The 144,179-nt window shown below is 37.2% G+C and overlaps 5 protein-coding genes and 1 long non-coding RNA gene across 12 annotated transcripts; all 6 read right to left on the bottom strand.

The window, feature by feature from the left end:
- Positions 1 to 9,838: 9,838 nt before the first annotated feature.
- slc5a1 (solute carrier family 5 member 1) lies at positions 9,839 to 27,563 on the bottom strand. Its single transcript, XM_065290445.2, has 15 exons — positions 25,560 to 27,563; positions 22,331 to 22,402; positions 20,721 to 20,825; positions 19,780 to 19,839; positions 19,525 to 19,629; positions 18,807 to 18,912; positions 17,401 to 17,481; positions 17,103 to 17,314; positions 14,469 to 14,604; positions 14,239 to 14,346; positions 14,004 to 14,154; positions 13,694 to 13,862; positions 13,137 to 13,352; positions 11,966 to 12,071; positions 9,839 to 11,286 (listed from the first exon to the last, which is right to left on the bottom strand). The coding sequence occupies exons 1-15, from the start codon at positions 25,689 to 25,691 to the stop codon at positions 11,072 to 11,074; spliced, it is 1,974 nt and encodes a 657-aa protein (XP_065146517.1). The 5' UTR covers positions 25,692 to 27,563; the 3' UTR covers positions 9,839 to 11,071.
- Positions 27,564 to 30,305: 2,742 nt separating this feature from the next.
- On the bottom strand, positions 30,306 to 33,201 carry ywhah (tyrosine 3-monooxygenase/tryptophan 5-monooxygenase activation protein, eta polypeptide). Its single transcript, XM_065290454.2, has 2 exons — positions 32,735 to 33,201; positions 30,306 to 31,730 (listed from the first exon to the last, which is right to left on the bottom strand). The coding sequence occupies exons 1-2, from the start codon at positions 32,819 to 32,821 to the stop codon at positions 31,080 to 31,082; spliced, it is 738 nt and encodes a 245-aa protein (XP_065146526.1). The 5' UTR covers positions 32,822 to 33,201; the 3' UTR covers positions 30,306 to 31,079.
- Positions 33,202 to 34,092: 891 nt separating this feature from the next.
- depdc5 (DEP domain containing 5, GATOR1 subcomplex subunit) lies at positions 34,093 to 64,557 on the bottom strand. Of its 4 annotated transcripts, none has more exons than XM_065290449.2 (42): positions 64,083 to 64,557; positions 63,569 to 63,656; positions 63,112 to 63,158; positions 62,552 to 62,637; positions 62,390 to 62,473; positions 62,249 to 62,298; positions 62,105 to 62,174; positions 61,949 to 62,027; positions 61,392 to 61,453; positions 61,186 to 61,255; positions 60,668 to 60,740; positions 59,291 to 59,394; positions 57,969 to 58,043; positions 57,756 to 57,890; positions 57,610 to 57,671; positions 56,558 to 56,631; positions 56,319 to 56,388; positions 56,154 to 56,190; positions 54,660 to 54,780; positions 54,305 to 54,534; positions 54,030 to 54,230; positions 53,710 to 53,845; positions 53,508 to 53,602; positions 49,744 to 49,797; positions 47,501 to 47,684; positions 45,058 to 45,218; positions 44,614 to 44,734; positions 44,341 to 44,508; positions 43,663 to 43,894; positions 43,221 to 43,354; positions 42,943 to 43,054; positions 42,324 to 42,386; positions 40,067 to 40,203; positions 39,913 to 39,993; positions 39,695 to 39,827; positions 39,519 to 39,624; positions 39,230 to 39,409; positions 37,043 to 37,212; positions 36,730 to 36,901; positions 36,477 to 36,537; positions 34,800 to 34,882; positions 34,093 to 34,504 (listed from the first exon to the last, which is right to left on the bottom strand). In XM_065290449.2, exons 1-42 carry the CDS (start codon positions 64,150 to 64,152, stop codon positions 34,209 to 34,211), a joined length of 4,767 nt encoding a protein of 1,588 aa, XP_065146521.1. In that variant the 5' UTR covers positions 64,153 to 64,557; the 3' UTR covers positions 34,093 to 34,208. The 4 variants fall into 4 exon arrangements, with proteins under 4 accessions (XP_065146521.1, XP_065146520.1, XP_065146519.1 ...); XM_065290448.2 differs by having other exon boundaries at positions 39,170 to 39,409; positions 47,501 to 47,657; XM_065290447.2 differs by having other exon boundaries at positions 39,170 to 39,409; positions 64,083 to 64,556.
- Positions 64,558 to 64,692: 135 nt separating this feature from the next.
- rab36 (RAB36, member RAS oncogene family) lies at positions 64,693 to 69,538 on the bottom strand. The gene is made up of 11 exons (XM_065290763.1): positions 69,444 to 69,538; positions 68,890 to 68,977; positions 68,012 to 68,103; positions 67,833 to 67,907; positions 67,558 to 67,659; positions 66,179 to 66,243; positions 66,054 to 66,105; positions 65,871 to 65,952; positions 65,684 to 65,774; positions 65,312 to 65,428; positions 64,693 to 65,210 (listed from the first exon to the last, which is right to left on the bottom strand). Exons 2-11 carry the CDS (start codon positions 68,941 to 68,943, stop codon positions 65,155 to 65,157), a joined length of 786 nt encoding a protein of 261 aa, XP_065146835.1. The 5' UTR covers positions 68,944 to 68,977; positions 69,444 to 69,538; the 3' UTR covers positions 64,693 to 65,154.
- A 7,758-nt stretch (positions 69,539 to 77,296) lies between these two features.
- On the bottom strand, positions 77,297 to 136,586 carry gnaz (guanine nucleotide binding protein (G protein), alpha z polypeptide). 2 transcript variants are annotated; one of them, XM_065290451.2, is made up of 3 exons: positions 136,145 to 136,586; positions 92,383 to 93,631; positions 77,297 to 80,632 (listed from the first exon to the last, which is right to left on the bottom strand). In XM_065290451.2, the coding sequence occupies exons 2-3, from the start codon at positions 93,103 to 93,105 to the stop codon at positions 80,288 to 80,290; spliced, it is 1,068 nt and encodes a 355-aa protein (XP_065146523.1). In that variant the 5' UTR covers positions 93,106 to 93,631; positions 136,145 to 136,586; the 3' UTR covers positions 77,297 to 80,287. The 2 variants fall into 2 exon arrangements, with proteins under 2 accessions (XP_065146523.1, XP_065146524.1); XM_065290452.2 differs by lacking the exon at positions 136,145 to 136,586 and adding an exon at positions 94,287 to 94,452.
- On the bottom strand, positions 105,243 to 110,392 carry LOC135779654 (uncharacterized). Of its 3 annotated transcripts, none has more exons than XR_012337682.1 (7): positions 109,612 to 110,392; positions 108,972 to 109,163; positions 108,352 to 108,428; positions 107,949 to 108,036; positions 107,729 to 107,843; positions 105,747 to 105,785; positions 105,243 to 105,652 (listed from the first exon to the last, which is right to left on the bottom strand). It is a non-coding gene; the product is annotated as an uncharacterized lncRNA (long non-coding RNA). The 3 variants fall into 3 exon arrangements; XR_010544842.2 differs by lacking the exon at positions 109,612 to 110,392 and adding an exon at positions 109,374 to 109,522 and having other exon boundaries at positions 108,976 to 109,163; XR_010544841.2 differs by lacking the exon at positions 109,612 to 110,392 and adding an exon at positions 109,374 to 109,521.
- Positions 136,587 to 144,179: the final 7,593 nt, after the last annotated feature.

Raw genomic sequence — 144,179 nt, 5'->3', positions numbered from 1 at the left:
TAAATATGGAAATTCTTACACGACATGGATGCATCATAAAATAGAAACGGTTAAATAGCACTCGCAGGGTTAATGTGCTTGTCAATGACAGCTTAAAAACGCGCAAGATAGGCTATGATTGTATGCTTGTTGTCAATGACGGTAGTCACAAACACGATCAAAAACAAACACGAATTTCATGGAAATCCTCGGGTGCAGATTCCGTTTGGGCCTGATTATGACCTATGGTTACATTTCAAAATGAAGTATCCTCTAGCTGGCTGAGATAGCAACAGTGTTGTGTTGAATGTGTCATCATTAAAGGACGTTTGACTGTCGCTACCAATCAAAATGTGTGTTTTCATTTATACATAATGAGTGAACTGTTCACACTGTCCCTTACCTGCCATTTTCCAATATTTAATTAGCAAATAATGCTTTTACAGTTATGCATTTGGCTTTGATAAGTGACAGTGCATTGCATACAAGGTTACCCAGTTGGAAATATATATATATATATTTGTGGCATATGCCTAGTGCTCTTATTCAGTACAATGTAGTCAATATACTGTCCAAAACAATTACAAATCGATTAACTCCTATTAATTTGTCAGCATATCATAAGTAGTCTCTCGGCTTACATTACATTTACATGCAGAATTTTTTGATAAGAGAAGCTTGTCCGTTATATAAGAGGCTCATCAAAGAGGCAGACAGCACTGAAAATATTAAAACAGATCAACTGTCTGCTGCTGTGTGCTACACTGCTGGCCCAGCGGATGGGCTTAATGAAATCATGTATGCGTCTGACCCTGTCAGCAGATTGCATGGTGAAGAGGAGGAGGTTGGAAGGTACTGCAAATTAATGAAAAGAGCAGAACTGAATAAGAACCGATTGGTAATAAAATATTCAGAATGTACACTTGAAACTGTGTCATTTTTTTATGCACACATTGCTAAGTAATTCAGTAATGTTTTAACATTAACCTTGTATAAAGTGGTAGCCTAATGTATTATACAGTATAGTGTAGAAAATACCTCTAAAGCACTATAAACAGAAATATGTGTTTGAAAGGAACGCAGACAGTCTCAGTAACATTGAGAAACAGTCAACATTCTTGAATTAATTCACAACCTTATCACATCAGCAATACATCACATTCCAGTACATCCAGGCACCACCACCGCAACACAGATACACACACTGTGATACACAAAAGGCAACGTGTAAGCTCTGATGTTCAAATACTTTCACTTTTCCCAGCTATAATAGGTGTTATTAACTACTGTGCTGTGTTCAGGATGGGTGTAGGGTTAGGGATAGGGTCAAAAGTGTAATTACTTTAAATATGCAATGAAATAAATGACTTTCTTACTTAGTATTTTTGTGTTGTTTTCAGTAGAAATATTAGCAGATTTATTTACTTGTTCGATTTACTCCTACAGTAAAATGCCTGCTAAAAACGCCTATAAAAACCAATGTTATTCTAGGATAAATACCCTTATCTCCTGAGGGTTTTCAGAAAAAATACTAAGAATTGTCAACGTCTACCAAAAACGTAGTGTCTAAGCCTCTGTAGCACTTAGAAACATGAAATAAAATGCATTTTAAAGGTAAGAATCTCAGGTTTTATTAAAACATGCTCCCCCTTGGCACTAACAAAACAACACATTTTTTAAAACATTCTCAAATGAATGAAAAAGTATGCCGATTACAAAATTTGTGTGCCACACAGCAGCCCGCAGGAAGTTCAGAGTTGCGCAAAGCAGTAACCGGCGGTAGATGTATATGTTTCGGCGCGCAGCATCAGGCGCAAATGGGTTAATTTCTTAGGTCCAAAAGCATCATAATTTACACATTTTTAGATATTTCTACTGAAAACAAGACAAGTCATTTTTTGCAGTGTTATGCATGTACTGTATGTAAATTAGGGATGCACCGATACCGGTATCGGGTATCGGCCTCGATACCACATTTTCTAAAGTACTCATACTCTTTAAAAGTCCCCCGATACCGGGGATCGATACCACGATCTGAGAAATGTCTATGTTTGAGCTGCGTGTAAGGGGTTAATGCCTCGTGTTGTCCAAAGAGGCAGAGTTTACAACAAACTGGAAAACTAGTCCCTTGTTTTTTTTGTTAAATTATATGACTAAAGCTGTTATTTAAATCATGTTTTTTTTTAAGTACTCGGTATCGGTATCGTCAAGTGGTATCGGTGCATCCCTAATGTAAACAATTGTTACATTGTATACTTTTTTCTCATGTTAGTTAAAGACAACTCATATAAGCGCAATTGATATTTGAAATCAAAAGTGACCACTATTTACATTCTTAATGCAAATTATAACCTGAATCTTGGATCTTTAACGTGGAACACTCATTTTTCACAATCCAATCTTTTTGTTGACTATCCTATGGGGGTGTGCACACAAAATCTTTTAAATGTGTCTGAAAATGCCAGGCGGACACCGACTGCCAGCTTTGTTCAGCTGAGCACATTGGATGCTGTGATACTTCTGCTTTGTTTATCAGTCATTGCATGATGCACCGGTTGGTTGTTGTGATGTTTATCCCGCCCCTCCTTTACTATGATTGGACGGCTGTGTGAGAACTGACATTGACCATTAACTGGTGAGCTTTTTACCCAAAGTTGAATATTTTTCAACGCTCGGCGCTCAGTGCAGAATAAACACAGAGCGGCGGCTTTCAGCGCAGAAAAAAACGCTGCGCTTCCATTGGAAACAAATGAAAACAAAGCTTTGGTGAGCACACACCCTATTTCACTTCAGTCATAAAAATTTTCACAAACACCATCACAACATTGTTCGTCTGAGCATCCCAGCCAACTCAACAGCAACACTGGCTCAACCAATGGCGTGTTCATGGGGCGGGACTACTGTATTTGATTCTGGACTATTTGAGGAGGGTTCAAGGAACTTCTCATTATTTTTGCAGTTCTGTTTCAACAGAATCGAATATAAAATGCTGAAAGCAACCAAACCGATGGGTGCACCGTCATCAGAATATCTGGAACATTCCTGACCTCATACCCCACTCACTCCCTCTTTTCACACGCCCAGAAATACACACACATCAGCACAACAAAAATACACACAGGTACCACCCAGCACATTCCAAAAGCACATCCTCTCTCGACCGCCCTGCTCGCTTGTCTCTCCCTCTCTCTCTCTCTCTCTGGATGCATTCCACCTGTGCAGTGAGACAGTTAGGAAAAGGGCACAATGTCCTGTGTCAGCGATGCTATCAGCTGTTCACCTCTATCTCTCAAAGCCCGTCTGGAGCCCTGGCCTTCTGGCCAAGGCAAATCTCACACATGCAGTCACAGGATGATCTCTGGATAAATAGAAACTTGCAATAAATAAGCATTCACAACTTTAACAGCATCTGAAACATAAGGTCTTTCATGTTACTGTCACAGATTCGCAATAATAATATTTGCACCGAAATGAAAATGCGCTACAAATAGCATTAAGACTCTGCTAATGAAATTGACAGCATGTGTGCGTGGGTGCCATTTGTCACAATGGTTAAGATATTATGTAAATTAAGTTATGTGTTATTTGTATTGAATGTTACTCTGTTCACATATTTAAGGGAATAGATGCATAAAGTTATCATTAAAGTTGTAATCCAAGTGATCTGAAATAAAGAATTAGTCAGATTTATGAAGTAACTGCTCAAGTTATTTTTAAAAACTTTAGATATTAGGGAAAATAAATGACATACATATTTTTATTATTTAATTATTTCTTATAATTTTTAAAATGTTAAAGCTGCACATTTTATTGAAATATTGCAGAAGTGCTGCAATATCCATATCACAATAGTATGCAATACCTAAATACTTTTAATCCTTCAAGAGATTAACCAAAGTTTAATCAAAGTTTTAGCAAAGAGAGGTGTGCAAGATAATAAAAAAAATAAAAAATAAAGAATGCAAAACCTAATTTTCTTTTTGTTTTTAAACATATTTTAATAAGTTCAAGTAGGTTTTACAAATGTTAAGCATTAACGTATTGCATAATGTTATCTTGAAAAACTTCTGAAATGCTTTCGAAACGTTAACCTCCTAACCTGGATGTCCACATACGTAGACATCACATTTTTTTTTTTTGTTTGCACCATAATACCTAATTCTGTGTAACTGGAACCTGTTGTACACAAACATGGGCAATTACTCTGTTTCATGTTCAAGAAAAAATATTTGGTTATATTTATTGGTTCTTCCTAACCCCAAAATAGCAAAATCTGAAAAAAGACAAACCAAAGCTCAGGTCTTAGAAGGTTAATGTTGTTTTTAAAAGTATCGTAACAATGTACAGTACATTATGTGCGCTAGAACTACACTTTATAAACTATACACCGACTGTACCTATTGTCCAGAGATCACATTGGCAGCTATTGAAGGCTTTCGTCCGTATTAAAAATCTATAAGAACAAGCAGAATTTTAATTTTGGGACATCGTGTACCTCTGCAAACATCAAACCGATGAAACCGACACAGCTGGTTCTGGAAAGTGTAAAGATGAAACATTCACTTCCAGCACTTACTGTACAATACGTTCAATGATTATAGCACATGTTTATGTGTTGCTATAAGGAATGCAGGTCATGTAAGTGTTAGCGAAAATAGGAGGCAGTGTTTAATAATTCAGAGGCTGTCATTCAGAGCAAGCGTCAGCCATTTTACCCACACTTCATTCAGGAGAGAGACTCTTTGTTCCCTACTGATCAGCCTGTCCTTTTCATGTGTCACAAAGACCATTACTAACAATGTTAGCAATCGGTTAGGACAGAACAGCATAATGACAACCAATTAGCTTTGAAAGGTTACCATTAGAAGAGCTGCTGTGAAATAAACAAACTATTAAGCGATTTTTATTGATCACAGAAACAACAAATTGAATTGCAACTTATTGTAAATTGTATTTTGCTTTATAAATACGTTCAAAATTTGTATTTTTTGCTTTATAATTGCTTTATAATGATTCTATACTGTAGCTATGCAAATTTATCAACAACCCAAAAGGTCCTTGTCAAAAAAATCTTTGAGGAATGTAGATGGAATTTCATTATTTGAAAACTATCCCAAGTTGTAAATGTGATCAGATGAAGTGTTAACTTTAAAAAATCTAAATTTTTAAATTTCTAAAAAAAAAATTTTTAAAGGAGACATTTCACAAGATCCTTGGTGTCTCCAGAGTACGTATGTGAAGTTCTAGCTCAAAATATCTTATAGATAATTTATTATATCATGTTAAAATTGCCACTTTGTATATGTGAGCATAAATGTGCTGTTTTTGGTTGTCTCCTTTTAAATGAGTTGATCTCTGCACTAAATGGCAGTGCTGTGGTTGGATAGTGCAGATTAAGGGGCGGTATTATCCCCTTCTGACATCACAAGGGGAGACAGATTTTAATTACCTATTATTTTCCAAGCTTACAGAGAATGATTTACCAAAACTAAGTTACTGGTTTGATTTTTTTCACATTTTCTAGGTTGATAGTAGCACTGGGGACCCAATTATAGCACTTAAACATGGAAAAAGTCAGCTTTGTATGACATTTCCCCTTTAATTAAATCACTGAATTCAGATATTACCACATAAAGAACTTTTAAGGTTACCTGTCAAAACATTTTCCTTTGTGATGAAAAATGTATCTGCTAAAATCCTACCAAAAGTCAAAAATAGTTTGATATCTCTGCAATAGAATCAAATGAGAATTGTGTAAGATTATAAAAGATTTTAAATAATAAACTGAAACTTTGATTTTCAGTATATCCAATAATATTCTTAATTGATCCTATTAGGACTCTAATCAATGTCAATTGACAATCCTTTAAGTAGTTTGGCAAACATTTATTATAATACATGACCCAGTCTGTGTAAACCAAGCCATTTGAAGTCATTTTCTGTGTTTACACGGTAAAATCACCCTATATATCTTTTGTGACAATATAACCTTGATATCCTTAAAGGAGCATTTCACCCATAAAAACATTAATCTTTATTGAAAGTGTGTCATATTTGTAGTCGAAATGTAACATACATTTAGAATTTGGTGCCTATTTGACAGAGAAAAGGGGTGTTTGTAGTCTCACTCCCTCAACAAAGACATTAAACTTCCTTCTTTCAATGATGCAAAATGATGATTTTCACATCATTGAAAGAAGGAAGTGCAACACTGAAATCTGTATTTCTCCTGTCTCAGCGGCAACTGAGGAAATGATGCACGACCATTCAAAAACATGACTGGGGTTCTAACTATACAAAGCTTTATGCAAATGGTTGAAGTGTCCCTTTAACACTGACTGAGAAAGACCATATCTAGGATGGAAATTAATGTTAAATCAATGACTGAAATCAAACTTTGATTCTCATAATCTCATCATTAGATTATATGACTTCAGCCTGGATTTCACAGACAGGGTCACATGCCCTCTCTTTACAGTGACTACAAATAGGAAAGCTGATGTTTGCTTGACCTCAAATTTGGCTGTCTTCTGCTGTCCTCTTTTGAGATATCGACAGACAGTATCGATTGCTGAATCTTCATTCACAAGAGGCTGAATCTACAGTCCGGAAACCAGACGGGAACTTTGGTTGGGGTGTCTGGATGAGGTTTTGGGTGGCTATTATTATTCCGGGGGTGTGTGCATCTGTGTTAGCAGTTTTTAGTGCAAGTGATGATGTGGGAGGGGTGCGCCAGCAGTGGCGGTTATGCAACCAGAGCAGCATACGCAGCGTACTGACTGACTGCAGCTCCCGTGCATGCAACACAGAAGCATTTAATCTCCAGCACAGGTCTTACTCTGTCTTAACCGTAAATGTTGGTACTGTATGTGTGCTGCCGTATAGTAGCCCCATGTGAGAAGATGCCCACACACAAGATAATGTGAGTCATTGATGGAACGCGTGTGTGGTGGTGTGTGCATGCGATCATGAATTGCAACCTGCCTTATTCCACAACACGGTCAACATGGCCACGCAATAACAGAAGTGCAAGTATTGCCTAAGGATGTGGGACCCAGAAATGCAGAAAGATGACAACATAGCCTACAAAACACCAAGTCATTTGCTTCACACACCCACATGCTAAAAGAAACATCACAGAAACATTGAAAAGAAAATACTGTGTATACATTCTAGTTATACCTTAATGATATGTGTATGCACATACAGTAGTAAATATCTAAAAATAGGATCTAAATCTAAATAAACTGGTTGAATATATTATCAATATGCCCTTATTATAAACATGTTTAAGTAAATGTAAATACATGTTATTACACGCGTAACCCAAAAAACATAACAATGAAAGTCAAGAGTCTGCATATAAATACATCCTACACGTGCTTACATTTTAGAGTGTATACAATGCAATGTAACCACACATTAATGCACATTTTCAGGCATCCTTACCTGTATATAGGTGTGTTTGTTGTAATCTCTGGATTTGAACGTGTGTCGTGGACAATGTATGTCTTCTGTCTCACATGAGGACACACAAATCTCCTGCTTCTGCTAATGTTGTAGGCTCATCTCGTCTATCGTTGGGCTCTCCATCTCAACAAATGCTCCTGTTGCACGCGTGAGGATGGAGAAGACGGTTCCTGCGTTTCACCGCGATCCAGATTGATAGATGGAGGGGTGGAGAACGGGAAAGATGGAGCTCGAGATCTCAGATGCGTCACAATGCACCGTCGGAAGAAAATGTTTAGGATGTAGGCTACTCTGGTTTTCGTTTCCGCGCGATGGTGTCTAAGTGATGCTGATCTCAGTCCTGCTCATTCATTCAGTCAGTCAGTTCTTCATGTCTGACTTGTTTTCTCCTCAGGACTCTCACACGGTTTGCGTCGTCTTCTCACTTTAACGCAAATATCGTTCTCTACATCACAGTGACACTTTTTGTCAGTTGTATGCGTTTTTTCCTGCTGTTTCTCTCTTCCTCTGTCGGTACACTCACACACGCGCGCACTTAAGCGCGCTGACTCACACGCGCATGCTCTGCCGCTGTTTCTGTGTGGAACACACGCTTTTCTTCTTCTCTCTCTCTCTCTCTCTCTCTCTCTCTCTCTCTCTCTCTATCCCTCTCTCTCTCTCTCTCTCTCTCTCTCTCTCTCTCTGCTGCAGTACCTCTGCAGACCGGGTCACGTTTTCTCATCTCCACTATGAAATTTCAACCAATCAGAGGCACCGTTTCATCTTCCCCCTCCCTGCGCGTGCCGTCCTTGTCTCCTGTCTCCATCCATCTCTTTGTTTTGGTGTGAAATCTCTGTTTCACACACACGCACACACAAATAAATAAATGTTGTATGAAGCTAAGACACACACACTGTTATAATATTTTGTCATTCACTTGATCTGGATCTTTCTTTGCTCAGTCAAAGATGAGCATGCGCTGTATCTCTAACCTGATAACAACTAGGCAACATACCGCATGTAGGATGCTATTGAAATCCATACAATATAGACTATACTGTATGTAAAGAAGGTGAAGGGGTGATAATTTAGCTGACAGTTGAATTATGAAACATCAAAAAATCTGTACGGACGTACTGTACAGGTGAGTAAGTGTATGGTAGTGCATTATTTATCTGAAGCCGTGCCATGTGTAGAGATGCTGGGAGCAGAGGATTGTGTTATATAACAGATTTCCATCAGATTTAGCTTAACAAGTCTTTTGCTTGACCTATAGATAATCCCCAGTGATGTATTTCTGATTTTATAGGATTAAAAAATATGAATGTAAATGTAAGTGATCGCCTATGCAAAACTCATAACCTTGATATTGATGTTTTAGGGGATCTAAGTAGTGGTTTTAACACACATTTCAGTGTTGTTGCTAAGTGGTTGCTAGGGTCTGTAGATATGGCTGGGATCCCTCTTTCAATGTACAAGTCTATGAAGTTTTTTTACCTGTTTTATCATTTCATCATCTGCCAGTCAAAAACTAATAAGTCTGCTTGCTTAGAAATTTATTAACACTATTTTTATATTATTCATTATCCTTTAACATTAACATGCTGAACAAAGTAATACAAAAAATACTTTGTTTTATACTGTATTTTATTATATAAAATTCAACAGTAAAATAAAAAGAACTGCAAAACAGAATAAATGTATTTTTGTCGTAAATGTGTTTTACTTTAGTCTAACTGCACGAATGACTAAATGATGAAAGCATGTTTGTATAAGGAGATTTTGCAGAATAAAAAAAACACATCCCTTCATTCAAGCTTCTTTACTGTATAAATCAACTTTACTCCCCCTACTGCACATCATACAGTCATGCAGTTCAATTTATTTGCAGGCCCGGATTTACAAACTCCATTCACACTCATTCTCAACACATGCTACTGTGGACACTTTTTATTCGTCTACTTGATGCAAAGCAAAAGGTGATATATAGTAAGAAGAATTTAACCACTTGTGAAAGGCCACAAACAGCCTTTTTTAGATATTAATACATTCCTATTAAATTTTGTTCAAAACAACCTTTAAGATTAAATAAAAATTAATTTAATAATTTTAATGATAATTTTATCACAATAGCATAATTCCCAGTTAAAACAGGCTTTAGTTAGTTTAGTTAAATACATATATGCATTGTTATTTTTGTGCTATATAGTGTTAAAGAAAACATATAAACTATAAATATACTTAATAAACCTATAGTTAAAAAAGATAATAGATTTTTAGTGTGTGCATTGAAATGAATGGTGAATGGTGTCCCAAAATAGCACAGTTGAGATGTCTTTAGAATTTCTTAACTTTATCTTAAGGAGTACTTAAGACCAATTTATTACATTTTAAGTACAAAATCAGTGCATGAAAAGAGTACATTATTAACTGTAGTTACTGTAAAAAAAAGTATATTTTAGTGCAATTTTTTCATCTGGGTAGTAAGTTTGTGTAATGAGATTTTCATAATGAGCAGTTCCATAATTTGTCCTTGGCAACAAAAGTTCACATGAAAATATAATACTAATATTTTTCCTTTTCAATCTGATTCACATACAATTTAACAATTCTGAAATTGTTAAAAATTGTCACTCCAAATGAATGTATTGTTTTCTTCAGAGAAATACATCATTGAATCACACTAATAGATCACTCATTACTTCTTAAATGACTGTAGAATGAGGAAACCATGACATTGGTGGACTTTGATTTCAGATGTATCGATAGAAACTTCATGCAGAATTAAATATTAACTTTTCTTTGCTGAAGCCTCCTAAAAGCGTTTTGAGTCTCATCTGATGCTTTCCCGAAACAAGCTTGATCTTTAAGGTCTTCAGTGATCAAAATGACTTTGTCTAAAATAAACATACTTCCATGTACACATCTTAATAAACACACAGGCAATTATTACTATATAAATGCTAAAATTTATTTATTTTATTAACAAAGTCAGTAATAATTTAATTAATATTCATATTAGAGTACATATGAAATACATTTATAATACCATGTCAAAAATATGAATATTAAATAACATCCTCTCTTGTCCTGGACAAAAACATATTTTACTTACAAAAGTAAGGACAAAGTTGAAGAGACACGGCTTACAAACATCAGTTAAAGTGTCCTGTGTTAGCCAAAAGCTAAGCTTTAATTTGATCATAAAGCATCAGGGCTGTTAACAAAATATTTACGTTTAGTATCACCAGTCAGATGGTAGGACAAATATAAGGTTTTTGACAGGTAAACTTTGTTGCATGTTTTGGAAAATGGCAGACGTCTAAAACATGGCAGCTACTAAGGACACGATTGTGTACATTTTGCCTTCGATCTGAAACCAAAGTCAGGTGAAGTGCTCCAGACGACGGATATGAATCTAAATGTACAGCGACAACATATTTTATTCCTTGTCTATAAACAGTGCAGATTTGGTTAGGATGCAGTAAGGCAATTTTTGTGGAGGACTCAGTAACCTCCACTAAGACTTAACATATTTAGTTTGATGTCAGCAGGAACATCTTTCTATCCACAAAGCAGAGATCTAATTCTTCAACATCCCTTTTTGTTTTTGCATTCTTGGACATTTTCTGGGATTTTTTTCTTAACCGAAGAAACCATGGAAAAAGACGCAGACAGCGAGGAGTATGATGGCGTTAGCGTTTACCACGTTTCTCCACAAAGGTTTCTCAGTTGTATCGGTGAGCTTCAGCTGGAGCGCCGCCTCCTCCTCTTTAGTCAGTTTAGGGGCGTTACCCTGATCAAAGCCACAGAACCAGTTGTACGCCTTCTTGAAACAGTTCGGCTCCGCACGTTCCTCTGCGCAAGACAAAGGCCAACAGCTGTTATCAGTTGTTCATAAAATATTAATCTGATGATAATACATTTATTAATCTATGTGTGTAATCAACGTGATTTGCACGAGTAAGACATTTTGCCTGTACTAAAATATTTCTTTGTTCCTAGAACAGCACTCTTATCAACTAATTGCGGACCATCTGACGCATGCTGCCCATTAAGCTGGCAAGCACAATTGGCAGAATTGGCTGGATGCCACTCGATTCCTGGTGGCTGGTTTGTACCAGACTGCCAAAACGGATAAAGGTACCAGCTGACAAGTGCTTTTGAGGAAGAAATAATAGGCATACATCATGATTACAAAGTCTAATCGTCCAAAAGTGCTTTTTGTGTGTGTTTCTAAAGAATGATTTGTGGACTGGGACTTAGCAGTTTGAATTTGGTTGACCCTAGCTAATCTATTATTGTGTTATCAGTCATTTTCTATGATCTCTAAAACAAAACTGTGATTTTGCCTCTTCCATTAGATCATCTCTTGTGGGCCAGAGCAATCTGTTAAAGGGCCCCTATTATGTGATGTTAAAGGGTTTTTATGAAACCTTTCAGCCAAAAATGAGCACTGTGCACCTTTATTTTTATGAGTGTTTGTAATGCTATCATATGCATTTAGCAAGTGTGCGGCTTGTAAATATGCCATTACCTTCTGTTTCCATGGTGTCGGAGTCCTGATCTCCAGTCCATTCATCGTTTTCCAGATCAATCCTTTCCTCAGTGCTGTTCCTCAAACTCCAGCAAAGCCTGTGCAGCTGTGGAAAGACAAGAGATCAAAAAATAAAACATATACGAGGGACACCTTAATAGAAAAATCTTTTTTTTTTTGTCCACAGATATAAATCTCATGGTAATACGCAAGTATATAATACATTTCAATATAATCTGCGTTTGTCCCTGTGACGTTAGGGTTTAAGGGTGGGGATAGGGTTTCATTTGCGTTTTTTCAGATAATGGTACGATTCACACTGTATGGTGTAGGTTAGGGGTTCATGTTTGGTATGAATTAAAGATCTGGTTAAAGGTCCACTGTGTAGGTTTTAGTGGCATTTAGAGGATAGACTGTGAATTGCAACGAATGGCTTAGTCCACACCCCTCCCTTTCAAAACGCATAGAAGCTATGGTAGCCCCCACAGGACAAACACAACAATGTAGTGACAATGTACTGTAGTGACGAAACACGCTCTATAGGCCAGTTTGTCCATTTAGTTCATTATGTAAGGTCTTTATGATCCGCTGATAATGAAGTTATGTAATTATATTGCATATTTGTCAATAGATCAAGTTACACAATGCACCTTTAAAACAATTCAATAACTCCGATGCAGTTTACTTATTTTGAAACAAAATGCGATGTGTCATTGCTACAGATAAGTTGGCTTTAAAAAAAATAACATTCCAGGAAAAATAATAAAATTGGTGTCAACTGTTTTATGTTTAACCTATAGCCTACTGCACTGAAAAAAAAAATGATTAATTCAATTTACTATTTTTCAATCAATTTATTTAAGCTACATTTAAACAAAAAATTAGAAAAAATAAATAAATGTAGCTTAAATAAATTGATTGCAACCACTTACTTAAAAAAAATGAGTAAATTGAATGAATAATTTTTTTTCAGTGTGTTAATGCGTAACAGTTTTTCTTTCTGTTTTCAAACTGAGGGATTTTCCACAACTAGATCTTTATTAGTATTTAACTCAGAACATGTTATACAGTAAAAAAGTTAACATTTTAACGATACTTTCCCTAATAGCGTTGTTGTAAATTACATGTATTACGTGTAGTGTATTTTTCATTGATATAAGAAAAAACTTACATGTTTGTCATCAATGGGTTTGGTCATGAGGGAGATGCCTAATATGAGAATACAGGATAAGACAAAGAGTATGATGGCGAAATAGAGGTAGTGCACACCGCAGATGATCGTAGGACAGTTGCTGGGTTGAACACAGCTGCCAGTCCCAAAGGCGAACTCAGCTATCATGCGTGAAAGACCCACCAACAGGCCAATACACATCCCATAAAAGGCACCCTGTAAGAGGAGAGCAACACTGTTAAAAATGTCTGTTTGCCATTAACTTAGTGTAGATTTATATTCATGTTATTTACTGGCAACAGTTTGTTCAAAGTCAAATGAACATTAAACATTAACAACTCTTTGTCTTTACAGAATCAAACTATCAAATAACAACCTCATGCAAAATCCACAGATTTTGGTTCCCAGAATGCTTTGCACGAGGCTGTTATTTTAGTTTTAGACTTGGCAACATTGATGGGAACCGAATGATAATGAAACTACCCTATGAATATAAAATCTGTACTTTCTTGACTGACAAAATGTAAATATATTTAGAAAGTACTGAGACAACTTACTGGTTCATTGACTCGCTTGCAAAAAATGGCCAGTGCGAAGACGGCAGCGATGGGTGGAGCCAGATAACTGGTAATGGACTGAATGTAATCAAAGAGCTGCCCGCTCTGAGCCGACTGCACGATGGGGATCCACGCAATACTCAGGCCAATAAGAACCAGCATAAAACACCTATAAATTCATGAAATACACCATTACTTCTTCATCTTTTGCCTTTAAATGCTGATCAAGGGCAGTACAAACTTACATGAGCAAGCCAAAGCTGCTTATGAAGATCCACAATACAAACACACATTGGACACACATACGCACCTGCCAGCGATCATGAGCTCCTTTTCTTTGGCCTTGGGTCGGATCTTGGTGTAGATATCCATGGTGAACAGAGTACTGGCGCTGTTGAAGATGGACGTGAGGGAACTCATCAAAGACGCCAGCATGACGGATAACATCAATCCTCTGAGACCTTCGCACATACATAACAGCTTAGACTCGTGTCGTGAACCAATTCATTGAACCAACACATCAAATTAGTATGTTTAAGCTCTACCGTTTGGCATCAGGTCCACCACTAGTTTGGGATAGGCGATATTAGTGCAGCCCACACTGGTTCCACAGTGGCGGAAACACTCATCTGGATCCACACATGCAATCACATCTGACATAAACAAGACACAGTTATTCTTCATGGCCAAATAAAAACAAATGTCACAACCAGTCTACCACCATTTATTTCCCCAGACCTGCATTCCCAGCATGCACCGTGGCTGTTTTTCTTACCTGGGTACAGTACTCTGCTGATCATGCCAGGGAAAACCATTAGGAACATGGGCAGAAGTTTGAGATAACCACACAAGATGCAACCAGCTTTCACGTGAGATAAGTTCTTGGCGGACAGACAGCGCTGGACAATCACCTAAAACAGTTGTAATGCTATGTTAGCGCACAATGTGTAGCACACAAGCATCCATTGAAACATTCATCATCAGGCTGAAGTAGCTTTGAACGATCAATACACAATATAAAATCAATGTAAATATATAATCAATAAAAAAATTGTTGGTTCAACTTTAAAAAGTAAGTTACCCTAGTTGCCTTAAAATTTTAATTTAATTTAACTTCATATTAAATAGTTGACTCAACCAATTTGAAGTTGAATTAACTAAATATTTTAAGGCAACCAAATAACAAACCTTTTTTAAATTGAACCAACTTTTTTGCATATGATCACACAAATAAAATAACACAGGAACATGCGAGTCTGAATGAGATAAACTTTGACTCTTGCTAATGGGCTGTTAACTTCAAGTGTGTGAATATCTTTTCTTGGGCTGTTTGTGTATCCCTTATCTTATGAAGTGTAGACTGTGTTCTTACAAAAATCTGTGCATGTCTGTCTAAATTTAGACTCGGTCTAAAACAAGAAGCGCATTGTTCATCCTGGGAAACTTAAGATAAAAGTGCAGTTTCCTAAAATGGATGTGTGCACAATTTGCCTGTAAGTCTATGTGACCCTGTCTGTGAAATCCAGGCTAAAGTCTCATAATCTAACACAGTGGTTCTCAAACTGGGGGCCGTGGCCTTCAATTTACATGAATTCTACTACTAACCAACAGCACTACATTGTATATTTTAATAAGTTTTGTTTAATTAAAATTTTTTGTTTTACAATGTTTTATGTCAGAAATTTTCTTTGGGGGGCCATGAAGGGCAGAAGTGGGGGTCACCGTACACAAGGGGGGCTGCATAGTGAAAAAGTTTGAGAATCACTGAACTAATAAGTTTGATTTCAGTCATTGATTTCAATCTTTGACATGACCTTACTCAGTCAAAATTAAAGGGGTGGTTCAATGGTATTTCATGTATTCTGACTTAATAACACAGTTATAGAGTTGTTTCCTCATGCTAAACGTAGGCAAAGTGTCAAAAAAGCAGTTAGGCGTGTTTCAGAGTATTTCTGTGCCGAAAGCACTTCGCCAAGGTTTGACATGTTTTGGAAAGTTTTTTTTGATTACAGGTCCAGCTGACGTTTCGGGTGTTTCGATACGCATCACTTCTTTATATGGGCACTTCCCCCGGAAAACCCTGCCCACCCGCCAATCAGCGGGAGATGCTAGAACTTGCAAACATCACATCACGCGACACAGCTTTGTTTAATTTCAAAACTCAAAAATGGCATGAATGAAGAAGTGTTTTTGGATGTAAGGAGAAGAAAGCCAGCCTTATGGAAACAATGGATATAGTTTATTATGCAGGGTAGCAGCGGAGATTTGCTTGTGTGTTTGATGCGCTGGATTTCATTGAAAAGTCCCAACCGGGTCACGAGTTGCATGCGGTAAAGTCAGACTTCTGTATTATGTTGGAAATAGGCGCGTGTGTATATTATATAAATGACACGAACATGTAGTGAATCATAAGTTAAACAGTGTTGTATAAAGTGTTGCATGACTCGTACTCGCTCCGTCGCGGTATAACACCTCCTTCTTCATTTTTTCGTACGTTATCGGAAAGATTCGGTAATGCTAATCTTTCTTTTATAAATCTGATTAAACTTAAGACTCTTTAGAGATATAAAGGATGTAATACTAATCTATAGGTACTCCAGCTTAACATCTGAAATGCAGAAACAGCGTGTGTTATGTGAGCTTTAAAGATATTATGGTTATATTTTCACTGAATGTTCTTTATGTAGGATGATTTTATGTAGAAAACAGTAAATCACACAAAATGCCTGGGTCACAGACTAGGCCTGCATGGTACCAAAAAATATACTGCCTAAGTTTAAAGGGCACCTATTATGCAAAATCCACTTTTACAAGGTGTTTGGACATAATGTGTGTTGGCAGTGTGTGAACACAACCACACTATGATGAAAAAAATCCACCTGCTCCTTGTTTTTAATCCTCATTAAACCAAAACAGTCTCATTAGACTCTCATTAGCAATTTTGATTTTCTAATCAATGTGAGGTCACATTGAAAAAGCTCCGCCCACTTACAGTCCTGCATTACCATAGTTTCCACCCTCAGCAAGTTGGACTGTGTTCACTAGATACTATTGTCTCAGACTGTATTGATCAGATCTATTTTAACTGAAAGCGCTCACTGTCTGTTTGTAAGGAAGTGATTTGCATTTAAAGGTACAGACATTAAAACTCCCACCCAAAAAGGAGAATTTTGGTCATGTTATAATAAATTATATGTGGGGTATTTTGAGCTGAAACACATTCTGGGCACACCTGAGACTTTTATTACATCTTGTAAAAAGGTCATAAAATGTGCCCTTTAAACCCAGATGGAACCTTGAAAATATTTAATTCTAGTCCAATTATACCTGCTATAGTTGTTCACACTAAAAATCACATCTAGAATCTATTACAAATATTACCCAGAAGTCCTTATAAATGCATCAATACCTGATCAGTGCACCAGTACCAGCCGGCCTGAATAGTAAGACCGAAAATAAGTCCAGGCCAGGGCAAATCTCCTTTGATGGGGTCTCTGAAAATGTGAAATGCATCTGCGCGGGGCGTGTAGCACGCTGAACTGATGTTTTCGCTGACCACTGATGGGATTGCGTTCATGTACTTGTCCTTTAAGTTCTCGTAACCTCCGACCTCATTGAACGCTGTTGAAATAAACAGGAAACTGGGAAATGTTTCATGAGGTCCCAAATGATTATTTAGTACCGACTGAACTCCAGAACGGACTTACCGAAACCCATAAGAATAAATGAGCCTATAACCATGATGATGGTCTGTAAGGTGTCTGTGTAGATTACCGCTGCCAGTCCACCTGTACAGAAAAGATTCAAGGTTTTCAATCATGTCAAATGCTTTGCCTCTATGATAAATTTTTAAAAATATTTTATAGATCCAGTTTGACTTTCATTGTCTTTTCATACAAGCATAATCAGACCGGCATACAAGATGATTTCTAATGTTTACTCCACTGGGGAACAAATCTGTACTAACCCATAAACTGCAATAAACCTCTTATACAACTGACCATAAGGATGACATAAGTTTAAAGTCACGATGCATCATAGAGTTTGGCTTCCACAGGCTTATCGTGGGTAATTACCCATAATACGCTACAATAAACAGCACATCTCATTCACTGCAATCCCACTGGTGGCCCCACAACCCTTGAGAATAACAAAAGTTGGACTTTATTCCATGGTGTAATTTAAGTGCAGTTAGCATCTCTGAGTTGATTTAACCCAAACAAAGGAAAGTTCAAAGGAAAACAGCACCGTTTTCAATATTTTACTGTGTTTTTACCTCAACTTAGACAACTTAATATCTTTTTTCAATGCGTGCACTTGATCTTTGTACAGCATGTCGTGAATGTGTTAGCATTTAGCCTATAGCCTCATTCATTCCTTAGGATCCAAACAGGGATTAATTTAGAAGCCACCAAACACTTCCATGTTTTCCCTACTTAAAGAATGAGTAGTTACACGAGTAAGTATGGTGGCACAAAGTAAAACGTGAATAAAAATTGAGAACTATATTGAATGGCGGTCAATATCTTTGACCTTGGCACACAATATAGTTTTTTATCCGCTTAAAAAATAGCCATGTTTTATTTTGTGCCACCATACTTACTCATGTAAGAGTCTTTAAATAAGTAAAACATTGAAGTGTTTGGTGGCTTCTAAATTCAACAATGTTTGGATCCTAAGGAATGAATGGGGCTAGGCTAAATGCTAACACATTTATGACGCGCTGTACAAAAATTAAGTGCACGCATTGAAAAAAGATCGGTATGTATTAATTTGTCTAAATTGAGGTAAGAACATAGTAAAATATAAAAAACTGTGGTGTTTTCCTTTAACATAGGGAATATGGGTATAATGTATAATGTACATGGGTATGTGTGTCTGCATTATTTAGTAATGTCCACAGTATTTATCTTTCATCTCTTTTACGTCTTTGGCCTGCCAAACTTGAGCACCCGGAGAAAACAGGAAGAGCATGGCATACAACAGTGCTACCCAACAAGTCACTGTACCACCCCATCTAATGATTTAAATACTTGACAACTTACCCCAACCTTATATGTATGAATATAATGTCAATGTACATTATGCAACATTTATGCAGTGGTGAACTCACCTGTTACTGTATAGAGTGCTGTAATGAGCAGCAAAAGAAATACAGCCAGGTAAATGTTGAGTCCTAAAGCCTGATTAATAAAAATGGCTCCTGCAAACATATCTGCCTGAGATGTGGAAATAAACAAGAACATAGACAAGTGGGTGGGGGAAATGATAGGGCTATTTACATTGACTTCACATGGCAATAAAAGGTATTTTCACATGGACAATAAGCACCGTATCAGATATACTATCAGACTACGCATGTTTAGTTAAGATTTAAAGCAAATATTATCTAAGAAATACGGTAAATACAGAGATAAAGCAGTTTCTAGTAAATCAGATTTTCAGATGTATTACTATTACAGAACAGATATGATATATGGGTAAACCTGGGTAAACTATTTAAAGTAATCTTCTGTACTACTAAAAAAATATTTTTTAATAGGATATTTGTCTTTATTTCAAAACATAATTTAAACAATACTGCACATTTAGTTTATGGTTAGATACTCTTTATGGATAAAACAAAAGTACTCTCCATAGGGTATTAAATGAAAGTAACTCAATATTTACTGTCAAGCAACTTTATCTAGTTTTTAAAGTATTTTGCCATACCTTTCATCTTTAAGTACTAAAATGTATGTGTTTATTTACAATTACAGTAAGTGCATGAATGCCGCAATCACTGTTTTACCATTTTACATCTATACTTCAAGACAGAGATTTTAACTCACAGAGATTTTGGTGAAGACATAAAGACACAGGGAAAGCACGGAGAGGTAAATACGGATGCGCTGTCCACCAAACCGTTTCTTTAGGTATTCGGGCATGGTCACCACCTGAGCAGATAACATGAGCATACTGTATGACCATAAAAAGATATGTGATTGCCAAAAAGATACGTGGCACAGATAAGCGACTGCAGTCCAAGCAACATTTGAAAGCGTTATGTTGCAATGCCGAATACTGATGAATAAATGAAAGCGTACCCCAGCCTTTATGTACACGGGCACAAACAGCCATCCCAGAATAATCACGACAACAAGAGCCTGAGGAAGAACAAGGCAAAAATTGGAGGAAGACAATGCTGAAAGTCAAACTTTCTACTGGCTGTTGGTTCTTTATAATGACAATAACATTATTACACCCTGTTACAGTACATACTCTACAATAGCATACTGTTTGCATTATTCGATTTTGCCATGAACTGTATGCTTAGATGATGTCAATAAAATTCTATGAATAAATATCAGTTGTTGGATGTTCATAAAGTGCAATTATTTTGTTTATTTTTATTATTTTGCGTGTAATTAAAACTTATGCAACTGATTACAAGCAAAAATATAAGTCAACGTGTACTTGTAATGCTATTTGCCTCAATGCAAAATACTTTGTAAAAAATATTTGTTGTACTTTTTTAAAGCAACACTATGTAGTTTTTTTACCTTTAAATAATGTCTCTAAAATTATTTCAGTGATAGAACAACTTTTAACTGGACATATTGTACTGTTGCTGCAACCTGAGCAGCCTCCTAGCTGCTACAAGCACACTCTGAAAGTGGCGGTGGAGGGTAGGAAACACAGCCCCGCCCCTCCCCCTGCCTGCAAAAGAGTGTCTGATACCAGGCACTGTTGCGCTTTTCAACCACATGGGGGAGCTGTAAGTCATTTTTACATGGAAACTACATAGTGTTGCTTTAACTTAAAAAAGTAAATTACCTGGTTGCCTTCAAATGTTTGAGTTCATTCAAAGAGAAAATATTAGTTAACTCAAAAAATAAAAAATAAACTAATTATTTTTAAGTTGAATTAACTCAAAATTAGTTGCATGCACTTTTTTACAGTGTGGAATATGCAATATTCATACTTAATTTTTGGCTAAAACCCAAATCATTAGTATTTGTCATTTTCAGTTTTTTAACATACGTACGTTCCATTCAAACCCTCCAATGGCAATACCAGCAGCAGCTCCAGTCCCTGCTATTCCTACAAAATGGCCACTTCCAATGTTACTTGCAAAGAGAGAAGCTCCAATCTGAAAAAAGTTAAGAGAGTTTAAAATAACCCAATGGCACTGTATTGAAACAAAACAATGATAGCATGTTTTTTTTAAGTAATCAGCATGAAGATTCATTGGGTCTCATTCACTAAGCATGCGTAACGCACAAATTTGTTCATAAAATGTGCGTACGGATGTTTTAACTTACAAATCATGATTTAACAAAAACTTTAATACTACAATTTCTTCTAAATGTTTGAAAAACGTAAGAACAACTTAGACCACATATGCGCAATAATCATAAACAAGGAAAAATGACCCTATAATATATATCTGTGTTATATATTTTATATATTTTTTCCTTGTTCATGTTTATTGCTTACGTGTGGTCTACGTTGCTCTTACGTTTTTGCATACATTTAAAATAAATTTTAGTATGAACGGTTTTTATTGAATCATGATTTGTAAGTTAAAACATCCATGCGTACATTTTACGAACAAATTTGTGCGTACACTGTAAAAAAATTCTGTAGAAATTACAGTGTTATTGCAGCTGGGTTGCCGGTAATTTACCGTAGATTTAAATGTATGTTATTTACTGGCAAGAGTTTGTTCAAAGTTAAATAAATTTAAATATTAACAAGTCTTTATCTTTACAGAATAAAACTTTACTATAACAGCCTCATGCAAAGCATTCTGGGAACCAGAAATCATCATCAACCTTTTTCTGTTTTTTGCTTCAGATTTTGTTTCCCAGAATGTTTTGCTTGATGCTGTTTTTTTACTTTTACTCTGTAAAGACAAAGACTAAATGTTCATTTAACTTTTAACAAAATGTTGCCAGTAAAAAAAATAAATTTAAATCTACGGTAAATTACTGGCAACCCAGCTGCAATTTCTATGGAATTTTTTTACAGTGTACGCATGCTTAGTGAATGAGACCCAATGAGTTTACTTTAAAAGCGCATTTCAGTCTTTCTTTAGAATATATTAACTCGTGTCTACTGTTTGACTATATCTGGCAATGCAATCTCTATAATGATAAGCTATGAAAACTGCCTCTTCTGTACATTCTAAGGTGTAATCCGAACAATAATGATTGCAACAATGAACTTTGTAATAACATATACCAAAGCGTGACTAATTCAGCTCAATAAAAACTTCATTCACACTGAAAGAGCGTTTCAATGTTCTAATGTGGACAACATCTGGCATCAAAATATCATGGCACCATAAAAGACTTTGTTCACCCTATCATAAGAGCAGGGTTACCATGAAAAGCATGCACTGGCAAATCAAGGGGGCAGTTAAGGTTACAATCACGCTATATTGATAACGTGCAGCCAGCTACTGATAATAATATATGGCCACCTTTGTCTTGGATAAAAGATTATATAACACCAGAATAGGAATTTGGTGAATCATAAATAAATGAATAGTAAATAGTCAAGTAATCACATTTCTTTCATTTCAGAAAGAAAATGCTATTAAGCTTTTAAGCTTGTACAGTTTTCCTTTTTAATGTCAGTTCATTTACTTACCGGCCACCATACCATACTTCTGCCAGCCAGGAAAAATCCTCCTACAGTGGCTCGGTTTGTCCTCACCATTGCCTTTGAAGAAAAGAGTATCACATTTGTTATCTAAAAGACTGATAGGTTGTTGTTGTTCATTATATTTTATAACACTCTCTTTACAGGTTTTCAAAAGGTATAGGTTATTATATGACTATAGGTGTTCCTGTAAAGCTCAGTGGTGGTAGAGCATTGCATTAGCAGCGCAAAGGGTCAAAAAGTCATGGGTTCAAACATATTGATAAAATTGTGTACCTTGTACAGTAATGCACTGTAGGCTACACTGAAAAAAACAGTAGTAGACTGGATTTACTTAAAAATATAGTGGGTAATTTTTGCATCCATTTTTTTTAAGTATATCATGGAATTTATGGTTTTGCTTAAAATTTCAAGTAAAACTTACTTTAAAAAGTGGATGCAAAAATGATCCACTATATTTTTAAGTAAATCCAGCCTTTATTTTTTTCAGTGTACAGTGCATTACTGTACAAAGTTGCTTTGAATAAAAGTGTCTGCCAAAAAATAAATGCATAAATGTGCAAATACAGTATAAACTGTAACTTTTGGAAAAAATTAGGGCTGGGAAAAGATTGATCGCGATTAATCGCATACAAAATAAAAGTGATTTTTTGCATAATATAGGAGTGTGTGCTGATGTGTGTAATTATTATGTATATATAAATACACAAATATTCATGTATGTATTTAAGAAACATTTACATGTGTATATATATTTATGTATATTTTTATATATTCTATATTATATAAAAATGTACAAAATAATTATATATAAATTTAAAAATCTGAAATGACTATATGTACGTGTGTGTGGTAAAAAATTCATAATAATTACACTCAGTACACACACACACATATTATGCAAAAAATCACTTTTACTTTGAATGCGATTAATCGCGATTAATCTTTTCCCAACCCTAATTTTTACCAAAAGGTTTCAGTGTAGAGTGCTTTACAGTACAAAGTTGCTTTGAATAAAAGTGTCTGCCAAAATATAAATGCATAAATGTGCAAACACGGTATACACTGTAACTTCTGGTAAAGTATTTTGGTAAAAATTAGGGCTGGGAAAAGATTAACCGCGATTAATCGCATACAAAATAAAAGTGATTTTTTGCATAATATAGGAGTATTTGGTCTGTGTAATTATTATGTATACATAAATACACACATATTCATATATGTATTTAAGAAACATTTACATGTGTATATATATATTTATGTATATTTTTATATATTCTATATTATATAACATTTTAAAAAATATATATATATATAAATTTAAAAATCTGAAATGACTATATGTACGTGTGTGTGGTAAAATATACATAATAATTACACTCAGTACACACACACACACACACACACACATATTATGCAAAAAAATCACTTTTATGTTGAATGCGATTAATCGCGATTAATCTTTTCCCAACCCTAATTTTTACCAAAAGGTTTCAGTGTAGAGTGCTTTACAGTACAAAGTTGCTTTGAATAAAAGTGTCTGCCAAAATATAAATGCATAAATGTGCAAATACAGTATACACTGTAACTTCTGGTAAAATCTTTTGGTAAAAATAAGGGCTGGGAAAAGATTAATCGCGATTAATCGCATACAAAATAAAAGTGATTTTTTGCATAATATACGAGTGTGTGCTGTGTGTAATTATTATGTATATATAAATACACACACATTCATGTACAGTATGTATTTAAGAAACATTTACATGTGTATCTATATATATTTATGTATATTTAATATATTCTATATTATATAAAAATTCAAAAAAATTATTTATAAATTAAAAAATCTGAAATGACTATATGTACGTGTGTGTGGTAAAATATACATAATAATTATACTCAGTACACACACACATATTATACAAAAAAAATCACTTTTATTTTGAATGCGATTAATCGCGATTAATCTTTTCCCAGCCCTAATTTTTACCAAAAGGTTTTAGTGTAGAGTGCTTTACAGTATAAAGTTGCTTTGAATGAAAGTGTCTGCCAAAATATAAATGCATAAATGTGCAAACACGGTATACACTGTAACTTCTGGTAAAACCTTTTGGTAAAAATTAGGGCTGGGAAAAGATTAACCGCGATTAATCGCATACAAAATAAAAGTGCTTTTTTGCATAATATATGAGTGTGTGTACGGAGTGTAATTATTATGAATATATAAATACACACATATTCATGTATGTATTTAAGAAACATTTACATGTGTATATATATTTATGTATATTTTTATATGTTCTATTTTATATAAAAATGTAAAAAAAATATATAAATAAAAAAAATCTGAAATTACTATATATACGTGTGTGTGGTAAAATATACATAATAATTAAACTCAGTACACACACACACACACACACATATTTTTCAAAAAATCACTTTTATTTTGAATGCGATTAATTGCGATTAATCTTTTTCCAGCACTACTAAAAATAGATTTTTTCATCTAAATTTTTTTCACTTTGATTGAACACATTTTTAGATTTTTTTTTTTTTTTTTTACATTTTTTCACCTTAAATTTTTCACAAGTTTCACAAAGTGAAACTTTTTTTAAGTGTTACCAATTGAAGTATTTTTTTTAAGATGATACAACTTTTTACAGTGAATTATATTATAGTTTCTGAGAAATTTTGGAAACGTCAAGTTTCCATTTAAGATGAATTAAGACACATTACTTGATAAAAGATGCACTATAAAAAATGCACCATTAAATTAAAACAACTTGAGTTTGCAAGTCAATTCAACCTACTATTTTAAGTTTTGACTTGTGATAAGTTGACATCACTTATAAAACAAGTAGAAATTTTTAAGTTAAAGTAACATAATATATGTTGATTTAATATCATTTTTTTGTGCGATATATATTACAGTGTATATTCCTCCGATGATCAATTTATTGATCTAAAATAACCCAAGACAAATTTCCCTTTAACCTTAACCTTAACAAAGCCATTCTCATTTCTCAAGATTTGGAGCAATAACATTTACAGGTGCATATTTTGCAATAACGATTTACCCTCAAATCCACCCTCCTTCTCTGGTTTCAACAGTTATCTCACACACCTATTGTACATTTACATGTTGACACAAGGTTAACAATTCACAAAACAGCAAGAGTAAAAAAAAAACAGGTGGATAAAAAATACCACTTACCCATATTCCCACAGCCAGAACCACTAAAAAATATATCACAATTACTGAGATATCTGCTGGATTGTTAATCGCTATGGTGGAGTTTTGTCTGACATTCCGGACAAAGGAGAATCCGAAATAATCTGCACCCATTTTGGTGGTGTTTCGGGGGGGGCGAGTGGATCACCACACTGCGTCCCTTTCTGACACGAGTCTGATGGTGAAGACACCTGACACACACGCTTTCACCTGCAGGAGTACGACTGGTGCATGCGCACACAGTAGGCCATATATGTGCACTTGGCGATGGGTGTGACTTTCAGTTAATTATAAAAGTGTTTGTGCCTCAGAGCTGTCAAAAATCTGAGATTATGTGCTGGTGAAGGAAACATTAATGATCTACTTGGCAGGACATTTGAGATTGGGTTCCTGTGAAGCCCAAGACCCATGAACCTCCACATCATCTGTATATAGTATTTATAGTTTAGGTTGTTTACAGTGGATGTTGGACTTTTTCTTGCAAAATTTGGGCATAATGCAGTTGTAAGGACACCTGATGTGCTAAATGGCATTGTGGGTGTTAAGTAAGTGACAATGGTTGCAGAAAGCGAACATATACTAGATAAAGTTTATACAAAAAAATGACTGACAGATAAGAATGTGTATTATGGGATTTGAGGTGGGCTAAAAAGCCAAGGAAGTGGATTTCCAAAAGCAAACTGAATGTGATCAATGAATGCATCTGTCAAAATGGAGAGTCAAGTATGTATAATGCTTATGGACAGAGCTGTTTGATCTTTCTATTCACCTTACTCATTGTTTCTTAGTTGAGCTCAAGCAAGAATGCACGATTTTTGCTTTAGTCGACCTAAACTGATAAAGATGTGCTTAATCACAGTTTCAGTTTCTATGAAATCATTTAGTCCTGGCTTTATATCCCAATATGCTCAAATCACATCAGGTTAAAAGCAACTGAGATTATTAACACCCTGTGTTCTTGGGTAAAACAACAAGGAAACCGCATGAATTTTACCTATTATCTTAAGTTCTGGTAATAACCCACATTATTCCCAACAATTTCACACATGCTTAACCACTGTGGCTCAATCATTAACCTGGAATTGGTTTAACAATATCAAGTACAGACGAAAGAATCATGTTGTTTTTTTGTTATATCATCTATTGTGTGACTGGGTTTAACCTTTTGCTCGAGTATTTTAACACCACCTTAGAAAAATTACTTCAGTTGCTTACACTTCAAATATTTAAGTGTTAAATTTCACTTTAAGTGAAAATGTTAAGATTTTTTAATTATTTCAATTGGTAACACCTAAATTTTTTTTTAGCTTTTCCACTTAATTTTTCACTTAAAGTGAAGTAATTTTATAAGTCAATCCAACTTCACTTTTAGCAGTGTGGCAATCCGTATTCGTACATATTTTATAAGTTGGCTAATTCGTATTGATTTGCACGACAACATTCGTACATTTTTGCCCGATATGCTTTTGCCGCTGTGACGTTAATCTTGGGATTAGGGGTGAGGTTTCGTAATTGTTTCGCAGTGGCGGCCGGTGACTTTTTTTTCGAGGGCGCACAATGCGAAGTTCGTTAAAACATGTATGTAGCCCGTCATGGTTCCTATTTTCAAAATATGTGTTCTGCGCTTTGAGAGATTGTGTGTCCATCAGTGGCGGCTGGTGACTTCTTTTTTTTGAAGCGCACGATGCGAAGTTCGTCACAGCATGTTTGTAGCTTGTCATGTGTGTGGTTCGTCATTTCAAAATATGTGTTCTGCGCTTTGAGAGATCGTGTGTGCATCACTTGTCATGCCAAAATAAGTGCCTGCTGCCTTGAACTTGAAAGGATACGCTCGCGTGTGCCACATACTCGCACGATCTCATGCATAATCAGAGGGGAGTGTGTTGCGTGTATTTAGTGAGCGTCTCCTTATCATAAACGGTTTTGACGCGTCTCCAGCAGGCACTTATTTTGACAAAACACGTGATCCACACAGGATCGCTCCACACGCATGACACATATTTTGGAAAAGGGAACCACACACGTGACAATCAGAACACTTATTTTGAATTAGCGCATCCTCGGAAGAACAGTCACGAGCCACTGGTGTCCATCACGTGTTTTGTCAAAATAAGTGCCTGCTGCAGACGCGTCTAAAGGGTTTATGATAAAAGAGACGCTCACTTTGCCAGATACTCGCATAATCTCATGCATAATCAAAGTTTAGTGTTAAGGGATTGTCTTGCATGTATTTTGTGAACGTGAGTGTCTCTTTTCTCATAAACGGTTTTGACGCGTGTGCAGCAGGCACTTATTTTGACAAAACTTGTGATGCACATTGTTCACATGACGCAACAAACACATATTTTGAAAACGCAAGCAACACACGATACTCCGAACACTTATTTTGAATTAGCGCTCCTCGGTTGAGCAGTCACGAGCTGCCACTGTTGCTTGGTATTTTATGATAATCATATGCTTTTGTACGATTTACTTCACATTAGGGATGCTTAACTCTTTCCCCGCCATTGACGAGATTTCTCGTCAATTAAGAGAAAACGCTTCCCCGCCAATGACGAGATATTCCGTCTTTCCGCAATACCGCTATTATCCACCAGGTGGCGCCCTTCCGCAACTTTTTAAAACCGGAAGTATTTCCCTATGCCAAGCTGCTGCATGTCCGTGTCTGTTTTAAAGATCGCTCTGAATCGGATCTCTATGAAAAGTCCGTCATAAAAATGGAATTATTTCTGCTTTTTGCTCAAAATATGGTGTTTTTGCAAAAACCTACCCATTTTCAAAAGCTGATTGCAAATGAACCACTAAAGGTAGGATGAAACGGTTTTTTTTGTTTGAAAGCAGAGGGTCTGTTCTTTCATTTGGTATATTGTATGTTTATATATTTAAAGAAGAACATTTTCTGGAAGGCATTAAACTTTGGTGAAAATCATGAAAAACGCTGGCGCTGGCTGGCAACTTTTTTAAAAACGCTGGCGGTGAAAGAGTTAACGATTAATCGTGATTAATCGTTAGCAGAATAAAAGTTTTTGTTTACATCATATATGTGTGTGAACTGTGTATAATAACTTTGTATAAATAAATGTACACACATGGATGTATATGTTTTAGACATGTTTACATGTGTATAGACATTTGTATATTTATGTATAATTTATATTATATATAAATATAAATACTTAATATATATAAAAAAATTCTTAAAATTATACATGAATGTGTTCATATTTATATATTTATTATACACAGTTTACACACAAATGTGATGTAAACAAAAACTTTTATTTTGCTAACGATTAATCGCGATTAATTGTTTAGCATCCCTACTTCATATTAATTTATAAGAATAAGCCAACTCTTAAAATTACGTTCGAATGAGATCCGGCTGCACCATACCCTGCGATTTATCCGTCTTTCTAAAAATCTTTCTTTTATCTTTCCTTTTCGTTAACTATTTTTTATATTGTATAACCTAAGTGAGGCAAAAGAAAAAGGTGTGCTGTGACAGAATTGTACTTTACTTTATCAACTTTTCAGCAGTAACCGTATCTCATCAGGGTCATGAATGTTTATCTTTAAAATGTTTTGCATTTAATGCCATAAAGCTCTGACCTTCCGAACGAAAATGGCCTTCAGGGTGTATTCATTTAACTTCAACTACACTATTATAAATCAATCATAGCGTGTAAATGCTGCATACTGATGCAATCACTATTTATGGCATGTGTTGTAGATACTGTACATGAACGGGAATTCATGCCAGAACCTTTTACATAACCAAAGGGCAAGATTTTATTGGCCAAAGGGCTGCTGAATAGGGGATTCCTTCACGAAATCGCATAATGATATCTTGAAGGATGCTAATTTATTTTAATCGTTTTTTTTGCGCGTGTTATTGGGATACAGACAGATATTAGACTAGTCCTAGACTAAAATAAATGTAAGAGCTGTCCAAACTGAAAACAACTTGCACTGACATATCTTAAAATACATCAGTGCCCTTTGTTTTGCCTCAGAATGCAAGCCAGTGCTGCCGTTTAAACTAAGTGGTACAGCATTGCGTTAGCAGTGCAGAAGGTCATGGGTTTAAACCCAGGTAACACCCACACTGATTAAAAAGTACACCTGCCACTGTACTGTAAGTCACTTTGTGTTAAAAGGTCTGCCAAATGCATAAATGTCTATTTCTTGATGGATTTAATTTCTCAAAAATTGTAAACACCGTGGCACTTTAAGGGTTGGAATTTTTACAAACATGTCGCTAAAAGCACTAAAATGTATACAGTGCATTTAGAAAATATGTAGGATTGACCTTATTTACGTTATTCCAGGCATCTCCTATACCTTATTGTTTAATGCACATTGTTTCAAATGAAATAGTCAAGTATAAAATTGTCTATCGACTTTTATTAAAATTCTAAAATTTCTGCGCTTTTTTTCCGAGGTCACCTGTGTGCGTTATTGGTTTTTGTAAATGCTATTTAACATAAAATTAACATAATGTTAATTAACTAATAAGTCAAATTCAGTAACTGTCCAATCCTCCAATTCGGGTTCGGATCTACTTGGATATAAAATTTCCAATCCAATTTTATCCTTAAACTAAAATCACGTTCTACATTTTTCTCTCGTTGAATATTCAGAAATAAGAGTAAACACCCTCTCATTATTAAGCACTGAGTATGCATCAAATATATTCATAGTAAAAAGAAGTGTCAAGAGATATCATACTGAGAGTTCCCATGGTAGGCAATGTCTTTAATGTCATTCTGTCATAACCTTGCATATGTCATTCTTATCAAAAGACTCACTGCATCTCGTAACAGATTGCTGCCAACATAATAGATGACGGCGTGCTGTTCTGAGATCAGCAGGCTTACACAATTCACAGGGTAGCAAGGTGTACAAGTTGAGTTTCATGGAGGAACGACAGACAAACACATCTAAGCATTGATGGAGGTACAGAGTAATGTCAAGTGAAGAAGAAGAAGAAGAACGTAACCGGTAAGGTGGTGTAACATTTGCACTATACTGTGCCACGTACTGAAGACCTCATTCTGTAGTGTTACAGAGTTTCTACAAAGATCAAGTCCTTACAAGTACACACTAAGTAAATGTCACATGGAGACCAATATGCTAATTATCAGCGACTCATCAAAGGGGGGAGGAAGAGAAAAAAAGTGTAGAGAAAAGAGGGTTGAGAAGAAAGAACGAGAAATGGGAAGGTAGAGAGTTACAAATCAAAACACAACTACCACTTTTCACCGAAAGCGGTGCTCGTGCCGGTTTCCATTTCCACCGAACGGTGGAACGATTGAGCACCAGCACTCGATCAGTGGAAAAGTGGAAATAGCCCTGAGGAACCAAAGAGGGGAATTTAGGTATTCACAGAAAGAGAGAAAAGAGACGAAAGAGAGAAATAAGATAAAACAGTAGAGACGACATCGTGGTTGGGACAGACGGGTGCTACTGCAGCTTGAAGTGAAAGCAGACACGGCCGATCTCTCAGTTGCCGTCCCCTCCTTCGCTGTCCTGCTGGTCGCTGGTCCACAGGGTGAGGTTGTCCCGCAGAAGCTGCATGATGAGCGTGGAGTCCTTATAGGAGTCCTCGTTCAGATTGTCCAGGTGGCCGATGGCATCATCGAAGGCCTCCTTGGCAAGCTGGCAGGCCTGCTCGGGTGCGTTTTGGATCTCGTAGTAGAACACGGAGAAGTTGAGCGCCAGGCCCAAGCGGATGGGGTGGGTGGCCGGCATGCCCTTGCTTATTTCAAAGGCCTCCTTGTAGGCCCCTTCGGACGATTCGACGGCGGAGGCCCTCTTTTCGCCGGTGGCCACCTCGGCTAGGTAGCGGTAGTAGTCGCCCTTCATCTTTAAGTAGAAGACCTTGCTCTCTAGCTGGGTGTCGTCACAGTTCTTGATGAGGTACTGGTCCAGGAGAGTCAGGACGTCCTGGCACACGGACTCCAGCTCCTTCTCGACTGTCTCTCGGTAGCCGCGCACCAGTTCCAGCTTTTTCTCATTGCCATCCGCCGCCGTCTTCTGCTCTATGCTGGATATAACTCGCCAAGATGACCGCCGGGCCCCCACCACGTTCTTGTAGGCCACGGAGAGCAGGTTGCGGTCTTCATTGGACAACGGCTCATTCAGCTCCGTGACCTGATGGTATAGGAAAGAAAAGGGATGTTGGGTTAATATGAGCACGTGAAAATTGACCAAAACCCAATATGTAGTAGAGTTAAACTCAAACGTATATGCAAATTAGGATTCATCTCATTATATATTCATTATGTATTCAAATACGCCTGGCACTGAAGTCCCATAGAATCTTTAATTCTTCAACACATCCGTACATTTGAATGAATGATAAAAAACTAAAACATATTAAAAACTGATTTTAAAAAGTAAATATTGGCAACAATGCTCTCTAGATATTGAAATCGTCCATAATTTCCCAACTCTGACCGATATAGAGACCGACAGATCAAACCTGAATACACTGAATATTAAAATTGTGACACACAGTCAAAGTAATCTAGTAAAAATGATATAAATATATCAAAAATAATTATAATACGACTATAACAATAGCATCCGTGTCCACAATGACTGACTGACGTATCCTTTGTGCTCGCGTGTCAAAGCACACACAGCTGATTCACATATTGCGCTTATTTGACGCCGCTACAATTAAACGTGGGCTGTTAACCCGTACAACTTTTATTTGATTGCATAACATCATTTATATTTAAACTGATGTGTATTTTTTAATATTTCATCTTGTCAGGGACGCACAGATGCACAATGGATGTTTCTGGGGATGTCTTAGCGCCGCCCATGTTCATCCACTGTAACGATTGATGTGGACGATATTGAACCGAAACCTACGATTTATGAGCTGTCTGCAAGCTCATCCGCCCTTTCCTCTTATTTATGTAAAATAACGTTTCTTGATTATCAAATGTACGATGTCACGTTTTGTCTATTTAACGCATACATTTAATATATGACAAAGAGAGACTACACATCATGACAAAGGCAATGTGCAGTTGCATTAGGTAGTAATGCTTTATAAATAACTTAAACCACAAAAGATGCAACGCTATTGTGATATAATATAACGTTATAATGAATTAAAATATGAATTTCAAATAATGACCCACCAGCTTCATCGCAGAGGCCATGTCATCATAGCGCTCCGCCTGCTCTGCCAAACGGGCTCTTTGGATCAGTTGTTCCCTGTCAGCCATCCTCTCTCTTGTCAAAGGCTGTCGGTTCGGTCGGTTGTACCGGGGTTAGGTCGGTCGGTCGGTCGGTCGTCTCACAGCAGAAGACAGAGCCACGAGAGCGCGCGCCCCGGTCAGCACACACAAGCGCGAGCAGAATCTGGAGCAGCCGCGCACGTGAGGGTGATTTGGCGAGCCAAGTCTTGAGTGTGCAAATGTATAAATGTTACAGATATTTATTTCTATATCTATATTTTAGCTGTCCCCTCCCGGCCCTCTCTTATTCAAGTTTCGCCGAGCTCGTTTTTTTCTCTCACCGCTTTCGGCTTTGTGGGGCTCTGCTGCTGCAAGCGTCCTGTCAATCCCAGCGAACAGGGTGGAGGGGGAGTATGGAGGGGGGTGCGCGCGCACTCGCTGTATTTCACGATGACGTCATTTTCTAAAAATAGCCGCGAGCCCCGCAGGCGTGCACATGCGCAGTGAGGTTTACTGCATTGTTCATTGCAGCGAATGACGGCGCATGCGCGCGACGAGAAAGTCTTCCGCATTCAAATGAGGAGATGCTGCTGTTCAAAAGCTGATGAAAGAATAATGGGATGCATGGACATGGCTCTGTCGGGTTATTGCTTAATGATTCTCCATGCATTCTCCATGAAATGGTATGGAAAGATGCGTATTTACAAAGTGAACAAAGGTCAAACTTCTTTAGAGGTGCAGTTGTTGCATAAAAGTGAGATTTAATGTAATCCTTTTGACCTTGGGGGTGAGGTAAAGAAATGTCCTTTTAAAGGGATAGTTCACTTAAAAATGAAAAATCTGTCATCATTTACTCACCCTCATGTTGTTACAAACCTGTATAAATTTCTTTGTTCTGATGAACACAAAAGAAGATATTTTGAGGAACGTTTGTAACCAAACCGTTTGTGAGCTCCATTCACTTCCATAGTAGGAAAAAAAAATATACTTATCAAAATCAACTTTAAAAAGAAAACAGAAGAGATTGTTTTGAGGAATGGAGGATTGTGAGGGCTCATTATTTTTTTTTAAATAAACATATGTTTTTAATTTCAATTTCATTGTGACTTTAATATTGAAACAAATGTAGGTAACCTCAAGGTAGGATTGATAAGTGTTTAGGGCGGAGCTTGGCAAAGGGTCAATATGCTGAGAATTATTGCAACGTCAGATTTGCTTAAAACATACCATTCTAATCCAGTCATGACTGTAATGGCTTCAGGACCGAAAGCATTGCAGGTGCATGTGCTGACACTGTAAAAACAGCATGACTCGCCCAATTAAATGTGGCTGTTTGCTTTATTTATCTGTGATTAGATGGTAGCAGCAGTACATTAGCTCTCATTGCAGAGACACATTGCCTCCGTTTCTCTGACACGGTATCTATTTCCTATCCTCAGGGGGCACTGGTGTTCATTTTCTCCACGCAACTGTCCCAGAAGGTCACCAGTCGATTATCCTTGTTTGCACAAAAGTCTGTGAAATCTCGTAGCAGGCGGTCAGCTAATTTCTCATCCCCCAGTGCGCTAGTCCTCCATGCTTTAGTCAGCATTGTATTGTAAGCCCAATTGTAGCCTACTCGATCCTCAGAACCAAACAGGCTCTGATTGGCTGAGGTACCGGAGTTACGCCGCCGCCGTTGTCCACTAGAGTATTTCCTCTTTGAATAAGGCAACTGAAGAAAAACCGTACCTGAATAAAATGTGAGACTTAAAATAAGACACAGTTGAGATCTTATAAAACATTTAAAGAGCTCAGATGCAAAACCCTGACATGTTTTTTGTGTAAAATAGCATTTTTTATCAGACTGTTAGATTCTGCCCACAAATCCGTATTTCTTAATGGCTTAGGGCTGGGATTAGGCACATTTTAGGTGAAAGTATTTGATGAACGTACTGTATAATCTCATAATCTCATTTTTGATATAGGTGTCGTTTAAAGGCTTTTGCATCCGAGCTCCACATTTATAACTTATCAAAGCATGTACCTGTTACATGGATGTATTGTGGTTTGTTCTCGGCCGGAAAGTTAAAAGCAGATGCTGAGAACTTGTCTTGAACAAAGCCAAATCTTCAAATAGAAAGAGAAAGTTTTGGTATATATATATATATATATATATATATATATATATATATATATATATATATGAGTGGTGTTTTCTTTGTACAAAATCAATGATTTTAGCATGTTACTAAATTTTATTTAATTATTTGGGCGAGTGGATTACATACAAAGTCAATAAAAAGAGACAAATACGGCGAGTGATGTGAAAGCTGCAAATTGGGTGGTATGATTGTTGCGACTGCACGCCACTCATATGCGGCTACCGCGTAAATTGAAAAACTTCAACTCATGCGAAGCATTGTCGCGCAAACAAACAGCGAAGTGCATGTTTGACATGTTCGGTTCGACCTAGGCACCGGTCATGCTTAAAAACAGCTGGAAGCGTATGTCTGGATGGAGCTGCGAATCCCGACACATCGATGTTTGGCTCTCCGGCGTATTTGGGACTTCCACAACTAGTACAGAGAGTAATAGTATTCGTCTTTACAACAGAAAGGTGACGGAGAAAGAAATAATGTTGTTTTTGAAGACACTTCTTATCACGCAATGTTTTAAAGGACCCGTTTTTCCTGTGTTTTGGAAGCTTTGATTGTGTTTACGTTGCTTAAAGACGTTCTAAGCGAATCTGCGAGACGTTAGTTTTTGTTGACGTTTGAATTGTTTTCAAACAGACGGAGCGTAGCTAACTCCTCCCCCTCCACCTCCCTTCTGTGCTTTCATGAACGCGCCCAACCCCCACCCCCAAATCCTTCTTGTCGTTTATTGGCTGGAACACTTTATTATGATTTCTGTTTGTAGGTTTGGCCACTGTGTTGTTATTGCCGTTTGTGAAGCCTGGGCTGTCTACAGAGATTGCGTTTTTTTATAGTTTGATCAGCGGACAGGCAGCAAGCAGATAGTGAGGAGATGTTTGCTGTATGTAGCAAAAAATGTTTTATGGTCTAAAACGCGTCAATTCGTTTAGAGCACCTTTAATATAACATGTGTTCATGTTTCGTGTGATAAAAAAAGCAGTATTTTTCACACTATTTACTGCGGTTTTCACTGTCCTAAAAACAGGCTGATGTCTTCCTGGTTCTATGAAGTCCCTCCTTCAGAAATACGTAATGAGTTCTGATTGTGTAGTTCATTTAGTGTGCTGTGATTCGACAGCAGCTTAGCTTAGCCTGAGCCATTTGAGCTTAGCTGGCGACTGACGTATTACTGTGGGCGGAATTTAGTCAAAAACTATCATATTGATGTCATTCAACCGGGAAGTAGAGGGCTGTAGTCCAAACCGGCCATTCGCTGTAGTACTTGAAAAGCTAATTCTGTTAAAAGAAAATATATCACTTTGAACTTTGATTATTATTTAATAATTTTGCAGGTTTAATTTATGCTCTAACAGCAACCTTGCACCAAAGTTTGAAAAATGGGACCATGAAAAACGGGTGCTTTAATTTTATGTAAGGTGAACAAAAAAGTTAAATCCAGGGCGTAATCTACAGTGAGGAATGCAATACAAATATCTGATTTGCTTTTGGTATGTACACAACATTTTGCTTCGGATTCGATCAAATTCCTTAAACATCACTGATAATATCATCTGAAGTATGCACACCTGTATAGTATGGCCTCCTGAAACAACTGCATTCTTTCCCAGTATGTCTCCAGCTCAAACCCTAAAAAGTAAAGCAGTGCAATAATAGAGAAAATTATACTTTTATTTCACTACAATTTCAATAAAATAGTGCTCTCAGTCATTTTATCATGTTTGTTTTGCCAAACAGGTGTAGTACCTGTCTTAATGTTTATCTAATAGCATTGCATTAGCCTATGACACATAGCCTAACCTGCAGATCACTATTACTCACCTTCAAACAAATTATCACTGCCCTCCTTTATTAAACACTGAATATTAAGAGGAATGAACAACTGGGCGCGGAGAGGGTCACCATACAGGTACGATGGCAGCGCAAAGGGCACCTCCAACACGGGTACGAGCAGAAAGCCACAAGATGCTGCCTTTCGGTGCCAGCCTTGCACCTGACAGGAAGAGTTTAAAAATGTTTAATATATTCCCTTTTCTCAAGAAACTTACTCGCTTTGATATTTTATAAATATGTCATCCTTATCAACTCATTCAGGGTTTTTAAAGCTTACTACTGTATGTTCAATAACACTCACCATTTCAAAGAGCACGGCTGCGGTGACAGCCATCCAGTGCAGTTTGATCTCAAAGGCGGCACTGGGAGAGAAGTTGCCATGGTAATAGCAACTGCACCACTCTGTCCGATCGCTGCGATTGTTCACGTCAACGTCCAAGGTGACTGTTTTCTGTTCAGGAACTGTGGCAGCTGAGAGGGTGGGGCAAAAAGAGAGAGAAAACCGAGAGAGAGATAGAGCAGAAATGGCCAAGTGGATGAAATGACATTGAGGTCAAGCTTTGGAGTTTAAAATCAAAGACAGAAATGGAAGTATTTGTGATAAATGTGGTTAACAAATGCTTAGTTCATGACATCTGAAACAATTAGGAGGATCATGCCGAATAATGATTCTCTGAGAGTTGGGCCATATTAAAGGTAAGAAAACTATATTGCGAAATATGGAAAGCAAATGCACCGTAGATGTAGACAAAGTAGGATAAGCGATGGATATGCAGAAGAGCTTTGATAACATTTATTCAGCGGCGACAGGACAGGTGGAGGAGAGCAGGAAGAACCCACATCCACAGCACTACAGGACCACAGCCACTACTTCACCACGGCATGCACTACATGCTACACACTACTACTGTATGAGACAACAAAGCCTACCCAACAAGCAACTTGAATCTACATAACCAGGAGTAATCACACAAATTGTATGGTATGAAATGTTGTACTGTATGTCAATCACTGATGTCATTACCAAGATTTGGACATTGTGAGAATGTACTAAAAGGTGGACTTTTTTCCAAGAAAACATGCAGTCCTGGAATGGAGAACAAGTCACACAATTTCATTGAATTAGATGAATAGATGAATTATGCTGCAGTCACACTAGACAAAAATTCAAAGCAGTCCATGCATATATGGGCAGCAACCGAATATATCACATGCTAAAGTGTTGGTTTTCTATTCACAAATCACCGTTATTGTTGCTTTTGTTTTCATTGTTATCATATTTTCAAACTAATAAGGTCACCCTGTGGCACATATCCATCACCTAGAGTTCACTAAACTTTAACTTTGGAGGGACAGGGATCTCACACCTTAGTTAACTTCAAACTCACCTTTCAAGGACTTTCCAGGTCCAATACCCTCAAATTTACCTTTTAAGATACATCATTACAGTTCCCTTTTGAGGGAACTTGCGCTGCATCACTGCGGTGACACTTTGGGGACACCTCCAGGTGCGTCTGAATGTGTATATGAGGCTTAACAACAAAGACAGGGTGACACGGGAGCCAGGAAGTATACCGCTATCTAAAATATTGCCAAAGACGGCGTTACAGGGACGCAGGAAGTATGGCAAGGGAGACGCAGTGTCTCGTTCCCTTCTCAGGGAACAACAGTTACATATGTAACCCGAGACGTTTTCTTGTGTCAAACACAACTATGCAAAAACGCATTTTGGTATGAATCAACATTCGCATACAGAAGCATTTAAAGCAAACAGTTTAGCACGTGTGCTTAAAAAGTCTAGAATTTTTATGATATTATCCTACACTACACAGGAAATAATATGGATTTTTTTTTTCAGAAAACGTCTTGCATAAAATAAATTTAAGAACTTGCAATGACCTGTATCTATGTATGTATATTTTCAAAAACTTCCCATGGCCTTGCATTTCTTTCCCAGATTCACAAACTTTCAAGGATTTTAAGGACCCGTTGGAACCTTGAAGGGAGCCAAAAATCCAAATTTTTCACATGAGCTTGCACTTCCGGTCTGCCAAATTCACTTGTATGAAAGTCAATAGAAAGAAAAGTCTAGTGTGACCGCAGCTTTTTTCAACCACTGTACTTTTGCTTGAATTAGAAACAAGTGGTTGAATTAAATGTATGGTTCCTGAGAGAAATATGATGTTATTGGTCAAAGTTGCCAGGTCAATCGTGTGATAAGATGTTAGCGTCTAATAGCTGTTGGGTGACTGGTAAATAGTACAAATGAATTATGCATGTAAAACATAGTAATATTACAAGAATTAGTTGAGGTTTTGACTTTGTATGACCCGTTCTCTCTTCCAGAACTTCTTGAGGATGGGGGTATGGCATGCATCCTTAAGGGGCGGAGCATGCTTGCTCTTAGGGCAGAACCGGCTGTGTGTACCTAGCAGTGCGGCAGCCTGGCTGCGACCTCCGAAGCTGCGGCTGAAGGAGCTATGCCTACTTGCGTACGAGGCTGGCCGACTGGGCAGCCAGGGCAGCAGGAAGGCGGGTAAGTCGCAGGGCCGACGTTCCTCCAGAACAAAGGCCACCTCGAACCACTTTCTCTGGAAGAGGGTGAAGTCCTCCAAAGCTGCCGCAGACCACACATTAGCTCCAGGTGGTGGAAGCTGAGCAGTAGGGCCTGTGGGGTACAAAGGTCTGGGTTTTTACTTCTACATAGTTTACTGCAGCAAAGTGATTTGAAATAATATATTCAAGAATTTGTTTACAGTAGTCAAGTCTTTTCTTACCCTTCTCACAGTCTTTGTCGACAATTCGGTAAAAGTAGAAGCCATAGACAAAAGTCCGCATGACATCCCCAGAAGCATGGGTAATCAGACCGTCATCCAACATTTTCTACAAGAGCACCAAGGAAAAGTTTTTAAACCGAAACATACAGTGACTTTTGCGACGCTATTAACTTTACCTGCATGATTTCTACGGCAATGCCCTGTGTAGCCACATTCTCCACGTTGCTGACCAGCCAATGTACAACCTCAGCACTGACAAAGCAGTTGGGCGGCAGGCCTCTCTGTTCGGGTAAGAGCTGCACTCCAGTCCTGTAAACGCAGGAAGTCGATTTATTTCACATATGGGTAACATAATAGCGAAGTAATAAATAATTAAGCATGTGAGGGTTCTCACGTGGGATGCTTAATGGCTTCCAGGATCTCCATTAGGGTGGAAGATGAGGAAAGGCTTAATCCACTGGACCCTGACTGCCCACTGCAATTCAACACTGACATGTTCTGACCAAATTTTTTTTTGTTCCTACAGTCAGAATGAAGTGATCTCTTACCTAGTCTCTGAAATGGTGCTTGGGGTTTGGTCTCCTGTGAGTTGGGATGTAGCAGCTGTTCTCTCACCTGGTTGGTTGCTTCCTTTGTCCATCAATCCACCCTCAGTGGTACTGGCAGGAACCTGTTCAGCCTGTAGCTGAGGAACCCAGTAAAAGTGTGTCAGACCAACGTTGTGCGAATCGACTCTTTTACATCTTGCACAGGAACTAGTTACTAGGTTAATGCAACTTAGTGTAAAACAGAACTACATACAGTAAGTGTGAGAGAGTGACACAAGGTGCCAAAAGTCCACATCCAATGCCTAGCAAGCATCAGGCAGTTATCAGCAAGACAACCTCATGCTAAACAAGATATCCCTCATCTCAACTGTTCCACTGCATTTATCTGTATTTTTTTACTTTTGGACAGATCTGCACTTGAATGATGTCCTACTTTTATTTTTTATGTGAAGAAATCAATCACACCTTTCTGTTCTTTCTGTCATTGGCCAAAATAAGGTACAGGGCTGGCCAGACTTCATTTTAATGGCCAAAAGTCTATGCAATGAGACTAAATTAAAAGTGCACATGTATTTTTCATTAGTCAACAGGATTGACGTGGTGGAGAACTGGTGAGTCTAATACTACAACTACAGTCACAGTGTTAACATGTCAAACATGCTTAAATGTAAGAGTGCGTTGCTGTTTACACAACGATTATGTGCTAAAAACGGAAAAGTTACATCTTTGTGTTTTTGAAAAGTTTTACACCCAGATTACAACATGGATCTGTGGAAACAACAACAAAAAACCTAGCTGAATTATGCATGTCAGGCCTGTAGATGGCGATGTCACTTTGTAAAGAAGCTGTGTCCCAAATGACATACTATACACTATGCGCTCAAACTATGCACTATGTACTCACCCATCTAGTATAGTCTATGAATTTACAATGAGTAGTATCGTCCCAAATGGAACACTTAATGGTTTATTACTAATCGAAAGTGTAAGCGATTTCACAGTTAAAGGGACACTCCACCTTTGGAAATTAGGCTCATTTTCCAGCTCCCATAGAGTAAAACATTTGTTTTGGAATTAATTCAGTCGATCTCCGGGTTTGGCGCTACCACTTTTAGCATAGCTTAGCACAATCCATTGAATCTGATTAGACCATTAACATTGCACTAAAAAATACCCAAAGAGTTTGGATATTTATCCTATTTAAAACTTGACTCTTCTGTAGTTACATGGTATACTAAGACGGACGGAAAATTAAAAGTTGCGATTTTCCAGGCAGATATGGCTAAGAACTATACTCTCATTCTGGCATAATAATCAAGGACTTTGCTGTCGTAACATGACTGCACGAGGCGCAATGATATTACGCAGTGCCTGATAATAGTCCCCTGCTATTGAAAGTTACTAAGGGGACTATTTTCGGCTGCTGCTGCGTAATATCAGATTCAATGGATTTTGCTAAACTATGCTAAAAGTTGTACAGCCAGACCCGGAGATTGGCTGAATGGATTCCAAAACAGTAAAAATCAAATGTTTAACTCTATGGGAGCTGGAAAATGAAAACATTTTCTAAAAAGTGCAGTGTCCCTTTAAGTACAAATGACGTTAAATGCTTAATACATTGTAAGTCAATGAAAATCTATTTGTATATTGTTCTACTAATGTCATTGTAATGTCTTTTGTTCAACATGACTTCAGTAAGCCTTAGACCAAGGTTTAACCGTCTCCGCAGGTAAACTATGCTCTCACTGCATCTGATACCCCCGCCTCTCTTCCATTACATAAGCAAAGACGCAATCGAGACCAAATATTCGGTTGAATGAGTGCCTCATCCTTAAAGTACACTTTCTTTTTGATATTTTCAGTGTAGACACTACTAACAATACTTACTCTAGAAAACGGTGTAAAATCGTGCATAAGTGTGCAATTTGGGTCGCACCTACAGTTTTCACAAATTAGCGAGGGGGTTTGTCGTTTACATGAAGGTATCCGCATTGTTAGGAAAAACTTTTTTAGTTTCGCAAATAAATTTGGTGTGTTAATGTATGACCAAAATGCCTGAAAAGTTTCCCGTTTTTAGTTGAAAACATAGTCGTGTAAACGGCTCCTAGGATGCATTTTTGGTTACATTGATTATGGTTACGCAGGCAAGCACAAACAACTTCATTTTCACTATGGCTATAAAGAAAAAGATAGAAATGCACACGCTTGCATTGCAAAGGAAAGACAGCTTCCACAGAGCAGAGAGGCAGTGACTGACCTGTGAGTGCGAGATGTATGAGGAACGTGGACTACGAATTAAGTCCAAAATGAAGGCAGCGTCCTGTCACAAATTAGGAGGAAAACACCAGGAAATAACCCACAGAAATCAGAGCAAGAATAAGGCAGTTAGGAAAGGGGGAAAGTCAAAAGGGGCGGGAAAATGTGAACCCACTGCAAACGAAAACCTTGATGAAATAATTTAAATAGGACAATAAAATAAAACACTCATCATGAGGTGTTGAAACGTTAAGATATATTAAAAATGTATTTTTGCAAAGGTGTAAATAAATAAATATTAAAAATATAAAAAATGATTTGTGTATATTGAAACACATTGATGATTACACATTCTTTCTGAACCTCTCTTTTAAAAAATATTAGAAATTAAGATATCATCAAATGTCATGCACATTTACAACTTCTATAATGTGAATGTTGTTGCCAATATTAATTTATTCATTAAATGAAGTATAGCAGACAAAGCTAAACATGAGAAATAAATCAAATGCTGCAAGCAATACACAAATAAAAAGCCCTCTTCCTAGCTCAGACACACATAAAGCTGGGAAATAGACAACAGCACAGCTTGTTCAGCACTCGGCCTCGAGCTCTCTCACCTTACGAGGGCTATCGACGCAGGTTGTTGTCATGGCAGCACTGGAAGCTTCACTCAAAGGTCCACATGGTTTCCCAGCATGCTGAGCAGCAAGCTGCTGCTCTTCCAAACTCCTAGAGATCAAAGATAATACACACAAGCATTGGAAAAAATCCTGGAATCACATATCGTATGTGGAACTCTGAATATCATTGTTTCTGGCATAGCTTAACACTTTCATTCTCATTAACATAAGACACGTTTTTTTCTCGGTTTGATGAAATCTCAAGCTTGACTCACTTCTGCGTCTGGTCCAACTCCAGGAGTGCAGAGAGGGCGGATGTGCCTTTTTTGCCCACGTGGGGCGCTACAGGCTCTGGGTTGTAAGACGAAAGGGGTCCCGTCACCTGCAGGCCTTTTATGGGAGCTCCTTTCTATAGTAAAAATTAAGCAATTGTTATTTTTCAGTCGAATGGTATTAAAAATGTTATTGCATTGTCAACTTTGCAAGACATTTTATCATAGCTCTCAAATCTATTCATATGTGGCACCTTAAGGTTCATCATGACATTTTTAATGTCTGTTATGTCAAACACTTTTTCAAGCACAATAAACAAGTGGGATTGAGATGAAATAGCTACAACAAAAGGGTAAGATTTAAAAAAACCGTCAAATTCTCACACAAAGCTTTTTTATGGTTATTGGTGGGGTATTGGTGTTTATCTAGTAGGCATTCACTTACACGGATAATTTGATTAGATCGATGACGACGTCGGATTCTGTTCAGACCTTCCAAAAAGCGTATAAATCCGTCCAAAAGACACCAGTCCCCAGTGCCAGAGAGGCAATCACGCCCCGCCCCTGTTCCCTCTCCATACACGTCCCAGTGACGTTCACCATCCGCCACCCACCTGGCTCCCCCCGCTGGCAGTAGGAGGAAACGTGTACGCCAGAACTTCAGAGAGTCAATAAGACTATGGAAGAGAAAAGGAAACAAAAAAAGTCACATTAGGTTGATTTATACTTGGTGTAACATGGTTTCGGTTGCAAAACTAAACAGCAACTAAAGGCATTAAGGGAACTCATGACACAAAGGCCAGAAGGTTAAAAATAGTATAAAATGTCTCATCTTATTTAATATTATAAATGGCTCAAAGAAATAGTGTCTTGTTACAATTAAGAACCATTTAAATACAATAAGTACAACTCGAAATATTTGTGAAAATCTAATGAAATTAATTGAAGTCAAGACATATTAATCAAGTTACAACTACACAAATAACTGATGTCCAAGTAGGTACAAAGGTGAAATATAAAGCAATATAACCAGACACTGGCCATTGAATATATTGAAATACAGTAATAGTGTTATCGCCGCATTCTCAACCCAACTATGAGTTGTACTACTAAAGGTACTTGCCTGAAGTCTTCAGAGCCAGCCGAGCAGATGTACTGATCCAGATAGTTCCACTTGTACTCCTCCAGACGCTCGTGGCTAAACTCGACCCAGAAAGACAGAAAGTTGGCATCTGCGTGCGGAGGACAAAGATTGTAGCTGTACTGAATCTGTGTAGCTTCGTACGGATACCTAAAGTCAAACAAAATCATAGCATGTGTCAGTCAATACTGAATTACTGAAAATCATTTTATTTATTTATGTAAAACAACTATTTTTTTTCAAAGTGAGACTGACTTTGGGAGATAGCGGGTGACGGTGATGATCTTATCTTTGAGACAGACTTTATGAAATGTTCTGCCCATACTGAGCCAGTACTGACTTTCTTCATCCTCTGGTTTACGCCGAGACACAAGCCCTGCAAAAAAAATAAGCCAACCAGCTGTCAACACAATACTCAAGTTATGAAGTCTACACAAGTAGATGTACTTCAGGCTGTAATGTTACCCACACAATCTAGATTTGTATATTTTTTGTTTATTTTTAAGATAATTTGAGCATTGCTTGCCTAATTGTCTGACAAGAAAATTGTCTGAGCAAGCATCGCTAATAACACTGATAAATACATTATTAATAATTTATATGAATAATTATGAATAAATAATTAATAACTTATTGTCTGGGATATTTTTTATATAACACTGTTATGAGACATCCAGCAGTTAAGTTGGGTGTATATACCTCGAGAATAGAGGGGGCTGCTGCTGAGGGGCGGGGCAATAGCGGGCTGTGGTTTCCTGTTATTGGGTTGTACGATGATCTGGTAGCCCTGCATCAATCTTTGACAGAGGAACTCTTCAAACACCTGATGGGCCGTCATCACGGGAGCCTCGTCTTCACGCCTGTGTGTTTGGAACTTGCAATTTTATGTTTTTAACAGAGATGGCGGTAGAGAGGCAAGTAACTTGTGATTTTATGTTTTCAAAAGAGATGGCGGTAGAGAGGCATGTAACTTGCAATTGAACGTTTTCAACAGAGATGGCGGTAGAGAGGCAAGTAATGTGCAATTTTACGTTTTCAACAGAGATGGCGGTAGAGAGGCAAGTAATGTGCAATTTTACGTTTTTGACAGAGATGGCGGTAGAGAGGCAAGACACTTGCAATTTTACGTTTTCAACAGAGATGGCAGTAGAAAGGCGAGTAACGTGCAATTTTTTGTTTTCGACAGAGATAGCAGTAGAAAGGCGAGTAACGTGCAATTTTACGTTTTCGACAAAGATGGCGGTTAAGAGGCAACTAACGTGCAATTTTACGTTTTCGACAGAGATGGCGGTAGAGAGGCAAGACACTTGCCATTTTACATTTTCAACAGAGACGGCAGTAGAGAGGCAAGAAACTTGCAATTTTACGTTTTCGACAGAGATAGCAGTAGAGAGGCGAGTAACGTGCAATTTTACATTTTCAACAAAGATGGCGGTTAAGAGGCAAGTAACGTGCAATTTTTCGTTTTCGACAGAGATGACGTTAGAGAGGCAAAACACTTGCAATTTTAAGTTTTCAACAAAAATGGCGGTTGAGAGGCAAAACACTTGCAATTTTACGTTTTCGACAGAAATGGCGGTAGAGAGGCAAGACACTTGCAATTTTACGTTTTTGACAGAAACGGCGGTTGGGAGGCAAGACACTTGCAATTTTACGTTTTCGACAAAAACGGCGGTTGGGAGGCAAGACACTTGCCATTTTACATTTTCAACAGAGATGGCGGTAGAGAGGCAAGACACTTGCAATTTTACGTTTTCGACAGAGATGGCAGTAGAGAGGCGAGTAACGTGCAATTTTACGTTTTCGACAAAGATGGCGGTTAAGAGGCAAGTAACGTGCAATTTTAAGTTTTCGACAGAGATGGCGGTAGGGAGGCAAGACACTTGCAATTTTACGTTTTCGACAAAAATGGCGGTTGAGAAGCAAGACACTTGCAATTTTACGTTTTCGACAGAGATAGCAGTAGAGAGGCGAGTAACGTGCAATTTTACATTTTCAACAAAGATGGCGGTTAAGAGGCAAGTAACGTGCAATTTTTCGTTTTCGACAGAGATGACGGTAGAGAGGCAAAACACTTGCAAATTTTACGTTTTCAACAAAAATGGCGGTTGAGAGGCAAAACACTTGCAATTTTACGTTTTCGACAGAGATGGCGGTAGAGAGGCAAGACACTTGCAATTTTACGTTTTTGACAGAAACGGCGGTTGGGAGGCAAGACACTTGCAATTTTACGTTTTCGACAAAAACGGCGGTTGGGAGGCAAGACACTTGCCATTTTACATTTTCAAAAGAGATGGCGGTAGAGAGGCAAGACACTTGCAATTTTACGTTTTCGACAGAGATGGCAGTAGAGAGGCGAGTAACGTGCAATTTTACGTTTTCGACTAAGATGGCGGTTAAGAGGCAAGTAACGTGCAATTTTAAGTTTTCGACAGAGATGGCGGTAGGGAGGCAAGACACTTGCAATTTTACGTTTTCGACAAAAATGGCGGTTGAGAAGCAAGACACTTGCAATTTTACGTTTTCGACAGAGATGGCGGTAGACAGGCAAGACACATGCAATTTTACGTTTTCGACAGAAATGGCGGTAGAGAGGCAAGACACTTGCAATTTTAAGTTTTCGACAGAGATGGCGGTAGAGAGGCAAGACCCTTGCAATTTTAAGTTTTCGTCAGAGATGGCGGTAGAGAGGCAAAACACTTGCAAGTTTACGTTTTCGACAGAGATTGCAGTAGAAAGGCGAGTAACGTGAAATTTTACGTTTCGACAAAGATGGCGGTTAAGAGGCAAGTAACGTGCAATTTTACGTTTTAGACAAAAATGGCGGTTGGGAGGCAAGACACTTGCCATTTTACATTTTCAACAGAGATAGCAGTAGAGAGGCGAGTAACGTGCAATTTTACGTTTTCGACAAAGATGGCGGTTAAGAGGCAAGTAACGTGCAATTTTAAGTTTTTCGACAGAGATGGCGGTAGAGAGGCAAGACACTTACAATTATACGTTTTCAACAGAGATGGCGGTAGGGAGGCAAGACACTTGCAATTTTACGTTTTCAACAGAGATGGCGTTAGAGAAGCAAACTTTACGGATCTTCATGGCATGTGAAGTATGTTATAAAACATGGCTATGTATTTGTCCGTACCTTTCCAGGTCACTGTGGGGCAGCAGGTCGTAGCAGCCCTCCGTGTAGTCATTCTGCAGGGTTTGGCGGTCAGGAAAGTAATCGGTAGTAAGGGGAAGGCAGGCAGGAGTGGTGAGGGACTTCCAATCCACCCCCACCGTACAACAGAAGCTAGGCACTGTCGGAGGGGCAGACAGCAGCAGGACTTCAGGTGCACCCCCACCAAACGCACACACGTACCACGAAGACGCAACAGATCGCATCCAAAATAACATTCACACATAGGGTCCAAATGAAAATTAGAGAATTGAGTTTTGAAAGATGTGGGCAGAAGAAGAGAAGATCCAGGCAGACAGAAACATACACACAAAACAACAAGGAAAAAGAGAAAAAGGTGGGAAGAGAAAAGGAGTGTGTTACCATCATTGTCATAATTGAACTGAAAATTACAGTGACTGAATTACGTGCAAAATTAACACATGCAGCCCAATAGGCACTGTGATGTCATCAATGAGTAATAAGTGTGAACAGCCATCTATACGAAACACAAACACAACTGACAGTAAAGTCAGCCAGTACTGTGCAGGCGAAGCATGCATGAAAATCTTGGTGTCATTCAATATACTGGTGATTGGTGATCGAATGTTACGAAGTTTGTGAAAGAATTGAAATGTGATATATTTTCAGAGAGAAAGGGAAGATCAAAATCGTTGGGGAAATAGAGGGATCCCGAGAGGAAAGAAAACCAGAAATCACAGGCAAATTTCAGGTGGAAATTCACGAAAAACTAGTTGCGTGCTCTGATAGCGTTGGTTAGTTGGATGCACTGTTGCTTTTGGACCCGATTTACTAAAGAAATTATGTAAATGTAATGACTACTAGAAATATACACAATGAGTAGCAACAGTGCACATTACATCTGGCACAATGCACACATTTTGAATTAAGTACATTGTACAATGAACCTCATATTCTAATATGAAAGACCTGTACATTTTCCTTTGTTTACAAATATTATTGTAAAATGCTCCTGTAGCTCAGTCGGTAGAGCATTGTGTAACAAATGCAAAGGTCATGGATTTGATTCTCAGTGAACACGCATACTGGTAAAATGTATAGCTTGTAATGCACCAAAAGTTCACTTTAACTTTTTTGCCGCCAATGTCAAGTTATCTCATAAATTAAGAGAAAACGCATCCCTGCCAATGACAAGTATTTCCGGCTTTCCGCAATACTGCTATTATCCACAAGGTGGCGCACTTCCGCAACTTATAAAACACGGCAGTATCGCCCTAGGGCAAGCAGCTGCATGTCCATGTATGTTTTGAAGATCGGTCTGAATCTTTATCAAAAGTCCTTCATAAAAATGAAATTATATTAGGTTTTTGCTCAAAATTTTGCTCAAAACCTACCCATATTTGAGAGGTGTTAAAAAGAGAACTAATGAAGGTAGAATAAAAATATTTTAAAGCATAGGTTCTGTTCTTTCATTTCATATATTGTATGTTTAAATATTTAAAGAAGAAAATTTTCTGGAAGGCATTAAACTTTTGTGAAAATCATAAAAAACGCTGGCGGCGAAAGAGCTAAATAGAAGCCTCTGCCAAGTGCATAAATGTAAATATAAATGAAATATTCTAATATTATCAAAAACATCAAATTTGTCCCCACCCCTTGTGTTAGCTCAAAATAGAATGTCAATTATTTATTTTAAATATAATGTCGCAACAAATATGTAAAAAAAAAAAGTTTTTAAAAAAGTAAAGAAATACGCTAAAGAGATGCAACTGTTTTGTGAATTCCTTTGGAGGTTGTGGACCACCTTTGTCGCTCATCATACTTTCACCCGTAAACAACACAGCCATTCAGCTCCAACGATACAATCTAACAGACTGTCTGAAGTTACCCAAGCAACCTTCAGAAGTTTCTAAAAATATAAAGAACAGTCATTTCCCTCACTGATACACCTGATTTGAGATCCTTGCCCCATGCGTGCAAAAATCAAAAGGGCAAGGGGAAACCCAGCATTTTAATTTCCTGTTCTGTGCCTCTTCACTTAACCCTGTAGAACCCAGGGGGTCAAATTTGTTCATTAGAATATATGAGTTTTTGGATTTTCCTGGGTTCTCCAGGGTTAAAATAAGTGTTTTATGTGATGGAAAAATATTTCTCATTTAATATTTAAGTCCCCATTCATCTAACAACGGATGTGTGTGGTAGATGTGTTGTGTTTTTGAGGGCATCCACTGACTGTAAAAACTCACTTGGATCTGAACTGCTGGAGTAGTCTTCAAAGGAACTACGGTTCACTGGTGTTCCTATAAAAATAAATTACAATCTAAACAACATAATTTACACTTTAATTACAGGTTGCTAAGATAACGTGCAAGGCCTTTGACGTTGGGACTGTTCACCCAAAAATTAAAATTTTGTCAATATTCAGTCAATATAGAGATATTTTATATATATATTTAGAGAGCACAGATGCAAAACCCTTTGAGTGCATCTAAAAAAATTTCTAAATGAGCATTTTTATCAAGCTTTTATGTTTATGTTCAGTAATTTCATTTTAATAGCAATTGAAAGGTTATTAGTAATGCTGTATTTTCACAAATGTCATTTTATTGGTATTTAAATGCGCACTGTGTAACTTTTTAGAAAGATCACTTCACAGAAATCCATTATAATATACATAAATATATTATCAGTGATTTATAAAGACCTAACAAAATGAACTATATTGTTTATATAAACTTAGAATTAACCGTTTTAATCTACATAAACCGTAGGTCCCCTTACATGGAAGTCGCCATCATGTTTCTAGAGTAGATCTAAATGGACAAACTGCTCTATAGAGCGCGTTTTGTCTAGGGATGGGCATTCGATTAAGTTTTCTTTAACGATCGTCGGGAGAATTAACGATCGACTATCGATTAATCATTAATATTTTTATAATAAAAATTGTTATTTAACTTTTATACTTAAAAAATGCAATGAATACAAATATACAGCGTGTTTTTCCTCGATGAGACCTTTATTACAAGATCAACTTGTGGCAGACAGTTAAACTATGTTTCAAACATATATGTGCGTGCATGTGCGGTGCTCTAAAGCAGCGGAACCTGCAGCTGCGAGCCAGCGTTCTTAAACAGAGACCTCATTATTTCCAAAATAAATAAAAAAAACAGATTCATGTTTAACATTAAATTAAACAAAAAACATAATACTTAGATCTGAAAGGTTTTGTCAAAATGTAACTCAAAATTATTCAAGCCAGAAGAAAGTGTAAGATATTAGCCTTCCTAACATTAGGCTATAACAAATTAGGCTACTTAAAGCCTCGTGAAAAATAACTAACTTTAGTAACTCGCATGAAACTTCTGCACCAGTCTACTGATTTTTTTTGAGAAATAAAAGCATTTTTGGGGGTCAGACGCGACCGCAACCCATGGTGACCGTCAGTCCAGCCGCCGCCGAAAACACCCGCTCCGAGGAGACTGACCGGGATGCACAGGTACCTCAGCGCTAACTTGGCTTATTCCGCATACAGAGTATGTGTGAAACAGCGTGCGTTTTGTGAGCCCCATTCACCATTGTTTAATTATACTAACATAGTCTTTTAGTTTTTATTTGTTGTAAAACAACAGTAGACACAAATTTACTATGGTCTCCAACTCCACAATATACCATAACCATGGTATTTGTAGTAAAATTGCGGAAATACAAATCGTTTTAATCTGCAAAAAAAAAAAAAAAAACATTTTCACAATGATAAAATCATGGCTAATTTTCCTAAGGTAGTAATTACAAAATGATATATGTTTGAAAGACGGAGATGCGCACCTGTCAATCTATTACATAACAGAGCGAGGCCAGAGACAAACGTGCTCATAAACGGGAGTAATATGGAATAATGTGTGCATCTTTGAATAACTGTAAGTATACATTTCTTTTAAATATATTTTGTCATATAAAGTTTTGAGACATGGTCTAATAATGCTTTTTTCACTTTAATTGCTCATTTAGACTTATTGTGCGGGTAACAGCGTTTTTGACGCATTTACCTCAGAGATTATTTTAGCAATATTGCTTTTTTCCGGTAATAATAATACAATTTATATTTCAATCCTGTTTCATTGTCTGTTTATTAATTTCATTATGCTGTTATATTTATGTGAGGATATTTATTTGCCATATGAAACGTGCCGTTATATGAATACTTTTGTATAATATTCAAATATATGCGGAATAATGTGTGCGTCTTTGAATAACTGTAGGAATACAGTTGCTTATTTTTTTTGCTTATACAAGTTTTGAGAAATAATAATATTGTGAGGATTTATTTCCATATGAGACACTTTTTGTCGTTGAATACTCTCGTTTATTATTTGGAAATCATATACATACATAGTAGGAAATATATAATGTTGAAGTGAGGACTTGCAAAGTTACTCTGCTAATTTTTATTTATGATATATGTGGAGATAAATAAAGCATTGCAAAACTGCTGATTTGATCCATTCAGATCCTGACCACCAGGCTAGAGATTTAAAACATCCTTAATCCACATTTACTAGTCTGTCAAATAATATCTAAAATATATTGTTTTGTGAAAAAAAAAATGATGCTTTGTTCTATTGTTTATGCGGAAAAGTGTTCACAGAAAGTGTCAATCACATGAAAGTTTTATATGCAGAATAAGCGGTCAGCAGCGCACTGCAACGGGTGCTTGACGGATTCGCCGCACACATACACAAACGCACTGCATACGGAGTATTTGTGAAACAGGAGTTAGATAAAAAAATGCATTCAATTAATTGATAACAAATTAACGTGATCGACGAAATTCTTAACAATCAATTATCGATCGTCGATTAATTATGCCCATCCCTGTCACTATGTTGTCTCAGACAATTATATATTTGTCCTGTGGTGGCTACACTTTAAAAAATCCTTGTTGCACTTACATTTTTAAGTTTAGTCAACTTGAATTTAGAATTCATTTCAATGTACTTGACTAGTGATGAATTGCTATAAATTATAAAAATTAAGTTGAATTAGCTTAAGTTATTTCAACTTTATCTTTATAATTTATAGCAACTCCTCACTAGTCAAGAAAGTTGTAATTAATTGTAATTTCAAAATGATTAAACTTAAAAAAATTTAGTGCTACAAGAATTTTTTTTTTACAATATACCGTAACTTCACTATGCTTTTCGAAAGAGAGGTGTTGGTTGCAATTCACAATCTGACCACTAGATGCAGCAAAATCTACACATTGATCCTAACAAATTTGTCTTTCACTGCAAAACCCTCTAAGTCTAAGATCATAAATTTGATCAATATCCTAATATATACGATAATCGTGTAAAAACTCTTGCACCCTGATGAATATTCGCCGTCGTTCATTCAAGACATTGCCGTGGATTCTGCCGACAAACCAGTATTATTTCATTCTTAACGTGGGTGGCGTTTAGCGGCTTTTGCATCTGGGTTCTTGTTTAGTATCTTGTAAAGATTTCTTGTTTATATATAATATTGCTTATAAAAAGATTACAATAATAAGCATTGTTGCATGAAAAATTGATAAATAACCCACCCTTACTCAACAGTAAAGTATTAACAAATTATGAACTAATAATAGGGGCTAATATAGCCATGTCCACTCCCAAAACAGACAGACAGGGCACCCTTATTGAAACGCTTTACAATAAGGTTGTATTTGTTTACAATTACTTCATGCATTAGCTAACATATGCATAACCTTATTGAAAAGTGTTACCAAAACATTTGATTGCATTTGTTAATTCATAACACAAAAGCCTGGATCTTACTGACTTTCAAACCCTGGCTACGGCTATGCACCTAAAAAAAGTGTTTACTACTATTTATTTATTTATATTTAAGTACTAAGAATTCATTCATTTTTGATGAATTAAAAGTCAAAATTATACAAAAACTTTTAAAAGTACTGCATGTGATTTTAAGCTTTTCAGCACTAGTATGCAAATGTAAAAATGTGTTGTACCAGCGCTGTTGCAACTAGCTGGACTACCAGAGACAATGTCAGGACCTCCATTAATGTACAGCCCATTATCTGTTTGACGGGATGTGGTCCGCTTGCTGAAACACACAAGCATACAATAGTGTTTTTAAATGTGTGTTTAAGCATCTGTAGTGGGTTCATGTATCGTTTCTCTACTAATAACACTCCAAAACCTGCGCCTGACCTTCCTGTTGCTTCGTGATAGGCCAGTTCCAACAGCTCGGCTGATGTTCGTGCTGGATCTCTCTGCTCGCTGCCCTGCAGCTCTGCCATGTTTTGTCTGGTCTGATGATGGATCTGAATGGCCTCTCCAGAGGGACCTTAAACAACCCAGTATTATTTAAATAAAAAGGTTAAAGGCTAAAAAAATCATGTATTCATAATTTGTGTCCAAGTGAAAATCAAAATCAAAAAGTATTTTGGCGTTTCACAATGGCATTGCATAAAACCTAAGTAACCAGGCTGTCAAGATAAGGGATACATCAATCAAAACGTGTCCCTCACCCACAGGAAAGGTGTGCATCCAGCGACGTCGGTTAGAAGTGAGTTTCATGGGCATGCGTGATGGTGCAAATGGGTTGATGAGAGCCCTCTGAGGCGTGTAACCGCCCGGGCGTACGTGCAGGGTGGATTCAGCGCTGCCCACGGTGAAGCGACCTGGAGCACTAGAGTCCCTCTGGGAGTCCACCATCTTTTCCAGCAACTCTGAAACAAGGAGCTCTCAACTAGATGTTCACGTACAGCAACAAAGTGTACGCTTTCTGTGATTGGTTCTGTACCTCTTGTGCAGCTGGTGTAGCCCAGGGAACTGCTGACCTCATACTGGCCCTGAGCTGGGCGTGGGATGAGCAGGATGTTGGATATGTGGCCCAGGCTGTCGTCTGATGCCAAGCTTCTCTGTTCGTCTGGTCCCCAGGGTCTGATGGGAGGAGAGCTGCCCACTACACCCCCACTGACATCTGCCGAGCACCAGCTTTTCCTGCAGGCTGACTCCTTCTCCCGACTCGACCTGACACATACATTTTTAGAGGCCTCTTTGGTGGCATAATAGACATTGATGTTAAATGGAAAAAAATGGGAACATATGGACATTCTACTTCTTTAAAGCATATCCTGCGTTTTATAGAAAACCACCTGAAGTTGGTGGATCTCTGTGCTCTTGAGGGTCCAGGAAGCCTGAAGACCTGAGCATCATATGCATCATAGTCCACCTGGATGGGAAGACTGTTCTCAGTGTCTCTGGGTGCACAAAGAGCTAAGAAAAAAATGAATCCAGTCAGATTACAGCAAACACAAAATCCACTCTTTAACTATACTGCCCTAAAAAGGAAAAGTGAAGTAACTATGAAAACTGAGAAACATGTTTTACACCAGCCAGAGCCAGTCAAACATGTTACTGAAATTTTTTTTCACAGGTTTCTCTGAGATGAGACAAAATTGAACAAGGAGACTGTGTCACAAGACAGAACAGCTGGTACAAAGCCCCTTTTAAAGCCTTAAACCGATCGTTCAGCAAAAAATACAAATTAACACATGATTTACTAACCCTGAAGGGATTTGAGATACACAAGTTCATCATCTTTCAGAGTACATTTGGAGTTATTTTAGTAAATGTCTCTATAAAAGCTCTTCTAATGGTAGAAAACATGGATAAGGGAACAACTTCTGACTATATAAGTCCCTCCCATGACGCGAATTTACGTGTAAATGTCTCGAATGACTAGAATTTCACGTGCGAATGAAGCGAGTAAACTCAAAATGTTCAAGCGTCCAACTATGTGCAAATAGCACGTTTCTTCCCCTCTTCCGCATCTGGTGTGAACGCACAGTAATACATAATGCTGGTTTTAATTACAAAGGCTACATATTACTGTAATGTGTTTACTGTTTTGATACTTTATGGGAACCAGTTATTATTGCATCGTCATTATTATGTAATTTTAAAGGTTATTGCTCACTGGGTCTATTTTTATTACCAAAAAATATCAAATTACTTCATTATCAATTAGCAAAATAATTGTTAGGGACAGTCCTAGATTAGTTAAAACATTTCAAAATAATGTGATTTCAGTTTCCCATTCTTTTATTTTATCATTGAGGATTTCTTAAAAAAATGTAAAAATCTTGTCTCGCTCTTGTGAACACAATCTTGTGTCTCGTCACACCCCTAGTAATGAGCATTCGTTGACATGGGCACGATGCGCAGTAACTCTCGTTAATCGCGTGAGTCCAAGATGGCACCATTACCAGAAGCTAGTTATTATACTTTATAATGCTTGAAACATGGATATTTTTCATAATTACCTGCAGAAGACCTTTATTAACCTTTGGAGCCATGTGGATTACTACTGTGAAGGATGAATGCACTTTTTTGGGGTTTAAGGTCAGAAGTTGTTCCCTGATCCCTGTTTTCTCCAATTTTTAGCTTGGGAAAGCAAGGACATTTACTAAAATAACTTGAAATGTGTTTGTCTGAAATATGATGGACATATGTGTAAACCATGGGGTAATTTTGATATTTGGTGGAAGCATCGCTTTCTAACTAAATTTTAACCAAATGTGTAGTTACTGCCCTTAACTTTTGTAGGGCAGTATAGTATAAAATGATCAGTAATGCAATTTACTCACCGTGTTCCTTGCTGCTTTTGGCTTTCTCAGCGTGCAGCTTAAATGATGAGAAAGATGGCTGCTTATTAGTTGATTTAAAAAGTTGTTTGCATAGGAACATTAATGTCATATATTATTGTAAGTGTGTTTGTGGGATGTTATCAGTAGAGTTGTGATGTTTCTAACCTTTTTTCCAGCCAGCTTGATCCTGGGTGTGAAACAGCTGCAAGAGTTTTGGCTCTTTGACGTGTAAAAGCTAAACATTTGAATTCGTCATCATTAGTTCATCTGCATTAAATCTTTTATTTTAAACCTAGTGGTGACTGTGCAAGTGACTTAATTATTATTTTTTTTTTTGACACACTAGTGCAGACAGAATTGCAAAAACAGACTACACGAGAAAGAAACTACACGATATATCACACCTGTGATTGATCCAATGTGGCAGGTTATAGTCGTCCCCAATTCTGGAGTCTCCAGGCACCGAGCGATTGTGTAACTATAAGAAATGTCCAAATCTGAGTTTGCAGAAAGTATGACACTGCACACAGCATTCATAAACACCTGATGTACTCCATATACATAATAGTCCATTTTCTTAAAAGAAAAATCCAGATAATTTACTCACCACCATGTCATCCAAAATGTTGATGTCTTTCTTTGTTCAGTTGAGAAGAAATTATGTTTTTTGAGGAAAACATTGCAGGATTTTTCTCATTTCAATGGACTTTAATAGAGCCCAACATTTAATACTTAACTCAACACTTAACAGTTTTTTCAACGGAGTTTCAAAGGACTATAAACGATCCCAAACGAGGCATAAGGGTCTTATCCAGCGAAACGATTGTCATTTTTGACAAGAAAAATAAAAAATATACAAAATCCGGTCGTGATGCGCCAGCGTGACCCCACGCAATACGTCATGACATCAAGAGGTCACAGAGGACGAACGCGAAACTCCGCCCCAGTGTTTACAAGTGTTGAAAGAGGACCGTTCCTATGATGTTGTATGTCAACTGATACTAATTAATGTCTTTGTGTCAGTTTATTGTTTAAAATGGTCCGCAAATGTGCGTTTTATATATGTAACACGTGACCTCCCTACGTCACTACGCATTTACGTTAGGTCGTGCTGGACCGACCTAGACGAAAAGTTGAGGTTTAAAAGAGCATATTTTTTATTTTTCTTGTCAAAATTGACAATCGTTTCACTAGATAAGACCCTTATGCCTCGTTTGGGATCGTTTATAGTCCTTTGAAACTCCGTTGAAAAAAAACTGTTAAGTGTTGAGTTAAGTATTAAATGTTGGGCTCTATTAAAGTCCATTAAAATGAGAAAAATCCTGCAATGTTTTCCTCAAAAAACATAATTTCTTCTCGACTGAACAAAGAAAGACATCAACATTTTGGATGACATGGTGGTGAGTAAATTATCTGGATTTTTCTTTTAAGAAAATTGAATATTCCTTTAACTAACCTTAAAGAGTGGTACAGCATGAAGGGGCTGTTCTCCCATACACACCAGATCTACACCAATGCCTGTTGGAAACAAGCCATACTCTTAACTTCAAGCTCATGATTGCTGATCACCAGTCATGCGATGTGTATGGTGTGTTTACTGACCGTTGTCGATCATGCGCTGTTTGGTGAGGATCATGAGCAAACGGTCCACCTCGAACACACCCACTCCTGGAGTGATGACCACAGACATCTGACCGGTACGATCGAAGTTACGGTTGATGTAGTGCTTATCGAACACTGGGAGAGACAAAACCCGACACTGAGCACGAAACGCAAGTGATTTACTGAGAAACGCTATGTAGCAGAGATACAAACCGTTAAAAGACAAATTGATGGCTTCGAGATAATTTCCCTGAGCCGCGGTGGAGTTCTGCCCGCATGGAAATCCATCTGTGACGTTGAGATATAAACCAAAACGTAAACACCATTTTCAAACATTGTATATGTTGTGCTTGTGTGCAAAAAATCCATTTACTAATGGCGCTTTTCCATTGAATAGTACCCCACGGTTTGCTTTGGTTTAGTTTGGGTCAGCTTACTTTTGGGAGCTTTTCCACTGGGTGCAGTATGTAGTACCCGATACTTTTTTTCGTACCACCTCGGTTGGGGTTCCAAGCGACCTGAGCTGTTACCAAATGTGACGCGAAAACACAGTGGTCTGAGAGAATCGTCACTACCAGTGTCATCGCTATGATGTAAAAGATTAGCTTTACCTTCGTGCTAGTTTGCGCTCTCTCTCGAGCAAACCTGTTGTCATCTGTGCTCTGCTATAAGTTCCCAAACTCCCTTTTAGCGATGAAAAACATCCACATGTTGAGAATCAGGAACACCAAACCAGTTTTTTTCCAGACTTGCAGTTTGTGGCAGAACATTAGCAAAGAGCACGTCAGCATTATATGCTTAAATGCAACTTCAATGAGACTCAGCGGAGTGCGTCAACTGCTGACGCCATGGGTGTTTAAACAGAAACTGTCGTGAGATATAGAGGTTACGTTAGTGATAAATGTGATGTGCAAACATCTATTTGTAGTGGCCAATTTTAATTTTGTGGCAGACTGATAAATAAATAAATGTAAGGGAATGTACAAGGACGCTCTCACTTGTATGACGTCACAGCAGCAGGCAGCGCAAATATAACGACACGCTTCCCACTACGAAGTGATACTAAACTCGATGGAAAAGCTAACCACGCCAAAGTGAGGAGAGCTGACCCGACCCAAACTAAACTAAACCGTGGGGTACTATGCAATGGAAAAGCACCATAATATCCATTTGAATGGCTTAGATGCGAAACCCTGTAAGTGCATCTGACATGTTTACATGTAGATGAGCATTTTTATTAGACTCTTAATGGATTCTACCAACAAAGTGGTATTTCTGAATGGCATGAGGCTGGGATTAAGTGGATTTGAAGGGAAAGTTAAATCATTAACTCAAAAATAAGTCATTTTCTCATTTTGGACTGAGGTGGCATTTAGAGACGTTTGCATCTGAGCTCCTTATTTACTATCCATTTACATTCACTTAGTAGTTTTCTAGGTTACTATTGAAAGAACACCACAACAGCACTAAATTATTGACTGTATATCATAACAGCATAAAATAGTTGTTATTGTAGATGTTATTGGCATACATACCTGCTCCTTTAAGACGCACCAGCACAGGATACTGGATGAAGAGTTTCTTAATGGTGACTAACAGTGATGTCCATTCATCGCGCCTTTCATTCTGAGCCACAACTCTTAATCACAACAAAAGAAAAATGTGACCACAAAACCAGTATTAAGTAACACGGGTATATTTGTAGCAATAGGCAACAATACATTGTATGAGTCAACATTAGATTTTTTTTAAATGACAAAAATCATTAGGATTTTAAGTAAAGATCATGTTTCATGAAGATATTTTATACATTTCCTACCATAAATAATATTTTAAAAAATCATCATTAGTAATATGTGTTGCTAAGGACTTCATTTTGACCACTTTAAAGGCGATTTTCTCAATATTTTGATTTTCTTGCACTCTCAGACTCCAGATTTTCATTAGTGCTTGCTTGCGCTGTCTCGAGCAAACGTGTTGTCATCTGTGCTCTGCTATAAGTTCCCAAACTCCCTTTTAGTGATGAAAAACATCCACAGGTTGAGAATCAGGGACACCATAACAGTTTTTTCCAGACTTGCAGTTTATGGCAGAACATTCGCGACGAGCACGTCAGCATTATATGCTTAAATGCAACTTCAATGAGGCTCAGCAGAGCGCCGTCGACTGACGCCACGGGAACTGTACAGAAACTGTCATGTGAGACAGAGGTAGTTATAAACGCGATATGCAAACATCTATTTGTGGTGGCCAATTTTAATTTTGTGGCTGACTGAGAAATAAATAAATGTATGGGAATGTATAACAACGCTCTTACTTGTATGATGTCACAGCAGTAGGCAGCGCAAATATAATGACCCGCCTCCCACTACGAAGCGATACTAAACTCAATGGAAAAGCTAACCACGCCAAAGTGAGGTGAGCTGACCCGACCCAAACTAAACTAAACTGTGGGGTACTATGCAATGGAAAAGCGCCAAAATACTTCATCGTATCTCCATCAAATATTGCCCTATCCTTACAAACCATACACCAATGTGTAAAGCTTATTCAGCTTTCAGATGATTTAGAAAAACTTGACCCTGACGGTGCATTCACACGGTGCGTCAGCGTTAACGCTTAACGGATATGATACGGCGATATGACTGGCTGATGCACGCGTTGCCACTTGAAAAGTTGAGAAATGTTCAACTTCTGCTGCGAGCAATGGCACTGACGCGGCGCCGACGGATCCACAATTCAGTTCGCCAACGCTTGACGTCACCCATTAAAAGTGAATGGGAAGCGTCAACGCTTACGCCCCATGTTAATGCGCCGTAATAACTTGTTTTGTGGTCTAGGGTCACAAATATGAGACAGGATAAGTCAAAAGGAGACAGCTGCTTCGAACAATATACAGCGAGAAGCCTGACCTGTAGAAGTCTTCATAGTAACGTCCTTCGTGATCTTGCCTAACTGATGCTCTTTGGATTTCAGGGAACTCTTCTACATGACAAATAAAACACATAAAATTAATATGATTTTAATGCATAGAACAGAAAGAAGGCAAAAAGTTACAGAAAAAAAGTTATTTTCTTTAAATGCAAATCCCCTCCCTGTATGCAAAATAAGGGGTAGAGCGTTTCACATGTGCTTTGGACTACATCAAAACATGTGTATCTGGCAGAAGATTAAACGCTCATAAAGTGGAGTCTGTGAGTGGTTATGGGTGTGATTGATGTGACATCACATTGATAGGGGATCCCCAACAGCCTGTTTTGTGAGACTGTTGCAGTTTTAAGAAGAATAGATGGATTTGTGTAATAACAGGATGTTTCTGCAAACACACTGGCGACTGATAGAAACATATTTAAAAGTGCATTTCTTAGGTATGAGGGGCTTAAATTAAGGAAAACAAACATGAGATGGTCATATTAAACATCATACCTACCCAGTGATTTTGCGGAGTAGAAGGTACGAGAGAACAGCACCACTGTGACCTCGTGGCTGCAGTTTTTCTCCTGAAATTAGTGGCTTAGTGTTAGCAAATAAAAACTGATGATGTAAGTGTCAACACATGCCCCTTCACTCTCATATTATTGATGTATAAGTGTCATTACTTATCCAATTATTACTGGTCATAAAGTTAGCACTTACTTTCCATTTGGCAAACAGATCCGACAGGAAACCATTGACGGCTTTCTCAAAGTAAAGGTCACCTGTGAATGAAGAGGGCACACCATATAGTCTTCATATATACAATGCAAAAACCTTTTGGTCAACGAATTTAGATTATTTTTATTCATTCATTCACTAATATGAATTCCACCTGAGCATAGTACAAAATGTTTTATTATATATATATATATATATATATATATATATATATATATATATATATATATATATATATATATATATATATATATATATATATATTTATTATATTATTATATATGTATAAAAATGTTTTATTATATATGTGGAATTAATTTTAGTGAATGAATTAATAAAAAATTTTTTATTTAAAAATAAATTTTTTACAATTTAAAGCTTTGAAATCACTATTTTAAAATTCCATTAATTTCCATAAATTACCATATATGCTAATTCCAAGGCTTTCAATTACCAGTGAAACTCTAACGTTTAAGCTAAAGGTACAGCGGTAATAAAACAGTGGTTATGATTATCCAATAAGTGGAAAATATTTTTACCATAGATATCAAAGTCCCACATCTCACAGCTCATCTGAATGAAAATGTAAACCATCGCTGACGTGGACCGAAATACAACCTGGAAGAAAGAAACCGTCAAGATACGCAAAATGAGATAAACAACCGAATATAAAGCCATTTTTAAGATGTTATCACCCTTGTATCTTCACTAATGTAGCCACAAGTAACTTTCTCTCCTTTAACCCACAATTCACTGGCTTGGGCCCTGAAAACACATTTGAATGAAGATTATTATTCAGTTTTACATACGTTATGTGCATTTAATTGATGAGGTTGTACCTGATGCCCGCAAACTCTACTTTCTGGGTCACATAAGCACATGTGCTCACCTGATGGAAGCATAAAGACAGTCACGGAGACGCTAAGCTGGCATTATTATGAGACATCAAGTATGCAGTTTTACTAAGATGAGTTACTCACTAAACCCTTCTTCAGTCTCCACATGTCTCCTCTGCCTATATACTGATCTTTGAAGGTGAGCTCAACGAGATCCAAAGTCACATCCTGTTATATTTAAAGCATAAATTATGAGGCCGTCCTATATTATGAATATTTTGTATATTCACATTGCTTCTTAAATACCTTTGGATCCACAATGTTGATGATAACATCCTGGTAAGCTCTGAACTTGAAGGCTTGAGCTACTGTCTGATCAACACTGATGGTTTCTGTTAGTGGGAAATTATAAAAGAGTCAAGATAAAGCTGGAATAAGGCTGATTATTTTATTACTATACTAGTCAACATTTGAAGTGGATCAAAAAAGTTTATCAAAGTTGTCCTAAGACAAGAATGGGTATTAGGGATTGATTTTATGTAAACTTTTTGAATGGTTTTGATCCACTTCGAATGTTGACTAGTGTAGTTAAGTGAATAAAGCATTAAAGAAACGACATGCAATTTTTGCTTTAAAAAAAACAACAACTAGCAAAATCCTGGAATGTTTGTCCCAAAAAACTTAATTTCTCCTTGACTGAACAAAGAAAGACATAAAGATCTTGGATAACATGGGGGTGAGTAAATTATCAGATTTTTATGAAAGTGGAATAATCCTTTAACAGCATCATTAAGGTGCAATTTTGTTTTTGTATGGTGACCTGTAGTGGCAAAAACTGCATATTGTGCCTTTAATTGACAACTTACCTTTTTGAAGATCTTCTTTTAAACTTTTGACCTGCAGCAGCAGAGGACTAAAACAAAAAGAGTTATAAATAAAGATAATAAAATAATAATATTAGTGGGTACTGTTGTTTACATAAAATCATCCTACCTACATAATGTAAAAAACATTCTGTGAAAATATAACCTTGATATCTTTAATATTGACTGAGTAAAATCAAACTTTGATGATCTTATTCTTATAATTAGATTATGAGATTTTAGCCTGGATTTTTACAGACAGGATCACACATTGTAAATAGAGGTTTTGACATACAATTATTTCATATTTAATACAATTTTATTTTTATGTCACCAATTAAATTTAAGCAAATTTGTAACACTGGCACTGCCCGTGTGTTCCATTGTACCAAAAGTCAGATTTTCTCACCTCAGCTAAAATGCAAACGATGTTATTTCTAACGGTGAAAGCTCCTCTTACCTGTATTCATCATTTGGGTGTGCAATCTCAACTATATCCCCAAGTTTAACTTGAGGAAATACCTTAGGATTCATCATCAATTCATCATCTGCAGAAAAACAGAAAGTGTCAGCAAATGCATGCAGAGAGATATACATAACAATGTGTGTTGAGATAATATTGTATGCACTAGTCAACTAAAACTAATGCTGTGGTAATAAAATATTTTTTCTTTAGCTCCACTGTTGAAAACAATACAAATTTGAATAATCTACATTTATAAAAAAAAACATTATGAACAACCAATTGTTTACCAATAATTGTTTATTATTTTATATATTTAGGTTTTATATATTTATTTTATTGGTTCCCATTTGCCACATAACATCCCACCAATAAAAACCAAAATATTATCAGTAGAGACCCAAAGAGGCCATTATAGTTTTCATTAAACCCATTCTAATGTATGCAATGCTTTCTCTTGTTTATTCAGCAGTTATCAAAGTAATTGAACTTATAATAACAAAAGACTTACCGCTCCCTCCAAAGCCCTTCTTGTGCACCACGAGCTTGTAGGACTTGATGGCCTTCATAGTTACAGTCATTGTGATATGTAACGTTAGCAGATATAAAACTCACACACCCATTAACATATGGTTTAATATTGAGGCATTCTACAGAGTTTCATTGCTGTACTGTATTATTCCGGTCGACATGATACGAATAAACAGATATGCACTTCCCTAAAGTAGTATTTATATTGTAAAAATGATACAAACTCGTGACAGTATGTCATTCTGCCGTTTGTTTACATGGTTGCGAGACCCTTTACTAAAATCTCGCGATGGTCGCGCTGCAAATAACTTTTCCGGTTTTTAAGCTGTAAATTATTAACAATCATATGTAGCCCGTCAACGCGTAATTAAACGTTTATTAAACGAAATAATTCAATAAATATACTGGTATTTGAACAAACTAGTAACTAGTAGAGCCTAGAGAGGCTTCTTCGGGTTTATTCATAGAACAGGATGCACAGCACCACCTAGTGTATTGGAGGTCACGTAACACCCAAACGAAATGTATTGGAATAGGAATTGCAATTTATTAAAACAAATATAATACTTTAAAATAGACCATTTAACATATTTGAAGATACAAAATATGGTACTTTATTTGTAGAAAAGGCCTAGAATAATAAACAGCAATCTGTTACACTTGATGATGTCTCTTTTCAGATATATTGCCTCTTTTAATTTTATCACTCACTGTACATACATTTCTTTATCCGGGGTAAAGAGAAATACTGATTAACAATTTCATTAAATGGGCTGAATTATGCATGCTAAACTAAATACAAAACTTTGCAACATAACACAAAATATAATTATCAAATGGCAGTGATTTATGCAGCAGTACAAAATACTGACTTCAATATTACATATAAATCATAATTCATTTGGAGTCCTATGTCAAAAATCCTTAAATGTAATTGTAATCTTCTCATAGAGGGTAAGCGCTGTTCAGTACTGCAGTGATGCACCAGCCCAACAGTTGGTTGTGTCAGATAAACATATCCCTTTATCCACTATGTTATCTAGTACTATGAATCAACAACAAGACTTCTTCATTGGCTTAGCTGCAGAATCCTCCATCGCTTTATCGTCTGTTATAAGAAAGCCATATGCATATTTAGAGGGCATTTATTACACCTTACAATACATTTACACTGTATTTGACCAATAGTGATTATATGTAATGGCTTACTCAGAATACTTCCATCTCCAATCTGAGCGGTGCTGTTTCCTGTCTCAAGGTCCTTCAGAATGGCATCTTCAAAGGCCAGAGCTGCTACACGAAAGAAAAACTCTGACACGTTCTCTCCTATAACAAACCCAACAGTGAGCCAATGCTTCTTAAAACACATGGATAAATATATCATATAAGGTGCTTTGGATTAAAAGTTCTGCAAAATGCATAGGTTGATTTTCTCGAAAAGTGTAAACACTTAGGCACAAAATTGCTCTTTTTGAGTCTCCTGACAAAGAAACATGTGCTGAATCGTTTGTGAAAACTTTCTTAAAAATGTGTTATTTTTGTGTCCCTGGAGGTATATTTAGCCTGGCAAAATGATTGTACCTGTTTTCGAAGACACCGTCCAAAACTCAGCGTTCATCTCTCCTGCAATCTTTATAGCATCTCTCTCTGTTCTCTGGCACTCCTCTGAAGACTTTATATAAAGACAGCAGGGAGCCTTTAATAGCTTTTATACACTTCTGTGTGTACAGCACCTGTACATGTGTGTTTCGGAGAGAATTATACTCACCAGGAGGTCTCTTTTTGTGCCAACCAAGAAAACGAAACAAGAGTTTGGTTCATTTTCCTTTAGAGCCTCACATAACCACTGTCTAAAAAACATCAAAAATCAATAAATCATTATTTTTCTAAAAACAGGCTTTGAGACGAATTCAAAACACTATCACGGATTTTCACTTGAAACAGAACTTACTGTGTGTGTTCCAATGTCTTGATATCAGCCATGTCGAAGACAGTTACAATAACTAAAGGAAAAACTGAAAAGATTACAATGGTGTTTAAAAGAGGGTCAACCTGCAAATTCGGTAAGCAACTTACCCTGAGCACCTCTGTAATATGCTGATGCAATGCATTTGAATTTTTCCTGACCAGCAGTGTCCCATCTACAAATAATGAAATGTGCGAAATCAAATAAGCCTGTAAATTAAATATGAATAACTCACATAACTAACATTTATAGAAAAAAGCTAATGTGTTACTTTAAAGGTCCCCTAATATGGTAATTTTTCAAGATGCAATATTGGTCCCCAGGTGTCCCCAGAACGTGCCTGTGAAGTTTCAGGTACAAATTATATATAGATTATTTATTATACCATTTTGAAAAGGCCTGTTTTTGTGACAAAGCTGAAAGTGGCAAGTTCAAAATTTGAAAATCTTTTTAAAAAACGTGTTTTAAAAGCATGCATCAGGTATATTTCAATGCACATAGTGTATTTATGTTAATTTTATGCAATAAAAAATACATTTGTGTCATTTTTATGAATGTTAACCCTTAATGCACCTAAAAATGTCAAATGGTGTGACCGCCAATTGCGCCAAAGAATGAGAAATATTAAATATTTTATCCACCTTAATGGCATGTAAATGTTATCATCATAAAGAAATAGTTTTAAAATATAATTTTATTAGTTACTTCTAAATGGCAATTTTTATGTGTTTTTGTAATATTTGTCCTTACACATGCTGAAAACAGCTCTGTTTTCTAAATCATTTTTGTAAATATGTATGTAAAAAAAATCATATTACACTAAACTAGATAATATTATTATATTATTATAATTATATTATATTCCATATTTTTTATAAATATATTTAGATTTTAATTAAAAAAAATACTAGTTACACCAAATGACATAGACCGGTTACACCACATTGACATTTTTGCAATTATTCCCCAAATGTTGTTTCAAAATAAAATAAAACCAGAAATTTTAGACTTGGTCCTCAAAAAAGAGAATGTTTGTAATCTGCAAATTTATTTTAAAATTTTGACCCTTTTTACATTTAATTGAACCATACGGACACAAAATAATTAACGTCAGGTCTTTGACCCGTGTGTCTCTTTAAATGCAAATAAGCTGCTGCTTCCCTCCCCATTTACTGTTATCTAGACCGAAAACATACACTGTTTAAAAAACAATCATTATTCATTCATTTATTCAATACATTGTTCATAATGAATGTGCGGTAATGAATTGTGTAAGAAGATTTTAAAATGATGACCTAACTGTGGTCTTTGGACGTTTGTGGGCGGGGCCTGTGCAAAGTGATGTCAGTTTGCTCAAAAAATCGTGTGGGCAGATTTTTATCATTCAGATATGTTTGTACACAAACAGGTGACACACAATTATGCTAAAATAACATGTACAAAGTGAATTTTTCATATTAGGTGACCTTTAAAACATGTAACTACTCACATTTGAAGAGAGTATGGAAGCCCAGCCATCTCAAATCGTTCAATCTCAAAGTCAACACCAATAGTGGCCTTGTAATCTCTCTCAAACACATCCTTACAGAACCTGTGACATACAAGCAGATCTTAATAGACCTACTGTAAATGTCCATGAGAAATACAGCATTACATCACAAAACAGCGGTTAAGCATTGTTGCCAACACATTTTTGTCACATACAGCACTGCAAACTATTATTATATTTATTTTCACACATTTAAAGAAATTCAATACATTTACCTGTTAATTAAACATGTTTTTCCAACATTGAGATCTCCAACCACCACTGCTTTCGACATCTTAAGCCTGTCGTATCTGCAAAATGCCAAATGAAACAAACTTAAAAATACTGTAATCTATTCTAACAATCAGCGTTATCATAACGTATATGAGAGATATAGAGTAACTAACTTACTAACCCTTGTAGGCGAGCAGCCCTGTCTTGGCAAGCCATTTTAGCTTTTGTATTCCAGTCATTTTTCATCTGTAGGCAAGCTTGAGGATTATAACACTACAAAATTAAAGGGGACAGAGAATGAAAAACCATTTTTACCTTGTCTTTGTCGAATAATGGTAGTCTACCCACATTCACAAACATACAAAAAGTGCTAAACATGCTAAACATCTCAGTCTCATAGAAATTCCTCTTTTAGAAATGTCAGCCAGAAAACGGCCCAATCTGAAAAACTGATGCTTATGACATCACAGGCATCTAACTGCCCCTCCACTTTAAAATAATTGGCTACATTTTTTGAGTGGCAGCAAAGTCAGCCAATCAGTAATGAGATTGCAAGTTAAGCCAGTAGGGGGAGCCAAATAGGTGCAAAACCACTTGTTTAAAATACCCCACCTTAATAGAGCTATCTGAGAGAGGTTTTTAGGAAGCTTCTAAGCCATTACAGACCCAAACAAAAACATTTTTGTCTACATGTCACATCACAGAACAAGGATAAATACCCCGTTCAATCATTCTATGTCACCTTTAAAAGGAGACAACTTATAACTGCTGATCAGATCACTATGTAATAAACAACATCCAATCCGGGACATCTATAAATTCACAGAATCATCTTTTTATAATCATTTTATTTCATCAGAATCAGCTGAAGTCCTGTGATCCTGTAACTCTCATCTGGTGGTGAAGCTCCTGGATGTCACAGGTTTTCAATTTAATTTCCTGTGTTGGTTTCCAAAATGTTCACTTCAGAACATACTGTAACTAAAATACTGTAACAAATTTAAAATGAAAGCTAATATCAAACAAAGTAATGTGATTTTAGACTTTGATGATGTTTACCTTGGGAAATTTCGATATGATCCTGTCTTTGCTAACAGGAGGGTTGAAATGCATTGTCTTGTCAGCAGGTTGTCCGGGAAACTCTCGCCTTTAAAAGACACACAGTGTCAGCACAATCACATATTGTGTTTACTCTGTACATTTACAACCACCTACTTTATCCTATGTTATAGCAATATGTATACAGTATACTCTGTGTATACTATATCCTAGTACCAAGACAGGATTTTATTTTTTAAAGGCATCATATATAATTATTACTATTTAATGCTTAAATGGTTTAGATGTCTCTTTAATAAGGTTCTTTGTAACCCATTGACTAAACCAAGACTAAAAAGTGTGCTACAGTATATTTAAGCCTAAATTAGAAAATTTCTCTATAAGCACTAATGAAGAAGCACCGCTATGTTTATAGCACGGGGCTGATGATGACATAACATAGTGCTATAACTGCGCAAATGATTATTTTATACATCGTTGAAAAGCATTCATTCAGTTTTAGCGCTATAAAATGCACGGTGTTGTAAAATACTAGTATGTTGCCTGTTACTCACGGATTTTTGTTACTGTAGTGCCCCGTTTATTTCCCGCAGAGTATGCACGGACTCTCCGCATCAAATCCTCCCGTAATCTCCATGGCAACCACGAGCCGGAATTCACCGTCACGTGATGCAAGTATCGCGAGGTAATTGGGTGTGTTCGACTTCATGCGGCGCAGAGCCCTTAGTAGCATGCGGCGCTGCGCAGATCGTTTAGCGTATGACATCACAGTACCGCGAGAGCGACTAGAGCGCTATGCTGTGGCCATGGATACATTTATTATAAACTAAATCTATACTGCTGCTGATATTATACTGTTGATGATACAACAAAATAATGCAATGATTTGTTAATATATTATGCAAGGTGAACTAACAATGAACAATCGAATTAACAAAATGTAATTCGTAAATAATAAACTGTACTTTGCATCACATCAATCATTTCATTGTGCAAACTGTCACTGACATCTGCACATATGATAAATAATTAAATATTAATAATAATAATAATAATGAAATTGTATGCTTAAAAACATCTTAAAAATATTGTTCAGTGTTGTGCACACAACCCCAAATTGAAAAACAAAATAAATCCTCAATATTTAAACACGTTTCATTCAGAAAAAAATGTTTTTAATAAGCAAGCTTTGTTTCAAATAACATCTCCAGAAACTTTGTATCATTTTTGTTTTGGCTTCACACAGACCGCATTCATAGTCTGAATGGCCACAGAGTGGCAGCAGATCCTCTTTAACGCTGTATATTTTTGTAGTGCTGTGTCATCCCAAGCTATATGTTAAGTTATATATTAATGCATATTTATTTAATACACTTGAACATATACCGTTAGGAACACCTTTATATAGTTAGTATATATTCTTTTTTTTAAATAAGGATGAAAATTGCCAAGCTAAAAAAAATTATAGTTCAGTTTAAAAGCCTCAAATCATTGTCAGTAGGCCAGACTTTTTGGTTTATAATAACTATCTTTTAAATGTGCACCAAGCCAAATTTGGCCAAATTTGATGAACAGGAATACCTCAGTTTGGCCTTGAGTATTAATGCATTTCACAATGATCAATAATGATTGAGAGTCTTGTAGTATTTAAGTTACTTGACTCAGTGGTTCTTAAACTTTTTTTGCCCCCCCCCCCCCAAAGAAAATTTATGACAAAAACTGTTCTGAAATTTAACATTTTAAGAGGACCCTGTCCCGGGTCCAGAATTTCGTATTTTGACTTAATATAAAAGATTCTTTTAATCTTTGATGCTCCGTCATTGACCCCAGTAACACATATGAGATACTGTTTGAAAGCTTAGAGTCTCTACTTTCTGCAGATATGCATCACTTTGACACATCTTTTACTGTAAGAAAGTTATTTACACTTAATTTACACTATCACCCCCCCAATATTTTATTATATCATTTAATATTTACATATTTCATATTTTTCAAAAATGACAAACATGGGCAAGTCTTATATCAAATGAAAGCTCTCATTCTCAGGAATAAGGCTACAGTGTTATTTTTGATCTATTATCAACACATATCCAACAATCATCGAATGAAAAATAAGGTAAAAAATGGTCTTTTGTAAACATATGTGAAACTTGAGTGTGGACTGCCTCAGATAGCACATATAGCCACAAATGATACACCATCTTTTATTTTAGGTCCTACTCTAAACAATGAGTCCATTCACAGCATTTTCTTTGGTTGTGTGCATATATAATCCCTTGCTATTTATTATATGTGCAAAACAAAAAATTAATATTTATATGAAAAATGTATTTTCACACCCTTTAGTAAAATGAGAATAACTTTTGAATGTGACATGCTAAAGAGTTCATTCTTTTTTTGGGTGTTTACTGTCTGCTGCTGCTAACAACCAGAACTGTCTGCAGTCTGTTAGAGCACACAGAACCAGAGTTATACACTATCAAAGACAGTATTTACAACATAAAAAAGAAAATTTTGTGTTTTATCATATGAAAAACAACATAAATAACAATATTTGTCACAAACAGCAGCTTTTTATGTAACTTCAAAGGGTTTTCTTTAAAATGATATAAAGAAATTGCATTTATTCCACTGTATGTGGTTATGGGAGCACTTCAAATGTTTTTAGGCAGAAATTGTATACAAAAAGGGTATTATTCCTCCCTTCAGTTGGAGTAAAATAACTTTTGCATAGATTATGATAGAGAAAAAATTCCTTTTTCCTCTGTAAGCTGACAATAGCTGGAATCAAACAAAACTATCTGCAGGGACCTGAGATACCCAGGGCCAGAGTTATATACTTTCAAATAAAAACTTTAGAAAAAAACATCAAAAAGCGCCTATTTATTTTTGTGTTTATTAGAGAACTGATATCACATACAACCATGTTGAGCACTTTCAACAGTGTTTTATGTAATTTCAAAGGGTTACCTGCAAAATGATACCAAACTTTTGTATGTAAACCTCTGCATGTGGGTATGGGATGCTTTTGAAATTGGGTAGGCCAAATCCAAGCGAAAATCCCCAAAATAGCTTCAGGGTGTAAGAAGTTAATTAAACAAAACATATTAAGTTATACAAAGTAGTGCTGTTGGTTAGTAGCCTTATTTTTTTAGGTTTAATTACACAGAATTCATGATAAATTAATGTATTTTATAAAATGTCATAAAACTGGGGCCCCCCTGGCACCATCTGGCCGCCCCCCTGGGGGCCCCGGTCCCCAGTTTGAGAACCACTGACTTAACTGCATAACTGAACAAACTACCCCTCATATGTTACACTATTACTTTTCACATTTTTCACATAGAAGTACCATATTTTATTCCCCAAAGAACCGTTCAGTCAAAAATTCATTTAAAAAACCCACTTATTTCTGATCTTTTGATAGTCTGTATAACATTTTACCATTACCAAGAACCTTTTGTGAAGGGAACCTTTATTTTTAAGTGCATAAACATTGCTTATTGGACACAATAGTCTCCCTTGCAGCGAGAACGTGTTGCAGATCACTATCATTAATAAAGTAGTCACACACACAATTACGTCCATGATTGTATCAGTGACCTATATTTCAAACCCAAGTAACCCAGCTATTTTTTAATAAATGAATTAGAAACGGGTCAATTTATGAATCCTGTCAGGAAAATACCCAGGTTGTCTATTTCACCCCCATAAAAGCAATGAAAGAAATATTTTCACAGAAAATTACGCCTAGTTTTGGGCCATTTAGATTTTCATGACAATCAATCACATTTTTCCATTATTTCTCAATACTGTAATAAAATTTACTCGCATTATTGTGATATGAAAAAATATACAATGTAAAACATTCATAAATCTTTCCAGTACTTAGCAGTAAACTGACATACATACAGCATTTACTGTACTGTACTATGGTTTTGGGTGTGAAATGTGACCTTGGCGTGATTGATTTTGAGTCACACAAACATTTGGTTTTATCATGACTCCAGTTTGTCATTGCAGTTGTTTATTATAGTGAAGAATGAGGTTAAATCGCATGCATGTGTTCTTTCTTCATTTCGTCTTACTGTTTCCTTCCCAGCTGCTCATGACAGTCATATGGTCCCTGTTGGCTGGCCCTCCTGCTCAGCTCATCTGTTTACAGAAAACAAATGTCCTCTTTTAACCACCAAGAGTTTAGTTTTGTCACATTTATATTGTAAACCAATACGTGACACCTATTATCTCACTGATAGACACACCCCGTGTCTCTCGATTTCTTTAATTCATTCATGTGACCACACCCTTGTTGTCTGCCTGCTGTGTTTGTCCACATTTCTTCAGCATTACACGTGAAATTCACGGGCATCAGTTCCACGAATGTACCTTTATTTCATTTACACTCACAATGGGAAGAGACGTGATTTGTTTGTGGCCATCAAAGTATGTTTGTGGCCCACTTTTATCTACAAAACACATTGGAATTACAATATTATACCCTTAGAACCTATTGTGTAATATTTAAGGACACATTTGGTAAAAACAAGGAAAATTTTTTGCACCAGTTAAATGTTAGGGGTACAAAATATTGAACTGTACCTTTAACAGTACACAATAGATCCTTACAGCAGTGGTTCTCAAACTGGGGTCTGGGGCCCCCAGGGGGGCCGCGAGATGGTGCAAGGGGGAGCCCCAGTTTTATGACATTTTAAAAAATACATTAATTTATCATGAATTCTGTGTAATTAAACCTAAAAAAATAAGGCTACTAACCAACAGCACTACTCTGTATAACTTAATATGTTTTGTTTAATAAAAATGTTACATTTTAGAACAGTTTTTTGTCATTAATTTTCTTTGGGGAGGCGCGAAGGAATGCACCATACACAAGGAGGGCCGCATGCGGAAACTTTTTGAGAATCACTGCCTTACAGTAATATACCCAAAAAGGTAATAATAGGAAGATGTTGGGGCTATTTTGTCACTTATTGGGCAGTATGCTAGCTGGAGCCATTAACTTCCTGTCTTTATGCTAAGGTAAGCTAGCGGTGGGTGCGTCAGACTGAGTTACGGCACACACGGACATGAAAAAGGTGTGTATGGACTTATCAAACACTGGGGGATATGGTGAATAAGCTTAAGTCCTAAAAAGTCGGCGTGTTTCTATAAAATATGGTATAAAAAGGTCACACAATTTGACATTAGTTTTGACAATAACATTTTCTTTTAAAAATGAATCAGAGATTACACAGCATTTATAAAGAAGAGGTTAATAAAAAAAAATTCTGGATCATTTTTAACCCATGGTTGGGTCAAAAAGGACAAGCCCAACCATTGGGTTAAATGGAGTGGTTAATTTATAATCCAATTATTTTTTAAATATAAATAACCCATATTTATTTAGTGAATAGGAGTTGTTTGTTTATTGTCGTTGTTTCCTTAGCATGTGCTTATTTTACAAACATGATTTGTAAACTCTGTCACCCTTGTAAAAAAAAATGCTTGAAACTTCCCCTATTTCACGTAGGTTTTATTAGTAGCTACAGCGCAAAGAAGCTTCTGCATTTTATAAATGTCTCCTATTTTGCAGCTTTAACACCTTCTGCTTTTAACAACATCAAATGTGCTTTAATAAATTTGGTTTTAAACCATTTCTCAATTTATTCTTAATTAAAACTGAATATTTGTTAGTATTTATAAAGTTTAAACACAATATCAAATCTGATGGTGCCGATGCATAACGCAGGAATTTGCTAAAAAAAAAATAGGATAGAAATGAAAGTCATTTTTTATTATTTACATAAAATCCTACTACATAATGTAAAAAACATTCTTGATATCTTTACTATTTGACTGAGTAAGATCAATGATTGAAATCAAACTTTGATGCTCTAATCTCAAAATGAGATTGAGACTTCAGCCTGCATTTCACAGATAGGGTCACAAATGCAATTTTACGAGAAAAAGGAAGAAGCTGGTGGTTGCTCCAGAACAAAAACAAAACAGTATTTTGTTTCATCCTCTCAGTTCTGCAGGCTATTTATTCTCGGTATTTTCCAGAGACAGACGCAGTCACCGTTGCCTTTCATTGTCAGTTCAGTAAGTAACTGATAACAAGATTCTCGTTTTGGGTGTGCTGTACCTTTAAGATTTAGTGTCATGATAAACAATGGATCGTGTTACTAATGGCAACAATGAGGTGTCATTCTGGGTTTGGCCACTAATGAGTTTAATATGCATGGCCATCACTTCTTCTCTCTCACTCTCTCAGGTCTTTGTACTACAGACTAGACTCTCTCTACAGACATAAATCAATTAAAAAAGAATTTAATTGCACATCTAATTAGCATGATTAATGCTGGTGGTGCAATGCATCAGATTAAATAATGAAGAGTTTCCTAGAATGTGAACTAAGAACGGATGCAGAATGTGACCATTTTCTCAATCTGTAGCATTTGGCACTAATAGGTTTGGATATGTTAGTCTTCAAATGAAGTGGAGCTCCATGATGTTTTATCGCAAAGGCAATTCAGGCCATATAGGTTAAGTGATCTTAACATTTAATGAAGCTAAATATGGTGTTATGTTAGTATATGCAAGTCGTGTCGCTGCCCCACCATATTTGCAACGCAGATTCTGCGCATGCGCAAAGTCAATCTCCCGGAGGATTCAATCTTTATCGATTGACAATTACCTCGTGGGACAAAGTGGCCATTGTGACCATTGCAATCTTCTTCATTCATATCAATACCAGTGACACATCTTGTTAATATTAAAGGGGCACTCCACTTTTTTTGAAAATATGCTCATTTTGCTCAGCTCCCCTAGAGATAAACATTTGATTTTTACTGTTTAGGAATTCATTCAGCTGATCTCCGGGTCTGTCGCTAGCACTTTTAGCATAGCTTAGCATAATCCATTGAATCTGATTAGACCATTAGCATCGTGCTAGAAAAACCAAAGAGTTTCGATATTTTTCATATTTAAAACTTGACTCTTCTGTAGTTACATCGTGTACTAAGACTGACAGAAAATTAATTAATTAGTTGCGATTTTCTAGGCAGATATGTCTAGGAGCTATACTCTCATTCTTGTGTAATAATCAAGGACTTTGCTGCCGTAACATGGGTGCATTACTAAGTACCCGAAAATAGCCCACTTGGTAACTTTTACGTAGTAAACGATGTAAATACATAAGTGTCAAGTTTTAAATAAGAAAAATATCGGAACCTTTTGGTCATTTTTGAGCACAATGCTAATGGTCTAATCAGATTCAATGGATTATGCTAAGCTATGCTAAAAGTGTACCACCAGACCCGAAGATCGGCTAAATGGATTCCAAAATGATAAAAATGAAATGTTTATCTCTAGGGGAGCTGGAAAAGGAGCCTATTTTTAAAAAAAAGTTAGCTGATATCCTACAACATTTGATAAAATTTGCAGCAAAAAATACACTGTAAAAAAGATTTAATGGTTTAACTAAAAAAAAAATTTTTCCTGGCTGCCTTAAAATTTTAAATTAATTTAACTTAAAAAATCTTAGTTAACTTTGTCAAGGCGAATAAACTTGAATAAACAAATCAAATTTTAAGGCAGTTTTGCAGTGCAAACTTATATAGAAAATATGACTCCCTTACATTGACATTCTACCCAAAAATCAAATAAAATGATATTTTCATAAAGAAATTAATTTAGGAGCTGTACTTTTTTATGCATTTATGACATTTAAGGACACATATTGAATATTTAACCACAAAATTCAGACAATTTGAGTTTTTTTTTGTGTGATATGTTTTAGATTTGCATTACAGTTAAACCACAGCACAGTACATAAACCTGTAATGCAACTTCTTTCAAAACTTCAACAAATTCAATGTTGTCTAAATTTATAAATAAAATCATTAACTTTACTTATATGACTCAAGCACATTTTTATTGAGACGCACTTACAGGATCTTTTCTGTAAATTCATTCACTCAGTAATATTTAGTTCATGCCTCCAACTTGATGCATAAAGCAATTTTTATAAATACGTACACTGTACAAAAAAAATGCAGCATTGATGGCAAATCAACATAGATTTTTATGTTACTTTAACTTAACAAATTAAGTTAAAACAATTTCAGCTAGTTTTTACAAGTTATGTCAACTTATCACAAGTCTTAGTAGGTTAAGTAGACTTGCAAAACCAATTTGTTTGAATTTCATGCTGCATTTTAACAGTGTAATATTACTATTATCAGAAATGTTTAACTGTGTCACAAAAAAGTAAAACTGCAATAAATGTCTCTACAGTAGGTGTGTGAAAATGCAGGTCAAACGTTAGAAATGATGTGTAACTTCGAGCATCAAGAGTTTATGAATCCTCATTCTACCCAACACAAGTAAACAAACAAGCAGTGCAAACATTTGCATAATTCATTTTATTTACTATTATTGTTCTCTTAAAGTAATTATTTGTTTCTTTTTTGGTGGACATCCTGTAAAATCAATCCTGCAGCCCTTAGTTGGGTTTGTTGTACATCATAGCTAAACAGAAAGATTGGAGAGGGGGCGGAGCTTGCATCTGTCAATCAGCCCTGCATCTTAAAAGGTGATTCAATTTTTTTCATTGTTACACGTGTACCTCACTGCATTGTATTATTTACAGCATCGACACCGGAGTTACTGCTCTTTTTTCTCATGGTTGCTCGCTTTTTATTTGCAGAGGAGTAAATCGAGCTCGTGCTGGGTTTAGGTTGACTTGTTTTTGCAAACAAAACTCTTTTCAATAAATACCTGTCAAGAAATAACTGTACAGACGTACACAGTGTTTGACTTTAGATATTTTTGGAGCGTGTTAATGAAATGAAAAACATAAGGAGATCAAACTATAATTTTTTAAAATGCCAAAGTAACAAAATCATGCATATTTTGTTTCAATATATATACTTTTTGTCCATAAAAATTAAAAAGTAACATAATTAACGGGATTTTATATTTACACTTCAATTGGCACTGTTCAGTTTTCTTTTTCTGGAATGATCATTTTCAAAAAACTCTTGTTCACTGCAGTAACACTCTCATAGACAGAAAAAATTCTGGATAAAAAAAGAAACAAAAAGAAACAAAAAATAGATTGTTTCCTGGCGGTCAGATAGCCAAAAATAAACTACAGTGTGAATGTGTTTAAAAAGCTTCAGAAAGTGGCAGTTTTTACCTTTGGAGCAGAACCGTATGACATCAGTTTGTTTTTTACTTTCTGTAAGGATACTTTTAAGCTCTCATAAACAAGCGTATTTTATATAAACTCTTTATACCTTCTTTAAAAGCAGCATTAATTGAATCAGGCAAATCAAAGACCATATAATAAAGAGGAAAATGTAAAGGAATAGTTCACGCCCAACACCAAAAATAAAACATTTCTGTCATCATTTACTCTCTTTTATGGTTTTCAAACCTGCATGATTTTCAGAGACTTTCAGCAGAAATTTCCAACTGCTGTTTTAAATACAATGACAGTCAATGGTGACCGAGGGCTGACAAGCTTAAGAAATTGTCATAAATCCGTTCATACAGCTTAATACAATAGCTTTTTAAGAAACTAAATATTCCTTGATAATTTTTTTGTTTTTTTGTTCAACTTAAAAAAGTAAGTTACCACTGCCTTATCATTGCGCCATGTTACGGCAGCAAAGTCCTTGATTATTACGCCAGAATGAGAGTATAGTTCCTAGCCATATAGAAAATCACAACTTTAAATTTTCCGTCTGTCTTAGTACACGATGTAACACGATGTAAGATTCAAGTTTTAATAAGAAAAAATCTCGAAACTCTTTGGTCATTTTGGAGCACGATGCTAATGGTCTAATCAGATTTAATGGATAATGCTAAGCTATGCTAAAAGTGGTACCGCCAGACCCGGAGATCAGCTAAATGGATTCCAAAATGGTAAATATCAAACGTTGAACTATAGGGGAGCTGGAAAATGAGCATATTTTCAAAAAAAGTGGAGTGTCCCTTCAAAATTAGAGTTGGAGTTAATCTAACTTAAAATATTAGTTAAATAATAAAAAATGTTGTTTCAACTAATATTAATAAAAGTAATAATAAATAATAATAAAATAATAAATAATAAAAGTTGAATTAACTCATTTTAAAGCTTACTTCCAAATCCCATTCACGTTTATGTAAAGACATCATAAAAGGAATTATGATGCACTAGATCTGAATGTGCACATATTAAAAATACACAAACGACTAGGGCTAGTATTGAGACACAATTTGGCGATTCAATTCGATTCTTTTTTTTAGCTTTAGTTCGACTCAATATCGACTAGTTATCAATATTCATTCAAAATTTTCATTTTGGATAACTTGGTGTACTGTCACTTTAAGTGTTATACATGTACATCTACATTGTAATGCCATCGGATACAATATACTCTAACACATGCGTTTTCTTTCTGAATTGTTCACAAAACACACTACACTTACGAGGACAATCGTGGCATTTTGCGTTAATATCTCCATTCAAGTGCTAGATAACGTCAACCCAGCATTTGGGCGCAGTCTGAAGCCTTGAGATTCGACTTTCAGGGTGCACATATTGGATGTGCGAACATGCACACAAAACGTACATTACGCGATCTGTTTCACGTCTTGTTTGTTTGAATATTTTAAAGGCCTTGATAAACAAGTGCAAATGACAAACTTTTGCGATGGTATGGCACTGGCCCAATATTTCATGCTTTCCCCTAGGCCATCGGGCGCTCTTGTCAAGCCCTGCCTCTAAAGTAAAGCATCCGATTTTGCGAATAGATATTGTTTTGTTAAATTGAAGATAGATTAAAATCCGAGAATTTGTGTTTTGTCCAAAATTGAAGCTTCACAGCCCCTGGTCATCATTTACTGTCGTTATAAGACAAAAAGCAAAGGGAACTGCCTAACATCTCATTTTCTGTTCAAACAAATGGCAGGAAATCAACCAGGTTAGGAAAAGCATGATGGTATCACAGAATTGTACTTTATTTTTGGGTGCACTGATAAGGAAGTCCTGGCGTTTCCCAGGGAAGATAGGGGCAGATTTGTATCCAGTGTTTCCATGTTAAACGTGCGTGACAGCTGATCCCATTGCAAAGTCTGTTTTGTGTGAACAAACATAATGTGTGTGTGTGTGTGTGTTTGTGTCGACATACGCATGTTCAGTGCAAACACATGTATAGCAACCTTGTAAAATCCTCCTTGACCTTTTAGTTTTTGACATTGATAAATCTAACAGGATGGCAGCACGTAGCCCTCCCCTCCGGGCCTCATCCGACTTTCCTGTTTTAACAAGCGTTTTTGCGGGAACCCGGACGGATCGACGGAGCGGCCTTGGTGTTTTTTTGTCGTTTCCCGAGCCTGCCCTCTCGTTCTAGCAGAGCCCGATGTACTTGAGATTGTTTTGGATGATTACGTCCGTCACGGCATCGAAAACGAACTGGATGTTGCTGGTGTCGGTGGCACAGGTGAAGTGCGAGTAGATCTCTTTCGTCTCCTTGTTGCGGTTCAGGTCCTCGAACTGCCGTTGCACGTAGACGGCCGCCTCCTCGTAGGTGTTTTGACCCTTGTAGTCGGCGAAGCAGACCGTCAACGGGATGCGCTTGATCTTCTCGGCCAGCAGGTCCTTCTTGTTGAGGAAGAGGATGAGGGAGGTGTTGGTGAACCAGTTGTTGTTGCAGATGGAGTCGAACAAACGTAGGCTCTCCGCCATACGACTCTTTAGAGAAAGAAAACGAGAAAATGGTTAATCGAAGTGCCAGCAGTAAATCTGGAAACTTTAGAAATAAAGTTTGGTTTTTTAACCTTGCCCAGCGTAAGAAGGGAAACACATTTAGTTAACAGAGACACTTGACGATTTAGTGAGCTAAATGTCAATGGAAATTACTTTTCATGAGGACAACAAATCAATTTCAGCAGTGCTATTCATTGTGGCAATAGAGGAAAGATGTCTTAAGTAAAACAAAACTGTTCTGTTAACACACCTAATAAAAGACATACGTATAACCTACTAAGTGGTTTCCTGTAGCTCAATAAGTAGAGCATTGCATTAACAGCAAAGGTCATAGGTTCAACACACATACTGAAACAGCTTGAATGCATATTTGTAAGGGCCCTATAATACACCTGATGCAATGCAGCCCGGCACAGTTAACAATTTCAATACAAATAAAAACAAAGAAATTTTTAACATCAATCTTAAACTGGTGGTCTTCTTCCTCCGCTTAGTTTTTCCGTTTATAAATTCCGCCATCTAAATAGAGAATCAGTATGGCGCGAGCGCACAACTGGCTCTTAAAGGGGATGGGAGATCCAACTCTCATTGGTTTATTGCACGTTACGCCCAAAATACATTCATTACTCGTTACGAGAATAAGAACAACCCATTTAGACGGCGTGCTAGGCGCACAAACCATTTTTCCTGTTGTTAAAGTGAATTCAGACACACCTGTTTAGACTATGCGCTTCAGACCAACTGGCTTTTAAAGGGGATGGGAGATGAGACTCTCATTGGTTTATTGCATTTTACACCCAGAATACACCCATTACTCATTACAAAAATAGGAACAACCCTTTTAGACTGTGTGCTAGGCGCACAAACCATTTTTCACGTCGTTAAAGTGGATTCAGACACACCCGTTTAAACTATGCGCTTTAGACCAACTGGCTTTTAAAGGGGATGGAAGATGAGACTCTCATTGGTTTATTGCATGTTACGCCCAAAATACATTCATTACTCATTACGAGAATAGGAACAACCCTTTTAGACTGTGTGCTAGGCGCACAAACCATTTTTTAATTTAAAATGGATTCAGACATACTTGTTTAGACTGGGCGCTTAAGACATCGTTAAAATAGGGTCCTTTGTCACTTTGGGTCAAAACCAATATCTCATGCCATGCAAACTGCATGTTTATGCTGATAAAAAAATGAATGGGGTTTGTCTCTATGACTGCAGTATAAACCAGACACAGCAATGCCAGAAATCAGCTCAACTGGATACACTGTAAGTCACTTTGGATATAAGTGTCTGCCAAAATGCATAAATATAAATCAATTATATAACACGGTGTCTTGTTCTGCCAATGATAAACGAAAAATGAAGTTTCCAAGCGAGTATGAAAGTCATTTACCATTCTAATGTAATCCAGAAATGAGATTAAAAGTCAAAGGAGGCACAAACAAACAGAAATTCAACAAACAGTAAATGAGCAGTCGAGGTTAATAGCCTTTATTTGTCTAGACCTGCTGAGGTCTCTATTTAACTCAATTAATCACCTGTCCATGTACAATTACCTTGGTGTGCTTGCCAGGCTAACGCCTGTGAAACTGAGATGGAGGACAGGATGTAAATAATCACCATGAAATGCGCAGAACGGTTTTGTTGGCGACATCAGCTGCTGTGACTTTCATGATCCCGATCTGTGCAGCATTTAAATATTTCTAAGACGAAGTGTTTTAGTATACACACAGTCTCATTTATTGCATATCTACACTCTCAGACAAAAGGTACAAATGATGTCACTGGGACGGTACCTTTTGAAAAGGTTGGGTAACACTTTATTTTACAGTTTCTTTGTTACACATGTTACATGTAATAACAGTTAATTATGCATAATTACATGCAACTAACCCTAAACCAAACCCTAATCCTAACCCCAACCCTATAGTAAGTACATGTTATTAATGATTATTACTTAGTACTTAAATGTATAATTACACTGTAACAGTGATACCGTAAAATAAAGTGTGACCAAAGGTTCTTATATGTACCATTTTGGTACAGATATGTACATTTGAGGTACCAATATGCACCGTTTAGGTACAAAACTGTTAACTGTTGTAACTGCTTGTACCTTTTGTTTTAAACTACAAGATTTTAAGTAGCTTTCGTCAATTCTATTCTATTTCATTTATATAGCGCTTTATTGTTTAAATGTTTCAAATCAGCTTTATATTAATAAAAGCAGGAGAAAACACAGAGAAACCAGGGAATAACAAAAGTAGCAGAGTATAGTGGCTAAGATTAAACTCCCTAGGGGATGAAAAATCTAATTTTAGGAAAAAAGTCCTTTGGAAAAAAAAACCTTGAGAGAGAGCCAAACTGTTTTTTTAGAGGATATACTATATATAAGATACTATATTATTAAATTTTATTGGAATATATATATATATATATATATATATATATATCTGTGCAGCATTTAATATCATGACAAATATCATGAAAAATATCATGACATCTCTGCATTATTATATTATACTTATAACATTGATAATTTTTAACATTGAATGCATTTGGCAGACACATATATCCAAAGTAACTTGCAGTGCATTACAGGCTATACATTTTTCAATTTGATACAATCTATGTCTACGGGACAAATGGCTTATGGTTTATTAAAAATCTTATGATTAAATCCATAACCCATAAGTATGAACAATATTAACACTTATCCAAACATCAGTGAATATAAGGGTAGTCAAAAGATTAATCGTGATTAATTGCATACAAAAAAAAGTTTTTTGCATAATTTATGTGTGTGCGCTGTCTGTATTTATTTTATATATAAAAATACACACACACAAACCTTTTTTTGCGGGGGGGTATACGTAAAAGCATCATGTAACAAACATTCTTTGAAAATATAGCCTTGATATCTTTAATATTGACTGAGTAGTCATATCAAAGATTAAAATGAATAATTGAAATGAAACTTTATTGCTCATATTCTCATAATTAGATGATGAGACTTTAGCCTGATTTTCACAAACAGGGTCTTGAATATGCTTAACAGGAATAGTGATGAGGATATGTTTATTATCATAAATGTAGTGTTTACTGTATTTGTGTTTAAGGTTTTTGGGTGATCGTTCATGCAGGTGGATACACAGTCTCCATCTCGGAGCGTGAGGCACAGTGGCTGTAGGCACATGGCTTGTGACTGAGGGAGGAATCTGATATGAAGACTGGGCTGCTGTTTGAAAGGTTATACCAAACATCATCTTGCTTTAAGCAAATCACAAGATCTTCTACTGTATGAGAGAGTGAGTCCCATTCACTTGCCTCAAAAGATACAGAACCTTTAACTATTCAACAACAATTGGTTCCTTGTGCTGGAAAAAGGCTCTTTAGACTATGAAAGGTGAGAAAAAATTGGTTTTGTTAAGAACCTTGGACTGAATGATTCATTGGGGAACCAAAAATGGTTCTCCTATGGCAGGGGTGTGAAACTCAATTTCATCCTGGGCCACATCAGCATTACAATTGCTCTAAAAGGTCTGGTTGTATTTATAAGACTATATAAATGTATCGACTCTTTTATTACACAATTTCTTGGTTATCCTTCATTGTGCAGGTAATAAAATGAGAGGAATTGTCAGATTTCAATAAAGAGTTTTACATGCATTTATCAGACACAGATACTTGTTTTATCTTAATGGGCCCTATCTTGCACCCAGCGCAATTGACTTTGTCAGTGACGCATGTATCATTCGTATTTGCACCGGCGCACGGCGGGTTTTTCCCTCCACAGATGCACGTCGGCAAACTAGGGAATGAACTTGCGCTGCCTGGGCGGTTCAGCGCAAAAAAGGAGGCTTGTTCCGGCGCAAACCATCCCTGATGCTATTTTGCAGTTTCAAAAAACAATTGCGCCACTGACCAGAAAAAACTAGTCTAAAGTCAGTGGCGCGTTGCGCGTTGTTCATTATGCTATTTTAAGGGCGCATGCTTGACCAGGTGTAATCCGTCATAATAATAATAATAATAGCAACCCGCCATGGAACTTGCGCACTTGCGTTTAAAGGGAATGTTGGATGACGTTCTGATTGGTTTATTTGACGTTACGCCCAAACCACACCTATGAATAATGAACCTACTTCAGACCAACCCCTTATTGATTTACGCCTGGCGCAAGAGTTATTTCCCCCGCCAGGAAAATAGCAACAGCGCCCAAGATCCGCCCACAAAGTCACTTGCGCTTTGCGCTTCGCACTTGCATTTCAGATCGTTAAAATAGGGCCCAATGTTTCTTAAGTTGACACAACTTGCCATTTCTGAATTCTTGTTCATTCAACTTAAAAAAGTTTTACTGTTTCGACTACACACATTTTTTTTATTTACTCAAGAAATGTTTTCCTTCATCCAAATAAAAACCTTTTGGGTAATAGTTCACACCTATGACAACTTATAAACAACTTGCTCTTTTCTATTTCTATGAAAACTTGGCACAAAGTAAATTTTTTGTTTGTTTGTTTGTTGAAGTCTATTAAATGTATTTTTTAGTCCAGTATTTTTATTTATTTAAAAACATTGGTTGGTTGTGTGAATTTTAGAGGAATGTTACATTTTATTATTTTCTAAAACTATTTTATTACATTATTTCTGAATGTTCTGTAAAATATTGCTATAGAAAACACTGTTCACTTATTAAGTTTAGATGTAGATTTAGTTTTATTTAAAGTCAGCATTCTGGTGATCAGTGTTTGTTTTAGTTGGACTCCTGGCTATTTCTCTGGCTGCTACACTTAAAACACGTTTACTGTGGTAAAAAAGCCAATAATGTAATAATCACAGTGGTGGTTAGTATCTGATGCTTAAGATCATCATTTAATGAACTGATTTATTCATTTTGATCTACAAAAACTATATTTTTCTGTTAATGATGTGATACTACAGTAGGAGATCCAGCACTCTCATAGCAATTTATATCATTCTGACAGATTTTAAGATAATTTGCACATAAAAGAGGAACCATTGTGCCATTTAGACACACAAACATTAAAAATCAAGGTATTTAATTTTTAACAATAGTGACAAAGAAAATAGTAATGTTGGGAGTCCTGGATGTGATTTTTTTATTTAATGAACATCAATACAGGACGTTTAGTAGACGTTGGAAAAAAGACGTCTGGCGTCACAGTATGCACCCTTAGGGGACCAAAATTGGACAAGCAAAAGATGTTGTTCGGATGTTACTTTGCGCAGTAGGTACCTTTCCACAATTTCATAAAAACCATTGGGACCTTCAAATTTGCTTAATGTGACACTTAACACAGCATAAATACAGGGCTATTAAACAATCAAATTCCCTATAATTAACTTTATTAATAAAGCATACTATGTAAATGCAAACAGACGTTGCCATTACAGGTCGTCTTGTATTGAACTGAAAAACCCTGTGTGAAAATATAACAGAGACCTTTTAATCTTTTTAAAAATAAAAGGTGCTATAAAGTTTCATTTCAGTCTTTATCTCTAAAGAACCTGTTTCACTACAAATAACCTTTTTGTACATTAGAAAGCTTCTCTGTATTTTTCTAAAACCACACAGCCAAAGAGTGTATCTCGGAAATATGATTACTTGGGGGGAAATTACTCATATAAACACGAATAAAAATTCATCCATGACACTTCTGGCCGGCGGTCAGATTTTGCGTGGCGGTGATTTGCACTAAGGCCTAAGTGTGTACTCATATATAAGAGGTGCTTTCACAGTCCTCAATAAATGTTCTCCGCCTTGAATTGGGCTTTCCAAAATCAGGTCACACCATTAGCCAAACATCTCTGCGGAGCTCAGCGCGTCCATTAAGCAATCAGGCAGCCCAGGGGAGCGGGTGGACGTGTTGTGTTGAAGCTCAGTGTATTTCTAACTACATCTGAATCAAGTGTCGGAGTGTTAGGAGAAGTGAGAGAGAAACCAAGAAGAAAAGTGGGAAGGAAGCGGCAGGAGGCTGTACCCCCGCTGGCCTCTCTCTGTGTGAGCCATACACAGACCTTCATTAGACTTAAATATTAATAAGACGCTTCTGCGGTGCATTAATGTTTTGTTTCCTGTAAATAAGAATTGTCGGATCGAGACGTCTCGCTCTAAAAAATCTTTTTCATTGGAGCTTAGTGGAAAAGACTTGTGTCTAGTCACCTAATTGGACCGCGGCAGCAAAGAGAAATAAAGTAAATTTACACGCATATTACGCTTCATGCTCTTTATTCTTGCCCAGCTTCCACTTCCTTTTGTTCAATATAAAAACATTACACAGAGATAATTTGTATTAAACAGCAACTATGGTCCGATTCACGATTTTACATTTCCTTTGGTGTGCACGTGTGAATTAGTACATGTTAACGATATGCAAAAGATACAAACCCCAAGGTAAACGATGACGCAAGATATCGTCTCCAACGTAAATCTCTTTTCTTGTACTCCAACAAACACACGGATTGTAGGTACAGTAACAGTTTACTTCCTGGAATTGGTGATGTAGACAAGACCGACATAATTCCTCCCGCTTTGATTCAAAGCCTATAGGTCAACTCCTGTTAGCATTGCATTATAAGCGAATCTTTCAAACATGGTAAGGAGTGTCACATTTACGGCTGATCGGAATGTACAGGTTGTGTTAAATAACGTTTTTTTAAATCATAAACTATGCAAACACATTGTTTTATACTGTACAGGGTTCCCACATTTTAGTTGACTTCAAATTCAAGGACCTTTCAAGGACTTTCCAGGTCCAATACCCTGAAATTCAAGGACTAAATGTGGGGACACGTTTCAAGTGAGAGCAAGTTACATCGTGTTACATTTTAAGATACATTGTTACAGTTCCCTTTGGAGGGAACTCATGCTGTATCACTGCGGTGACACTTTGGGCACGCCTCCAGGTGCGTCTGAATGTGTATATTAAATTCAACCAATGGTGAAGCTTAACGACAAAGACAGGGTGACGCGGGAGCCAGGAAGTATATCGCTATCTGAAATACAGTATTGCCAAAGACGGCATTTCAGGGACGCAGGAAGTATGGCAAGGGAGACGCAGCGTCTCGTTCCCTTCTACATACACAACCCGAGACGTTTTCACGTGTCAAACACAACTATGCAAAAAGGCATTTTGGTATGAATCAACATTCGCACTCCGAAGATATAAGCACTTAAAGCGAACAGTTTAGCACGTGTGCTTTAAAAGTCTCGAATTTTTATGATATTATCCTACACTACACAGGGAATAATATGGATTTTCTTAATGCACCTTGAATATAAATCAAATAAGTCAATGTAACAAAGTACTTGTTGATCTTTATATAAAGAAGGATATTTTAGCCAAACATGTGGCTAATATGGCTCACTTCAAACCATCATTGACTCCAGGAAGGCTAAACCTCCTGGGTTGCTATGGATTTCTTTATTGACATCTCAGTTCATCAGTAATTGGAAGACTTGAGTTTATTTGTCTAGCTCCCTTAACATCACAAAAACACAGTAACAGTAATAACTGTATTACTATATTTAAGAACTAAATGTGTACATGTGACTTGCCTGTACAAAACTAACCTCAACTGGTAGAGAATTGTGTTAGCGGTTCGAAACACACATACTGATAAAACAGTACACATTTTAATGGATGGTAAGATGCTTTGGATAAAAAGCAAAATGCATACTGTAAATATATAAATGTATTGTTCTAAAAGGTATTACATTTAATACATATAATGTTAAAGCCCAGCGTTATTGCAAAACTGGATGCTGGCTTCAATAAAGAATGCAGATGTTGCTCAATAGCCGATACTTTACCTTCCCACGTCTTACGTAAGATTGTAAAACTTTGTCAAAGTCAAACTGATCCTTGCATATTGCCCAAGTATCCTCCAGTGACCCAGATCTTAAGACTCTCCTCAACTCCACCCTGCCAACTGGCACCGGAGCTGCATTGCTTCGACCATCTATTGCGCAATGCAGCGCTAGCCTCACGCTATCCACAACCACACGTTCCCCCGACGCTTGCAAAAGCGCACATCCAACATCTCTCTTCCAGCGCCATGTAAACCCCCTCTCGCGGTCACAGCTCATTGTCAACAGCCCGGGATTAGGAGCATATGACTGCTCTGTTGCTCGGAAACAGTTGCCATGGAAACCCTATTTTTTTTAAAGGGAGGGTTGGGTAAAAAAAGGAACGTGGAAAGATGTTCAAGGGGGAAAAGAAAAGAACATGCCGTGCGACGAAAAACTGACAATTGTTGCTTGAGGTCCCCAGCAGAATTCATTAATTGCAAATGGCATGTGAAAGTTACATCTGTGGCGACGCATTACTGAAAAGCTTTTGCAGCAGATGTGCGAGAATATGGTTTCTGTGGGATTACAGCAGGGAAGATATTTCTTAAATCTGTTTTGCTTTTATTAGGTATAAAAATACTTAAAGGTGCTCTTGGCAATATCAGTTGGTCTCCATGCAATGCTTTGTTAGCTTTAGCTCAAGACGTCAGGCATTACAGGAAATCATCAGGTGGGATTTAAAGCTGTAACTAAAACGTTTCCTGGAAATCTGGTCAACCACAACCTATTAAATATCACTCCACTTAAAGCCGAATGTAACTGCTTTTTGCAAAGCTCGAGACAGCTAAACACACAGTTTATTCATTATTCGCAGAAGGTTTTGAGTCGTTGCAGGATAACCTTGGTTGGGAACATCTTACATGCATGTTTCATGTCGCCCGGGATGTCACACACATTTGTTTCAGTTATACAGTTTTTGGAGATTAAACCAAATGATCTGCATGTGTTTATTGGACTGATTAAATTTAGACATGTCACAAGATGAAAGGCAAATACTTCATGTTCAGTAATCATGCAACTTGGTTATAAAAATATAAGCATGCTTTTGTGAAGATGCAATAAATATAACTGTAGACTTCTGCATCTAACTGCATTTTTATAATGGATAGAAAAATCTTGTATGCAGACACATTACTGCATCACTAGTGATATAATTATCTTGTAGTAGATAATTTAGTCCCTTAAAACTCATATTTGAGCATCAAAATATGAAAATGTTTGTACTATGACAATCACTTCTTATTAAAATAGCCTGAATGTAACTACACCCTTTCCTCATTTAGTATAACCGGATATGTAAATATGTGAATACATTTTTTAGCAACTGAAGTGTCTTGAAATGTGCAACTTTGTTCGATGCGATGATGTATTTCCATTGAAACAGGAAGTTGGGGCGGGACAGATTGAGTGACCCTTTCCACTTTTAAAATAGCCAATAGCATTTACTTTAACTCACAGCCTGGAATCTGATAAGAAGTGCAGAATGATGTCATAAAAAATAGTTAAAGATCGCATTCTTTTTGATCCCATTTTTTTAACCCTAGTTAGTGTGTAATATCTATAATAGCAAAACTAATACCTGTTAAATGATAAAGGTCAAAGTTAAAGGCTCTCTAAGCGAATCTGCGAGACGTTAGTTATTGTTGACGTTTGAAACTGTTTTCAAACAGACGGAGCGTAGCTAACTCCTCCCCCTCCCCCTCCCTTCCGTGCTTTCATGAACGCGCCCAACCCCCACCCCCAAATCCTTTTTGTCGTTTATTGGCTGGAATACTTTGTTTTGTTTTGTGATGCTAGGTTTGGCCACTTGTTGATATTGCCGTTTGTGATGCCTGGGCTGTCTACAGAGATCGCGTTTTTTACAGTTTGATCAGCGGACAGGCAGCAAGCAGATAGTGAGGAGATGTTTCCGGTATGTAAAAAAAAATGTTTTATGGTCTAAAACGCTTCAATTCGCTTAGAGCGCCTTTAACTGCCAGGCGATATATTTTCTTTAAGAGAAATCTCCTTTCAAAGCCTTAAGCGAATGGTCGGTTTGTACTACAGCCTCACTTCCTGCTTTAATGACGTCACTAGAACAGTTTTTTGACTAAACTCCGCCCACAGGAATACGTCAGTCGCCAGCTAAGCTAACGGCAAGCTAGGCTGCTATCGAATCACGACACACTAAACAAACTACACAATCAGAACTCGATACGTATTTCTGAAGGAGGGACTTCATAGAACAAGGAAGACATCAGCCGTTTTGAGGACAGTGAAAACAGCGCTATACAGATACGTAAATTGTGTGAAAAATACTGTTTTTTTACACGTGAAACTTGAACATGTTATATTGCGCGCTGTATACACAATGAAAGCTTCAAAAACACAAAGAACAGGACTTTTAATGTGTTTTAGCAAAAGTAAAGGACTGTATGTTTTAAATGCTATGAATCTCCTATGTACATTCTGTTAATGTTTTGCAGCACACTAATTTACAGATAACCTTAAGATTAACATAACTAAAGCCAAAACTTTCATAGTTTCATTGGCAATATTCATAAGATTAATTTCCATTGACAACATTTTTCAGTGAATTGTTGCTCTACATCTTTGATGATGTTCATCTCTGCCCCTTTCAGACTTTCTCAAGACCATGGAGCATTGCTTAAAATCTTTTGCTGCCACTCTGATCATTCAGAGCTTGTACTGATCCCCGTTGTATTATGATGGATGCCAAAAAAGAAATGCACCAGGATGGCTGTCATTTTAGAAATTCTGATCAGTATTGGCATGACCAGAGCAGATTGGCAGCAAGCGCTGGTGTTTTCGGGCCAGGTCTGAGAATGTTTATTGGGTAATCTAATTCAGAGGCTCACCGCAGACCCTGATTTTTTAGTTTAAACACACTCAGCATATGTTTACAAAGCACGCAAGGCCCCGTGCAGTCCATTTTTCCATGATGGTCAAGGAAAATCAAAACAGCAAGATCTGGTAAGGTACATGTAGCAAAACTTTAACTTGTTCCCTTGGTTTCTGCACTTCCTCTTTGACTTTCAACTTTCTTTTCTTTTTTAAACTTTCTATCTTTCTAGCCCCCATCACATCAGCGATTTTCCCCAGTGTTAAATCTGATAATTCCCACGGGTACGCCCTGACACCTTGAACTGTGAACTCAATTATCACTCTTGTACCTTCTCCCCCCACAAGACGTGCAGAACGCTTTTATTTTTAACTCCCTAACGCTAATTGATATTCCAGGCTAATGCACTACTTTCAAAGTTCTTGTTGTGAGGTTCGCCTAAGCATACACAGGTAGTCTTTGAACTCACTGGCAAGCAATTAGCCTCACCACATGGAGAGGAGGTATGCAGCTTGACGTACATTTAGGAAAGTTAACTCGCTTAAGTCTTGCCACAAACACATCTTTAATTACTGTCGGATGCAAACAAACTCTAGTTTACTAAGGTAAATATCATCTCTTTAAATTCACAGGTACCCTGGTGAAAAGACCAGTTTACACCTGCCTGTGCTTCTGTAGCTCAGTTGGTAGAGCCCGCCAACTATTGGCTTCAAAACCTGTGAGTGACGTTGTGGACACTACATGCATAATTTGTACAGTCTATGGTTAAAACACAACACAAGCGAGAGACTTTACCATTGGTAGGTCTACAAATGTAGCTTCAATGTGTGTGTTACAGGAAATGTGGTTAGCAGAATGATAAACGCAGTTAGTTTGCCACCACTGTGCCACTGACAGGATGAATTTACTATAGAGATATATGCAGACCAGGTCAGATAACATGGAGTTCATCTGTCCCTGCTTGCGTTATCTGGTTGCACCAAAGGCCAGAAGACATAATTGAGCTATCCTTACCGTCTGGTTGTCTTCATAAAGCTTGAGGTCATAACCACTGAGCTCCACACAGAATATAATGGCTGTCACACCCTCAAAACAGTGGATCCATTTCTTTCTCTCCGACCGCTGGCCACCCACGTCCACCATTTTAAAGGTGAGCTCCTTGAAGGTGAATTTGTTCTCGACAATTCCAGTGGTCATGTCACGTGAGCGCAGAATGTCCTCGACGGTTGGGATGTACTCTGGCGCAGAAATACGGTCCAGGTCATTTAGATAATAGGCCGTGTTGTCCTCAAGGTGATACTCGTTGGAGCGACAGAAGCATTCTTGTACCCCTGGGTCGGCCCACAGACGTTTCATCACCCCTAGAAGCTCTGGCGTAATCTCACCCTTGCTTTCGGCAGGCCCGGTGAGGGCGAAGAGCTGAACCGCATCATATGCCCGATCTGGGTTGTGAAAGTCGATCTTCAAGGTGGCGAGGGCTCGGATGATGCGGGTGAGTGAGTCGATGGCATTGTAGAGGATAAGGGGCTTATACTCCTTGCAGGCTTCCAGATTGAAACCTCCACTGTGAATGATCTTCATCTGCTTCACAATGGTGCTTTTACCGGAGTTGCTGGTGCCGAGCAGCAGGAGTTTGATCTCGCGTCGCTGCCGTTGGCTTTCTGAACGTAGGTGACGATCTATGCGCCGTGAGCGCCTGGCGGCTTCCTTCTCCTCTGAACTTTGCCGACACCCCATGTTTGAATGAACCGGAGTTGGTAATCCCAGGAAGTGGGAAAAGTGGATGGTAAAGTATGCAAGGTTATGTTTATAGAGCTGATGTTAAAGGAAGCTTTTATTTGTCAGATTTGATTTAGACTATTTGCATAGTCCGAGTCTATTTTTTTGGAATTTTGAGGCTAATACTTTGATGTGCAATGCTACCAAGACATGATGGGAGACCCACTCAAGCCCTCGCTTAAGGCTGCGGTTGCCTTCGTGATCCCAAAGGCTTGAGGCTCATATCAGCATATATACGCAATGAATTTTAATGGACTGGGAGAGAAAGTCGAAACCGTAAAATTCCTTCGCTCTCTTCCCTCATGGTGTCCAGTGTGCTTCACTGTTTATCTCTGACTGATTCATCTGTATCACCTTTGGTTTTCTTCATTCACTTTCTCTCCAGTGCAATGTCAGGCCTTGGTTGTCGTTGACTTCTCTGGGTTTCTGTAGTCTAGATCCTCCTGCTTGCATAAACCAGCGAGGCGGCTAAAGGCCCACGTTCCTGCGGGTAAAAACAAAGCAAACATTAGCTATCATCAATCAGAATTCATCAAAAAGAATGCATGTCTCCTCCAGAAAAGTCAAAACCATCACACAATTAACCATTTACCACCTATCTGCTAAAAAGTCCAGCTTTGAACGGCACTGGAATCTATGCTGGTCCAAAATGGATGCTGCTGGTTTGGCGACAGCTGGTGAGATAGCACAGCCGTGCAAAACGTTTAATGAAGCTGGATGATCAAAGTCATCAATAAAAAGCCATAGCATCCTATGGAGACCAGCATCCAAAATGATTTGCAAAATAATCTGTGACCAGATAAACGCTTAAAAAAAACGATTCCACGTATGATGAATCTATACAGATACAAAAAAAAATTAATCTGCATACAATCTTTCAACAAACAAAAGCACTGCAACACATGCAAAACAAACCACTTAACGATTCACACATGTGCAAACTTATCGCAATCTTACCATACACCAGTACTTCATGCGTGCAAGTAAAATCAAACAAGCACTGCCATATACTTTGCACTACACACTTCTGCTTTCTCACTAGGGCAAACACACACGCCTCACACACACGCCTCACACACACGCCTCACAAACACTTAAGCAACCGCAGAGAACCTCAGATCATTGTTTGAGCATCTAACCTTCTCCATCGTAAACCTGTCCCACCACGTGCTCCCTTGACACCCACATCTCTCTGCGACCATAGATTTGGGTGATCCCGCACAAACGTTTGCTCTTAAATAGACACACACTTTCATGCATACACACACACACACACACACACACACACACACATACATGAGCAGAGACAGACAGGGTGTGAAACGGAAAGAGATGTGAGATCAATGTCCTTCCCTAAAGTGAGAGGTGCCGCCCATTTTACTGAGCCTCCAACCACCGAGCTAACTGATATCATGGTGGACAGTTTATTTACTGTCATAGTGGAAAATAACTGGCTCAGACCAGCAGGTGTTTCTCTTCAGCTTATACAAATGAAAAAAACTTGGTAATAGTTGTGTATTATTACTAATGGTTTTCCCAAAATAAAGGAATTCTTCACTGGAAAAGAAACTTATTCTCTTATTATTCATTCACACTAATGCCAATTCAGACACATGCAAGTATGACTTTCTTTAGCTAAAATGCTTTCATGTTATTTATCTTATATATAGGGGCCAAAAAAAAACAGAAAGCACATCCATCCATTATTAAACTATTTTAAATGAAAAACAATACGTGAGTGAAAAACATGAATATTTCAGCTTACTTTGAGCAAAATTGAGAACAGATGCTTCTCGTGCTTTTCATGACTAGTTGTCATATATGCTTTTAAAATCATGGGGTTTGCAAGAACCAATGAGATTTAAAGTTATCAACCTGCTGCCATGTTTAAAAGTATTGCTCGGATCTAATAATATTGTATAAGGGGGCGTGTACGCCAAATCGATTAAACGCGACTGGTGGACGCCAACTAGCGCTTGCTGGCGTTTCTTGAACTAAGTGCTTTGGTTGGTATGATACTTTTGTTTTGTTTAACAAGTCGTACGATGCGCCTGTTGGTTGTTCTGCTATTTGTCCCGCCCCTCCTCCACTGTGATTGGATGGCTGAGTGAAAGAGTGCGTTTACATGCACAGTCTTATGCCGATTATGCTTAATAAACTGATAACATGTGGGGTCATGTAAACGCGTAAAACTGTTTTCTTTAATCGGGGAAAGCTCATAAACGGCGTAAACACAAACCGATCGGCACAGGTAGTTTTTTGCTCATTACGCCAATTTCGCGTGGCATGTAAACAAACACCTTAACCGGCTTTCTCACGGTTTTGTCCATGTGCGCATGTCTCCGAGTATGAAAGATAAATGTCACACGCGGAAGTAAGCGCATAAAAGTCTCCGCTCGACAAAAGCAGTTGGCAGAGAAACTGTTAAAATAGAAGCTCATGTTACATTTACAGGTTCTGCACACACAAGAAGAGATACAACAGTACAGCTTAAGACAGATATGCCGTTGACTTTTTGAACGACTATTGTGTACTATAGGTGGTGACGTCACTGCCTGCGAGAAAACTGATAAGTCTTCAAGTCCCATGTAAACGCATTTGTCTGCATAGCCGGCTTATTGATTTGCATGTAAACGCATGAAAACAGTTTTCTGTAATAAGCAGATTTTTGATAGTTATCCGCTTATTCTGTGCATGTAAACGTACTCACTGACAAGCTGGGCGATTCACCCAAAGTTGAAAATTGTTCAACTCTAGGCGCTCATCGCTGAACACAGAAAAAAGCAGAGAGCCGGTGGAGTTTTTTTGAAAAGCGTGGTGCTTCTATTGTAAACAATTAAATACATACATTGCCCGCAGTCGAAAATGCCTTGTTGTACACACCCCCTATTGTGGCATTCACACCAGATGCGGAAGAGGTGGCAAGCACGAGTGATTCACATGTTAAGTCAATACAAAGATGCAAATAGGCACCCTGTGTCGCATTCCGCGTGAGTTGAGGGTTGCTGCGGGAAACACATGAGTTGAAAAATCTGAACTTTGGCGGATATTCGTGTTGCGTTAACCAATCAGGAGCTTGCTCGAATTTCCGCATAATGTCTCGAATGACTAGAATTTTACGCACGAATGAAGCGAGTAAACTCAAAGTGTTAAGCGTCCAACTACGAATGAAAACAGCGTGATTTTGCTGCCTTTACCGCGGCTGGTGTGAACGCACATTAGGAGTATGCTAATTCTTAGTGTTCGTTTTTTAGCCATTTGATTTATATGTGATATTTGCTGCCTATAGACTCTTTTACAGTTGGTAAACAATGTGACGTATTTGTGTGGGCGGGGCTTAGCTGGAGGCAGAAAGATTCCCCTCAACGCTTTAACAGACGGTAGCTAGCGAGTTTTCTTAGCTTTAACCATAGCTGTCTTCGTTTTTTTTTGTCTGGCAGTGGAAGCAGGTATCCGATAAAACTTCAAATTGCCTGTTCTCCGTTGATTCTGGCAACCACAACACAACAAGACGACATTTTAAAAGCTCCCTGTGTAGCTGACCCTGTGTTGGTTTGTATTAGCCGCCTCCAGTAAGTTTTCCGTTTGTTTTGCCTCCAGCTAGCGCTGTGACGTCCGCGCAAAAGGGGTCTATAAACCACACACAATACCCTAGCAGCATATCAATGCACTAACAAGCATCCAAAACACCTTTATAACCATGTAGCAATGACAACCTACTTTAAAGCAACCACACAAGAACAATATTAGATCATAGTCTGTAAAAAAAGATGGATGACGCAACATCGCTTCCTTTCATTGTAATGAATTGAAGCTAAAAATGTCTGTCCATGGCCGCTACCATGTTACATAAAAAGATCAGGTTGGAGCCAGGCATGTGCAGAAGTAATCGTCCGTGTAGCCAAAGGCATGAAACTTCCGCCCAAATGCTTGCGTGCCCAATTCAACCACGCCAATCATAACAACACGCCCCGTTTCTATAGCTTTTTCAAATTACTAGCTAAAATGAAACTTATAACAAAAATTAACAATTGAACATAAATCTGCCTGGTAACACAAATATTTTTATTTATTTAGAGCCGAATCCCGTTCGTTTGCATGGAGAGGGTGGGGTTTATGACTTGTACTGCAGCCAGCCACCAGGGGGCGATCAAAGAGCCAGCGACTTCACTTTTCAAGATGTATGAGGGCACAACGGTATTAGATTCTATAACCTACAATAGAATATATGCTTTAGTTAAACTTCAAAGTTTAACCGGCAGGCTATTTTTGCACATGCTAATACCTTGTAAGACGTTGTTCTTCAGTCTGACCATATCTGAGTCTGTCATATCATCCATTTTATTCAAAGCACGGCAAACTCTGATTTGGTTGCTAAAACTATTCAGAATGAAATACGCCCCCTTCAAGTCCAGCGGATGAGCTATAAAGGTGATCTGTTAGAACAGAAGTGCGAGCCTGGGGACAGCATAACAAATGGATGCTCTTTGTAACAGATGTATGCGATTGGCAGTGTAACAAATGTGAAATCACGCCATGGCCTAGTTTTAGCTGAGAGATTACATTTCCTAGACTTATCGCACAGAGAGAGAGAGAGACTATCTTCAAGATCCGCCACTGACATTTTCCTGCTCTTAGAAAGATTATTACTGAAAAACGTGCGGCAGCCTTTGACAGACAATAGTCAAAAGTGAAATGATACCTGGTGGGAGTGCATTTGTGTATTTTCCTGTTACAATTTCAAAACATTTAAAAAATCATGCCCAACCAAATCTGTGCGTTATGCAGATTGCTAGAACGATGTTAGGGAGTTCTGAGTCATTGCTATGTAGTTTCTATTGTCTTTTAGGTGGCTGCAAGGTAGAAGCTTATGCGTAAGTCAAGAAACTCACAGAAAGCTCTTTATTTAGGACACATATTGTTATTATTGTTATATTAACAATAATAACTAGTTTAGCACAAAGCAAAGCACAGTTTTTGTATGCCCATGAATATTCAATGTAGGCGTGAGCTCATTTCTTGCAGTTCAGCATTACGGTCAACTGTGATGCTTGTAAAGTTAATACCATTTAAGTAAATTACTTTGGAAATGAATAGTGATGATTCTGCAACATTTTATGGCATTCAAAGCTCTCGGATGACAGCTGGAAACATTGAAAAATGCTGAATGCACCAGAATGAACTTTAGTTTACCACATCCACAACATGAACCTTCTCAGATCATCTGACACGATCTACATTAACACTGTTGTTTGTTCGCTTTTGTTAAGTTTATGGAAAAAACGTAACCAAGACACTGAGTCTGACAAGGGCACACCCAAAAATTAAAATTACATCTTAAAATCAAAATTTCAGTCCCTCACACAATATTACAGTTTGACTTCAAAAGACTTGAAATGTCATATGCATGTAAGTTGCATGGATCACTTTTTTGATGCCTTTTAAATGTTATGAAGCTGAAAAGCTTTAGTCTCCAAACAGTTTAGATGTCATAAGAAAGGGTCAGATTTTTTTATTCTAGGTGAACCATTCTTTTAAAACAGAACATTGAATAAAACAGTGATAGTGGATGGAGGTTTTTCTCACGAGCATTTAGGTAATGTGACCCCTCGGCTCCCTCTCGCCCCCAGATATCAGCTGCTGTCAGAACCCTACATACTTCCTGTTTGTAATGCACCCACAATTATGATGATTTTCTATGCACATAGGAGAGAGTCTCGTTTCAGTTGGAATAAATAGCTGATTTGTTTAGTATTATTGCTTGCTCTTGCACAACAGCAATATAAATTACCCATCACTACCTATTTTACTTCTGTAATCCAACATAGGGAAACAAGGATATTTAAAGAGGAAAAACAGAAAATATTACATTTTGAAGAAAACTGGCAAACACAAATATTTCTTTTAGAAATTTCGTGAACCAATGAAACACGCAGAATACTTCCAGCAATGTCTATAAAGCAATGACAATGGGTTAAAGTTTTTTTTTTTTACATAATACCATTATTGTCTACGTGTAAACAAACAAGCAGCAAATTTATGAAAACGGTGATGTCATGCAAATTTGTTTTTGCTCATCCATGTGAATTTGGATCATTTTAACAACGTTGTCGCCTGTAAACAAAACTACTCAAGGATGCAAAGTAAAAACCTGTCAGGCATTAGTGCATTGTTTTCGTGTAAACGTTAACGTACCCTTACTTTTTTATATTTAAAGGGGACATATCACGAAAATCTGACTTTTTCCATGTTTAAGTGCTGTATAATTGGGTCTCCAATGCTTCTATCAACCTAGAAAATGTGAAAAAGGTCAACCCAGTAACTTAGTTTTGGTAAACCATTCTCTGCAAGCATGTGAAAAAATAGGTCATAGAAATTTGGCTCCCCTTATGATGTCAGAAGGGGATAATACCACCCCTTAATCTGCACTATCCAACCACAGCACTGCCTTTAGTAGAGCGATCAGCTCATTTGCATTTTAAAGGACACACCCAAAACGGCACATTTTTGCTCACACCTACAAGTGTCAATTTTGACATGATATAATAAATTATCTAGATGATAATCTGAGCTAGAACTTCACGTCCTCTGGGGACACCAAAGATTTATTTTACATCTTAAAAAAGTCTTGTGAAATGTCCACCAGCAACCATATCACCCTGTAGCTCCTGGTTGCCCACTAAAGCTAAGTTGGGTTGAGCCTGCTATTACTTAGATGGGAGACGTCTTTGAAAAACCAAGTTGCTGCTGGTAGTGGTGTTAGTGAGACCTGCAGGGGGGGCTCACCCTGTGGTCTGTGTGGGTCCTAACACCCCATGTGGACGCACTGTCCATAAAGCACTGTCCTTCGGATGAGACGTTAAACTGAGGTCCTGACTCTCTATGGTTGTAAAAAATCCCAAGATGTTTGTTGAAAAAGAGCCAAATTTGCCCATCAGCCTACTCGTATACTAATTCTATAGTCTCCTGGTGTATGGTGGGCGTTCTGGTGCAATATGGCTGCTGTCGCATCATCCAGGTGGATGCTTCACATTGGTGGTGGTATCCGCTTTTATATGTTAATGTAACAAACTATTCTATTAACTATTAATCATTCTTACCAGCTGTATATTTTCAAACCGTGAGGAAAATCCAATCTTTGAATTTTATTTCATCATAAGCCGTTTTGATAAAGGTGATTGTGACATCTCACATGATGCTTTGACTTACATATAAACATCAATTCCACTTTCAAGAAAATACAGAGATATTTATTGTGTATCCCAAAATGTATCACCCAGCCTTCATCAAACTGTGTGTTACGTGGGACTACCCATTTATTAAACCAGAGGGAGAAGCATTTAGCAAACCTGACTGTCATTACTTTATAAAACCTTTTCGTAACAGCAGCAGCAGCTTTAAAATTACTCGCTTCGCTTTTAAACTACTATTTTGATTTCAAGCTAATATTACTAGCACAGCAGCAAGTCTGTAAAAAGTTACATGAACGTGGAAAAAAAAGACTGCTGGCATTTCTAATGTGCCACCAACAAACACTACTGAGACTGCAGGACATTAATGGGATGGATGCTGGGGGATTCTGACAGTGTTCAGCTGTGGATAAACCCAGCCAGCACAGACATTTCTTTCATTATACTGACAACTCTTCCATAGAGTTGGTACACTTTGATGACCCACTACTTTTATCTAAACAATAGTGGCCCAAATGCTCCTTTTTTTGTGGGAACTATTAGATATAGTATATCAATTATTGATGGGCAGTTATGGCCTAATGGTTAGATAGTTGGGTAAGTAACCAGAGTGTTGTCAGGTTGAGTCTCACAGCCAGTTGATTGCAACTGTGGTGCCCTTGAGTAAGGCACCACAATGCTCCCCGGGCACTGCACATAGACGGTAAAAAAATATGGACATGGTGTGAAGATCGTTTTTGAAGCTTAAAGTAGGCGTTGCCTGCCGTCGCCATCTTGGCCGCGTGTCACAGCGGATCACTCGTGGATAACTGAAAATGGGTAAAGAGGCGGGGCATATGTCAAGCTGAGGTGGTTGGTTGATGAAACCACGTCTGCCTAGCTAATTACTGGATGGGTCAAATGTAGAGGTCACATTCTAATACATTGGTCAATATGCCACTTTCACTATGAATTTAAAAGATACCCAACCATAAAATACATTAACAGTAATTGATAATATATTTATTGACGTTAAGAATATTATGAATGATTTTATGTTTAACTGTGTCACATTCTTTATGTAAAACCATATTACTGCATGATTTTCCAGCATTACCAAACAATTAAAAACCCACAGCTTACACTAGTTTGACCTTCTGAGGATCTTGAATGTTCAATCCTCAATAAAAACAATTTAAACCCTTATTTTGTATTGTTTTTGTACCAGAAACAGTGCCAGAAACGGTTTAATACAAATATGAAACTTTCACTCTCCATAAAAGGTACAACAGCTGTCACTGGAGTGGTACCATTTCAAAAAGTACACTATTGTACATACAGGGTAAATATTAGTACCTCAAAGGTACATATTTGTACTTAAATGGTACATATTAGGATCTTTTTATAGGGTTTCATCCTAGTGACAGCTTTGTTATGAGTGTAGAAACTTCAGACCTGTTAGAAGAATCCATTTCGAGAAACACAAAGGTCATTTTTCCATTGAGTTGGTCACCCATGTGACCCTGGCCATTACTGTGCACTCCCGTTCCCTAGAACAAACCCAGCTTTGTGTAATAAATAGATTGTTATGTAACACGCGATGGCAACTCTGTCTTATTGATGATTGTTTATGTTATGCAAGCCTGCATACCAGTTGTAAAGCTGGGTACAACATTGCCCCACCTCATTTAGGTCACATACATCTCACAGTGCATGAAACTAATATCAGAATAATATAAGGGTCAGTGAAAAAATGGTTTGGCAATATGAAAAATTTAAAAATATTAAAAAAAACTTGTTTTAAAAGCACGCATCAGGTTTATGTCAATGCACATAGTGTATTTATGTTAATTTTATGCAATAAAAAATTACATTTGCACAATTTTTATGAAAGGTAAGACTGAATGGACCTGAAAATGTCAAATGGTGTAACCTGCAAATGCGCCAAAGAATGAGAAACATTAAATATTTTATCCACCTTGATGGCTTGTAAGCGTAATCATAAAACAATCTTTTTAAAATATCATTTTATTAGTCATTTCTAAATGTACATCTTAATGCGTTTTTGTCATATTTGTCCTGACATATGCAGAAAACAGCTCTGTTTTCTAAATAATCCTTGACAAATGATGTAAAAATGTGTAAAAAAATCATATTACACTAAACTAGATGATTATATTTTATTTCACATTTTTTATGAATATATTTATATTTTTATTTAAAAAATACTAGTTACACCAAATGACACAGACTGGTTACACCACATTGACATTATTCCAATTATCCCCCAAATATTCTTTCAAAATGAAATAAAACCAGAAATTTTAGACTTGGTCGTCAAAAAAGAGAATGTATGCAAGTAATCTGCAAATTTATAATTTAATTGAATAGGTCAATGAAATTTGGCTCCCGTTGTGATGTCAGAAGGGGAAAATACCACCCCTTAATCTGCACTATCCAACCACAGCACTGTCTTTAGTAGAGTGATCAGCTCATTTGCATTTTAAAGGACACACCCCAAAACGGCACATTTTTGCTCACACCTATCAGGGCTCAACATAAAGGACTGCCCGGTGGCCCGGGGCAAGCGTGAAAGACGTGCGGGCCAGTAAAAGGTATTGCCCAATCGGACTTTTTTGTTGAACAGACACAAAATAATTGACGTCATGTCATTGACCCATAAATGTGTCATTAAACGCATAATATTTCTATTGTATGATAATTATTTGGAATCCTTAGGTGCATCTTATTTCCTTTACAGTGCAATATAAACTCATCCAACCAGAGAAATATGCACGTCACATAGGATTAATCCAAGAACATGTACTCAAATCAGGATTAAAGAGTAATATTGTTTGGTAATGACACAAGCGAGAACCAATAGTGTTACTGAAACCTGACTCTCTGCTTCAATGAAAGAAATATACAAAATATAGTTACAAAATATATTTTGCATAAAAAACTGGGTTTCTATACTGTGAGTCGGCAAGCAGAGCATTGTGTTAGCAATGCAAAGGTCATGGGTTGATACCGATGGTGACTTTGGATAAAAAAAGGCTATTTCTTGTAATTATCACTCAATGGCAATGATTAACTATTATACAAATCTTTTTTGTATTGCATTCATGAGGATCCATTTCTACACTATGTAAACTACATTTGTTCACACAAACCATCATCATCACACACGTATAAATATTTTCTTTCCCTGTGCAAAGTAAAATTACCCAAAGATCAAAAGTTCAATCCTGTCATCCGTCTTAAAGAGCGATGACGTCAGTCTCTGCCCTCCACCCTTATCACCCACGTTTAAGCGTTCTGGCACATTATAAAGGGAGGGTTCCTTTCTATATATCCCGGCTGTATTTCCCCCAATCCTCCCCCATTGAGTCATGCCCCAGTTACAGACACTAATCAATTACAGTGCAGTATCATTTCAGAGCCATTATCCAGACACCGTATATCCCAGATCAAAGATGCGGGCTCATAAATCTCAACACATCTAATCTCCTCTTCGATTAATGAAGCATCATGGAAGCCACAGTAATGTAAACTGTGAATCCTGGGATTTATAAGAGCGAGCGAACTGGATAAACATTCCTGAGGCCAAAACAAGTGCTGATATTTCATTCGCTGTGGTGGTCAGCGTTATACGTGCGGGATGACGTTACAGTACGCCAGCCTAATACGCTGAGACATGTGTAGGTTAAATTTCTCTAATATGTGATGTGACACTAGCATTCGTGGCCACCACATCAACACCATCGATGGACTAACTGGGGTGATAATTTTTAATAAAGCTGTTAATCCAATATTCACTTATCAAGTGTGTCAGAACTGGAAGAGCTGCATTGACCTTATGTGAGGAGTCTTGGGTTACTGTGTCAATGGGCAACACAACAGATGTGGACTCTGATCACACTGACAACAGTGAACAATCATGCAATTCACTGAATAATGTTCAAATCTGATACCACTTCCTATAAACTGTCCTCATGGTCATGGCATCAAGAACAATAGTTGTTTCAGGAGATGGATAACACATGGGAATTTGCAATTGTCCCAAACCACTGTAACAATCGGTTTCATATGCCAATGGGGTGAATTTTTTGCAGTACTTTGAATTATGTGTTGATTTATTTCCTCATCTCTGGATTGGAGACATGGGGTTTCAATTTGGCTCAAGCTACAGTCCTCAGAGTCACATTGTGGCGTCAGAGAGTTTGATGGGACACACATGACATTTATTTTTTTGGTGAATTCCAGCACAGGGCGTCCAGAGCATCACAGGAGACCGGATACTGTAGTCTTAAAAGAAGATTTTATTAACAGGTAATGGAGATTAAATGGAGTAGAAATGGAGACTTTAATGTACTGTGGCTCTATACACTCAGGCTAACAATAAAATTATGCAGACATACACTGTAAAAAGTTTATTGTCAAATTAACAGTAACTTACTGGCAACAATTATCCAGTAGTTCCTGTATTTCAAACAACAGTAAAATTACTGTAGAAAGAATGACAGTAGTTTAAAGGATACTGCAAAATGAAGTACAGTATTATACTGTTTTTTGTAAGATCCAACATACAGCATTTTACTGTTATACTGGAAATGTTACTGTTATTTATTTTACAGTATAAAATATATACTACTGTATTTTCCAATTTTACTGTTATTTATTTTACAGTGTAAAATATATACTACTGTATTTTTTCAATTTTACTGTTATTTATTTTACAGTGTAAAATATATACTACTGTATTTTTTAAGATTAAATTAAATACTGTTATTTTATTGGTTGATGTTAAATATAAAGACAACAACTATATCTTTAAAAGCAGACAATTTATTGTGCAGTTTTAACTGTATATTTGTAACAATATTAACCAAAATAACAAAAAAATGATTAGATTTTAAACAAAAAGTAAAGAAAAAAATAACAAAATCAGTCAGCAATCAATGTATCCAATTGTTGCCATAGTGTAGTTACCCTAAATGAGAAAACCACATCATACAATACAGTGAAAAGCATAATTACAATACAGTTTTTTGTAGGTAGTATGGGTGGTGGTGGCAGGATGAAGGTGTAGGTCAGTAGTAGGCAACGTCGGTCCTGGAGTGCCGAAATCCTGCAGATTTCATTTCCAACCCTGATAAAACCTCGCCTACCTGTAGTTTTCTGGTGACTCTTCAGATCTAGTTGTTCAGGTGTGTTTGTTTAGAGCTGGAGCAAAACTCTGCAGGACAACGGCACTCCAGGACCGACATTTCCTACACCTGGTGTAGGTGGTGGGGGCGTCATATACAGCAGGGGCGACAGCACTTGTGATAATCCTGTAACAAATGATAAAACAAATTAATAATAAGTCAAAAAATTAACTAATCATCTAAAATGCTTGTTTTTAGCAATAATGTACTTTGAGCTCACCAGTTATAATCTAGAACATGGCCAAGTCTCGAGATCCACCTTGAGAGAACAGAGAAAATATTACGGAGAATGTTACAATAACATTACTGAAAGCTTAAATAACCCAGTCGCAGTGCTGGTTGGTGACTTCTTTTTCAAGGGTGCACGATGCAAAGCTTGTCACAACATGTATTTAGCGCGTCATGTAAACTTATGTGTATCACGCATCATGTCAAAATGCGTGTCTGCTGCAGATGCTTCAAAGGGGTTTATTATAAACGATCTCGCTAAATCTCATGTGTAATCAGAGTTTAGTGTTAAGTTAGTGTCTTGCGAGTATTTTGTGAAAGTGAGTGTCATAAAATCATAAACCCTTCTGACGCTTTTACAGCAGGCACGTATTTTCACATAAGGCAAGATGCACATGGTTAACATGACACAACGAACGCATACTTTGACATGATGAGCAACACACATTACACTCTGAACACATATTTTGAATTTGCACCACTTAGGAGAGAAGTCACCAGCCACCACTGCGAAGTAGAATTACATTTTGAATAAATAATATTTAATAGACCACAGGTAGACTATTAAATATTTTTGCACGATTTTACACATTTCAGTGACTAAAACATGACACAAATATTACCCATAAATAGGGGTGTGCCGGTTTCAGAATTGGTGATGTCGGTTATGACATGAGTCAAATGTGACGGTTCGTAACATAACTGTCGGTGGGGTGTGTTTTGCTCGTTTAAATGCTCGTGGATTGACGGGAAAGTGTCATTTTACCATAAAATCATGAATGTTATGCCAAGTGTGTTTCAAACAGTAATAATGTTGAACAATTTAACAGAAAGCAATGAAATATTTAAAAAACACACTATTGCAAGAAGACTGCGCTGTCACTCTCTGCCCAGCATAAATTAATCCTCTATCTATCATCTATCTTAATAATCTTTAGAGGAACAAATTTGTGCCATGGGCTTTTTATGTCTGTAATTGTGTCTATATATATCTGTCAGTACAGAACAGCACAAAAACAATGTGGATTTAAAGCGTATTGAAGAGGTTTTGCTCATAAATGCAGGTAAAAGAAAGTAATGTGAACTTCAGATTGTTATTAAACTGCACACTATGCGCTGCAAACGCAACCGGTGTAAAAGCACAATGGCCACGCGCAGCAAACGCTCTCAACAGACGCGCTGCACAGTGCTCACCCGGCGTTTGAATAAACTAGACACTGATTAGCTACTTGCTCTACGTTTCTTTAAAATTAACAGCAAGCAGTGAATGTGCGTTCAGGAGAGTTAGTAGGTTAGCATGGGAGGATTTGAACTTGAAAAGCGGAGTGTACTGACGGAAGAGATGATTTGAAAGGTGAGACTTTGTTTAATATGTTAAATCTCAAAAGTAACCGAAAAGTAACCTGGTTTGTCCTGTATGTCAGCGCGTTGTCAGTGTTGCTCCGCTCTGTATTTTCACTGCGTGAGAACATGAGGGGGCGTGTAACACAGACTGTTAACAATTGTTTTTAATTAGTATTTTAAAATTCTTTGATAAAAAATGTTTTTAAAAATATTTTAATAACACGGTTTTGCCGGTTATAGAGTTCTAATGACGGTGTTCAACTATAACCGTCGGTCTCACGGTTATACGTATAATGACCGTCACACCCCTACCCATAAATAATAACTGGTGTATGAAATAAATAAATGTGTTAACTATAATAATTATTATCAATAAACACAAAACTAATTCCGTATAGACCATTCCAAACTTAAGACGTTAAATGAACAAATTTACACAAAACTATATACGAACCAATTACCACTAAGTAAGGTTTGTTATGGCAAAACAATTTATAGAAATACGTTGTTTGTACAATTTTAGAAGTGTTATAGACTTTCTTTTGTAGTCACCAAAAATGTTTAACGTTTAGTGTGCAATGATGGGTTTGGACATGCTACACTGAAGGAGACAAAAAAGAGATACAGTACCTCTGTTACCTCCACTTTCAGGATATTGACACCATCCATTCTGATGCTGGCTCCTCACATCAAGGTGGTTTAAAGTGCCATGAAAAATTGTTGTTGGTGTTAGCTTTGCTGAATCCTGTGAAAATAACATGTACTGAGTAACTAAAAATACAAGTTAAAGAGATGAGTAATAAATTGCATCAAAATCTAACCTCTATTGTTAGCCAAACTCAAAACTTACATTTTCCAGACAAAAGGTAAACTTGCTGTATTCTCAAGATGAAGAAATAAAATGAGCAGTGCAGGGTTTTTCTCCATATCAGAAACACCTGTGTAAACATAAAAATAAAACACAAGTTATTGCCACACTGATTAAAATATACTGTACTAAGTATGGGAGCTGTAAGAGATTAATACACACTCATTAAATACACTCAGCAAGTAGTTGCTTACCTATAAATATTAAAATAATTATTAGATAAATTTCATCCTTGTTAATGTGCTCCCAACTGATGTGCTGTTCCAGTTCTGTGCATTTTTCAAGTGTATAGGCAGTTCCTGACCAAACGCTTGACCAGTCCAGTACAGTAAAGTAAAGTAAAGTAATTGTTCAACATTTCAAATTGGGTATAAAAAAATTATACCTTTTTGAGCCAGTATGTCCTGTCTTCAGATTTAGATGAAGGTCCTTCCCAAACCACATCTTGATGTCATAAAGAATCTTAAACACATAACATTTCAACAGAATGATTCAGGGCACTTGCACAGTTATACCTGAAAATGAATAGATTTTGTTCTAACTCAGATGATCACATGATATTGTCATAACAACATAATAATAAGTAAGATATTGTTTCTGTCTTAATAGATTGATTGCAGGCTTTGCCTGATGCTAAATGCATGGTAAAAAAAAATTTATTAACAGATAATTGAACCACGTAAAAAAATAATAATAATTGAACCACGTGACTTCTCCCGATCATCCGGGACATATGACCATCATGTAATGGCAGCGTATACAAAACAGGGATACAAAGGAAAACGTTGATCATTGGATTAATCCATATCATGTCCTAGAACACAATTTCAGATCTCATGTCAGCAGAACACTAATACATTTTCACATAAATATTCGCAGATATTACTTAAATCCACAATACATCTTTGTGTATGGATAGTCCTATTATTAGCAGATGAACAAAAGTTATGTGACTGAAAAGAGTAAGGCTTTTATGAAACTACACAATAATAAGTTAGTACTCACCCACTGTTTAAAAAAGCACTGCTGGTCTCAATCCAAGTGAGCACACAAACACACCGCCACGCAAGCACAGGATCTCTTCAGTGCGATGTCCGCTGAAGTGATGATATCCCCGCGATAGACGAAAGGACCAGCATGCAGGCGTAAAACTACCGTAGAAAATTTGTCGTGGACTGTAGCCCAGATTTACATACACTAATAAAGAAGATAAAACATTGTTAAATCTATTATACGTCTTTTCAATACTTCTAGCTGCCATAATGTTCAGTCAAGTTCACGTTCAGTCATTAATGTATTATTTTAAACCTATTCCACAGATATCCATTAAACAACGTATTCTGGCACAACATAATTCAAGTTTATAACGTTATTTATTTAACACATTAATTTCTTTCTCTTACTTACCTCAGCAAAGTCTCTGTCAACACAACACGATAAGCTCAGACTCGCCCTGACCGTTAATTTGAAAATGCCCTGCGCGGGGTTTTACAGAGTGAACGTGCTTTATTTTGCACACTGGCAGACAATCATTGTGTAGTTGCAGAAGTTGTTTGCTGTTATGACAGAAATTAAGTAAAATTTAGCCGAAAGAACCCTTTAGTGCCAATAAAGTCTCATACCAGATATTGCATATAGCACTTACCAGATAATGATGAAGTGAGTGAAGACAAACACGACGACACAATATCTCGTATAATAGCTCGCTGTCATTTTGTGGTCACAAAATTAATATTAGCATATACGTATTAATATTCACCCAGCAGATATTAATAAAGAAATACGCGCTAGATGAGCAGAACAGATACGACGACACACACGCGTTCTCCCACTCCCCCTACTGACAGAACTGAGGAGCACATCACGTGACCGACTCGCGCCTGAACCCTCCGCATTTGTTTAATCAAATTCTAAAATTAGCGCTTTTTTAACTAATCGACTGCTATTTGAAGATTATACATATATATATTATCGCCTAAACTAATCTTAAAAATACATTTTGTGACCCAGAGGCAACAATATTAAGAACTGATGGTATGTCTATTGAATTGGCTGGTGATTTCATTAAAGCCTCAGAAAAGGCACCTGATTTATGTTAAAGGAACACACCGAGCATCTGATGTGAAAACAGACATTAAACCAAATATCTCACAAAAAAATTAAGCATTTAAGATATAAATAGACGTTTGTCATTGTGTTTTGCAGTTGGTTGGTAATACTGTATTCAGAGTAATATTTCCCATAATGCATTGGAAAACTACAGTAGCCTACTGTACAAAGCTTATGCAGTAAAAAACTGTTGAAAATACATTAAAATACTGTGGAAACAACAAATCTATAGTAACAAACTGTAAACAACTTATACAGTAAGAAACTGTCGAGAAAAACAGTAAAAAACTGTGAAAACAACGAAAATTATTTACAGTGTACTGTAGGTTAGATGAAAACTTTGTTGTGGCATCACAAAAGTATGATCTGTTTTACTTGCTGTGCCTTCTTGCAGTGGCAGAAATAAAAGGGGCAATGGAGTTTTCTTCAAATATCTGTGCCATTAAATGAGCTATTTAACTGGTATCTAGGTAGCAAGATTAAAACATGTCGACAGTCGAAGAGCATGCTTGATTGTATTTACTCAACAAAACAAAACATCTGTAGAAAATGAATACCTTTGGCACTAAAGCAGGCTTTGCTGCATTTCCAGCCTGATTTTATAGGAATTCGTAACTATTTTACAAGGTGGCAAATTCGAATGAATTTGTACAATGTACAAAGATGATTATAAGAATAAAAGAAAGCCCCACCCGTAAACCCAACACCAGTGGGACGAAAACAAATCGTACAACAATGTACAAATCAGATCGTATGAGTTTATATGAATTAGCTGGCCCTTAAAATAGTCACAAATGCCATGAGACTGTGTAGGCATTTCTACTAAATACATACAGAAAGTCAACTTCACAATTAGTACTAATTTCAACTAATTTATATAAAAAAATCTTTTAGTGGTATGATATTGAGATTCCATTCACATGTGGTCATCTTGTGAATACAATTATTTTGAAGCGTCCATAACACGGGCTGGAGTATATATAGAGTAGTATAACATTCTTCATATCTCTGAAGAGTCTTTAGTTTTATCAGATTTATAAAATAAAAACAGATTAGCTTTACCGATTCTTACAGATATTGTACGAAAACAATCGGAATGAGGAGTTACGAACTGCGGGAGGAGCGAGTCACCCCTGAAACGTCGGCTAGACCCATAATCAAAATAACTTTACGAAACCTGTACTAACTCTGGCGAAGTGCATTCAGAACAGAAATAATCAATAGCTGGGGACTATTTATGTGCACTGCGTAAAATCATTGCGCCTGCTGCAGCCATGGTACGGCAGCAAATTCTTGGATTATTACGCTGGAATGAGAGTATAGTTCCTAGCCATATCGGCCTAGAAAATCGCAACTTTAAAGAGTCAAGTTAAAAAAAATCTAAACTCTTTGTTAATTTTTGAGTATGATGCTAATGGTCTAATCAGATTCAATGAATTATGCTAAGCTATGCTAAAAGTGGTACTGCCAGACCCGGAGATCGGCTGAATGGATAGTATTTTTTAGAGTTTAGTGTCCGTGACGTCACCCCTAGGTTTCTGAAAGCATTTTTTAAACCCAAAGTGGGCGGAGCCTGCCGTCACCATATTGGATAATCGAAAATGTGCAATAAGGCGAAACGTGGGTGGAGCTGTGGTGCCTGTTTGCTGAAATCACGTCCGCCTAGCTCAACAGTAGTGACTGCAGCAATAATTCACTTGTCACTCAAGTAGCCACGTTCTTAATTATGCAGAACTTTTAGGCTTAATATAATTTTAACGGATTGGTTACCAAAAAAGTTACCTCCTCCTCCCAGTTGACATAAAGGGCAACTATAGCTATATAGACCAAAAATACTTTTTAGTAACAGGCTGTTAGCATTTATTTTTGTTGTAAAGTTGGCCCTTTTAACATGGGGGTCTATGGGGTGGACTACCTTTTGGAGCCAGTCTCTAGCGACCAGTCGATGAATTCTCCTAGGGGGTTTTTCAACCCGGGGAGGCAGCCTTCTTGGGCTTAACTTAGCACCCTCTTCTTTACGTTACATTAGCAATACGCACGCTTATTATAATGTTGATTCATAGCCGCAGCAAATTTAGCTGCTTGTGTTATCGTGTATTATGTTGTGCTATCTGTCGTTATGATTTGAGAAGACCAGCAATGATGGAAGTAAATAAACAAAGACTTTTGATGCAGTTTGAGTTAAATCACTCCTCAACTTGGCTCATCTTTGTTTTCACCATCACACACGGAAATACCTATGACGCAGTTTCTTTTACCTGACGGGAGGGGCTATGGCGTAGAACCTACGCACGACTATAAATCGGGCTTTACTATATCAATAGTTGTCTGGTTTCTTTCTATTTCTGATACAAAGTTGATATATAAATAAAACAAATGATAAACTCTATCAAGTCTTCTGAACTGTGAAAGAGAGCAATACAATTTTTCATCAGGCAGTTTTGCATAAACGCTAGTTAGTTTTATATAATATGTGTAACAGGTAAAGTGTATTTACCGATCAGCTAGCGTACAGTAGCAGTTAAACCTTAACATCATTTCAAAATCACAGAATATGGTCATATCACAAGCAAGTTGCTATTTAAATCACATGCAATCAGGCCCATGTTTAGCAACATCTTTTTGTAATGCAGCCATAGCAACCAAAACCACCGATTTATGCAAGAAACTCAAGAACTGTAAGGCGAATAAGGTTGTTGGCCTGTTATGATGAAAACTAGCAGAAACTATGGGCAAAGAAGCAGAGAAAACAATAGTGTTGATGTCAAGAAGAGCTCATTATTTCACAATATGAACTTTAAGCACAAAGCAAACACTTAACCCAGAAGTCCCAGAAGAGACACACGCCCAAAAAGACTTGTCATCTTTAAAAGGATTGCCACAGTTACAGCTAATGATTCTGATGGAACAGATCACTTTTGTAGTGCCAGTAATGCATTGAACAATGGAAAAAGAAATGGGTTCTCTATAATTAATTCATAAATATGCAACAAAAAAAAGGAAAAGAGTTGATCAAATTGCTTCCAACACACAAATGTAACTTTGAAAGTAACCACATGCATGTGGTTACACTGTTATGGTGACTTTATTAAATGTAAGGATGTACCCATGAGGGTACACTGCACGATTATTGGCTGTCCCAGACGAAAGACTTCCATCGTGAAACAATCGTCGCGATTTCTGTGATCGTGGCTCTCCATTGATGGTCCTATGTCGTACAATGAGAGAGGTTCAAAGACGGCCGTTTTCCCGGTCTTGTGTACAAAGATAGCCTACGATAGTTTTCTGACATTGTCAGAAATTCGGCATGATCACCGCACAGTGTGTTTGCTGCTACGACCTGCGCGCCGGTATTTGTTTACCACGAGCGCATGCTGGTGACGTTGCGCAACGTGTGATGCTGCCGCCGAAGCTTCCGTGTCATCATCGTACAGTCTACATGCCTCTCGTACCGAGTTTAAACGATACATGTCGCACAGTGTGATAAGGCAATAGGAGGGCAAAAATCTTGCAGTGTATTCTAATTTTAATAAAAAATTATATGGTCCCCATAACAAAGGAATAGAGTGCTGTATGGATACTTTTGTAGGCAAAACCTGGAAAGGAGTACTATTTTAGTACTTCTGGTTCCATTGTCCCAAAGTCAAAAGGTTTTTTGAATGGGCTGTTGGATAAAGATCTTGGGTTAACATAAGCCAAATATATTTTCACGTTTATAAAGTGTCTTTTACAAGTAGCTACATGGGACTACAGACTATAGCTAAATTCACATTAAAAGCGACTAGTTTGTCGCTGTGTGTCGCTCGTCTCCTTCAAAAGAGGCAAATCTACCTGTCATAAACAAATGAATACCGTCCACTTCAGTAACTGACAAGACACGGATGACATGAACTCCACTGCTTCATTCTCATTGGTAGCCGCTCCCGAAAGTCTCTCATATTTTGCATAAAGTTAAACATTTCTCAACTTTGTCATGGCCCATACAATCGCCAACGGTCACTGTTGCTCATGTCGATTTCTAGAGACCATGGTATACAGGAGTTCGCTAGTGTTTCCCATACATAGGCTCTACTTGGGCGCTGCGCCCAGGTAAATTGCGACCCGCCCAGGTAAAAAAAAATCACTTTACGAATTTCCTTATTTTCTGAACTCGACTGGATGACCCGTGTTTTGGAGAGAGAGAGAGAGAGCGCGCGAAAGAGAGAGCGCGAAAGAGAGAGCGCGAGAGAGAGAGCGCGAGAGAGAGGTGGGGGTCGGGTGACCGTGAAGATGATGCACGCGTCATAAACTCATCATCCAGCGCGGCAAACTGGATCAACTGCAGCAGCACATACGGAGCAGCCAGGGAACACACTGCGACCAAAATGGTCGCATATGCTTATGTGCATATGTGTTTATAGCAGGGGCGGCGTTTGCGTATGGCAGGGTATGGCAGTTGCCATACCCTAGCATTCAGACAAAACACCAGAAATCAACAGGCTATAATGAAGCTCATTAAAAATAATGTTAAATATTTTCAGTAGAACATATCTGAACATTGGTACATCACAAATATGGATAATTTACGCGTGTGCTCGACTTCATGCTATAATACAGGAACCGGACATGTGGATGACATCAACGTGCCGCGAGAGCGGTCTGAAAGCAAACTCTTCCGATGATTTCTCACCCTCACGGTACTTTGATGTCATCAACCTGTCGTTCTTGCAGCGCAGCTTGAATTGTGCAGGAGGTTTCATGATGACCGCTGTTGTTATCATCTTTATTTTCGCAAGTAAACTCCTTTTTTTGTTTTAACATTCAAACAGACTCACGGTTCTCCCCACACTCGCGCAATGCATATTGCATACATTATTCCAGAAGTAAAATGATTTGTTCTCTGTGGATTAATAAACATGTTCTCTTACACTGGGAAGCGCAGTCGAAGTGAATTGTATTAATTATTTGCGCGCGTTTTTGAATATGGCGACTTGTGGAATAAAACTGCACGACTACAAAAGGTAAGACTTATTTTTGCATTTAGCCCTGTTTTACTAAGAGTTTTATTTAGTGTTTTAGTCTTATGGTTAGCTGGCTGGGTTAACTACGTGTGCTCTATCACATCATTAAAAGTCTTTATTGTGTTTTTATAAGTGTTTATTGGCGGCTGTCATGACAAGATTTGTGAAGGGATGTTACAGTATGTTTTGATATTATCTTGTTTCAGTTTATCTGTTGCTGGAGTTGCACTTATAATTAAGAATGACAACATTTGAAAAGCATTTTAAACAACCATGATTTCTATTTTTGTTTTTCATTTGTATTGCTTCCGTATTGTTATCAGTAAGTGTACATCCGTGCAATCATAGTATTTATACAGGTTGGTGGAGTATGTACACATATAATGTGGTTTCATAGATTCGTTATTTGAATGGCCTTCTTGTACGAATAATTTTTGCCATACCCTAGGTTTTCGTGAAACGCCGCCACTGGTTTATAGCATCTAAGTTGGCTTCATTTTGCGTGCAAGCACGTTGTGTCTCTCCGGTTGAGTGTCCGTTCACGTGCTCTCTGTTTCTCAATGAATTGGGCGCGACGCGAAGCAACCTCAGTGTCACATTGTATCCTTTCATGTTTCTGAACTTGAGCAGAGTTTTACCATTAGAGGTCTTTCTTCACTGAGGACGCGGGACCCGTACGGTTCCGGGTTTATATTTTAAATGGTCAGATGGGTCCGGGTCGGTCCTAGTTCATTACTTCGGGTCCCAAGTCTGATTAATATTGTGTGTAAAACCCGAGTCGATCGGAGAACGGCCGTGAGCGCTACCGCGCTAAAGCTCGAGTGCTGTTTTAGCGTGCCTCCGGTTTCTATGGCGATAGCAACTGGCTCTTGTCACGACCACGCGCCGCTTCATTTTCTTTATCCCATTTTTTAATAGTCTTACTATTAATAGACAATATCTTTACTAAAATCTAAACAGTTTGCACAGAGATTGTAGCAAAAAGCAGTGCTAATACTGAATGAGCAAAGCTCTAGCTGACTCAGGATATAAAAAACGCAAAGCTGTAATGTAAAGTCTGTCATCGGGACAGCACAGCAAGTAGACTTTTAAATCTGAAATAATTAGTGGATTAAGCTTTTTTTAATCGGCAAAAGAGAAATAGAAAGCAGTTAAAGTGCCTATCTTATAGAAGTTATTACCATTATAACATCAGTCACATTTATAATCTATAGACCTGCACTGTCTATATAGGCTATAGTATACATAGTATTGTTTATAATTGAGTTTGATAAAAGGGGTCATCAAATTGCTTCATATATCAGTGCAAAAACATAAAGTGTTTTCGTGGTGCTTTGACAAACAGTGTCAGCTTTGTTTATGGCAAAAAAAGTTTGGGGTGGTTAGATTAATGAACTATAATGTGAAATAATATGAATGTTTTATAAATCAAAGTATTGTGTTGTGTCGCACATTATTAGTTCTTTGTTACATGTATAGTAGACCATTTTTTGTCGGTGGATAATAATGATTGCCCTTTTCACCAGCTACCACCACAAGTAAATTTCAGATCTGTGGGAAACACTGCGCTAGTTTATATAGCTTTATATAGTAAATGCATTTAGACTTCAAAATTGCTCATCTCTAAAGAATTTCTTGTTGAACAAAACGTCATACATTTTTGTTAAACAGCTAGCTTTTTTGCAATAATGCTGAAGTCTAATGAAAAAATGTATGGACTTTTTTAGTGAGGGAACCAGGAATACATCATCCATGCAGCTCTCTATTATTAGCTTTCAATTATAAGCAAACAAAGTAGTTTATTGCGTCAGATAAGCTAGTCTTCATCTTTTCGTCAAATGTGATTCGCCACAAACACAATGAAATTCATCATGATTTTAAATAGCATATTTTGGTTTGGGTGACCTTTTTTAATTTTTTAAAGAATACTCAACATTTGTGTCGCTACAATTTTCTTAAAAACAAACAGGTGGACCTATCTTAACAGCTTCACCTTGTGAAGTAGACACAGGTTACGCACAATTTATTTAAAGGGATAGTTCACTTTAAAATGAAAATTCTCATGTTGTTCTAAACCTGTATGAATTTCTTTTTTCTGATGAACACAAAAGAAGATATTTTGAGAAATTATGGAAAACACACAGCAGTAAATGACCATAGACTTCCATAGTAGGAATAAAAAAATATGATGGAATTTAATGGGTACCGTCAACCGTCATTTATCAAAATATTTTCTTAGTCATTTATCACAATACTTCCAAAATATGTTTTTCCTACTATGGAAAACAATGGTCACTTACTGCTGTGTGTTTACCATCATTTCTCAAAATATCTTCTTTTGTGTTCATCAGAAAAAAGAAATTCATACAGGTTTAGAACAACATGAGGATGAGGAAATTATGACAGAATTTTTATTTTAAAGTGAACTATCCCTTTAAGTAGATAGTTTGATTTAAATCACAGTCATTAACATCAGCAAGGGCACAAGTAGTGTTTCTCCAACTCTATTTTACTAAGATTTATGTTGTGGTTCAATATAAAGTTTCTTACAAAAAGAGGAGGTGAAGCACATTTTCACTCGAAAAAAAGATTTTTGGCATTGCACTGCACACTGTTTGCTGCTTAAGTTCACCTGATTAAAAACTAAACTTCAATCTGTTACATCTATGAATAGTTAGTTGCATTCTTCCTGGAAATGTATCACTGAGTTTATCTAAAAGTGACTTTTTATCTTTAATTTAGATATGAGTCAGCTTCCAATAATCTTTTTTAAAAATCCATTGTTTTTTTAAAGCCACCGATGACCAAAACAGAATGACAAATCAAACTTACATACAGCAAGGCTTTGCACAGCATCCGAAACCGAAATTACGAATAGCGAAACAATAAGTTGGAAGTGAGATCTAACAGTCTTTTTTTCTGAGAACTTTCTTTGAGATTTGAGACATTGATTGTCACTGGGGAAATGTTTTGAAGATTCTCAAAACCTCAACTACAAAAACACGCCTATTCAGCAAGAAGTGACGGTGCAGGATGTGAACCGAGGGTCAGAATATCACAGTGACAGGTTTTGGCCCTCCGGTACTGACAGCTGAATTTAGTCAGAATAAAGTGATGGCTAACCCGCTGTTTCAAAACAAAGAGGTATCAGTGAGTTCTCTCTTTGAGGTTGTGACTCATTGGTCGGTGCACAGGAACCTGCCTACGTCAGAAACTAGTCAGATGTAAGTTTCAGATTGAGAAATAGGCACCGTTCTAAACTGCTACATTATGCAAAACCTCTGACGTGTGTCATTTCCATTTAAGTGCTTCCTTGGTAGGTTATTGAACAACCTATTATTAAATTCCTTTATGCACTTTTCAAAACAGGCTTTCGTTCAATTTCCTATCAATTTCACAGTGACAAGATATCAAGCTTGCCGATTGAAAGGTGACTGGACGGAAGTCACTTCCATTCCTGGATAAGATAAGCTTATGAGGCGATAACATGAAAGATGAGATGTTAGGCCAATTACTGTAAGTAATAATGATGAAAAGATTTTAATTATGAGGACTGCCAAAAAGCAGCGAGGTGAAGAAAGAATAAAATGAAGAACTGGGACGAAGCTTTATGAGAATGCATGTGGGGACACATTGTCAGGTTATCAGAAGGTCATTTTTCATTATGAATAATTCCTATAATCTGCCAAGGTCGAAGTTTTTCTTGGTTATTATGGTCTCAAGTCATGGAGTCACAGTAAAATACTGAAAATTATAGCTTAATTGGTAATACACTGTAAAGAAATGCAGCATAAAACAAGAAAAATTAGGAGATGACTTGTGATAAGTTGACATAATTAATAAAAAAATAAGTTGAAATAGTTGTACTTAATTTTTTAAGTTAAAGTAACATTAAAATATATGTTGATTTGATATAATTTTTTTTACAGTGTAGGTAAACTAGGACTGCGTCCGAAACTGCCTACTTCCATACAATATTATAGGCGAAAAGCAAAAGGCGAGGCGAGTATGTCATGGTTCAAATAACAGTAGGCGAAAAGTACCCAGATGACCTAATACTTCTGGCAAGATCCCGAAGAGTTATCCAATGAAGAAGACGACAGATGGGCGTTGTTTTATTCCAAAATGCCCAAATGCAAATACATACATAAAACAGCCGTCCCTTGCGTTTAAACCACGCTTGTTTAAAGTCATTCCAGTTAATGACTAAAGCCCGATTTATAGTCATGGGTAAGCTCTAAGCCGTAGCTACGCCGTAGGTTATCCGTAACCTGTGCGTAGCTCTGCGTAGACTTACGTGCACCTCGCAAAATTTTAAAAGCGCGTCAGTTCTACGCGGACCGCAAGCACTGTGATTGGTCCACCAGAACCCCTCCCATCAGGTAAAAAACTGCGTCATAGGTATTTCCGTTTGGGAAACAAAGATGAGCCAAGTTGAGTGATTTAACTCAAACTGCAACAAAAGTCGCTGTTTATTTACTTCCATCATTGCTGGTCTTCTCAAATCATACACAAAAAGTTGCTGTTTCTTTTCGTTTGTGGGTTAACTTGCTTAGCTTCTTCTTCACTGACTTCTTCTGCTGCTACTGTGGTTACCCACGTGGATACTGCCAACCAGCGTCTGCGTGTGTGTTTGCAAGTCGATGCGGACGACGACGCAAAAGTATCAATGAAAACCAACGCGGAACCTAATTCGTCGCAGCTATGCCATAGGACCTACGCACAACTATAAAGAGCCCTTAAAGGGATAGGTCTGCCAAAAATGATATTAAACCCATGATTTACTCACCCCGAAGCCGTCCGAGATGCATATGTCCATCATTTTTCAGACGTTATGGGGTCCACGTCCTTCAAGTCCAAAAAATTTACATACATCCTTCACAAAAGAAATCCAAACGGCTCCACGATGATAAACAAAGGTCTTCTGATGTTAATCTGCACCGTTTTGTTGTAGAAATATCCACATTTATATGTATTTGTCATACGTCACTAAGAAAAGTGCGTACACTACGCTAATACTCTCTCCTGAATACAGAGGAGTTTAAGATGGCGGCGTTACCGGAAGCTAGTTATTTTCATTTATAAATTTTAAATATGGATATTTCTACAACACCGCGCGGATTACCCTCAGAAGACCTTTGTTTATCATTTGGATTTCTTCGGAGAAGGATATATGCACATTTTTGGGACTTGAAGGACGTGGACTCCGTAACTTTACTGTTTAGCAGCTGAAAGATATAAGACATTTTCTTAAATAACTGAAAATGTGTTTGTCTGAAAAATTATGGACATATCCATCTTGGACGGCTTCAGGGTGAGTAAATCATGGGTTTAATATCATTTTTGGCTGAACTATCCCTTTAATTTGTTGTTATAATGACATATGTCACGTGATATATCAACATGGCGGATGTAGTACATCCGAATTCATTCAAACTATTCATATTTATCATACTATATAGCAGTGGTTCTCAACCTTTTTCACTTCAAGGCCCCCTATTTACCCACAACAATATCTGAAAGCCTCCCACTCACTAAAGTTTTCCCACATAAAATTAAATAGAACTTGGAATGGCTATGTATATTCGCTATATCTTGAGGCCCCTTGGAAATCTACCGAGGCCCCCCTGTGGTCCCCGAGCACCTGGTTGGGAAACACTGCTATAAAGCACCTACTGTTTTAGCTGTCAATGAGTAGGTACTTCACCTACTGTCACAATATGCGATTTCTACCGCAGCTTATACAGTATGTCTCATACAGTGGTAACTTCTAACTTGTCAACATTTTTGGTATCCTGAAAGCAGCTTTGCTTTTTAAACAGACAGTGTGGTTTCTCTAGTAGGAAGCTACAAAAAAATAGCACAAAATGAGAGGCCTCATGGTATAACTCACGGTTGCTTTGCAGCCGAGCACAACAAATCAAACACAAAAGAAGCCCCAATTCATTCATATCTGTTGGATGATGCAGATGCCTGATAATGATATAATAAAAGATAACAAACTCTATTGCACCATCACACACAATCAGGTTCAATGTAGTTGCCTAGTAGACACTTTTTATTTGTCGAGGGCCACAACGAATGGTTTCTTTTGTAGACGCTTAAAATCGTTTTCATTCGTCACTATCATCAGCGAGGGTCACAATAAATTTTTATACCAGCTAGCTAAATCATTTGACAATTTACAACTGTTACTCGCATTTGGTGCTTAAACACTTTATGAATATGCTGGGCTGTTCCAGGGTTGCACTCTAAATGACTGGGTTATGTTTGACCCATAATGGGTAAATGTTGGACAGAACACACCGCTGGGTTAAAATTGATTGTTGGGTTGTTGTTATGCAGCCATGGGGTATAATAACCCAGCAGTTGGGTTAAAACCCAAAAGTTCTGTCTAATAATTACCCATTATGGGTCAAAAATAATGTACACTCTAAAAAAATGCTGGGTTATTTCCAACCCAGCATTCATCCTTCTTTAACCCAATGCTGGGTTGAAAATATCCCAGCACTTCTTTTTTTTTAGCTTGTAGCATTACATTTTAATCCCAGCCAGAGACATGTTAAAATAATAGGTTTTTGAGACTCAACACTAGAAGAAATACCAAAAGTTCTCAAAATTCAAAGCGTTTACTGCATATGCACATCTGGATAAAGGGAATTGTGTACATTAACAAATAAACGTAAGGGCGTCACATGATGAGCTTCAAACAATCACATTTGTCCAAGTCTTTGTACGTTCGTGACCCAAATCCGACCCTGGATGTTCTGCTCAAAAGACACTGCTTTGTTATACCACGGTCCAAACATCATGAGAAACAATAAGTGCCAGTGTTTCAGTCAGAAAACAGAGGACTTTTGAGTTGGTTGGAGCCACTGTTAATGGTGGGCAACTGTATAGTAGTTCTGTTTCGGTCATAAAGAGTCCCATGAGAGGCAGGGGCATGGCCTGCCCCCTAAATGTGGAGTTTTCAGTCACATGGGCTGCTTGCCTCAACAATGCATGTCTGTGTACTGCGAATGTTTCTGCATACATGTGAGAGTCGAACCACTAAAAGGAAAAACAGGGCTAAGGTGGGTAGACTCTTAAAAATAAAGCTTCTTTATAAAGGTTCAACAGACTAGAGAAACAGACGAGTGTAAATTAATAAGAATATATATGTTTACAACAAAAAAACAGTACTGTGTTCCTATAGCTCAACTGGTTGTGGGTTCGATCCCAGGGAATACACATACTGATAAAAAAATGCATTATTGTAAATCAGCTCTGTTTGGTTAGCCCTTGATGTCCGTGTTCAATCTGTGTCTGGAAGCAAAACCAGTTCAAAACCGCCAATCTGGTCTGTGAGCTCTTTACGGCAGTAAATACAAAAGAGGTCTAATCGAGCTCAACAGCGACATGTTGTTAATCTGTCTGCAAGCACCGCTGCGTTTATGTGTAATGTTTAAATTCAGGCTCTGATAAGACATGAGCTGTTTGGAATCGCAGCAGGTTTCTGGAGGAGGGGGGGGTTGGTTTATCGCTGCGCTAGGCTAGCTGCTGCACTTAGCTGGGGTGTGATTTCGCTATTCACTGTAAACACAGACTGTCGGGGGAGTTTCAGTATGAAAACTCAGATATAGATGATTCTGAGAGCCAGTCAGACAAGAAAGTCAGTTAGCACAGAATGTAACTTGGACACGTCGGTTTTCTAGAATTAAAAAGCAAATATCATGGATGCAGTAACGCACTTTCCTGCTGAAATAAAAATATTAAAATCAGCCCAAGCCAGGGTGTTTTTCCCAAAACATACTCCTGGTTGGCTGGTCTTAGCTGGTTTATGCTGGAAATGATTATGCTGGTTTAAGATCCCCCTTCTTTAGATGGACCAATAGCTGAACGTCTGGTGCATTTTCTTAAAGGGACACAGGGCAGCATTTTTATGTTAATAAATCATCTTCGTAAGTCGGTATATGGTTAAATGACTCATTACATGACGAATGAAGACTCTCTCGCCCGCCCCTACCGTCTGTAGGAAGAATACCCCACTTGCAAGTTCGCTGTATCCGACCCGGTGTCCTTCAGTCTGTAAAGTCTCAGATATAGAAGGCATTTACTCCCAGACACTAGGGGGAGCTAGTAGAGAAATTATACTCAGACTTGCCTTGTGTGCCTTAAAAACACTTCAGCAGATTTTAAAGTCGTCCTCTAAATTATACAGGATTTCCAGGAGATGTGTGTCGCGATCTTTAGCGATCCCCCCGGAAACAACACAAAGTCGTCTGATCAAAGAAGAAAGCTTTTATGTTAAACTCTGTATGTTTATAAGTACGTAAGGTATTTTAATGTGTTAGCAATTGTTATTAACATTCATGAATTATGGTTGCACTCCAGCCTGTTATTATGGCGCCATATCCAAGCCCCTAAACATGACGCGACACCAAGCGAAACATGATTGGTTGCTTTACGTGTCAGTCATATGCCCTCTAGGCCGATCCTTGGCCATTTAAAGCAAAACACCACACTTTTTCAATATTTTACTATGTTCTTACCTTAACTTAGATGAATTAATACATCCCTATCTTTTTTCAATGCGTGCACTTAATCTTTGTACAGCGCGTTGTGAATGTGTTAGCATTTAGCCTAGCCCCATTCATTCCTCAGGTTCCAAACAGGGATGAATTTAGAAGCAACCAAACACTCCCATGTTTCCCTATTTAAAGACATGAGTAGTTACACGAGTAAGTATGGTGGCACAAAATAAAACGTGGTGATTTCTGTAAGCAGATAAAAAATGAGAACTATATTGTATGGCGGAAGAGCACTTAGTTTGCAGCACTTCGACCTCGGGTGCAGTAATATTGCGAAAGTTTGAGCGAGGGGGGAGTAGTCAGGAGTGATGATGTTACTGCGTGCCGAGGTCAAAGTGCTGCAAACGAAGTGCTCTTCCGCCATAAAATATAGTTATTATTTTTATCTGCTTAAAAAATCGCCACGTTTTATTTTGTGACCCCATTCTTACTCGTGTAACTACTCATGTAACAGTCTTTAAATAGGGAAACATGGGAGTGTTGGCTTCTAAATTCATCCCTGTTTGGATCCTAAGGAATGAATAGGGCTGGGCTAAATGGACGCGCTGTACAACAATTAAGTCAGTGTTTTCCAACCTTTTCTCTGCCATGGCACAGTTTTGATAAGTAAAAAATCATTCAACGCACCACTATCACAATAAGCATTAACAGATCTGCACAAACCTGTATTGCAATGCTAAAATGACTTGTTAGACTGGAATATTTTACTGTATTAAATGTAGTATTCACATTTAATATGAAACTTGATCTTGTTTTGATGAAAACAAATGATATGCTGGCTGGAATTGATGACAGTGACACACGCAGCTGTAAACACTGGATTAAGTGCACGCATTGGGAAAAGAAAGGTATGTATTCATTTGTCTAAATTTAGGGAAGAACATAGTCAAATAAATAAAAAATTTAATAAAAATAACTCTATCGTGTTAACATATACTATATCTACATTCTGTAGCTATACGCTAGAACAGTGGTTCCCAAACTTTTTCAGCGCGCGGCCCCCCTTGTGTACGTGCATTCCTTCGCAGCCCCCCAAAGAAAATTTGTGACAAAAAACTGTTCTAAAACTCAACATTTTGATAAAAAAAACATTAAATTATACAAAAAAGTAGTGCTTTTGGTTAGTAACCTTATTTTTTTAGGTTTAATTACACAGAATTCATTATAAATTAATGTATTTCATAAAATGTCATAAAACTGGGGCCCCCCTGGCACCATCTCGCGGCCCCCCTGGGGGCCCCGGCCCCCAGTTTGAAAACCACTGCGCTAGAATCACTGCGTGTTTTGTATTCCTTTTACAATTGTAAATGCATAAATGTAATCAATAAAAAAAATCTAAATAACAACCACGTTGATATTATTGCCAGTTAAAATCCCAAAATAAACATCATCCATCATCTTTGATATTTAACTTCTTTATATAATAATATTAGCAAAGCATGATACAAGCACATTCTGTGCATTCTTGTGTCTGTGGAGCATCTTTGTTTTCTGCTTCATGACCATAATAGCAGTCATATGACTGAGGCACCCCACCACCTCCCTTTATTCATATGACCGCTGATTTTCTGTGGGTAATGAGAAGTGAAAGAGAACCTCTTAGCTCATCTTTGCTCACACACACACATATTGTACAATGGTTTCCAAAGCACATAATGCTCAGATGTTTGATCGTTTGGGAGACCTAATGGAGATCTGTATTACAATTACTACTGTATAGTACAATAATAATGATCAACTTCCTTATTCTCAAATTCATAATAGTAGTACAAAATAAAAACTGATGTAGATAAATTAATAACAATGCTAATAAATTAATAACTTGCCCCATCATGATCGTGTATCCATTTTCCACACGTACTTCTTTTGTTTACCGTTGGTTACTACAAATACCACCATCATTCGCTCAAACAATTTGATGGAAACGCACCTAATTCGTATTTCTTTTTTTTGCAAATTTCAAAAAAGATTCGCTTCACATTTGGATGGAAACCCATGGTTGAGATTTCTTCAGAAACTATACACATTAGGGTCATCATTAAACCAAATCTCAAATTTAATCTCATTGAAATCTAGTAGAAATATTAAAGAAATCTCTTTGTAATTTTTCTCTAATGAGGTATTGAACCGGTTGAAATACTTTGGTACCAAGGTTTAAAAAAAAACTATAATCCCCACTGGTATAATCTGTACAAAAATACCTCTCTCCGTTTGATACACCTAAATCTGCTTTATATCATCATAAAACTTGGATGTGGCTCATGCAAGCAGAAAATGTGATCAACCTGAGCCAAAATGAGCTGTTCGATATGCTGGATTTTTATCACTAAACAATGCATTACATTATTATGCGATACCCATTATTATATATTTTTTCTAGGTTAACCACTTCCCTGGTGGTGTGTGCGTGCACATAAACAGATACACACCTCTGAGTTTCTTTTCGATACCTGATGACCTAGATTAAACTTCGTCCCTCCCTCTTTCTGCTTAGCATCATTTCTGAATGATAGAGTCAAACACCGCACGCAGCCATGCTTGACCAATAAATCCATCTAATGCCTCATTCAACTCATTCACCTTTACACCTTAAGTTTGAACAAATGATGCATGCACCATATGGCAATGAGATTTTATTTTAACTGCTGTGAGGATATCAGAGTTATCCAAGTGTTTTTTTTTTACTAAATGAATTTGAGAATTACTCATGTCGTTGAAAATAATGTTGATCGACTTTTATCCAGAGTGACTCAGAGAGGGGTAAAGACTTTTCTTTGAATTGCAATACAAATATTATCACTACAAATTATATTATGTATATAACAATTTAAGGCAAAAAAAGTTAAGGCAATTTAAGGCAGTTTCTTCGAATGTAAAATGCTGCCTGGTTTTAGGACTGCATGAATTTGGGCTGGCACAGACTCTACAAGTTTGGACTGATGAAACTGATGAATCTAGCAAGATTTCTTCACGCGCTTCAGTGGAAGCAAGAAAATCTGACTTTTGTGCAGAGTACAAACCATAAATATGGTTTTTGGATAAGTTGGAAATTCCTTATAATTGAAGAGCCCAGATGCAAAAGCAAAACGCCACCTTCATCAAAAATGTGATAAAGATATACCAAATCCTCGGCACGTATTATTATAAACTATTTTGCTTCAAATTCACCCAATTCTGGCTTTAGGCCATTCAGAAATACCGCTTTGTTGGCAGAATCCATTAAGCGCCATGACGATTTTTCAGCAAAGTCCTCTAAGCGCACGAAAGACGAATGTGAAACGACCGTGGACCACAAACTTGGGTCCCATGTAAGTACTTGGACCACATCCTGAATATGGTAGCCACATGCATCGCATTTACAGTACCCCAATATATGTTGTTCAGTTTCTTCAGTTTTACATTATGAATTATGAAATTATCTTTAGTGATTTGAAACTGTTTACTATTTCTTGTTGAAAGAAGTGGATTTTTAAAAGTGGCCTTTTGCCAAAAAAGCTTTCATGAAGTTAGGGTTCTGCAGCCAAATTTGTTAAAGGGGAAATTTCACAAGACTTTTTTAAGATGTAAAATAAATCTTTTGTCTCCCCAGAGTGCATATGTGAAGTTTTAGCTCAAAATACCATATAGATAATTTATTATAAGATGTTAAAATTGCCCCTTTGTGGGTGTGAGCAAAAATGTGTTGTTTTGGGTGTGTCCTTTAAAATACAAATGAGCTGACGAAATGCAAACACTGATCACCATAATGGTGGTTTGTTGAAATTGAAATTCAATTGAGCTGTTAATTTCTTTCTATCTCTATCCAACCATGGCACAGCCATTTAAGGGTCTGTGTTATAATAATAAGATCCCCTTTTGACATCACAAGGGGAGATACATTACAATAACCTATTTTTTCACATGTTTGCAGAGAATGGTTTACCAAAACTAAGTTACTGGGTTGATCTTTTGCACATTTTCTAGGTTGATAGAAGCACTGGGGACCCAATTTTAAAAATAAGTCAGACTTGTACATGAGCATTAGGTTCTTGTTTTTAGGCTCAGTAGTTTCACTTAAAATAGGTAGTGTCACGATAAAAAAGGTTACAAGAAAACAACAGACGCACTTAAGAGAGTTTTGCCTCTGAGCTTTTTATTTCTTCCTCAATAAATACCATACCAAGTTTCTTAGTTTGCAAATGATCTTAAAACTTTGATTATTTCCATGTGTAATCTAAGTTTTAGTTCCTAGATTTGCAATGTAGTATATGCTTTGCTTGAAGTACGGTTCCCTTTGGATTCACCCATTTGGTGTCAGTCTTATGTGCTCCATTATAAATTACCATTTAACTGTGCTTAAAGAAATAATTTTGAAAGTCACAATATTTCATATACACATGAGGTCAAAAAAAGTTCTGTCACTGCTTTCCAAACTTTTTAAATTAAATAATAAAAATAAACCAAAATAAACATACTATCTCCTAAAAGCACATATAATCACTGGAGCATATCCAAGATTACATTGTTCTCAAAACACAGCCAAAATAGATCTCATTTCAGTTCCCAAACCTTAAACCCACTTCCTTCATCTGTACACTCAACACAGCGTTATAATCCCATCTGTGTTGTATGCAAAACTGCAATGTACACCGAACTCTGCTGATAACAACAACTTTACACGCAGACTAATGCTGAGTGGACCCAACGGGAGAAATGTAATCCACACTACAGCGTTAATAGTGGGATCCATTTCATGCTTCTGATGTCATGACAACAGCACTTCATGCCAAATCACTTTGCTTTGTAAATGAACATGGATAAGGGATGTTGTGATCAAACCTGTTATGGTGCTAAGACACAAACGTCACAAGTGGGAGACAACACTGTCATTTAAATTTCATATATAGTTCTCCAAAAGCTTTCCATCCCTAGTAAATTTTCACTAGATGGTGAGAAGTGTTGTGTTTCCATCCCACAAAAGGGTTAAAAAAAGATGATGAACCGATTGTATTCTCCACATTGTTGTGATGAGTAAATCATGGATGTTTAAGAGATGATAATGCAATGTTTGTAAGTTCTGACATATATAGGAATCAGGACATTCAGTGTTTTTTGTAACATTTTTGCATGGGTTAACATTAGTAAATGCTTTAGCTAACACGAATTAAAATTTTTTTTTTATTATTAATGTTAGTTATTGGCTCAACAGAATGCTTAATTCTGATTGGTCAGTAGCAAGGTTTGTTATTCCCAGATAACAACCACAAAAAATAATAACACATGGTAGCCCGAATGCTGCAAGACATTTTTACAACCAAATAGTGTGTTTGTGACATTTGAACGTCTTACCGTAAAACTGAAAGTTAACAGGTTTTCCTTGTGAAAGGTCTGCATTTGTTTAAAATGAGCAAATAAAATATTTAATTAAATTTTATTTTAATGTTCCTTACCTTACTTTTGAGTTAAATAGCCCTGTAATAAGCGGGGAAAATGAACAGGTAGCCAGTTGTTATCGCAAAATAAGCCCCTTTATTATTGCTTATTTTATTCTTTACTTAATGCCATTACAATTGTTTAAGTTAATTCATTGTGCATTAAATCTGTAATTGATGATTTTCTACAAAAACAGGACTTTGTTATACTACTGTAGATGAAAGTCTCCTCATATCCTGATAGCAAACGCTATATTGAAATGTTTAGCAATTTAAAGGTGACATATCATGAAAATCTATTTTTATGTTTAAGTGCTATAATTGGGTCCCCAGTACTTCTATCAACCTAGAAAATGTGTAAAAGATCAACCCAGTAACTAAGTTTTGGTAAACCATTCTCTGCAAGCATGTGAAAAATAGCTCATTGAATTTTGACTCCCCTTGTGATGTCAGAAAGGGATAATACCGCCCCTTAATCTGCACTATCCAACCACAGGACTGCCATTTAGTGCAGAGATCGGCTTATTTGCATTTAAAAGGACACACTCAAAAATGGCACATTTTGCTCACACCTACAAAGTAGCAATTTTAACATGCTATAATAAATTATCTATATGATGTTTTTGAGCTAGAACTTCACATACTTACTCTGGGGACAACAAATATTTATTTGACAACTTAAAAAAGTCTCGTGAAATATCCCCTTTAAATGTATTTTCCTAAATATATAAGATCTTAGGAGCATAACATTTCTGAAAATCACTCACCATAGGACTACATTCTGCAGGATAGATTCTCAAAGCACCGCTTGAATCATTAGCTTGTAATGAAAATATGGTTCGAATGGGAATAGCATTATCAGATGTTCAGATAAGACTTTATTTCCGAGAAAAGGTGAGTTTAGTTTAGTTCCCAGTAACATGAGGTGAACCCTATTACTGTACACTTCACACTCTAAAAACAAACGGTGCTAAATAGCACTAAAAGTAGTTCTTGGTTCGTAATCATAGAGGAACCATTTAAGTGCTATATAGCATCGATGAAGCACCTATGAACAACCATACGAGAGTCAAATAGCAACACATATGGTTCAACATAGTACAATATGGTTCTACACAGGTGCTACACAGGTACTTCATCGGTGCTATATGGCACTTAAAATGGTTCCTCTATATGATTACGAGCCAAGAACCACTTTTAGTGCTATTTAGCACCGTTTGTTTTTAAAGTGTACAGGCAAATATTCAACAGCGGTTAAAACGGTGTGTAAGGATTCTTGCTTTTCATTTAGTCTTCCTATACATCTTTAAAACCAGTTTAAGCTCGAGATATGATGTCTATTGTAAAAAAAATTCGAACTGACCACTTGATTATAGTTAATTATTTGTTTCAGTTCAACAAAGGGCCTCTGTCACATGTTTCCATAAAACAAGGGCCTGGTCACCTCCCGACCCCAAATTTGTCAGAGTGTCTGATTTTCCATGCGCTCACTTAGAAAAAGCCCTTTCAGTTCACTTCACCCAGTACTCTAATTTCAACCCATCTATGTCAAGTCTTGCACAATACTTATGCTGCATTTTTTCAAAATGATATCACTTAAAGGAAACTCTTGCTGAAACACGAGTATTACTTGTTATGACTCCGATGATTATAATTAGATATAGTAATAATTTAAAAGCCTCATTAAGTGACTTTTATATTTTATTTCAAATGAGGCCCATTTGCAATGATAGCTTAAAAAAAACATAATTTAGACGTAATGGCATTTTACAACAAAAATAACTGTTTCAAACAGGTTTATTATACACCAGTGGCGGCCGGTGACTTCTTTTTTCGAGATATGTAGCCATCATGTGTGTGGTTCGTAATTTCAAAATATGTGTTCTGCAAGTTATCCTATGTGCATCACGTGTCTTGTCAAAATAAAATATGTGCCTGCTGCAGACGCGTCAAAAGGGTTTATGATAAAAGAGACACTCACGTTTGTCAGATACTCGCATAATCTCATGCGTAATCAGAGTCTACTGTTAAGGGAGTGTCTTGTATTTTGTGAACGTGAGCATCTCTTTTATCATAAACGGTTTTGATGCGTGTGCAGCAGGCACTTATTTTGACAAGACACGTGATGCACATGGTTCACATGACACTCCGAACACATATTTTGAATTTGCGCCCCTCGGAAGAGCAGTCACGAGCCCCCACAACCCGCCCACCCAGTTATACACTCCAGTTATCTGCAATTCAGACAAATAGGTCATTCCACCCCAACTTCACTGTAAAATAATACAAAAAAAATGTACAATACAAATTTTCTTGACTAGTGAGGAGTTGGCATAAATAAATAAAAAAATTCAATCGACTTTTCTTTTATTAATTAATAGCACATTTTAAATAGAATGAATAAGTAATTTTCAACTTTTTTGACAAGTTGTTTAAACTTGAACATTTAAGTGTAACAAGGAATTTTTACTATGTTACACCACTAGTTAACTCTTGTCTTTTAAGGGTAAAATAGTCATGCTATGAATGATGTAATATATGAAATTACCACAAAAATCACCTAATACTGATGAAACATGCAAAAAAACCTTGACTTATAGCTTGCTGAGTGTGGTTTATAGTGACATGTTTGTAAGCATGTTTGAACTGTGGAAACTACCTTTTCTTTAAGTGATCTGGTTGATGCATACACCTTTAGAAATGTATTATATAGGTCACTGCAAAAAAGGTCATGAGACCTAAACCAAAAATGCATGACTGTTGTACTAAGCGTTAGCCTTTAGAAACTGTATCCTCAATGGCAGATGTGTGATTTGTCCAAACGCATAAATAAACATCTGGCTATCAGTGCATTTAAGGTCACGATGAGGTGTTTTGCCAAAAACTATTATTCAATTTGTATATTTTGGCATTTTTCTCTCAAGAATGTTCCTATCACTGTTAAGCTGTGACTAAAATGTTTTTCTTCACATATTTACAGCATGACAAATGTTTTATTTAGTATTCTTACAGAGTATTGGAAATCTTTAGCCTATTTTCATTCATGTAGACTTGTGTTGCGTGGTAAACCTAATATAAGCTAATATAAAACCACGTGTTGATGGTTCAATCCAAATCGTATAAATAATTTGTGTTATATCCGTAATTTCCTTCTGAATTCAACTGACATCAGTGCATATACAAACTTTGCCATGGCAGCGGCAGGCTCAGGTATTTTTATGCCTAAAAATGTGACCTAAATGCATAACAATCGACGGTTCAGTGCTTTGACGGTTTTGTTTACGGCACGCTCTCTCATTTACGTGCCACATGGAAATCAAAGTCCTGTTATTGCAGGTTGCGCTTGCCCCTACTGTGACAGTTTTATTTTTAACCAGCTTTCGTCTTGTTGTGGTAATCGTTTTTCAGCAACAATTGACACAGTAGGTGCGGTTGAATATCACTGCTTTAGCTGTGCATGATTATCCGCGCACCCTTAGGAGCACACGCGGAGCATTATCAAAATGTGGGTAAGCTTCACACAAGAGCCATCATTTCAGATGACAGCACACGATGTACAAATATTATCTGGTACTTAGCTGATGTTGCACAACCATACTGCGGTTTGGCCAGTTTGTGGTTCAGAGGGGGATGGCAGTGTTGGCAGTATCTTCACCAGCGTTGGGTAAGTTACTCAAAAACGTAATTTATTACAAGTTACTAATTACTTCTTCAACCATGTAATAATTAGATTACTGTACAAATTATTACTCTCTCCAAAAAGTATTTAATTAGGTATTACTTTCTAAATCCTATTTAGTAAATGATACAAAGATAAGCTTGAAACGGCTCGAAAAGAGTTCATCAATTATTCTGGACATACATTTAAAGGTCCAATTCTATATTTGCCTCAATATACACCAATCATTATTAAGTTTAAGTATTGGTAAGAATTGGGTAGGATTGAGGATGTAGAGTAAGGTTTTGCAAAATGAGGCATTAATGTGTGATTTCTAAGTATTAATAAACTGAAAATATCTCAGGAATATTAATGCTAATATATCAACCAGTAAATAGTGAGATTTGGAAACTACACTTGAGTGTTAGCTTTATTCTTATTCACTAAACAAAATATTCAAAGTGAGAAGGATAGATAATAAAACATTCATTTTAACCTTAGACTTTAAGGGGCGGTTTCCTGGACAGGGCTTAGATTAGTCCAGGACTAGGCCTTAATTATATTAGGACATTTAGGTAGTTTTTACAAACAAACATTACAAAAAACAATACTGGTGTGCATCTTGAGACAAAACAATGGGACTTATATATGTTAAGATATGTCAGTGCAAGATGATTTAAAATTAAAACAGCTCAAACTTGCATTTTAGTCTGGGACAAGGATAAGCCCTGTCTGGGAAACCGCCCCAAAATGTATATATATTTTATATATTGTATATGTATTTGTTCTACAGTCAGTATTTTGTTAAATTACATCAGAAGTAACTGTAAAAAATAAGAGTAATCCCTTTACTTTGCAAGGGAAAAGTAATTAAATTACAGTAACTCACTATACAATTCAAGTCAATTTGTGCTTATAAAAAGCAAAAGTATCTACCAATAGGGTGAGAAAAAAATCTAGAAATAAGTGTACTTTTTTTCTTAAACATTTATTTCGAGAAAAAAAAAATTTGAAATAAAAAATTATATTTTTGATCCAAAAACTGATTTCTTTACTAAGATTATTTTGTTCATCAAGAAAATACATCTAGATTTAAGATTTGTGAGATATTTCTTTTTATTATTATTTCTTTTGCAGTGTAGGCAATACTATAGGGCTCAGTATTGAGGTATGCTATATTTCACCAGCAGATACTAGGCCTTAATTATATGCAGATATGTTTAATTGCTCAATGTTTCCTGTTTATAATAGAATCAAATTTCATGTTATATGATTGTCGTATAATATTATTACAGCTCAACAACAAGAATTAATTAAGTTCTGAGTTACGTTATGTAACATTATTTATTTAAACGTCTGTAAGTATGATTCAGATGTATCTCAATGACAACTGTTGAAATACAGCAGGCCAATAGAGTTAATTAATGTGGGTAATATATGACCCTGCCTGTGAAAACCCAGCTAAAGCATTTTTGTGATTTATTGTTGTTTACATAATATCATCCTACATAATGTAAAGTACGACTTGTGTGACAAATATACCCTTGATGTCTTTAATATTGACTGATTAAGATTGAAATCAATGTGAAATCAATGACTGAAATCAAACTTTGATGCTCCTAATCTCATAATTAGATTATGAGATGTTAGCCTTAATTTCAATATTAGAGGAAATTGATTATTAGGACATTTGAGTTAATATAGAAATCTCTGGCATTTGTTTGTAGACCCCCATGCACAGTTTGACATTTAAAGATACTGATATCTCTTTGGATACTCTATAGGAATACACATCTGAGGTCTCAGTTTATCTGTAAAGCAACGATAGTTTACCCAAAAACAAATTGTAACACTTTATACAATTTAATTATATTTATATACATTAATGCTTCAGCTAACATGAACTAACAATGAACAACATTTATTTATTTATTAATCTCAGTTCATGTTAATTGCAGTATTAATACTTTTATAACATCAAAAGTTGATGAATAACGTGAACAACTACATTGGCATGGTTTCCTAAATACAGCTTATCCTATATTAGGTGGTTAACGTCTAGTTGTGTATATGTTTAATGTTGTAAGTGTTATGTTTTATGTTTTGTATTTGACATTTTATCAGATTTTTATTATGTCTATTTATTATGTTTATTATGCACTTTGGACAACTTGGTTGTATTGAAATGTGCTTTATAAATAATAAATACAAAAAATACAAATACATTGACTAACATATACACAGAGTAATAACTGCTGATAAACTATATTGCTAATTGTTAGTTTGTGTAAGCTAGTGCATTTACTAAAAAATTCAACCTTATTGTAAAGTGTTACCAAATATTTATGTCATCATTTTGCTCTCTGTCTTCAACAGAACATAAGAATTTTGATGTTGAAAGTTAACGATGCTCTTTATCTTCATCCATTTAAAGGGAATGGTGACCGAGGCTGTCAGTCACTCACACTCTGCCTAACATTTCCTATTGTGTCCGTGCAAGAAATTCATATCACGGACAGGAAAAATTATTCATTTTAGTGAGGCTATCGCTTTAAGCAAAATGCTTTCCATTTAATGCTGCCTAGGAGACATCGCTTAATAAGAAATCAATTGTGAAATTTCTTTCCGGCCTCCCTGTCCCTTTGTTGTAGCAATCTTTATTACAATATATATTTCAAATGTCATTCTCCCTGTTCTTTGTACCGCATCAACCTCCACCCACTGCCGTACTATCTCTCCACCATTATGCCCCCCACCCCGTCCACCTAACCCCTCCCTGTGCAGGTCTCCTTGCACACAACACACGCTTTCATCAGTCTACACCACCCTCTGCTGCCCTATTAACAATCCCAGGAATTTTAGTTAGTGCAAAAATGCTTCATATGACACAAACGGGGTGGGGTGGGCCACGGGGGGACCACGATCCCAGGCGCGCACGCCTCTTACACACGATGGAGAGTCAATGTGTCGCTGTTTCACGTACAGGCAAAGATCAACAGGAGTACGGCCGAATGTTGAATGACAATGCGGGCCGTTTGCGAAATGCGGGGTGTGAGCTACATTCAGCTTCTCCTGTATTGCCCACCCACAGAGAAACATGCTACACCTAGCAACATGCTCTACTACAGATAAACATCAATGATTTGTGTTTATCACATTTGCAACCCTAGATACAATGTGCGTGCTGAAATAACGAACAGTCAACTGCCCAATCCAGTACTCCAGAGAGCTGGTTTAGCATCATCCCCAAGCATCACCTCAAAGAGATGGAGGAAAATACCATCCTGCTAGTCTGGATGCTGAACGGCGCTCAGCGCGTTCACCTTCTCAAGCCACAAACAAACCCAAGGGCACAACAAACCTAAAAGAGCATTTAGCCTTGGTGTGAAAACACAAATAATGCTTTGTAAAAAAAAAAGTGCTCGCTTACCGTGTCACTGTTTGCTGTCCATTCACCAGCAACACTGCAGACAAACATTCGCCTGGATGGCAAGGAGGGAGCGCACAATCCTTCCCCTTAGTCCTGTAACACGGACATCCTTAGATCTGTCTGGATCTCCTCTCGCGCATGCACCCATTCACAAGCGCTCTTTCGTCGGTATTGCTCTCGCCTCCTCTTATAATTGTCAGTGTGCTATTTCCCCTCTTGCTAGCTTCGAGGCAGTTAAGAGACACTGCAGCGATGGGGGAGGAGGGCGTGTGTGCGTATGTATGTGTGCTTGTGTTCAAGTGTGTCCGTCCGTGAGCGAGGGAGCATGAGAGCTACGGAGGGAGGAGTCAGTGGGTACAGAAGAAGAGAGGAGAGGGGAAAACAGCTAGGCTTAAATCCAGAGGAAAAAGGAGAATGCAGGAAGCCAAATGGGCTTCAATTCCTGCAATAAAGCGAAAACAAACAGAAGGGTTATTTCTGTGAATGCAAGATATGATCGTGTAAACAGATGCTCCTCAACAGCAGGGTTGGTTGCGATTTCATTGAAGAGAGAGAGCAATAGGGAAGGGACCAAATGACTAAGGAACAGGGAGGGGGTTGGATAATGCTTTAATATGTTGCATCCCTGCCAACTGTTTCTGTGACAGAAGGGCCACTTCCTCCACAGCTATTGGTTCTCTGCTTGTACGGATAGATGTGCTGACAAATAAAAGATCCAGCAATGGCTGGTGGGTGATTGGAGCACGCCCCCACCCTGCCACAAACATCCCCGCCTGTTCCCTGTCGTCTGCCTCACCCCAGGCAGCTAAGGACCACGTCCAGCGCATCTGCGACGTGCATCCCAAACAACACCTGACATAAACAAACATATATAGCCTATATATAGGCTTATAGACACACTATACCAGAGCTAACCGTCAATGGTTTATATATGTGTGTGTGTGTGTGTGTGTGTGTGTGTGTGTGTGTGTGTGTGTGTGTGTGTGTGTGTGTGTGTGTACCTGGTAATTATCACGTTGTGGGGACCAATTGTCCCCACAAAGATAGGAATACCAGTGTTTTTGTGACCTTGTGGGGACATTTTGATGTCCCCATGAGGAAACAAGCTTATAAATCAAACAGAATGATGTTTATTGAAAATGTGAAGTAGCAGAATGGTTTCTGTGATGGTTGGGGTTAGAGAATGGGGCAGGTAAGGGGAATAAAATATACAGTTTGTATGGTATAAAATGCATTACGTCTATGGAATGTCCCCATTAAACATGGAAACCAGAATGTGTGTGTGTGTGTGTGTGTGTGTGTGTGTGTGTGTGTGTGTGTGTGTGTGTGTGTGTGTGTGTGTGTGCGTGCGTGCGTGCGTGCGTGCGTGCGTTTGTGTGTCTAAGCCACAATTATATATAAGGTCTCCAGTGTCATAAACATGGTCTCCAAGATTATATATAAGGCCTCCAGAGTTATATATATGGGCTCCAGTAATGTATATAAAGCATCCAAGGTTATTATATATATACAATCTCCACGATTATATATAAGGTCTCTAGAGTCATAAACATGGTCTCCACAATTATATATAAGGTCTCCAGAGTCATAAACATGGTCTCCACAATTATATATAAGGTCTACAGAGTCATAAACATGGTCTCCAAGATTATATATAAGGCCTCCAGAGTCATATATATGGGCTCCAGTAATGTATATGAAGCATCAAAGGCAATTATATATATACAATCTCCACGATTATATATAAGGTCTCTAGAGTCATAAACATGGTCTCCACGATTATATATAAGGTCTCCAGAGACATAAACATGGTCTCCACGATTATATATAAGGTCTCCAGAGTCATAAACATGGTCTCCAAGATTATATATAAGGCCTCCAGAGTTATATATATGGGCTCCAGTAATGTATATGAAGCATACAAGGTAATTATATATATATACAATCTCCACGATTATATATAAGGTCTTTAGAGTCATAAACATGGTCTCCACGATTATATATAAGGTCTCGATTATATATAAGTTTTAAATATGGATATTTCAACAACAACACCGCGCAGATTACCCTCAGAAGACCTTTGTTTATCATCCTGGAGCCGTTTGAATTTAATTTGTGAAGGATGGACGCACTTTTTTGGACTTGAAGGTCGTGGACTATGGGTGGACCCCGAGACATTACATTTAATCAACTGAAAGATCTAAAACATTTTCTAAAATATCCGAAAATGTGTTTGTCTGAAAAACGATGGACATATGCAACTCGGACAGCTTGGGGTTGAGTAAATCATGGGTTTAATATCAATTTTGGCCGAACTATCCCTTTAATTTAACATATCATACCTTAAGTTAAGACCTAAGAGAGAATGTTTCTGTAATACGCCAGGATTATATATAAGGCCTCCAGAGTTAAATATGGGCTTTAGTATTGTATATGAGGCCTCCAAGGTTATATATATATTCAATTTATATATAACCTGTTCAATTTCTCATCAATGCAATTATCTAATCAACCAATCACATGGCAGTTGCTTCAATGCATTTAGGGGTGTGGTCCTGTTCAAGACAATCTCCTTTACTTCAAACTGAATGTCAGAATGGGAAAGTTTTCCAATTTTGAGCGTGGCATGGTTGTTGGTGCCAGACGGGCCGGTCAGAGTATTTCACAATCTGCTCAGTTCCTGGGATTTCCACGCACAACCATTTCTAGGGTTTACAAAGAATGGTGTGAAAAAGGAAAAACATCCAGTATGTGGCAATCCTGTGGGCGAAAATGCCTGTTTGATGCTAGAGGTCAGAGGAGTATGGGCTGACTGATTCAAGCTGATAGACGAGCAACTTTGACTGAAATAACCACTCGTTACATCCAAGGTATGCAGCAAAGCATTTGTGAAGCCACAACACGCACAACCTTGAGGCAGATGGGCTACAACAGCAGAAGACCCCACCGGGTACCACTCATCTCCACTTTAAATAGGAAAAAGAGGCTACAATTTGCACAAGCCCACCAAAATTGGACAGTTGAAGACTGGAAAAATGTTGCCTGGTCTGATGAGTCTCGATTTCTGTTGAGACATTCAGATGGTAGAGTCAGAATTTGGCGTAAACAGACTGAGAACATGGATCCATCATGCCTTGTTACCACTGTGCAGGCTGGTGGTGGTGATGTAATGTGTGGGGGATGTTTTCTTGGCACACTATAGGCCCCTTAGTGCCAATTGGGCATCGTTTAAATGCCACGGCCTACCTGAGCATTGTTTCTGACCATGTCCATCCCTTTATGGCCACCATGTACCCATCCTCTGATGGCTACTTCCAGCAGCATAATGCACCATGTCACAAAGCTTGAATCATTTCAAACTGGTTTCTTGATCATGACAATGAGTTCACTGTACTAAAATGGCCCCCACAGTCACCAGATCTCAACCCAATAGAGCATTTTTGGGATGTGGTGGAACGGGAGCTTCGTGCCCTGGATGTGCATCCCACAAATCTCCATCAACTGCAAGATGCTATCCTATCAAAATGGGCCAACATTTCTAAAGAATGCTTTCAGCACCTTGTTGAATCAATGCCACGTAGAATTAAGGCAGCTCTGAAGGCGAAAGGGGGTCAAACACAGTATTAGTTGGTGTTCCTAATAATCCTTTAGGTGAGTGTAGTCATACTGTATATACAGGCTATAATTCCAGTCCTCAACCCCCCCCAAACATTTTAGAGGTCTTCATATATAAAAACACCTTATTCAGTTCATAAGCTTGTTGGTGTGTTAATTAAGGAGCCTGATGAGTGAAATCAGGTGTTTCATATAAGGAGACATCTAAAACATTCTGAGAGGGGGAGCACGAGGACTGGAATTGAGAACCACTGCCTTCCAGCAACATTAAAAAATTGGACATTCACATTGTAATTTTGCCCTTCTTTGTCATTTATTAATGCTTTATTATGAGGAAATTATTATTATGGTTAATACAAAAATTAACAACTTATTGGTGATTATGCAAAATAAGTACACAAATCACACTGAGATATATTAGTCTGTTATTATCTGACACTATTTGAAGATCAATTTGCAGGCTTCTGCAACATTTAAATACATATTTTAAATATATTTGTATAATGCAAAGTTTCAGAAATAACACTGGATAGTCTTTCTACTTTAGACAACCATCAAAACTTTAAGATTTGCATGTTAAGGTATCACAAGCACATTCCTCTAAGATGGCAAATAAATCAATTGTCAATAAGTATATGCTTATCATTTATAATACCAAAAACTATACAATTTTATTAGACCCTTGTTTTGTTTAAACTGCATCATTAGCGCCATAATCCATTTGAGTGGGATTGAAATTACAAGTGTGCAACTCTAATGATCATACAACAGGGCCCAATCACTGCAAATGGGTCTTAAGCGACCTTAGAGCTAAAAATTAAGTGTAAATGTTTTGTAGCCAGCCAGCTACACGATGCTGCACTTGTTCACTTGCATTCTGGGTGAGATTTTGTGGTACATTTCTATAAACAGCTCTCCTGTGGGAGTGATGTATGCACAGTCTGTCCAAGCAAGAAAGAGTCTGGCACATGAAAATGCTTGATGACCATGATATCACAAAACAAAAAAGTGTTGCATTGGCTCCAGCATCTCCATAAAATAGCAAGAAACATCATTTATGTCAATTAACTGTAAACGAAGAAGCATCTAGGCGTAATTACAGCTCTTCATTTGATCTCACAACGCATAATTATTCACACGGGACACATTTTTGTGCATTTGTGCTTTCTTCTATTACAAATAAAGAGACGTTTTATGCATAACTTGCTCATGCATGACGTGATGCGTTTCTGAATGACTTTGAATTTGGATGTGTGCATAGATTTGACTAAAGGTCCGGATCGGATTCTGGTTCAGCACCGTTCAAGATATCTTTTCGACACATTATAACCACACAACCCTAATAAACCTGTGGTTCTGTTGTGTGCAAGACAGATGTAGGGTTGTGCTGCATGGGTTTCGGGGAAATAGATTTCACAAATGCTAAACACGACCTCAGGCTTGTGTGCGTCTTATCAAGATCATGCAGAGCAAAGAGCGACATTGAGAAATGTGTGTTGTGTTGTTCTCACCATTCAGTGTTTGCGTCGTGATTGTGAAGTTATTCCGGCCAAAAAACAGATGCTGGATTGAGTAATGATCGCTAGCAGAGAAAAATGCTTATTGCGGCGTCCAAGGCTTCCTGTCATTGCGCCATCCGTTATGAATTAGCAAAGTTTACAGTTAAGAGCCAACAGTGCAATAGGAAGAACATGCACTGGCCATGCCAATGCATTGGTTTGAATCCCAGGGAACAAACTGATCAAATGTAGGATTGCACTGAATCTGACTTTGGATAAAAGTGTCTGCCAAATGCATAAATCGTTTCTGTAATGCGCCCCTTGCAAAATAATAGACAGTCCTAGTCTACACTCACACCATTGTTGTTATGTCAGGCTGCTCAAATAAACTGAACAGCTTTATTTCAAGTACATATCGGGAAAGTATTTCAACATCCGAAAAAATGACACATTTCAGCTTTAATTGCCCATCATTATGACTTTCCCTAACCCTCTGTCTCATTCTCCATCTTCCCACTCTCCCTTTCTGTCTGTGCGCCTCTCTCGCTGCATCCTGTCTCTCTAATCCGTAATCCTGTGAAAATCGCTCAGGCGAAACAGGGCGGCTTTGATCAGGCTCTTATATCAACGGTGGATTCGGTGTCAGCTCACCCGGATTCCACAGAACCCTGGAGCCCCGGCAGAGGAGCTCCTGACAGCAGTTTACCAACGCCCAGACACCACCATCCCTTGGGCCCGCAATGCATTTGGGTGGTGTGCAATACTGAATTTGTGTAATATGTATGAAGAAAAAAGTAAAAATGTACTCACCTTTTATCATTTCTTCTTTCTTTCTTCTGCAAAACATAAAATTACATAATTAAAAGACTGAATTTAAAATAATATGCATTAAATCAGCAATTTGTAGCGCTTTTACAAAGTTTTTTTATTGTAAAAAGTTATTCAGCAAGTACATAAAAAAACAATGTTCAAAGCTGTCAGCTGTCAGGTATGATTTGTGAGAAATGTAAAGAAAAAATGGGCTGCAATTGTTAGAGCCAATGGTGTATTGAGCAGTGCTCTGACATATGGTGCAGTCACACTTTCGGCAACAAGAGTTCATATCCGGGCTCAAGGTCCTTTGCCGATCCCATACCCCTCTCTCCACCCTGTACTTTCCTATCCTTTCCTTGCATACTATCAAATAAAGGCAAAAATGAACCTCCAATGTATTGAAAGGGGTGGTGTAGTCCGATCTGTGATCCGATCATCGGGAGAAAAGTATGCATGTGAACGGGTGAATCGTTGTATTTACTCAATCGGATGCAAAAATACCTTGTGCACATGCACAGAAGAATTGTGCTTAAAGGAAAACACCACATTTTACGATGTTCTTACCTCAACCTTTTTTTTTCAATGCATGTACTTTTAATCTTTGTACGGCGCCTCGTGAATGTGTTAGCATTTAGCCTAGCCCCATACATTCCTATGGCTCCAAACAGGGATGAATTTAGAAGACACCAAACACTTCCATGTTTTCTCTATTTAAAGACTGTTACATGAGTAGTTACACGAGTAAGTATGGTGGCACAAAATAAAACTTTTGTTTGGAACCATAGGAATGAATGGGGTTAGGCTAAATGCTAACACATTCACGAGGCGCTGTACACAGATTAAAAGTGCACGTATTGAAAAAAGATAGGTATGTATTAATTCATCTAAGTTGAGGTAAAACTTAAAATATTGAAAAACGGTGGTGTTTTCCTTTAAGTTAACATCTTATTTACGCATCATGATTCTCATCACAGAAACATGCAATAGCAAGGCAATGCCGAGGCGCATTAGTAAATGCGCATGATACTTGACGAGAGATGCTGTGCACAGCGTTCTCAAGTCCATTAGTTATTGCTATTCGGGCTGTGATCATTGGGATGATTTTGAGCTAGTTTTGAATGTCAGTTGGGATGGTACTGATACACGAATCTGGCAACCCTGGCTGTGTAAACTGTCCTGTTGTAACCTGCAATCGGATTAAATTCAGTCAGATTGACACAAATTTGAGCATGTAAACATGATTTCAATCTCTGACATGATCTTATTCCAAATTAAAGATATCAAGCTTATGTTTTCATTGAATGTGCTTCAGGTAGAATTGCTGTAGACATGAATTAAAATATGAACTTTAAACCAAAATCTTTCAATACAATCCAGTATGTTTGGTCATAACCTGATTTGACCTTGGCTGTATATTCATTAGTAGTTGCGGTGTGCCGTGTTTGTGTTTTGGCATTGGCGCTAGACTGAAACCCTCTGAGTGTCTGGTGCTAAGTGCCGTTTTTCACCCACGGGATGCAGACTTTCCACTTCCTGCACAGTGATATCAAAGTACCCTCATTTGACACAAACAAAAACTTTACACTTAAATAAAGTTGGTCCAAGTCGCACATCTTTTCTCTTGAGTTGAGAACCATCTTATGGCTTGTAGTGTAGCCATCACAAAGCAGCAGGTTTCAGATTTTATTTATACCTGTCAAAGTGTAAGCCGAGCTGACTGACAATGACGATGGTAGAAGCGGCGTGCTTACTCGTTTTGTTACTGTATAATATATAATAATTAAAGGGGACATTCCACAAGACTCTTTTTTTAAGATGTCAAATAAATCTTTGGTGTCCCCAAAGTACGTATTTGAAGTATAGATAATTTATTATAGCATGTTAAAATTGCCACTTTGTAGGTGTGAATAAAAATTTGCTGTTTTTGGGTGTGTCCTTTAAAATGCAAATGAGCTGATCTCTTCACTAAATGGCAGTGCCGTGGTTGGATAGCGCAGATTAAGGAGCTGTATTATCCCCTTCTTACATCACAAAGGGGAGCCAAATTTCAATGACCTAATTTTTCACATGCTTGCAGAGAATGTTTTCCCAAAACAAAGTTACTGGGT

The sequence above is a fragment of the Paramisgurnus dabryanus genome, chromosome 10 (genome assembly GCF_030506205.2).
Source record: "Paramisgurnus dabryanus chromosome 10, PD_genome_1.1, whole genome shotgun sequence".
Taxonomy (NCBI): domain Eukaryota; kingdom Metazoa; phylum Chordata; class Actinopteri; order Cypriniformes; family Cobitidae; genus Paramisgurnus; species Paramisgurnus dabryanus.
Note: the sequence above shows the minus strand (reverse complement) of the source record. Positions and strands in the feature narration are given on the sequence as shown.

Coding starts and splice junctions, on each gene's coding strand:
- gnaz (XM_065290451.2), bottom strand. CDS start 93,105: ATGGGGTGTCGGCAAAGTTCAGAGGAGAAGGAAGCCGCCAGGCGCTCA. Junction 80,633..92,382: donor TTTATGAAGACAACCAGACG/GTAAGGATAGCT, acceptor CTTTCTCTAAAG/AGTCGTATGGCGGAGAGCCT.
- slc5a1 (XM_065290445.2), bottom strand. CDS start 25,691: ATGGGTGCAGATTATTTCGGATTCTCCTTTGTCCGGAATGTCAGACAA. Junction 20,826..22,330: donor GAAGTATGGTATGGTGGCCG/GTAAGTAAATGA, acceptor AACTTTTTTCAG/ATTGGAGCTTCTCTCTTTGC. Junction 19,630..19,779: donor CCGTGTACATAAAGGCTGGG/GTACGCTTTCAT, acceptor TTATCTGCTCAG/GTGGTGACCATGCCCGAATA.
- ywhah (XM_065290454.2), bottom strand. CDS start 32,821: ATGGCTGACAGGGAACAACTGATCCAAAGAGCCCGTTTGGCAGAGCAG. Junction 31,731..32,734: donor TGGCCTCTGCGATGAAGCTG/GTGGGTCATTAT, acceptor CTATACCATCAG/GTCACGGAGCTGAATGAGCC.
- depdc5 (XM_065290447.2), bottom strand. CDS start 64,152: ATGACTGTAACTATGAAGGCCATCAAGTCCTACAAGCTCGTGGTGCAC. Junction 57,891..57,968: donor CATCAATTTGTCTTTTAACG/GTTTGTATCTCT, acceptor TGTCTCTCCCAG/TGTTCGATAAGCACTACATC. Junction 39,410..39,518: donor CGACAAAGACTGTGAGAAGG/GTAAGAAAAGAC, acceptor TGTACCCCACAG/GCCCTACTGCTCAGCTTCCA.
- rab36 (XM_065290763.1), bottom strand. CDS start 68,943: ATGCATTTCAACCCTCCTGTTAGCAAAGACAGGATCATATCGAAATTT. Junction 67,660..67,832: donor AAAACATGTTTAATTAACAG/GTAAATGTATTG, acceptor TGTATGTCACAG/GTTCTGTAAGGATGTGTTTG. Junction 65,775..65,870: donor GCACAAAAAGAGACCTCCTG/GTGAGTATAATT, acceptor CTTTATATAAAG/TCTTCAGAGGAGTGCCAGAG.